Here is a 106,132-nt window from a genome sequence, read left to right on the forward strand (position 1 = left end):
AATAACTAATTAGTCAAATCAACATAAGCTTAAAAGGGATGTGGCTGTCCATGGTTCTGATTTCTGTGTGTATGCGTGCGTTCAGTTCGTGCGCAAGTAGAAAAAACATGTTGACTCACCCTACTTGTAGAGAAACGCCAATGACATCCTCCTCTTGTTCATGTTGACAAAACAGTCTATGACTCTCATACAGTACGCGCTTTTAGTTTTTGTTGTCCTAGGCTATGTGGCTAAAATGCTTGCTCGCTAGCCTAACTTCCTTTCATGGGCAATGATGAGCCAGCTAGTTAACATTAGCCTACTACATCTAGCTACATATTGAACTTCCATCCTGTCAGGCCAGGGGCACGATGTATATGGTTGGATCAGAATTGCTGTTATAATCATTTGCCAGTACGGAGAATTAATTAAAAGGTCAAAATCCCTATCTCCGTCCATGGCCAATTTTAGCTAGCTAGCTAGCTAGCCACCATAGGACAACGACACAACGAGATGCAACAATATATCATTTTTCTGTCAATGACGTTTTCCTTTTGATGTGAGTGGTGTGAAGCCAAATCCAAACTGTCTTCCCTTGACACTTTATTTTGGTGTGCCAGGACCAACGCTGATTGGCTATAATTGTATACTTTTTATTAATCAAGGGAGGCCAAATGCTCGCTGGCTTACCTTGCATTCAATGCTACGGGCGGCAACAATATCATACTATTTTTGACCATACAGCATCAGATAGATGGGCAAAGTATATAGAGACAGAGGGGCGCTGTTTCACTGGCTCGGATGCTTTCTCCGGTGAGATACATTCAGCCTCTTGTGAATTGAAGGAACATTATGAAACACAGAGCGATGAAAGATAATTCATTACATTTTATTGGTCATTTTTTGGAGGAAGCCTGGCTTCCCTTAGCCTCCATGAATACACGCCAGTGAGGGACCTTACAGATAATTGTATGTTGGGGTACAGAGATGAGGTAGTCATTAAAAAATCATGTTAAACAATATTATTGAACACCGATTGAGTCCATTGGTTGTGCCATGGCGGAGATCTTTGTGGGCTATACTCGGCCTTGTCTCAGGATGTTAAGTTGGTGGTGGAAGGTATGCCTCTAGTGGTGTGGGGGCTGTGCTTTGGCAAAGTGGGTGGGGTTATATCCTGCCTGTTTGGCCCTGTCCCGGGGTATCTTCAGATGGGGCCACAGTGTCTCCCGACCCCTCCTGTCTCAGCATCCAGTATTTATGCTGCAGTAGTTTATGTGTCGGGGGGCTAGGGTCACTTTGTTATATCTGGAGTACTTCTCCTGTCTTATCCAGTGTCCTGTGTGAATTTAAGTATGCTCTATCTAATTCTCTCTTTCTTTCTCTCTTTCGGAGGACCTGAGCCCTAGGACCATGCCTCAGGACTACCTGGCATGATGACTCCTTGCTGTCCCCAGCCCACCTGGCCGTGCTGCTGCTCCAGTTTCAACTGTTCTGACTGCGGCTATGGAACCCTGACCTGTTCACCGGACGTGCTACCTGTCCCAGACCTGCTGTTTTCAACTCTCTAGAAACAGCAGGAGCGGTAGAGATACTCTGAATGATTGGCTATGAAAAGACAACTGACATTTACTCCTGAGGCGCTGACCTGTTTCACCCTCGACAACTACTGTGATTATTATTATTTGACCCTGCTGGTCATCTATGAACATTTCAACATCTTGCCATGTACTGTTATAATCTCTACCCTGCACAGCCAGAAGAGGACTGGCCACCCCTCATAGTCTGGTTCCTCTCTAGGTTTCTTCCGAGTTTTTGGCCTTTCTAGGGAGTTTTTCCTAGCCACCGTGCTTCTACACCTGCATTGCTTGCTGTTTGGGGTTTTAGGCTGGGTTTCTGTACAGCACTTTGTGACATCAGCTGATGTAAGAAGGGCTTTATAAATACATTTGATTGATTGATGCAACTTATTATGTAACTTGTTAAGCACATTTTGACTCCTGAATGTTAGGCTTGCCACAAAGGGGTTGAATACTACATTTCAGCTTTTCATTTTTTATTCATTTGTAAAAATGTCTACAAACATAATTCGACTTTGACATTATGGGGATTTGTGTGTCGGCCAGTGACACAAAATCTCAATTTGATACATTTTTAATTCAGGCTGTAACACAACAAAATGTGGAAAAGTCAATGGATGTGAATACTTTCTGAAGGGACTGTACGACTGCCATGTAATGGTTTATAATTGTATTGTTCTATTAGTGTTAGTCACTAGCTAATTTCTCCATTACATTCTTGGGCGTTTCATATGAGAATTGCACCATAGGGATACCCCTCTCAGAGCTGCCTCTTGTTGGACTATTCAATGAGATTTGGGTTGAAGCATTAGGTTATATGAGAAGGACAAACTGAATTGCTATCCTGGAGGACTGTCTTGAATTGTGAGGATGACCACACCATTTATTTTCATCATGAGCAAAAGCTATTGGTTTTCTACCCAAAGTTGCAAAGACAATGTTGTGATACATTTGATTAACACAAAATACCATCAAAATGGATAAAATGGCATTAGCAGGAACAGAGGCATCTAGTGGGCAAAACTTGGTACTTTCACTTTTAAAAAAACACCAAATTCACTGAGAATACATTACAGAGTATGAATAAACAATTCTCCAAGTCACAGCTTCATACAACTTGTCAAACATAAAGAACTGATGCTGTATACTGCCCATTGTGGTGGGCTTGATGTGGATTTTGAGGGGGTCTGTGGGTGGCATTTGACCATTTACAGTGGGGCAAAAAAGTATTTAGTCAGCCACCAATTATGCAAGTTCTCCCACTTAAAAAGATGAGAGAGGCCTGTAATTTTCATCATAGGTACGTACACTTCAACTATGACAGACAAAATGAGAAAATAAATCCAGAAAATCACATTGTAGGATTTTTAATTTATTTATTTGCAAATGAAGGTGGAAAATAAGTACAGAAATGATTTCAGAACCATCTGAGATGGTGGGGGTCAGGGCTTGATGAATTGACTTGGAACGACACATATAGCAGAGGGTCAGCTGACACTTGAGATGCCATGCTAAGATCCTGGAGCCAAAATGTTTTGGTTGGAGAGGAAGTAGGGTTCCTTGATTTTCATATAGCCATTTAAATGTCCCTTTAAACACAAACAGTCTTATTTTACTCAGGTAGCAGGAAGATATTGCTTAGTTACTCAAAAGTGATTATGCAGTACAGTATCTATGTGATTCTTGAACTAATCCCGATCCCAATTAAACATTCGGAAATTATGATATTTTCCTTCAACTGTCCACTAATGTTTAAATCCTGCTGACTTGTGTACTCTGCTGTGTTGTCTAGGTGCTGAAGTGGTCAGACTACTGTCTCCCTCTGGCCTGTAGTCTAGTGCAGCCATTCAGGGCTGTGGCTCAGGCCAGCGTTGACAACTTTTATGGAAGATCGCCTTCAGCTGGACAATGGACTTGTGCCTTCAAAGATAGTCTGTGAGTTTCTAGTCCTTACCTTTGAAATCAAGGGTTTCTCATTTATGGAGTGTGCTAACTCAACTTTATTGTACACCTAGGATTTAAGGATTTTAACATATTTAACATATATATTTAAAATAAAAAAATTAGTATTTTTAAGGCTATTTGTAAGTGGTCGTTCCATTTCATTTCAGCAAGCCATGACACCCACTATCTCAGATTGTTCTGAAATAGTTTCTGTTGTTAGAAACCGATAAGATAAGCATTCCAGCAACATGATTTTGTTGAAAGACGTATTCAAGAAATATCATACCCAATATTAAATTTGGACCAAACCCCTTCTTAACAACGATTAATACATGAGAAATCCAAATAAATGGTCAAAAGCCACCAACAACCCTTCACACCACACACCAAGCCCACCCCAACATCCAGTATACAGTATCAGTTCTCTGTTTGACAAGTAGTATGAAGCTGTGGCTTGGAGCATTGTTTATTCATAATACTATGTCATGTATTCTCAGTACATTTGGGGATGGTGTTTTTCCCCTGTTCAGAGAAATTAGTCATTGAAGTAGATTGCATTTCCCCCCGTAAATTAGCATGAAAGTACCAGATTTTGACCACCAGATGCTGCTGTTCCTGCTACTGCCATACCGTTTAATCCAATTTGCTCTCTTGTGTTTATGAAATGTATCACATTTTCTTTGCAGTTTTGGGTAGAAAACCAATAGCTATTTGCTCATGATAAAAATGTATTGTATTCAAGCCAGTCCTCCATGAAAGCAATTCCATTTGTTTTCTCTTAGGCTTAATCTGTGTCCAGGAAACAGCCCCTACGTGTGTGGATTATTCCCATTAAAAAAAGTCTGGATTAGACCATTCCCGGTAAACAAGCAAGCCATTAGGTTACAGCTGTTGCAATGGTTTCAATGTTATGGTCTAAATGGGTCTTCAATGGTAAAAGTCCTGAACACACACTGTATTGTGTTTGGTAATGGTATTGTGTTTGGTAATGGTATTGTGTTTGGTAATGGTATTGTGTTTGGTAATGGTATTGTGTTTGATAATGGTATTGTGTTTGGTAATGGTATTGTGTTTGGTAATGGTATTGTGTTTGGTAATGGTATTGTGTTTGATAATGGTATTGTGTTTGGTAATGGTATTGTGTTTGGTAATGGTATTGTGTTTGTGTTTGGTAATGGTATTGTGTTTGGTAATGGTATTGTGTTTGGTAATGGTATTGTGTTTGGTAATGGTATTGTGTTTGGTAATGGTACTGTGTTTGGTAATGGTACTGTGTTTGGTAATGGTACTGTGTTTGGTAATGGTATTGTGTTTGGTAATGGTATTGTGTTTGGTAATGGTATTGTGTTTGGTAATGGTATTGTGTTTGATAATGGTATTGTGTTTGGTAATGGTACTGTGTTTGGTAATGGTACTGTGTTTGGTAATGGTACTGTGTTTGGTAATGGTACTGTGTTTGGTAATGGTACTGTGTTTGGTAATGGTACTGTGTTTGGTAATGGTATTGTGTTTGGTAATGGTATTGTGTTTGGTAATGGTATTGTGTTTGGTAATGGTATTGTGTTTGGTTTAATAGTAAATATCACTAATCACACAACATACAGTGCTTTCGGAAAGTATTCAGACTCCTTCACTTTTTCCACATTTTGTTACGTTACAGCCTTATTCTAAAGTTGACTAAATAAATCTCCACACAATACCCAATAATGACACAACAACAACAGGGTTTTAGACATTTTAGAAAATGTATTTAAAAATTTTTTAAATGATTTCACATTTACATAAGTATTCAGACCCTTTGCTATGAGAATTGAGTTCAGGTGCATCCTGTTTCAATTGATCATCCTTGAGATGTTTCTACAACTTGATTGGAGTCCACCTGTGTAAATTCAATTGATTGGACAGGATATGGAAAGGCACACACCTTGCTATATAAGGTCACACAGGTGACAGAGTGCATGTCAGAGCAAAAACCAAGCCATTAGGTTGAAGGAATTGTCCGTAGTGCTCCGAGACAGGATTGTTAAGTGGAAGAAGTTTGAAACCACCAATACTCTTCCTAGAGCTGGCCTGCTGACCAAACTGAGCAATCGGGGGAGAAGAGCCTTGGTCAGGGAGGTGACCAAGAACCCGATAGTCACTCTGACAGAGCTCCAGGACCTCAGATTAGGGTGAAGGTTCACCTTCCAACAGGACAACAACCCTAAGCACACAGCCAAGAAAATGCAGAAGTTGCTTCAGGATAAGTCTCTGAATGTCCTTAAGTGGCCCAGCAAGAGCCCGGACTTGACCCCAATCGAACATCTCTGGAGAAAACTGAAAAAAGCTGTGTGGCGATGCTCCCCTTCCAACCTGACAGAGCTTGAGAGGATCTGCAGAGAAGAATGGGAGACTCTCCCCATATACAGGTGTCCCAGGCTTTTAGTGTCATACCCAAGTAGACTCAAGGCTGTAATCCCTGCCGAAGGTGCTTCAACAAAGTACAGAGTAAAGGGTCTGAATACTTATGTAAATGTTATATTTCAGATATTCCTGTTTTTGCTTTGTCGTTATGGGGTATTGTGTGTAGATTGATGAGGAAAATAAACAATTTAATCAATTTTAGAATAAGGCTGTAAAGTAACAAAATGTGGAAAAAGTCAAGGGGTCTGAATACTTTTTGAATGCATAGTATACATATGTTTTCTAATAATGCAATGGTTTATAATTGTATTATTTTATTAGGGTTGTCACAACAGTCACTAGCCCATTTCTCCATAAAATGTTTGGGCTTATTGGGAAAGTCTTCATATGAGAATTGCACCATAGGGATAGCCCTCTCAGAGAACTGCCATTAGTCAAGGAGAGTTGGGTTGAAACATTAGGTTGCTAAGAGAGGGACAAATTCATGGAGGACTAGCTTGACTTGTAAGGATGACCACAATTTATTTTCATCACGAGCAAAAGCTGTTGGTTTTCTACCCAAAGTTGCAAAGAAAATACTGTGATCCATTTGATAAACACAGGAGGGTCAAGCAGTAGTAGAAAAAGCGGCATCTAGTAGGCGCGACCTGGCTTTCACACTAATTTATGGGGGGAAATGCAAGCTACTTCAACGGCTAATTTCTCTGAACAGGGGGAGAACCATCACCAAATTCACAGAGAATACATTACATGGTATGATTAAACAAAACTCCAAGGCTCAACTTCCTTAGGGGGCCTTTGACCATTTTAAGGTCTTAATCATTGTTGAGAAGGGGTTTGGTCCAAATCGGATGTTGGGTACTATATTTATAGAGTACTGTATGGATCCTATAACTTCAAACGGACAATTTAGGTGCAATCAATTAGCTTAATTTCTATATATCTTTTAACAAAATAATGTTTCAGGAATGCTAGTCTTATCTGTTTCTAACTATAGAAACCAGTTCAGAACAATCTGAGATGGTCGGTGTCTTTCTTGGGCTTTTTGAGGTGGAAGGTGACTCAAGACATTTTTTGAAGACAATTTGTTTTTAGGTCCTAAATGCAGTTACAGTTGTTGGCCAATGCTATCTCAGAACTTCACTTAATTATTGTCAAAGCTAGGCTATATCCCAAAACATTATCCAAATCATTTTTCCAAATCTATTATGAAATTGTTTCACATTGCTTAAAACGGAGAGCGGGCCACATTTTGCAATTAAAATATTGCCCTTTGTGCACATTTCCCCTGCAGTCCTGTTCAGAGAATCTGATTTTAAAGAACTTTTGGAGAAGGGAAAGTCAGAGAAGCACATCACTTTCCTCTCCCTCAAAAAACAGACTGAGATCATCCTCTCTGAGCATTCTGCCTGCGAGTGGGAGGTACTCTCAGAGAGAGGCGCCACCCAGCTAACACAATGCAGGAAGGGCAGCCTGCTCCTACCACTGGAGGTCCATAAGGAGTTAGTGGAGAGACGAGGCTCAGAGCCCATACGAGGAGCCAGCCCTGGGGTGGACAGCGGGGACTCCCTGGGTAACAACCACCAGCACATGGAGTGCCAAGGCCACCACCTCTACCTGTCCAGCTGCCACGAGTGCCTGGAGCTGGAGAACAGCACCATACTCTCCATCAAGTACGCCTTGGTTGACAATATCTCCGACCTTCCTCACGACTAGGCTATGTGCACGGACAGCGAGGACGAGACTCTGGACGAATTCGAGGAGGATGAGGCAGAGAGCTTCTTTGGTCAGAGCCGACGGGTCAACGTTTAGCGGGAAGCCCCCCAATGTGCTGAGAGACCCAATAAGCCCCCCAATGTGCTGAGAGAACAGACATGCCTCTCTGACATATAGAGTAAAGAGTCATGACTGCTCTATTCATGACATTTTTATTTGCATCAGTCAGTGTGTTGCATATGGTATATGAATCCAACTGACTGTGACCCAGGCTTCGCTACCATATATTTGATCAGCCACAAATTATGTCTTTCTTCATTGGCCTGTGATGTGAAAATGGCTAGCTAGCTGCTAGCTGCTTTACCAATGTTTACTCATCAGTCTCTCAGCTAGAACTGTCATGAGACTGACTGCTTTCTGCTGATCAAAGGTCTGTTCCAGCTCTACTGTTTGTGTTCTTGTGGAGCCCTGCTCTCACTTGTTTTGACTGGCCCTCTGGACACACAAACCTGTTCTAAACCTGTTGCATATATTAGACATAGATTTGCATGTATTAAGAATCAAAATGGTTTCTACATGTTCAGACCTGTCTGGAGTAGGGCTGCCACAATAAACACTTAACTAGACAATAATGGTTTGTGTGTGTGTGTGTGTGTGTGTGTGTGTGTGCGTGCGTGCGTGCGTGCGTGCGTGCGTGCGTGCGTGCGTGCGTGCGTGCGTGCGTGCGTCCGCCCGCCCGCCCGCCCGCCCGCCCGCCCGCATGTTTGCTTATATGAGGATGTGTGTGGGTGGCTGGATGGATGGATGGATGGATGGACGGATTGTGAGCTATGACTTCCGTCTGACATGGACGGAAGTCATAGCTCACACTCACAACACCTTATTGGTCAGTGCACAATGCAATTTCTCTATGTGAAATGAGTGAATTGACGGTTTAAAAAGTGATACCAGTCTGTTATGTACAACCAGTCACTGCCTGGCAGGCTGAGGCTTTATTCCTCTATTGCGTTTGATGATGATGAGGCCTCTGGCTCTTTCATTGATATTCTAATAGGCCCACTGGCACATTGCTTTGCTCTGCTGTGGTATGTGGGGAATTTGCACTGGGTATAATCAGTGTTTGAGATGGATTTAATCACCCATCTCAGAGGGACCTCCAAGCGCCCAGCCAGGCTAATGTGTCTGATTGGCCTGACGGGCCTATGAGAACAGGAAGTGAAATACCTCAGGACCACACACAGTGAGGCTGTTTCTGGAGGCTTCAGTCTCAGCAGTTATGGGTAATGTAGTATAAAACCCACATTTACATTTAAGTCATTTAGCAGACGCTCTTATCCAGAGCGACTTACAGATTGGTGCATTCACCTTATGACATCCAGTGGAACAGCCACTTTACAATAGTGCATCTAAATCTTTTAAGGGGGGTGAGAAGGATCGGCTCTAGAGGCTAGAGTAGTTCTGTCAGATAGGCAGATATGCTGAAATGCCGCACTTGAATTGGGAAAGGATTGTGAAAATGTAATTATTTAAGCGAGGGTCTCAAGACTGCAGCCCAGGTGTAATGGTACTCTACTCTGTTGTACCCATCACTGTGAAAGACAGGTTTCTTGGCAGGGGGATATAAATGACAGCAGAAGTTTCCATATGCACCCTGTAGCCTGTGGTGAAGTAACTATCCACTAGGTGGCAGCAAATCTCTATTTTGCTCCTTATGAATAGTACAGCCCCATAATTTTTGTTGTGGTGATGCATTTTAGCAAAGAGCAAATAATTCAGTCAGTTCGTTTAATGTTCTTGAGTATTCATTGTGTACACTTGCTGAAAAATGTATTAAAGAACTTGTACGTCCAAATCAAAATCCCTTTGCCCTTGATTTATGAGCCCCAAAACTAATACATTAGCCCTTGATGTCAAATAAAGACCTCAAAACATACCATGGACAGGAGAGGTGCGTCACACCGTTGCCCTCCACATGGCAGATCACCACTGATGGGCCCACTTGAACGACTTTGACAAGTTAAGTGACTTATTTATCCATCCACTTGGCCTTAGTTGGCCTCCTTGTGCCCGACAACGTAAAAAAAGGCCCAAACTGTAGTATTATTATGACTGTTGGGTGTGTTTGGACTGGGCTGTGACCTCTTCACCCCACTGCCCTGGCCACTTTGTTACAACAAACACCAGGATGATGAAAGCGAGGGCATGTGGGACTGCTTCCAGATTGTTCTTGAAAAATGGAAGGTGCTATGTGGGGGGAGGAGGAAGACTGTGAGGCTGGTGGATAGAGTTTTCTCTGTGCGCTGTGTCTTGACTAAAGAGAGGGGATGGACTGTGTGCATCTGGCAGTGCAAGCTCTGGAATTTGTAGTGCTGGTACTGGTGGTATCCTTATTACCCAGGCTCCCTTGTTCTACCCCGTCACATGACATGGGTCTGGTCAGTTCCCCACGCAGACAGGTTTCATCAGGAAAGCGTTTATCCCCCATTTCACTCTGCTGCTCGCTTCATCACCTCTCTCTCTCTCTCTCTCTCTCTCTCTCTCTCTCTCTCTCTCTCTCTCTCTCTTCTCTCTCTCTCTTTCTCTCTCTCGCTCGCTTATTCCTCCTTCAGATAGATATTTTCTAGTCCGTATAAGTATAACCTACTTGTTCTGAGGAAGCAGCAGACACTGTCAGTGCTTTCAATTGGGAAACCCACTGAGCCCCCTCGTCCTTATCCCTGTAAGCCCAAAGATATCAGACTCGTTAACAGTGGCCCAACAAGTCTCCAGGGATCACCCTCTCCTTTATGATTGGCATAAAGCAGATAATTGAGGCATGCAGATAAGCGACTCTAATTGATTAATCATCCCTGTCCTCTCTCGTTGCTAAGGGGGTGCTAATCATATACGTTTGGGCAGCAGATGGTGCCTTAAAATCACCTAATTTGGGGAGATAAAAGGGGCACAACGTATCCTTTTTACAGAAACGTCTTCTCTCCTCTTTATATAATGGCCCCTGTGGGGTGGCCACCCGCCAAAACTCATGAGTGGTGGTTCTTTTGAATGATCATCTTTGTATTTCTGCTACTCCCCTCCATACACACTACTGCTACCTCCATACCCCCCAACATTCCCACTTCAACTCAAGACAAGAGGCAAGTGAAGTTGCCCCCCCCCCCTTCTTCCCTGAACACTTGTTGAAAAGTGTTGAAGCTAAAAGAATCGTGACAGCTCATGCTCTCATCTTCTCTAGCTCAATACCTTTAAATGAAGTGGCCAATTTACTCTCCCCTCACACAACTCGATTCTCGTCGTTAAAATAAGTGTTACTTCTCTATTGGAAGAATGCTAGCTAGGTTTCTCTCTGTTTGGGCTGCAGAGACAGAGGCCATGATGGACTGGAAGTGTGTAATGGTGTTAGTCATTGTTGGGGATCCCTGCGGCGACGTCTCTCCAGTGTTAGATTAAATAAAGCACTTGCCAACTAGTGGCAGTGATGGGGTTTTCTTTTTGTAGACAGTGAGGCTCTATGGGGTATACCAAGTCAATAGATACAAGGCAATCTGTTTGCTCATGGCTAAAACTAACACTAGAATTGGGGCCTTGGTAGCAGCACAATCTCATGCATTATGACTCAGCATTTATTCATAATTCAACTGTTTCTTTTAATTCACGCAATTCACTTTGCTGTTTTTGGCTGGGAACGAATGATCTAGCCTGCAGTGAATGCAAGGGAAATATTCTGTGTAGTGTCCATATACAGTATCATAGTAAATGAGGATCATGTCAAATCTCTCTGTGGAGAAGGGGCTCCCGCTGACATCTTGAGCAACATGGTTAGTGTTACACATGGTTTTAAAACACAGGAGAGATGTTTTCTGGTGGGAGTCATAAAGTGTGTGACCCTTTTGATGGATGAGAAGTGACTGGAACAGAATGTTTCACCACTCTGGGGACCAGTGCCTAATTCAGCCATGTAATTGATTATCCACAGCCGTTGATGATCTAATTTAAGACTGGCTTCAGCTCGGCTTTTTAACTCTATTCATAATTCATGTTGATTGTCATTGATGAAGATGGCGTCATAGGTGTCAGTATGTTTGTGGAGACCGCTTCAAATTAGTGTATTCTGCTATTTCATCTACACCCGTTGCTGACAGGTGTATAAAATCGAGCACACAGCCATATCTATAGACAAACATTATCAATAGAATAGCCTTACGGAAGAGCGGAGTGACTTTCAACGTGGCACCGTCATAGGTTGCCACCTTTCTAACACGTTAGTTAGTCAAATTTCTACCCTTGTCACGTTTTATCAAGGTGGGTGGAATCAGGCGCAGAGAGCAGGTTTCAGATATTTGACCGTTTATTCTCCGGCGCACAAAAAACACGATCAACCCAACACACAGGGTGAATAATCCAACACAGGATCAAAAATAGACCGGAGAATAAAACACAAGCACTACACCAAATGACATGAATGCAAAAACAATCCCGCACAAAACAAGGGCGGGACAACCTACTACATATAAGGATGTTAATTAAACTAAAATACACACAGGTGAAACTAATAAGACAAAACCAATAGACAAACGAAAAAGGGATCGGTAGTGGCTAATAGGACGGTGACGACGACCGCCGAGCACCGCCGAACAGGCAGGAGAGCCAACTTCGGCGGAAGTCGTGACAACCCTGCTAGAACTGCCCCAGTCAACTGTAAGCAGTGTTGTTGTGAAGTGGAAACGTCTAGGAGCAACAACGGCTCATCCGCTAAGTGGTAGGCCACACAAGCTCACAGAACTGGACCACAGAGTGCTGAAGCGCGTAGCGTGTAAAAATCGCCTGTCCTCGATTGCAAAACTCACTGCCAAGTTTCAAACTGCCTCTGGAAACAACGTCAGCTTCATGAAATGGGTTTCCATGGCCGTGCAGCCGCACACAAGCCTAAGATTACCATGCGCAATGCTAAGAGTCGGCTGGAATGCCAAGCTCGCCGCCATTGCTCTGGAGCATTGGAAACGTGTTCTCTGGAGTGATGAATCACGCTTCACTATCTGGCAGTCCGATGGACAAATATGAGTTTGGTGGATGCCAGGAGATCACTATCTGCCCCAATGCATAGTGCTAACTGTAAAGTAGGAATAATGGTCTGGGTCTGTTTTTCATGGTTCGGGCTCAGCTCCTTAGTTCCAGTGAAAGGAAATCTTAATACTACAGCATACAATGACATTCTGGACGATTCTGTGCTTCCAACTTTGTGGCAACAGTTTGGAGAAGGCCCTTTCCTGTTTCAGCATGACAATCCTCCCATGCACAAAGTGAGGTCCATACAGAAATGGTTTGTCGAGGGGCCTCCCGTGTGGCGCAGCGGTCTAAGGCACTGGATTGCAGTGTTGAGGCGTTCGCTTCCGGGTTAAGTCAGTTGAATGGTGTTTCCTCTGACGTATTGGTGCATCTGGCTTCCGGGTTAAGTCAGTTGAATGGTGTTTCCTCTGACGTATTGGTGCATCTGGCTTCCGGGTTAAGTCAGTTGAATGGTGTTTCCTCTGACGTATTGGTGCATCTGGCTTCCGGGTTAAGTCAGTTGAATGGTGTTTCCTCTGACGTATTGGTGCATCTGGCTTCCGGGTTAAGTCAGTTGAATGGTGTTTCCTCTGACGTATTGGTGCATCTGGCTTCCGGGTTAAACGTATTGGTGCATCTGGCTTCCGGGTTAAGTCAGTTGAATGGTGTTTCCTCTGACGTATTGGCGCATCTGGCTTCCGGGTTAAGTGAGCGGGCATTAAGAAGCAGTGCAGCTTGGCAGGTCATGTTTTGAAGAACGCATGACTCGACCTTCGCTTCCCGTTGGGGAGTTGCAGCGATGAGACAAGATCGCAATTGGAGATCACGAAATTGGGGAGAAATAAAATAAAAAATGCTATTTCGAGATCGGTATGTAAGAAGTTCACTTGGGCTACACAGAGCCCTGACCTCAACCGCATCGTACACCTTTGAGATAATTTGAACGCCGACTGCGAGCCAGGCCTAATCGCCCAAAATCATTGCCTGACCTCACTAATGATCTTGTGGCTGAATGGAAGCAAGTCCCCGCAGCAATGTTCCAACATTAAGTGGAAAGTCTTCCCAGAGGAGTGGAGGCTGTTATAGCAGCAAAAGGGGGGGGGGGGCAACTCCATATTAATGCCCATGATTTTGGAATGAGATGTTCAACGAGCAGATGTCCACATACTTCTTGTTATTTCGTGTATGTTTTCATGGAAGGATGGGAGCCATATGATATGACGAAATATGACCATATCACTGTAACTCATGAATGAAATTTAAACCTAGGATTCCTTTAGTTACTCTTCACACAGGCCTTTTCTTCTCTTCCTCTGTGTCTCCAGGAGCGCAGGACCAGCTTCCTGAATTGGCTGCACACCCAGGTGGACAAGGAGAGGCTGCTCAAGTCCTCCAAGGCCTCCCTCAAAGTGATCCCCAGTGTGGAGCTCCAGGCTGCCCCCCCTGCAGCCCGAGGGGACCCTGGCCCTGGTCACGGACCCCCCAGAGTTCCAGAACTGCGAGCAATTCAGCCTGCATACCTATAGCCAGCCCCTGGAGACTCTCACGCTGGGGTGCACAACGCTCTACACACAGGTCACCCCCACCACCATGGACCTGCTAGAGGAGTAAGTTATTGTTACTTGCACCTTGCTCTGGGACAGGGGGGGGGGGAGGGGTAGCCGGTCAGTAAGGGCCAAATTCTAACCTAAGACTTACTCCAACTTGAAGTTTCACAGAATTCTCATTTGATGTCAGTGCATGATTTACGCAGAAGTACAAGTTGTCTGCACTCATATCTCCAGTTAGGCTTAGCGGGTGTGGGTGGTAAATTTTGAGTTTACAAGCGATGTTAAATTAACATTGACACATACAATGACAAACGCACTGTGATACACTTGTCAGCGTAGCGCCATGAGGTGATTCGGGGTTTAGTAGTGGTGTCTAAATGAAAGTGAAGTTGTCAGACACCAGTGTGGTGAGAGCAGCGCCTGCACCATTACAGGGAATCAGGAGAGATTGATAGAGTGATAAAAAGAGAGAGAGAAAGCAAATGAGAGAGAGAGAGAGAGAGAGAGAGTGGTTGGTCCACCAACCATACTGTGGGTTGGCGGGCAGTCTGCTGGGCTGGAACTAATTTAATGGCTGAGTGACCTCACTGTAGCAGAGGCAGACTGCACCTAATAGAGGTCTTTGTCTACATCTCACTGGGAACTTGCCAGTCAACAGGCGGGATCCTAGGAACAGGTGGAAGCTATTAGAGCTGTCATAAAGTTTGAAAAATGGATTCTGGACCTGCGCTGAAGTGATTGGAACTGACAGTGTTGTCATTAAGGTTGTAAGGTAATGAAAGAGGGGGTTTTGAGTTTTGATTTCTCTCCCTCTGATTTTTCAGCGTTTTAATTTCCAGATGGTCCCCAGTCTTGATTAAGTGGTATTATTCTAGAGGAAAGCCTCTTGATGGATTGCTTTTCTTTGTTTTAGCCTATCCCTCAAGTATATGGAGTTCTGTCAAGTGTATGGAGTTCTAAGTGTATGGAGTTCTGTCTATTATTTGAAATTATAGGATGACTGTGAGGGAACTTCCATTTTTTACCTGGACCGCACTTGCTGCTATCAAAAGGGAGCACCTGGGTTGTGTTCATTATTAAGCACCAAATGGATGAAAATACTCCAAAACAGAATGAAACAGGGAGGTATTATCTATACTTGTCCAATAATAAACTCTAGTTTTCGTTTTCCATTGCAAAACACTTTTTCAACGCCGTGTCCTAATGAACACAGCCCTTGTAATGTCAATTTAACCCTCACCGACACCAACCATATAGGCACCTGGCCGCCTTCCCAGTATTGAGTGTATTTTGGCATTATGATATGGACTGGTAATGATAGTGAAACTACAGTAGGTATCAAGTATGTATGACTCTCAGTCATACTCAGTCGGTCTTTATTTAGTCTGTGCAACATGCTTTTCTCAATGAATTTGCTGGCCTGTGCTCTTAGATGTGGGGCCTGTTTTTGTGCAGGTGGTAGTGGAATACTGTACGACTGATCCATGACAGTTTAGGAGCTACTCAAGTGTGGCTTGCAGTTTTCTTTGGAGGTCAACCAGGACACTGGATTTAATAAGCCTTTCCTTTATTAGAAAGTGTTTATTTCATTTGAAAGGGGGACTGTTTTCGATGCAGGGAGGGTAAGTGCAAAACGAATAAGTTATTCGTTCATAGAGCAGATTTCTTTTTTTCCCCTGTTATAAACCAAAGAAAGACGGGAAGTAAAAATAGGCTGAATAATTCATGGATATAATTGAACTGGCACAAAACAGCAATTAGCTGCACATTCCTATGTAAATGCTTTTTTATGGTGGTGTAGTCGTCAGTGTTGGCAAGGAAATGTCATTTCAAATTACTTACCGCAGGCAAGAAATGTTCTGACCAATGTATTACTCAAGCAACAACAAAACATGTTCATTTTTTTACCTTATTTTTCTACAGAATGATGCCATTGTTGTATGTCTATCTTTTAGAATACAATAAAATGCTCACAATTCTTTGCATCTCTTCCTCATCAACTGAAGTGTATTTAATCAAAGGCTATACTATGTATTATTTCCAGGTTAACTTTAAAGTCAATTTTCAAATTTTTAAACATTCTTGATTATGATTCAGTTCACAAATAAATTGCTTAAATATATATATTTTTTAAATTATAAACGTACTCCCCAAAACGCAGCTTTAATTATAGATTAATCAGTTCTTCAACTCAATGGTTGAGATTTTCTTTTATTGGGGGGATAAATAGTGGGCCATTGAAGAGGAGATTAATAAAAGGGGAATTTGTGGGGCGGGGGCGGGGGGGTATAGTGCCTGGATCATTGGCTGAGGGAGCTGATGAAGATAGGGGGTTGGTATAGGGTGGTTGGGGGGGCCTATATTGACAGACAGGCAGGCGGGCAGGGTGTGAGCTCGGGGAGGAGGCGGTATGTTTGTCCAGAGTATTAGTGCTTTGTATGGCCAGGAGCAGCTAATAATAGGCTGAACCGAAGACAGAGGATAGTGTTCTCACAAGGTCACAACCAAGCTGGAAGCCAGTGGGCAGGTTACACACCTACTAACCCCACCTCTACAAACTCACTAACCCCACCTCTACACACCTACTAACCCCACCGCTACACACTCACTAACCCCACCGCTACACACTCACTAACCCCACCTCTACACACCTACTAACCCCACCGCTACACACCTACTAACCCCACCTCTACACACTCACTAACACCACCGCTACACACTCACTAACCCAACCGCTACACACTCACTAACCCCACCGCTACACACTCACTAACCCCACCGCTACACACTCACTAACCCCACCGCTACACACTCACTAACCCCACCTCTACAAACTCACTAACCCCACCTCTACACACTCACTAACCCCACCGCTACACACTCACTAACCCAACCGCTACACACTCACTAACCCCACCGCTACACACTCACCCCATCTACACACTCACTAACCCCTCTACAAACTCCTAACCCCACCTCTACACACACTAACCCCACTAACCCCATCGCTACACACTCACTAACCCCACCGCTACACACTCACTAACCCCACCGCTACACACTCACTAACCCCACCGCACACACTCACTAACCCCATCGCACAGACTCACTAACCCAACCGCTAAACACTCACTAACCCCACCTTTACAAACTCACTAACCCCACCTCTACACACTCACTAACCCCACCACTACACACTCACAAACTCCACTAACACCCTAACCCTCCACTACACACTCACTAACCCCACTGCTACACACCATCTAAGTTATACACTCAACAATCTCTCCACCTCACACTCACTAACCCCTCCACTACACACTCACTAACCCCACGCTACACACTCACTAACCCCTCACAAACCCCTAACACCACTACACACTCACTAACCCCCCACACACTTACTAACCCTCACAACCACTAACCCCACCGCTACACACTCACTAACCCCTCCACTACACACTCACTAACCCCACTGCTACACACTCACTAACCCCACCGCTACACACTCACTAAACCTCCGCTCACACTCACTAACCCCTCCACTACACACTCACTAACCCCACCGCTACACACACTCACTAACCCCTCCTTATACACTCACAACCCCACTAACCCACTAACACACTCACACTCACTAACCTAACCCCACCGCTACACACTCACTAACCCCACCGCTACACACACTCGCTAACCCCTCCGCTACACACTCACTAACACTACACACCTACTAACCCCACGCTACACACTCACTAACCCCACCGCTACACACTCACTAACCCACCGCTACACACTCACTAACCCCACCGCTACACACACTAACCCCACTAACCCCACTAACCGCTACACACTCACTAACCCCACCGCTACACACTCACTAACCCAACCGCTACACACTCACTAACCCCATCGCTACACACTCACTAACCCAACCGCTACACACTCACTAACCCCACCGCTACACACTCACTAACCCCACCGCTACACACTCACTAACCCAACCGCTACACACTCACTAACCCCACCGCTACACACTCACTAACCCCACCGCTACACACTCACTCACTAACTACACACTCACTAAAACCCCACTAACCCCATCCACACGCTACACACTCACTAACCCCTAACCGCTACACACTCACTAACCCCACTACACACTCACTAACCCCACCGCTACACACTCACTAACCCCACCGCTACACACTCACTAACCCCATCGCTACACACTCACTAACCCAACCGCTACACACTCACTAACCCCATCGCTACACACTCACTAACCCAACCGCTACACACTCACTAACCCAACCGCTACACACTCACTAACCCCACTCACTAACCCAACCGCTACACACTCACTAACCCCAACCGCTACACACTCACTAACCCCATCGCTACACACTCACTAACCCAAACACACTCACTAACCCCACCGCTACACACTCACTAACCCCACCGCTACACACTAACCCCACTACACAACCCCATCGCTACACACTCACTAACACCCTAACCCCGCCAGCTACACACTCACTAACCCCACCGCTACACACTCACTAACCCCACCGCTACACACTCACTAACCCCACCGCTACACACTCACTAACCCCAACGCTACACACTCACTAACCCCACCGCTACACACTCACTAACCCAACCGCTACACACTCACTAACCCCACCGCTACACACTCACTAACCAACCCCACCGCTACACACTCACTAACCCCAACCGCTACACACTCACTAACCCCACCGCTACACACTCACTAACCCCACCGCTACACACTCACTAACCCCAACCCACTAACCCCACCGCTACACACTCACTAACCCCACTACACACCCTAACCGCACTAACACACTACACACTCACTAACCCCACCGCTAACCCCATCGCCACACACTCACTAACCCCACCGCTACACACTCACTAACCCCACCGACCACACACCACTAACACCACTCGCTACAAACTCACTAACCCCACCGCTACACACTCACTAACCCCATCGCTACACACTCACTAACCCCACCGCTACACACTCACTAACCCCACCGCTACACACTCACTAACCCCACCGCTACACACCACTAAACCCACACTCACTAACCCCACCGCTACACACTCACTAACCCCACCCTACACACTCACAAACCTCCACTACACACTCACTAACACACTCACTAACCCCACCGCTACACACCACTAACCCCTCCACACACTCACTAACCCCACTACACCCCTAACCCCACCGCTACACACACTAACCCCTACCACTAACACACTCACTAACCCCACCGCTACACACTAACCCAACCGCACTCACACACTCACTAAACCTACACACTCACTAACCCCATCGCTACACACTCACTAACCCCACCGCTACACACTCACTAACCCCACCGCTACACACTCACTAACCCCACCGCTACACACTCACTAACCCCACCTCTACACACTCACTAACCCCACTGCTACACACTCACTAACCCCATCGCTACACACTCACTAACCCAACCGCTACACACTCACTAACCCCACCTCTACAAACTCACTAACCCCACCGCTACAAACTCACTAACCCCACCTCTACACACTCACTAACCCCACGCTACACACTCACTAACCCCACCGCTACACACACACTCCACTAACCCCACCGCTACACACTCACTAACCCCACTGCTACACACCATCTAACCCCTCCGTTATACACTCAACAACCTCTCCACCTCACACTCACTAACCCCTCCACTACACACTCACTAACCCCACCGCTACACACTCGCTAACCCCTCCACAATACACTCACTAACCCCTCCACTATACACTCACTAACCCCTCCACTATAAACTCGCTAACCCCATCCACTACATACTCACTAACCCCACCGCTACACACTCGCTAACCCCTCCACTACACACTCGCTAACCCCTCCACTTCACACTCACTAACCCCACCTCTACAAACTCACTAACCCCACCTCTACACACTCACTAACCACACCACTACACACTCACTAACCCCTCCACTAAACACTCACTAACCCCTCACACAACACACCACTAACCCCTTAACTACACACTCACTAACCCCACCACTACACACTCACTAACCCCTCCACTACACACTCACTAACCCCACCGCTACACACTCACTAACCCCACCGCAAACACACTACATAATACAAACCCACACTCGCTAACCCCTCCACTACACACTCACTAACCCCTCCACTTCACACTCACTAACCCCACCACTACAAACTCACTAACCCCACCTCTACACACTCACTAACCACACCACTACACACTCACTAACCCCTCCACTAAACACTCACAAACCCCTCAACTACACACTCACTAACCCCCACTACACACTCACTAATCCCACCACTACACACTCACTAACCCCTCCACTACACACTCACTAACCCCACCGCTACACACTCGCTAACCCCTCCAAATCACATTTGCTAACCCTCCACTATACACTCACTAACTCAACCACTACACACCATCTAACCCCTCCGTTACACACTCACTAACCCCACCTCTACACACTCACAAACCTCCACCTCACACTCACTAACCCTCCACTACACACTCACTAACCCCACCGCTACACACTCACCAACCCCTCCACTACACACTCACTAACCCCACCGCTACACACTCACTAACCCCACCACTACACACCTACTAACCCCACCGCTACACACTCACTAACCCCATCGCTACACACTCACTAACCCAACCGCTACACACTCACTAACCCCATCGCTACACACTCACTAACCCCACCGCTACACACTCACTAACCCCACCGCTACACACTCACTAACCCCATCGCTACACACTCACTAACCCCATCGCTACACACTCACTAACCCCATCGCTACACACTCACTAACCCCATCGCTACACACTCACTAACCCCATCGCTACACACTCACTAACCCAACCGCTACACACTCACTAACCCCATCGCTACACACTCACTAACCCCATCGCAACAGACTCACTAACCCAACCGCTACACACTCACTAACCCCACCTTTACAAACTCACTAACCCCACCTCTACACACTCACTAACCCCACCACTACACACTCACAAACCCCTCCACTATACACTCACTAACCCCTCCACTACACACTCACTAACCCCACTGCTACACACCATCTAACCCCTCCGTTATACACTCAACAACCTCTCCACCTCACACTCACTAACCCCTCCACTACACACTCACTAACCCCACTGCTACACACCATCTAACCCCTCCGTTATACACTCAACAACCTCTCCACCTCACACTCACTAACCCCTCCACTACACACTCACTAACCCCACCGCTACACACTCACCGCTAACCCTCCACAATACACTCACTAACCCCATCGCTACACACTCACTAACCCAACCGCTACACACTCACTAACCCAACCGCTACACACTCACTAACCCCACCGCTACACACCTACTAACCCCACCGCTACACACTCACTAACCCCATCGCTACACACTCACTAACCCCACCTCTACAAACTCACTAACCCCACCTCTACACACTCACTAACCCCACTGCTACACACTCACTAACCCCATCGCTACACACTCACTAACCCAACCGCTACACACTCACTAACCCCACCTCTACAAACTCACTAACCCCACCTCTACAAACTCACTAACCCCACCTCTACACACTCACTAACCCCACTGCTACACACTCACTAACCCCACCGCTACACACTCACTAACCCCACTGCTACACACCATCTAACCCCTCCGTTATACACTCAACAACCTCTCCACCTCACACTCACTAACCCCTCCACTACACACTCACTAACCCCACTGCTACACACCATCTAACCCCTCCGTTATACACTCAACAACCCTCCACCTCACACCACTAACCCCACCGCTACACACACCGCTAACCCCTCCACAATACACTCACTAACCCCTCCACTATACACTCACTAACCCCTCCACTATACACTCGCTAACCCCATCCACTACACACTCACTAACCCCTCAACTACATACTCACTAACCCCATCGCTACACACTCACTAACCCAACCGCTACACACTCACTAACCCAACCGCTACACACTCACTAACCCCACCGCTACACACCTACTAACCCCACCGCTACACACTCACTAACCCCATCGCTACACACTCACTAACCCCACCTCTACACACTCACTAACCCCACTGCTACACACTCACTAACCCCATCGCTACACACTCACTAACCCCACCGCACACACACTAACCAACCCCACCTAACCCCTACAAACTCACTAACCCCACCTCTACAAACTCACTAACCCCACCTCTACACACCACTAACCCCACTGCTACACACACTCACAACAACCCCACCTACACACTCACTAACCCCACTGCTACACACCATCTAACCCCTCCGTTATACACTCAACAACCTCTCCACCTCACACTCACTAACCCCTCCACTACACACTCACTAACCCCACTGCTACACACCATCTAACCCCTCCGTTATACACTCAACAACCTCTCCACCTCACACTCACTAACCCCACCGCTACACACTCACTAACCCCTCCACAATACACTCACTAACCCCTCCACTATACACTCACTAACCCCTCCACTATACACTCACTAACTAACCCCATCCACTACACACTCACTAACCCTCAACTACATACTCACTAACCCCACACTACACACACTAACCCAACCGCCAAAACACACTCACTAACCCAACCGCTACACACTCACTAACCCCACCGCTACACACCTACTAACCCCACCGCTACACACTCACTAACCCCATCGCTACACACTCACTAAACCCCACTACCTCACCAACCCCACCTCTACACACTCACTAACCCCACTGCTACACACTCACTAACCCCATCGCTACACACTCACTAACCCAACCGCTACACACTCACTAACCCCACCTCTACAAACTCACTAACCCCACCTCTACAAACTCACTACCCCCACCTCTACAAACTCACTAACCCCACCTCTACACACTCACTAACCCCACTGCTACACACTCACTAACCCCACCGCTACACACTCACTAACCCCACTGCTACACACCATCTAACCCCTCCGTTATACACTCAACAACCTCTCCACCTCACACTCACTAACCCCTCCACTACACACTCACTAACCCCACTGCTACACACCATCTAACCCCTCCGTTATACACTCAACAACCTCTCCACCTCACACTCACTAACCCCACCGCTACACACTCGCTAACCCCTCCACAATACACACACTAACCCCTCCACTATACACTCACTAACCCCTCCACTATACACCGCTAACCCCATCCACTACACACTCACTAACCCCTCAACTACACACTCACTAACCCCACCGCTACACACTCGCTAACCCCTCCACTACACACTCACTAACCCCATCCACTACACACTAACCCACACAAACACCCACTAAACTACACACTCTAACTCGCTACACACTCAACCCCCCACTACACACACTAACCCCTCACTAACCACTAACCCCTCCCACTCACTAACACTACACACTCACTAACCCAACCCTCCACTACACACTCACTCACTAACCCCACCGCTACACACTCGCTAACCCTCCAAATCACATTTGCTAACCCCTCCACTACACTCACTAACCAACCACTACACACCATCTAACCCCTCCGCTACACACTCACTAACCCCTCACTACACACTCACTAACCCCCCTCTACACACTCACAACCCCTCCGCTACACACTCACTAACCCCACCGCTACACACTCACTAACCCCCCCCACTACACACTCACTAACCCCACCGCTACACACTCACTAACCCCACCACTACACACTCACTAACCCAACCGCTACACACTCACTAACCCCACTATACAACACTCACTAACCCCACCGCTACACACTCACTAACCCCACCGCTACACACTCACTAACCCCACCGCTACACACTCACTAACCCAACCGCTACACACTCACTAACCCCACCTCTACAAACTCACTAACCCCACCTCTACACACTCACTAACCCCACCACTACACACTCACAAACCCTCCACTATACACACCACTAACCCCTCCACTATACACTCACTCAACCTCCACCACTACACACTCACTAACCCCACTTTACACACTCACTAACCACTAACCGCTACACACTCACCAACCCTCCACTACACACTCACTAACCCCACCGCTACACACTCACTAACCCCAACTATACAAACTCACTAACCCCACCTCTACACACCACTAACCCCACCGCTACACACTCACTAACCCCACCGCTACACACTCACTAACCCCCCACCACTCACTAACAAACTCACTAACCCCACCTCTACACACTCACTAACCCCACTGCTACACACTCACTAACCCCACCCTACACACTCACCAACCCCACTACACACTCACTAACCCCACTGCTACACACCATCTAACCCTCCGTTATACACTCAACAACCTCTCCACCTCACACTCACTAACCCCTCCACTACACACTCACTAACCCCACCGCTACACACTCGCTAACCCCTCCACAATACACTCACTAACCCCTCCACTATACACTCACTAACCCCTCCACTATAAACTCGCTAACCCCATCCACTACATACTCACTAACCCCACCGCTACACACTCGCTAACCCCTCCACTACACACTCGCTAACCCATCCACTACACACTCACAAACCCCTCCACTTCACACTCACTAACCCCACCTCTACAAACTCACTAACCCCACCTCTACACACTCACTAACCACACCACTACACACTCACTAACCCCCCCACTACACACTCACTAATCCCACCACTACACACTCACTAACCCCTCCACTACACACTCACTAACCCCACCGCTACACACTCGCTAACCCCTCCAAATCACATTTGCTAACCCCTCCACTATACACTCACTAACTCAACCACTACACACCATCTAACCCCTCCGTTACACACTCACTAACCCCACCTCTACACACTCACAAACCCCTCCACCTCACACTCACTAACCCCTCCACTACACACTCACTAACCCCACCGCTACACACTCACCAACCCCTCCACTACACACTCACTAACCCCACCGCTACACACTCACTAACCCCACCACTACACACCTACTAACCCCACCGCTACACACTCACTAACCCCATCGCTACACACTCACTAACCCAACCGCTACACACTCACTAACCCCATCGCTACACACTCACTAACCCCACCGCTACACACTCACTAACCCCACCGCTACACACTCACTAACCCCATCGCTACACACTCACTAACCCCATCGCTACACACTCACTAACCCCATCGCTACACACTCACTAACCCCACCGCTACACACTCACTAACCCCATCGCTACACACTCACTAACCCAACCGCAACACACTCACTAACCCCACCGCTACACACTCACTAACCCCATCCAACAAACTCACTAACCCAACCGCTACACACTCACTAACCCCACCTTACAAACTCACTAACCCCTAACCCTCCACTACACACTCACTAACCCCACTGCTACACACTCACAAACCCTCCCCTCCACTACCTCACACTCACTAACCCCTCCACTACACACTCACTAACCCCACTGCTACACACCATCTAACCCTCCGTTATACACTCAACAACCTCTCCACCTCACACTCACTAACCCCTCCACTACACACTCACTAACCCCACCGCTACACACTCATCTAACCCCTCCACAATACACTCACTAACCCCAACACACTCACTAACCCAACCGCACACTCACTAACCCAACCCTCACACTCACTAACCCCACTAACCCTAACCCCACCGCTACACACTCACTAACCCCATCCACTACACACTCACTAACCCTCACAAACTCACTAACCCCACCTCTACACACTCACTAACCCCACTGCTACACACTCACTAACCCCTCCACTACACACTCACTAACCCCTCCACTACAAACTCACTAACCCCATCCACTACACACTCACTAACCCTCAACACATACACTCACTAACCCCATCGCTACACACTCACTAACCCAACCGCTACACACTCACTAACCCACCGCTACACACTCACTAACCCCACCGCTACACACTCACTAACCCCACCGCTACACACTCACTAACCCCACCGCTACACACTCACTAACCCCACCTCTACAAACTCACTAACCCCACCTCTACACACTCACTAACCCCACTGCTACACACTCACTAACCCCACCTACACACTCACTAACCCAACCGCTACACACTCACTAACCCCACCTCTACAAACTCACTAACCCCCACCTCTACAAACTCACTACCCCCACCTCTACAAACTCACTACCCCACCTCTACACACTCACTAACCCCACTGCTACACACTCACTAACCCCACCGCTACACACTCACTAACCCCACTGCTACACACCATCTAACCCCTCCGTTATACACTCAACAACCCCTCTACCTCACACTCACTAACCCCTCCACTACACACTCACTAACCCCACTGCTACACACCATCTAACCCTCCGTTATACACTCAACAACCCTCCACCTCACACTCACTAACCCCACCGCTACACACTCGCTAACCCCTCCACAATACACTCACTAACCCCTCCACTATACACTCACTAACCCCTCCACTACACACTCACTAACCCCATCCACTACACACTCACTAACCCCTCAACTACATACTCACTAACCCACCGCTACACACTCGCTAACCCCTCCACTACACACTCACTAACCCATCCACTACACACTCACAAACCCTCCACTTCACACTCACTAACCCCACCTCTACAAACTCACTAACCCCACCTCTACACACTCACTAACCACACCACTACACACTCACTAACCCCTCCACTAAACACTCACAAACCCCTCAACTACACACTCACTAACCCCCCACTACACACTCACTAATCCCACCACTACACACTCACTAACCCCTCCACTACACACTCACTAACCCCACCACTACACACTCACTAACCCCTCCAAATCACATTTGCTAACCCCTCCACTATACACTCACTAACTCAACCACTACACACCATCTAACCCCTCCGTTACACACTCACTAACCCCTCCGTTACACACTCACTAACCCCACCTCTACACACTCACAAACCCCTCCGTTACACACTCACAAACCCCTCCACTACACACTCACTAACCCCACCGCTACACACTCACGCTAACCCCTCCACAATACACTCACTAACCCCACCGCTACACACTCACTAACCCAACCGCTACACACTCACTAACCCAACCACTACACACTCACTAACCCCACCACTACACCTAACCCCACCGCCACACACTCACTAACCCCTCACTACACACTCACTAACCCAACCGCTACACACTCACTAACCCCTCCTATACACACTCACTAACCCCACCGCTACACACTCACTAACCCCACCGCTACACACTCACTAAACTACACACCACTAACCCACCGCTACACACTCACTAACCCCACCTCACAAACTCACTAAACCCTACACTCACTAACCCCACCACTACACACTCACAAACCCCTCCACTATAACACACAAACACTCACTAACCCCACCACTACACACCACTAACCCCTCCACTATACCTCACTAACCCCCTCCACTACACACTAACTAACCCCACCGCTACACACTCACTAACCCCTCCACTACACACTCACTAACCCCACCGCTACACACTCACTAACCCCAACCGCTACAAACTCACTAACCCCAACACACTCTCTAACCCCACCGCTACACACTCACTAACCCCACGCTACACACTCACTAACCCAAACTCACTAACCCCACCTTACACACTCACTAACCCCACTGCTACACACACTAACCCCACCGCTACACACTCACTAACCCCACTACACACTCACTAACCCCACTGCTACACACCATCTAACCCCTCCGTTATACACTCAACAACCTCCACCTCACACTCACTAACCCCTCCACTACACACTCACTAACCCCACCGCTACACACTCGCTAACCCCTCCACAATACACTCACTAACCCCTCCACTATACACTCACTAACCCCTCCACTATACACTCGCTAACCCCATCCACTACACACTCACTAACCCCACCGCTACACACTCACTAACCCCTCCACTACTAACACTCACTAACCCCATCCACTACACCTCACAAACCCCTCCACACACTCACTAACCCCACCGCTACAACACTCACTAACCCCTCCTCTACACACTCACTAACCCCACCACTACACACTCACTAACCCCCCACTACACACCCTAATCCCACCACTACACACTCACTAACCCCTCCACTACACACTCACTAACCCCACCGCTACACACTCGCTAACCCCTCCAAATCACCACTAACCCCTCCACTATACACTAACCCCACTATACAACTCAACCACTACACACCATCTAACCCCTCCGCTACACACTCACTAACCCCACCTCTACACACTCACAAACCCCTCCACCTCACACTCACTAACCCCTCCACTACACACTCACTAACCCCACCGCTACACACTCACTAACCCCTCCACTACACACTCACTAACCCCACCGCTACACACTCACTAACCCCACCGCTACACACCTACTAACCCCACCGCTACACACTCACTAACCCCATCGCTACACACTCACTAACCCAACCGCTACACACTCACTAACCCCATCGCTACACACTCACTAACCCCACTACACACTCACTAACCCCACCGCTACACACTCACCAACCCCATCGCTACACACTCACTAACCCCATCGCTACACACTCACTAACCCCACCGCTACACACTCACTAACCCCATCGCTACACACTCACTAACCCCATCGCTACACACTCACTAACCCCACCGCTACACACTCACTAACCCCACCGCTACACACTCACTAACCCCACCGCTACACACTCACTAACCCCATCGCTACAGACTCACTAACCCAACCGCTAAACACTCACTAACCCCACCTTTACAAACTCACTAACCCCACCTCTACACACTCACTAACCCCACCACTACACACTCACAAACCCCTCCACTATACACTCACTAACCCCTCCACTACACACTCACTAACCCCACTGCTACACACCATCTAACCCCTCCGTTATACACTCAACAACCTCTCCACCTCACACTCACTAACCCCTCCACTACACACTCACTAACCCCACTGCTACACACCATCTAACCCCTCCGTTATACACTCAACAACCTCTCCACCTCACACTCACTAACCCCTCCACTACACACTCACTAACCCCACCGCTACACACTCGCTAACCCCTCCACAATACACTCACTAACCCCATCGCTACACACTCACTAACCCAACCGCTACACACTCACTAACCCAACCGCTACACACTCACTAACCCCACCGCTACACACCTACTAACCCCACCGCTACACACTCACTAACCCCATCGCTACACACTCACTAACCCCACCTCTACAAACTCACTAACCCCACCTCTACACACTCACTAACCCCACTGCTACACACTCACTAACCCCATCGCTACACACTCACTAACCCAACCGCTACACACTCACTAACCCCACCTCTACAAACTCACTAACCCCACCTCTACAAACTCACTAACCCCACCTCTACACACTCACTAACCCCACTGCTACACACTCACTAACCCCACTACACACTCACTAACCCCACTGCTACACACCATCTAACCCCTCCGTTATACACTCACTAAACCTCTACCTCACACTCACTAACCCCTCCACTACACACTCACTAACCCCACTGCTACACACCATCTAACCCCTCCGTTATACACTCAACAACCTCTCCACCTCACACTCACTAACCCCCCACTACACACTCACTAACCCCTCCACAATACACTCACTAACCCCTCCACTATACACTCACTAACCCCTCCACTATACACTCGCTAACCCCATCCACTACACACTCACTAACCCCTCAACTACATACTCACTAACCCCACCGCTACACACTCGCTAACCCCTCCACTACACACTCACTAACCCATCCACTACACACTCACAAACCCCTCCACTTCACACTCACTAACCCCACCTCTACAAACTCACTAACCCCACCTCTACACACTCACTAACCACACCACTACACACTCACTAACCCCTCCACTAAACACTCACAAACCCCTCAACTACACACTCACTAACCCCCCACTACACACTCACTAATCCCACCACTACACACTCACTAACCCCTCCACTACACACTCACTAACCCCACCGCTACACACTCGCTAACCCCTCCAAATCACCCTAACCCCTCCACTATACACTCACTAACTCAACCACTACACACCATCTAACCCCTCCGTTACACACTCACTAACCCCTCCGCTACACACTCACTAACCCCACCTCTACACACTCACAAACCCCTCCACCTCACACTCACTAACCCCTCCACTACACACTCACTAACCCCCACCGCTACACACTCACCAACCCCTCCACTACACACACTCACTAACCCAACCGCTACACACTCACTAACCCCAACTATACAAACTCACTAACCCCACCTCTACACACTCACTAACCCCACCGCTACACACTCACTAACCCCACCGCTACACACTCACTAACCCCACCGCTACACACTCACTAACCCAACCGCTACACACTCACTAACCCCACCTCTACAAACTCACTAACCCCACCTCTACACACTCACTAACCCCACCACTACACACTCACAAACCCCTCCACTATACACACACTAACCTCCACTACACTCACTCACCACTAACCCCACCACTACACACCATCTAACCCCTCCTTACACACTCACTAACCCCACCTCTACAAACTCACTAACCCCACCTCACACTCACTAACCCCACCACACACACTCACTAACCCCTCCCTATACACTCAACACTCCACTACACACTCACTAACCCCACCGCTACACACACCACTAACCCCACACTCACTAACTAACCACTCCACTACCGCACACTCACTAACCTCCTACCACCACTAACCCCTCCACTACACACTCACTAACCCCACCGCTACACACCACTCTAACCCCTACACACTCACTAACCCCTCCACCACACTCGCTAACACCACCACTACACACCACTAACCCCACTGCACACACTCACTAACCCCTCTAACACACTCACTAACCCCTCCACTACACACACCACACAACCCTCCACCTCTACACACTCACTAACCCCACCTCTACACACTCACTAACCCCACCGCTACACACTCACTAACCCCACCACTACACACTCACTAACCCCTCCACTATACACTCACTAACCCCCCACTACAAACTCACTAACCCCACCACTACACACTCACTAACCCCACCACTACACACTCACTAACCCCCCTACACACCACTAACACCACTACACACTCACTAACCCCCACCTATACACTCACTAACCCTCCAATCACACTCACTAACCCCTCCACTACACACTCACTAACACTACACACTCATCTAACCCCTCTACTACACTCACAAACCCTCCACTTCACACTCACTAACCCCACCGCTACACACTCACTAACCCCTCCACCACACTCACTAACCCCTCCACTACACACTCACTAACCCCTCCACTACACACTCACTAACCCCTCCACTACACACTCACTAACCCCTCCACTACACACTCACTAACCCCACCGCTACACACACTAACCCAACCGCTACACACCCTAACCCAAACTACACACTTTGCTACACCTACTAACCCCACTACACACTCACTAAACTACACACCACTCACTAACCCCACACCATCACTAACCCCACCTCTACACACTCACTAACCCCACCCTACACACTCACTAACCCCATCGCTACACACTCACTAACCCAACCGCTACACACTCACTAACCCCCTCTACACTCACTACACCCCACCTCTACACACTCACTAACCCCACCACTACACACTCACTAACCCCCTCCACTACACACTCACTAACCCCACCCTACACACTCACTAACCACCACCACTATACACTAACCACTAACCCCTCCACACCACCCCTCCACACACACTCACTAACCCCACCGCTACACACCTCACACTCACTAACCCCACCACTACACACTCACAAACCCCTCCACAATACACTCACTAACCCCTCCACTATACACTCACTAACCCCACTCGCTAACACACCCCTCCACTAACACCCTAACCCTCCACTACACACTCACTAACCCCATCGCTACACACTCACTAACCCAACCCTACACACTACACACTAACCCCACTCTAACCCCACCGCTACACACCACTAACCCCACCGCTACACACCACTAACCCACTCACTACACACCACTAACCCCACCTCTACACTCACTAACCCCACCTCTACACACTCACTAACCCCCCACTCACTAACCCCATCGCACTACACACTAACTCACTAACCCCTAACCCCACACAAACTCACTAACCCCACCTCTACACACTCACTAACCCCACCCACTACACACTCACTAACCCCACCACTACACACTCACTAACCCCCCCACCACTCACACACTCACCACTGCTACCACCATCTAACCCCTCCTATACACACTCACTACCTCACCCCTAACCCCTCCACTACACACTCACTAACCCCACTGCTACACACCATCTAACCCCTCCGTTATACACTCAACAACCTCTCCACCTCACACTCACTAACCCCACTACACACTCCTAACCCCTCCACAATACACTCACTAACCCCTCCACTATACACTCACTAACCCCTCCACTATACACTCGCTAACCCCATCCACTACACACTCACTAACCCCACCACTCACACACTCACTAAACCCTAACTCCACTACACACTCACTAACCCATCCACACACACCACAAACCCCTCCACTTCACACTCACTAACCCCACCCTACAAACTCACTAACCCCACCTCTCACACACACTCACTAACCCCCACTACACACTCACTAACCCCTCCACTAAACACTCACAAACCAACCACCTAAACCCCCACTACACACTCACTAATCCCACCACTACACACTCACTAACCCCTCCACTACACACTCACTAACCCCACTGCTACACACCATCTAACCCCTCCAAATCACATTTGCTAACCCCTCCACTATACACTCACTAACTCAACCACTACAACCATCTAACCCCTCCGCTACACACTCACTAACCCCCCCACACTCACTCAACCCCACTACACAACAAACCCCCACCTCTACACACTCACAAACTCCACACTCACTAACCCCTCCACTACACACTCACTAACCCCACCGCTACACACTCACCAACCCCTCCACTACACACTCACTAACCCAACCACACTCACTAACCCCAACTATACAAACTCACTAACCCCACCTCTACACACTCACTAACCCCACGCTACACACTCACTAACCCCACCGCTACACACTCACTAACCCCACCGCTACACACTCACTAACCCCACCGCTACACACTCACTAACCCCACCGCTACACACTCACTAACCCCACCTCTACACACTCACTAACCCCACCACTACACACTCACAAACCTCCACTACACACTCACTAACCCCTCCACTATACACTCAAACCCCACACACCATCTAACACACACATCTACACACTCACTAACCCCTCCACTATACACTCACTAACCCAACCGCTACACACCACTAACACCCAACTAACACTCACTAACCCCACTACACACTCACTAACCCCAACTACACACCACTAACCCCCACACACTCACTAACCCCACCACTACACACTCACTAACCCCTCCACACACTAACACTCCACACACTCACTAACCCCTCCACTACACACACTAACCACCACTAACCCACTCACTAACCCCACTGCTACACACCACTAACCCCTCCACTATACACTCACTAACCCCTCCACTACACACTCACTAACCCCTCCACTAACCCCACCGCTACACACCCTAACCCCTCCACTATACACTCCACTACACACTCACTAACCCCTCCACTTCATCCACTACATACTCACTAACCCCACCTCTACACACCGCTAACCCCTCCACTACACACTCACTAACCCATCCACCACACTCACAAACCCCTCCACTTCACACTCACTAACCCTCCACACACTACTCACTAACCCCTAACCCCTCAACTACACACTCACTAACCCCACTACACACTCACTAATCCCACCACTACACACTCACTAACCCCTCCACTACACACTCCTAACCCCACCGCTACACACTCGCTAACCCCTCCAAATCACACTCACTAACCCCTCCACTATACACTCACTAACTCAACCACTACACACCATCTAACCCCTCCACTACACACTCACTAACTACACACTCACAAACCCCTCCACCTCACACTCACTAACCCCTCCACTACACACTCACTAACCCCACCACTACACACACCAACCCCTCCAAACACACTCACTAACCCCACTACACACTCACTAACCCCACCATACACACACTCACTAACCCCACTACACACTCACTAACCCCCTACACACTCACTAACCCAACCACTACACACTCACTAACCCACCCTACACACTCACTAACCCCACCGCTACACACTCACTAACCCCAACTACACACTCACTAACCCCACTACACACTCACTAACCCCACCACTACACACTCACTAACCCCACTATACACACACTCACTAACCCCACCACTAACACCCTAACCCCACCGCTACACACTCACTAACCCCACCGCTACACACTCACTAACCCCACCGTTACACACTAACCCCACTACAACCCTAACCTCTACACACTCACTAACCCCCCACTACACACTCACTAACCCCACCACTACACACTCACTAACCCCACCACTACACACTCACTAACCCCTCCACTATACACTCACTAACCCCTCCACTATACACTCACTAACCCCTCCACACACACTCACCTAACCCCACTACACCATCTAACCCCTCCGTTATACACACAACCCTCCACTCACACACTCACTCCCCTCCACTACACACTCACTAACCCCACCGCTACACACTCACTAACCCCTCCACTACACTCACTAACCCCACTACACACCTCACTAACCCCACCTCACTAACACTCACACACAACCTCTCCACCACACACCGCTACACACTCACTAACCCCACCGCTACACACTCACTAACCCAACTACACACTCACTAACCCCACCTACACACTCACTAACCCCACTACACACTCACTAACCCCACCCTACACACCACTACACACTCACTAACCCATCCACTACACACTCACTAACCCACCGCTACACACCACTAACCCCTCCACACTCACTAACCCATCCACTACACACTCACAAACCCACTAACACCTACACTCACTAACCCCACACACACTCACTAACCACACCACTATACACACACTAACCCCTCCACTATACACTCACTAACCCCACCACTACACACCATCTAACCCCTCCTTTACACACTCACTAACCCCACCTCTACACACTCACAAACCCCTCCACTACACACTCACTAACCCCACTGCTACACACCATCTAACCCCTCCGTTATACACTCAACAACCTCTCCACCACACACTCACTAACCCCACCGCTACACACACACACTCGCTAACCCCTCCACAATACACTCAGTAACCCTCCACTATACACTCACTAACCCCTCCACTATACACTCGCTAACCCCTCAACTACATACTCACTAACCCCACCGCTACACGCTCACTAACCCCTCCACTATACACTCACTAACCCCTCCACTATACACTCACTAACCCCTCCACTATACACTCGCTAACCCCTCCACCTCACTCACTAACCCCTCCGCTACACACTCACTAACCACACCACTACACACTCACTAACCCCTCCACTATACACTCACAAACCCCTCAACTACACACTCACTAACCCCCCCACTACACACTCACTAATCCCACCACTACACACTCACTAACCCCTCCACTACACACTCGCTAACCCCTCCAAATCACATTTGCTAACCCCTCCACTATACACTCACTAACCACACCGCTACACACTCACTAACCCCACCTCTACACACTCACTAACCCCACCGCTACACACTCACTAACCCCACCGCTACACACTCACTAACCCCACCGCTACACACTCACTAACCCCACCGCTACACACTCACTAACCCCACCGCTACACACTCACTAACCCCATCGCTACACACTCACTAACCCAACCGCTACACACTCACTAACCCCACCTCTACACACTCACTAACCCCACCACTACACACTCACAAACCCCTCCACTATACACTCACTAACCCTCCACTACACACTCACTAACCCCACTGCTACACACCATCTAACCCCTCCAAATCACATTTGCTAACCCCTCCACTATACACTCACTAACTCCACCGCTACACACCATCTAACCCCTCCACTACACACTCACTAACCCCTCCACGACACACTCACTAACCCCACCACTACACACTCACCAACCCCTCCACTACACACTCACTAACCCCACCACTACACACTCACTAACCCCACCACTACACACTCACTAACCCCACCACTACACACTCACTAACCCCACCACTACACACTCACTAACCCCACCGCCACACAACCCCTCCACTACACACGCTAACCCTCCAAATCACATTTGCTAACCCCTCCACTATACACTCACTAACCACACCGCTACACACTCACTAACCCCACCTCTACACACTCACTAACCCCACTGCTACACACTCACTAACCCCACCGCTACACACTCACTAACCCCACCGCTACACACTCACTAACCCCACCGCTACACACTCACTAACCCCATCGCTACACACTCACTAACCCCACCGCTACACACTCACTAACCCCACCTCTACACACTCACTAACCCCACCACTACACACTCACAAACCCCTCCACTATACACTCACTAACCCCTCCACCACACACACTCACTAACCCCACTGCTACACACCATCTAACCCCTCCAAATCACATTCACTAACCCCTCCACTACACACTCACTAACCCCACCGCTACACACCACTAACCCCTCCACTACACACTCACTAACCCCTCCACTACACACTCACTAACCCCCTCCACTACACACTCACTAACCCCACCACTACACACTCACCAACCCCTCCACTACACACTCACTAACCCCACCACTACACACTCACTAACCCCACCACTACACACTCACTAACCCCACCACTACACACTCACTAACCCCACCACTACACACTCACTAACCCCACCACTACACACTCACTAACCCCACCACTACACACTCACTAACCCCCACACCACTAACCCCTCCACTACACACTCACTAACCCCTCCACTACACACTCACTAACCCCACCACTACACACTCACTAACCCCTCCACTACACACTCGCTAACCCCTCCACTATACACTCACTAACCCCACTGCTACACACCATCTAACCCCTCCACTATACACTCACAAACCCCACCGCTACACACCATCTAACCCCTCTGTTACACACTCACTAACCCCACCTCTACACACTCACAAACCCCTCTACCTCACACTCAGTAACCCCTCCACTACACACTCACTAACCCCACCGCTATACACTCACTAACCCCTCCACTACACACTCACTAACCCCCCCACTACACACTCACTAATCCCACCACTACACACTCACTAACCCCTCCACTACACACTCACTAACCCCACCGCTACACACTCGCTAACCCCTCCAAATCACATTTGCTAACCCCTCCACTATACACTCACTAACTCAACCACTACACACCATCTAACCCCTCACTACACACCACTAACCCCACCTCTACAATCACACAACCCCTCCACCTACACTCACTAACCCCTCCACTACACACTCACTAAACCCACTCACCAACCCCTCCACTACACACTCACTAACCCCACCGCTACACACTCACTAACCCCACCACTACACACCTACTAACCCCACCGCTACACACTCACTAACCCCATCGCTACACACTCACTAACCCAACCGCTACACACTCACTAACCCCATCGCTACACACTCACTAACCCCACCGCTACACACTAACTCACTAACCCCATCGCTACACACTCACTAACCCCATCACTACACACTCACTAACCCCATCGCTACACACTCACTAACCCCATCGCTACACACTCACTAACCCCATCGCTACACACTCACTAACCCCATCGCTACACACTCACTAACCCAACCGCTACACACTCACTAACCCCATCGCTACACACTCACTAACCCCATCGCAACAGACTCACTAACCCAACCGCTACACACTCACTAACCCCACCTTTACAAACTCACTAACCCCACCTCTACACACTCACTAACCCCACCACTACACACTCACAAATCCCTCCACTATACACTCACTAACCCCTCCACTACACACTCACTAACCCCACCACTACACACTCACTAACCCCTCCACTACACACTCGCTAACCCCTCCACTATACACTCACTAACCCCACCTACACACCATCTAACCCCTCCACTATACACTCACAAACCCCACCGCTACACACCATCTAACCCCTCTGTTACACACTCACTAACCCCACCTCTACACACTCACAAACCCTCTACCTCACACTCAGTAACCCCTCCACTACACACTCACTAACCCCACCGCTACACACTCACTAACCCCTCCACTACACACTCACTAACCCCCCACTACACACTCACTAATCCCACCACTACACACTCACTAACCCTCCACTACACACTCACTAACCCCACCGCTACACACTACTAACCCCTCCAAATCACATTTGCTAACCCCTCCACACACTCACTAACCCCACTACACACCATCTAACCCCTCCGTTACACACTCACTAACCCCACCTCTACACACTCACAAACCCCTCCACCTCACACTCACTAACCCCTCCACTACACACTCACTAACCCCACCGCTACACACTCACCAACCCCTCCACTACACACTCACTAACCCCACCGCTACACACTCACTAACCCCACCACTACACACCTACTAACCCCACCGCTACACACTCACTAACCCCATCGCTACACACTCACTAACCCCACCGCTACACACTCACTAACCCCATCGCTACACACTCACTAACCCCACCGCTACACACTCACTAACCCCACCGCTACACACTCACTAACCCCATCGCTACACACTCACTAACCCCTCGCTACACACTCACTAACCCCATCGCTACACACTCACTAACCCCATCTCTACACACTCACTAACCCCACTCGCTACACACTCACTAACCCCACCGCTACACACTCACTAACCCCACCGCTACACACTCACTAACCCCTCCACTACACACTCACTAACCCCATCGCAACAGACTCACTAACCCAACCGCTACACACTCACTAACCCCACCTCTACAAACTCACTAACCCCACCTCTACACACTCACTAACCCCACCACTACACACTCACAAATCCCTCCACTATACACTCACTAACACCCTCCACTACACACTCACTAACCCCACCACTACACACTCACTAACCCCTCCACACTACACACTCACTAACCCCTCCACTATACACTCACTAACCCCACTGCTACACACCATCTAACCCCTCCACTATACACTCACAAACCCCACCACTACACACCATCTAACCCCTCTGTTACACACTCACTAACCCAACCCCACACACTCACACCCACACCCTCTACTCACACTCACTAACCCCACCGCTATACACACTCACTAACCCCTCCACTACACACTCACTAACCCCCCACTACACACTCACTAATCCCACCACTACACACTCACTAACCCTCCACTACACACTCACTAACCCCACCGCTACACACTAACCCCTCCAAATCACATCACTAACCCCTCCACTATACACTCACTAACTCAACCACTACACACCATCTAACCCCTCCGTTACACACTCACTAACCCCAACACACTCACAACCCCTCCACCTCACACTCACTAACCCCTCCACTACACACTCACTAACCCCACCGCTACACACTCACCCCCCTCCACTACACACTCACTAACCCCACCGCTACACACTCACTAACCCCACCACTACACACCTACTAACCCCACCGCTACACACTCACTAACCCCATCGCTACACACTCACTAACCCAACCGCTACACACTCACTAACCCCATCGCTACACACACTCACTAACCCCACCGCTACACACTCACTAACCCCACCGCTACACACTCACTAACCCCATCGCTACACACTCACTAACCCCATCGCTACACACTCACTAACCCCATCACTAACCACACTCACTAACCCACTAACTACACACTCACTAACCCCATCGCTACACACTCACAACCCCTCCCTACACACTCACTAACCCCATCGCTACACACTCACTAACCCAACTACACACTCACTAACCCCATCGCTACACACTCACTAACCCCATCCAACAGACTCACTAACCCAACACTACACACTCACTAACCCCACCTTTACAAACTCACTAACCCCACCTCTACACACTCACTAACCCCACCACTACACACTCACAAATCCCTCCACTATACACTCACTAACCCCTCCACTACACACTCACTAACCCCACTGCTACACACCATCTAACCCCTCCGTTATACACTCAACAACCTCTCCACCTCACACTCACTAACCCCTCCACTACACACTCACTAACCCCACTGCTACACCATCTAACCCCTCCGTTATACACTCAACAACCTCTCCACCTCACACTCACTAACCCCTCCACTACACACTCACTAACCCCACCACTACACACTCGCTAACCCCTCCACAATACACTCACTAACCCCATCGCTACACACTCACTAACCCAACCGCTACACACTCACTAACCCAACCGCTACACACTCACTAACCCCACTACACACCTACTAACCCCACTACACACTCACTAACCCCATCGCTACACACTCACTAACCCCACCACTACAAACTCACTAACCCCACCTCTACACACTCACAAACCCCACTGCTACACACTCACTAACCCCCCCGCTACACACTCACTAACCCAACCACTACACACTCACTAACCCCACCTCTACAAACTCACTAACCCCACCTCTACAAACTCACTAACCCCACCTCTACACACTCACTAACCCCACTGCTACACACTCACTAACCCCACCGCTACACACTCACTAACCCCACTGCTACACACCATCTAACCCCTCCGTTATACACTCAACAACCTCTCTACCTCACACTCACTAACCCCTCCACTACACACTCACTAACCCCACTGCTACACACCATCTAACCCCTCCGTTATACACTCAACAACCTCTCCACCTCACACTCACTAACCCCACCGCTACACACTCGCTAACCCCTCCACAATACACTCACTAACCCCTCCACTATACACTCACTAACCCTCCACTATACACTCGCTAACCCCATCCACTACACACTCACTAACCCCTCAACTACATACTCACTAACCCCAATACACACTCGCTAACCCCTCCACTACACACTCACTAACCCATCCACTACACACTCACAAACCCCTCCACTTCACACTCACTAACCCCACCTCTACAAACTCACTAACCCCACCTCTACACACTCACTAACCACACCACTACACACTCACTAACCCCTCCACTAAACACTCACAAACCCCTCAACTACACACTCACTAACCCCCCCACTACACACTCACTAATCCCACCACTACACACTCACTAACCCCTCCACTACACACTCACTAACCCCACCGCTACACACTCGCTAACCCCTCCAAATCACATTTGCTAACCCTCCACTATACACTCACTAACTCAACCACTACACACCATCTAACCCTCCGTTACACACTCACTAACCCCTCCGTTACACACTCACTAACCCCACCTCTACACACTCACAAACCCCTCCACCTCACACTCACTAACCCTCCACTACACACTCACTAACCCCACCGCTACACACTCACCAACCCCTCCACTACACACTCACTAACCCAACCGCTACACACTCACTAACCCCAACTATACAAACTCACTAACCCCACCTCTACACACTCACTAACCCCACCGCTACACACTCACTAACCCCACCGCTACACACTCACTAACCCCACCGCTACACACTCACTAACCCAACCGCTACACACTCACTAACCCCACCTCTACAAACTCACTAACCCCACCTCTACACACTCACTAACCCCACCACTACACACTCACAAACCCCTCCACTATACACACACTAACCCCTCCACTATACACTCACTCACTCACTCACTCCACCACTACACACCATCTAACCCCTCCTTTACACACTCACTAACCCCACCTCTACACACTCACAAACCCCTCCACTACACACTCACTAACCCCACTGCTACACACCATCTAACCCCTCCGTTATACACTCAACAACCTCTCCACCACACACTCACTAACCCCACCGCTACACACTCACTAACCCCTCAACTACATACTCACTAACCCCACCGCTACACACTCGCTAACCCCTCCACTACACACTCACTAACCCATCCACTACACACTCACAAACCCCTCCACTTCACACTCACTAACCCCACCTCTACAAACTCACTAACCCCACCTCTACACACTCACTAACCACACCACTATACACACACTAACCCCTCCACTATACACTCACTCACTCCACCACTACACACCATCTAACCCCTCCTTTACACACTCACTAACCCCACCTCTACACACTCACAAACCCCTCCACTACACACTCACTAACCCCACTGCTACACACCATCTAACCCCTCCGTTATACACTCAACAACCTCTCCACCACACACTCACTAACCCCACCGCTACACACTCGCTAACCCCTCCACAATACACTCAGTAACCCCTCCACTATACACTCACTAACCCCTCCACTATACACTCGCTAACCCCTCAACTACATACTCACTAACCCCACCGCTACACGCTCACTAACCCCTCCACTATACACTCACTAACCCCTCCACTATACACTCACTAACCCCTCCACTATACACTCGCTAACCCCTCCACCTCACTCACTAACCCCTCCGCTACACACTCACTAACCACACCACTACACACTCACTAACCCCTCCACTATACACTCACAAACCCTCAACTACACACTCACTAACCCCCACTACACACTCACTAATCCCACCACTACACACTCACTAACCCCTCCACTACACACTCGCTAACCCCTCCAAATCACATTTGCTAACCCCTCCACTATACACTCACTAACCACACCGCTACACACTCACTAACCCCACCTCTACACACTCACTAACCCCACCGCTACACACTCACTAACCCCACCGCTACACACTCACTAACCCCACCGCTACACACTCACTAACCCCACCGCTACACACTCACTAACCCCACCGCTACACACTCACTAACCCCATCGCTACACACTCACTAACCCAACCGCTACACACTCACTAACCCCACCTCTACACACTCACTAACCCCACCACTACACACTCACAAACCCCTCCACTATACACTCACTAACCCCTCCACTACACACTCACTAACCCCACTGCTACACACCATCTAACCCCTCCAAATCACATTTGCTAACCCCTCCACTATACACTCACTAACTCCACCGCTACACACCATCTAACCCTCCACTACACACTCACTAACCCCTCCACGACACACTCACTAACCCCACCACTACACACTCACCAACCCCTCCACTACACACACTAACCCCACCACTACACACTCACTAACCCCACCACTACACACTCACTAACCCCACCACTACACACTCACTAACCCCACCACTACACACTCACTAACCCCACCGCTACACACTCACTAACCCCTCCACTACACACTTTGCTAACCCCTCCAAATCACATTTGCTAACCCTCCACTATACACTCACTAACCACACCGCTACACACTCACTAACCCCACCTCTACACACTCACTAACCCCACTGCTACACACTCACTAACCCCCACCGCTACACACTCACTAACCCCACCGCTACACACTCACTAACCCCACCGCTACACACTCACTAACCCCACCGCTACACACTCACTAACCCCATCGCTACACACTCACTAACCCACTAACCGCTACACACTCACTAACCCCACCTCTACACACTCACTAACCCCACCACTACACACTCACAAACCCCTCCACTATACACTCACTAACCCCTCCACTACACACTCACTAACCCCACTGCTACACACCATCTAACCCCTCCAAATCACATTTGCTAACCCCTCCACTATACACTCACTAACTCCACCGCTACACACCATCTAACCCCTCCACTACACACTCACTAACCCCTCCACTACACACTCACTAACCCCTCCACGACACACTCACTAACCCCACCACTACACACTCACCAACCCCTCCACTACACACTCACTAACCCCACCACTACACACTCACTAACCCCACCACTACACACTCACTAACCCCACCACTACACACTCACTAACCCCACCACTACACACTCACTAACCCCACCGCTACACACTCACTAACCCCACCACTACACACTCACTAACCCCACCGCTACACACTCACTAACCCCTCCACTACACACTCACTAACCCCTCCACTACACACTCACTAACCCCACCACTACACACTCACTAACCCCTCCACTACACACTCGCTAACCCCTCCACTACACACCACACTCACTAACCCCACTGCTACACACCATCTAACCCCTCCACTATACACTCACAAACCCCACCGCTACACACCATCTAACCCCTCTGTTACACACTCACTAACCCCACCTCTACACACTCACAAACCCCTCTACCTCACACTCAGTAACCCCTCCACTACACACTCACTAACCCCACCGCTATACACTCACTAACCCCTCCACTACACACTCACTAACCCCACCGCTACACACTCACTAACCCTCCACGATACACTCACTAACCCTCCACTATACACTAACCCTCCACTACACCCCTCCACTCACACACACCCTCCACTACACTAACCCCTCCACTATACACTCACTAACCCCACTCACTAACTACACACCATCTAACCCTCCACTATACACTCACAAACCCCACTACACACCATCTAACCCCTCTGTTACACACTCACTAACCCCACCTCTACACACTCACTAACCCCTCCACTACACACTCGCTAACCCCTCCACTATACACTCACTAACCCCACTGCTACACACCATCTAACCCTCCACTATACACTCACAAACCCCACCGCTACACACCATCTAACCCTCTGTTACACACTCACTAACCCCACCTCTACACACTCACAACCTCTACCTCACACTCAGTAACCCCTCCACTACACACTCACTAACCCCACCGCTATACACTCACTAACCCCTCCACTACACACTCACTAACCCCACCGCTACACACTCACTAACCCCTCCACGATACACTCACTAACCCCTCAAATCACTAACACTCCACTAACACCCTAACCACGCACACACTCATAACACTCACTAACCCCACCACTATACACTCCCTAACCCCTCTGTTACACACTCACTAACCCCACCACTACACACTCGCTAACCTACACACCTAACCCCTCCACTACACACTCGCTAACCCCTCCACTATACACTCACTAACCCCACTGCTACACACCATCTAACCCCTCCACTATACACTCACAAACCCCACCGCTACACACCATCTAACCCCTCTGTTACACACTCACTAACCCCACCTCTACACACTCACAAACCCTCTACCTCACACTCAGTAACCCCTCCACTACACACTCACTAACCCCACCGCTATACACTCACTAACCCCTCCACTACACACTCACTAACCCCTCCACTACACACTCACTAACCCCACCGCTACACACTCACTAACCCCTCCACGATACACTCACTAACCCCTCCACGATACACTCACTAACCCCTCCACTATACACTCCCTAACCCCTCCACTACACACTCGCTAACCCCTCCACTACACACTCGCTAACCCCTCCACTACACACTCGCTAACCCCTCCACTATACACTCACTAACCCCACTGCTACACACCATCTAACCCCTCCACTATACACTCACAAACCCCACCGCTACACACCATCTAACCCCTCTGTTACACACTCACTAACCCCACCTCTACACACTCACAAACCCCTCTACCTCACACTCAGTAACCCCTCCACTACACACTCACTAACCCCACCGCTATACACTCACTAACCCCTCCACTACACACTCACTAACCCCACCGCTACACACTCACTAACCCCTCCACGATACACTCACTAACCCCTCCACGATACACTCACTAACCCCTCCACTATACACTCCCTAACCCCTCCACTACACACTCGCTAACCCCTCCACTACACACTCGCTAACCCCTCCACTACACACTCGCTAACCCCACCACTACACACTCACAAACCCCTCCACCTCACACTCACTAACCCCACCACTACACACTCACTAACCCTGCCTGCTGCCCACTCACACTTATTTTATCTCATGACTTTAGACATCAGACCAAAAGCCTTTGAAACATTTTATAAGGATGCTGCTATCTTGGGATGTATAAGGATTATAAGGATGCTGACTGTGACAACTAGTTAGTATTGTTTGATAGTCAGAATAATTTCTCGATGGTGGTGTGTGGCATCAAAACAGATTGGTAGCAACCCCTCACCCAGACAGACATCTCCCTCGAGTTCACTGGGGAGGCGCATTCTGCATCCGATAGCCGTTTAAAGAGCCTGTTTTGTTAAGGCCAATTGGCTGCCAGGCTGGTTGTTAACGGCGTGGAAGTGTTTATTTGTGAACAAGGTGGGAATAAGACCCCATGGTGTTCCTGAACACTACTCCACTGGGCCCAGAGAGACATAATGATGCTTTTCCTGCTCTGGTGAACCTGATCCTAGCCCCTGGAGCGCCACACTTACTTTTGTCCGGCGGTCTCTCCTTCCATTTCTCTCTCTATCCCAGGCCAGGCAGCAGGCCCGTACAGAAAACCCAAGGGCCCACTTTTACTCTCCTCTAACTTCTTCTCCTTTTCTAACTAAACAAAGTTTGGCCCTGGTGAGAGGAACAAGTAATGGATGTAAAATACAAATGTTCTCAGTCTTCTATAATGTGGTTAATCATTTATCATACTTCTCAGTTAGTTTTGTTTGAGTGAGAAAAATGATTTTATCCTTCATTACCACCAACAGCATATGCTTGACTTTCTGAATTTGAGTTACTTTCTAAAAAGAATGACTTGAAAGATGACCACCAGCAGTGTAATTTAGCAGTGAAAACCCACCGTGTATTTGGTTTGAGTTGCAGGGACATAAACAGGACCCTGTTTAGCTAATGGGAGCAAAACACCTTCCTCCTCTGGAAGTGGGAATAAGACAAACAGGGCGAACAAGGGGCTCTTCTGGTTAAAGCGGCCCAGTTGTTGGGCCAAAGCCCCGGCAATCACTGTTTGTTTTGACAGGGAATCCAAAATCCAAACAGACACTGTATGGAATTAAGGTCCTGTTTCCTGTGAAAAATATGAACCTTGTGCAGCGAAAAATGAGAGAGGGAGAGCGAGAGAGAAAGAGAGGGAAAATGGACGCCCCATAACTGCAGCAGCAGGTTTGTACATAAAAATAAAATTGGTCCAATTGACCTTGCATGCTCTACCTGCAATTATTGAAAATTGTAAGCAGATGCCTAAAGTCCTCATTTCATATTCTGGTGAACATCTGGCACGGCAGGCTGGCGTTAAAGTTAAAGTCTCTAGTGAGTCGGCATTCTAAGGAGATGGAATCTGCAGGTTAGGCTGGAGGAGAGGGCATTGCAGAGCATAGGCTTCAGATAAGAGTTCAAGTGGAGAAGGAGAGAGAGAGAGACACACACACTTGCACAAGTGGGAAAAACACCCTCTGGAACACATGAACAAGACACGGAGGAGTTAACTTTATGAACATATTTTGTAGTCAGAAATGCAATAGGTATCATCATCAGGGAGCAGAAAAATATGGGCTCAACACTTTGTGATAAAGGTTCTACCTATGTCATGAAAACACAAGTTCCAAGGAAAGACCAACATCCTCTCCAAGACATACAGTGCCTTGAATAAGTTTTCATAACGCCTTGACATGTTCCACATTTTGTTGTTACAGCCTAAATTTCAAATGGATTCCAATTTTTTTTACTGGCCTACACACAATACCCCATAACATCAAAATGGAATTCTGTTTTTAGAAATGTTTACAAATTAATAAAAAATGAAAATCTAAAATGTATTGAGTCAATAAGTATTCAACCTCTTTGTTATTGCAAGCATACATAAGTTCAGGAGTAAAAATGTGCTTAACAAGTCACATAATACGTTGCAGGGACTCACTCTGTGTGCAATAATAGTGTTGAACATGATTTTTGAATGACAACCTCATCTCTGCACCCCACACATACAATTATCTGTATGGTCCCTTAGTCAACCACAAATACCAGACCTTTTGGTAGACGGGTAAAAAATAAAAAAGCAGACATTGAATATCTCTTTGAGCAAGGAGAAGTTATTCATTACACTGTGGATGGTGTACCAGTCTCTACAAAGGTACAGGTGTCCTTCCTAACTCAGTTGCTGAAGAGGAAGGAAACTGCTCAGGGATGTCACTATGAGGCCAATGGTGACTTTAATGGCTTTGATAGGGATGGGTCAACAACATTGTATTCACTCCACAATACTAACCTAATGCAACAAGGCACTAAAGTAATACTGCAAAAAATGTAGCAAAGCAGTTAACTTTATGTACTGAATACAAACCGTTATGTTTGGGGTAAGTCCAATATAACACATTACTGAGTACCACCCTCCATATTTTCAAGCATAGTGGTGGCTGCATCATGTTATGGGTATGCTTGTAATCATTAAGGACGGGGAAGTTTTTCAGGATAAAAAATACATGTAATGGAGCTTAGTACAGGAAAAATCCTAGAGGAAAACTTGGTTCAGTCTGCTTTCCACCAGACATTTGGAGATGAATTCACCTTTCCGTAGGAAAATAACATAAAACACAAGGCCAAATATACACTGGAGTTGCTTACAAAGAAGAAAGTCAATGTTCTTGAGTGACTGAGTTACAGTTTTAACTTAAATAATGGGCAAATGTTGCACAATCCAGGTGTGGAAAGCTCTTAGAGACTTACCCAGAAAGTCTCACAGCTGTAATCGCTGCCAAAGGTGCTTCTACAAAGTACTCAGGGGTGTGAATACCTATATAAATTAGATTTGTCTGTATTTAAGTTTCAATACATTTGAAAAAATATATATATAAACATGTTTTCACTTTGTCATTATGGGGTATGGTGTGTAGATGGGTGAGGAAAAAAACCTATTTAATCTATTTTGAATTCAGACTGTAACACAACAAAATGCGGAATATGTCAAGGGGTATGAATACTTTCTGAAGGCACAGTAGGTCCTAAAACAAAGACATCACAGAAAAGCACTAACTCCAAAGAGAGACATCAAGTGGCATCCCTCCATATGTTCTAAAGAGTGAGCTTTCTGACTGAAGCTCTATTAGGGCCATTAAAGGGTCAGTCTTGCCTGGTCCAGCAAAGTCAGGGAAAAGAGGGCATCCCGCCCTCGTCTGCCCTTAGTAATGGACGACGCCTCCCATTGAACCCCTCCAAGGGTGCTATTTGAAAATGATAATTTGCGCCGCTCTTTGACGAAACAGGATTAGCTCAATTAATCACATTTCCAGATTAGTTTTTCCTCTCCTATCGACCATCACTTTTTGCCGGCGGATGATCAATGCAAACTTGCTTATACTAACCATCGCAAATCCAGTTGTGGAAATGAGCATCGACAGCAGAAATAATCTCTTAATTTGAGATATTTTGATCTGGGAGATTGGATGGGAGAGTTATTTGGTGGGGAAATGGCTTTCAGTAAAATATCCTCCAATAAATTACTTATATCACTCTGCCTGATGAGTTATATTTGAATTAAAGTTGTATTATCGGAAAAGAAAATCCAGTCAAATTAAACAATTTTGACATTGTCTGAAAGTTACTGTAATTATTTATGTAACATGGAGGCAGTCATCCATGTCAGTGTGGTCAAAAACGGGTTGCTCTTTATTTGCCAACACCACAACAGCCATTCCTTGTGAGTCTTCATCTGGTGTTTGAGAAGAACCAACAGAGCAAAGCTTCAACCCTAGGTCTACTGAGGGCTAAAATCCACTTTCTGTCTGCTGTGTGTGATGTGTTAAGTATAACCCCCCACCCCCCACTGGTGTACCACACAACCCCGCAGCTAAATGTGTAGAGTTGCAGGAAAACAGCAACATTTTCTCTCAGCCTCATGGCAAAATGTGTAGAATAGCATGAGATTAGCTATTAAACTGCTAATTTTGCTTTGCCCCATGACAAAATGTGTAGAATTGCATGAGATTAGCTATTAAACTGCAAATGTTGCTTTGCCCCATGACAAAATGTGTAGAATTGCAGGAAGTTAGCTGTTTAAAATACATTGTTTTGCTGCTCAGACCTTGCAGGTAGCCCTCGCCAAAATGGGGTACACCCCCCCCACACACACCGTTCTCCTCCATACTGAGCCTTTACGCTAATCCGGGACACACACATACACCCTGTCTATGTGTCAGTCTAGTGGGGTGTGAGTTACCACTCCTCCCCACTTGTCCCACAGATGACTTGGCTGGTGGCTATTTATCCTCTGACCCCTTGGCCCTGGGTAAGTGACCCCTTTGGCTCAGCCCCCCCCCAGCCCCAGCCACACAAAAGCCTGGCCGGACTTAAAAGGACCCTGCTCTTCTGCTGGGAGCTTTGGTCCCCTCTTTCATTCCCAGACGTGCTACTTTGTAATGTCTTTGTTCTGGGCTTGTAATGTCTTTGTTCTGGCCGGGCCCGGTCAGCGGCGATGAAATGGATGCTCCTGCTGGATGTAGTTGGTGATTGACTAGTAGGGGTTACTACTGCTGCAGTGTTTGCACTCAGACACTCTACCTGTCTTTCGCTCCCTCTTTCTCTCTCTCACCCTCTCTCTTGCTCTTTACCTCTATTTCTCCCTCTCTCTTTATCTTAATCCCTTTTTGCATTTCCTCTCCCTACTTGAAGACACTGCTCTTTCAGGTTTAACAGTAGTGGACCTGTAACTGTTCACCTGAGGTCTTCAGACATCAGTTCCCTCTGGTTAAAGGTCACAGCATTGTTTTGCATCCAACAGGTTAAAGTGTATAGAGAGGGTTGGAGGGGGAGGGGGCGAGAGAGAGAGGTAGAGAGAGGGCGGGGAAAGAGTGTGTGTGGGTGCAAGGTGCAGGTTGAGGAGGGAGTCCCTGCACATGTGGCTGCTGCTGTTCCCAATCAGGGTCATGCTGCTGATTTGAGGAGACCAACCTAGAGCAACACAGCTGTTTTGTGCTACAGGCCCAGGCTCAGGGAGAAGCTGGCCATATCGTTGGGCCACCACCAGCAACCCAGATATATTGGAGGGAAGCGTGCAAACCATCTTGCTTAAGACATGCAATAATTTATTTCATATTATGAATACTGTTTTTTGTCCGAGTCACATGTTTGTTGGATCACAGGGACGTTGCATTCTTATTGCAGCAGTACAATGGCTTTGTGGTTAAAGCAGCGTTTCCCAAACCAGTGGTCGTGACTCCATGTGGGGTCACCTAATTTGAAAATGGGGAATGGGGTCGCGAGAGAAACTCCAAATATATATTTTTCTGTTGGTTCAAAGAACCGGGGTGCGGTTGTAATAAACAGAGCGGTTTCTGTTTTCTTCCTACAAATGTGGCTTTATCTTTTAAATGGTTTAAGCTACAAGATATTCTGACCCCATCACTGAAAGATAAGACTCTCACGAACATGTATGTGTCTTCTGTATCCCCCTACAATGCCAACAAGCTTCAAAAGACTCATTAGAACAGAGTGGACAAGACCAGGCATTAAATCAGACTGGGGGAAGATTACACAGAAGATTTGACAAAATTCTTGCCTGATGATCTTCTGAACTTCCCAATTCCTTTCTGATGCATTTCAGTCACTTCAAACCATTATTCATTAGGACTAAAGTACTGTCAGACTGATTTGTAGTAGACTGTCATAGTCCAAATTAAAAAAGTTGACATATATTTTCTGAAGGCACTGTACTTACTTACACTGGCATGGGGAGTTTTCTTTTTCTTATTGGAGCAGTACACTGGCATGAGGAGTTTTCTTTTTCTCATTGGAGCAGTACACTGGCATGAGGAGTTTTCTTTTTCTTATTGGAGCAGTACACTGGCATGAGGAGTTTTCTTTTTCTTATTGGAGCAGTACACTGGCATGAGGAGTTTTCTTTTTCTTATTGGAGCAGTACACTGGCATGAGGAGTTTTCTTTTTCTTATTGGAGCAGTACACTGGCATGGGGAGTTTTCTTTTTCTTATTGGAGCAGTACACTGGCATGAGGAGTTTTTATATTTCTTATTGGAGCAGTACACTGGCATGAGGAGTTTTTATATTTCTTATTGGAGCAGTACACTGGCATGAGGAGTTTTTATATTTCTTATTGGAGCAGTACACTGGCATGAGGAGTTTTTATATTTCTTATTGGAGCAGTACACTGGCATGAGGAGTTTTTATATTTCTTATTGGAGCAGTACACTGGGAGTTTTATATTTCTTATTGGAGCAGTACACTGGCATGGGGAGTTTTTATATTTCTTATTGGAGCAGTACACTGGCATGGGGAGTTTTTATAATTTCTTATTGGAGCAGTACACTGGCATGGGGAGTTTTTATATTTCTTATTGGAGCAGTACACTGGCATGGGGAGGTTTTATCATTTCTTATTGGAGCAGTACACTGGCATGGGGAGGTTTTATCATTTCGTATTGGAGCAGGACACTGGCATGAGGAGTTTTTATGTTTCTTATTGGAGCAGTACACTGGCATGAGGAGTTTTTGTATTTCTTATTGGAGCAGTACACTGGCATGAGGAGTTTTTAGATTTCTTATTGGAGCAGTACACTGGCATGGGGAGTTTTGTATTTCTTATTGGAGCAGTACACTGGCATGAGGAGTTTTTATATTTCTTATTGGAGCTGTACACTGGCATGGGGAGGTTTTATATTTCTTATTGGAGCAGTACAGACACCACCATCCAAATGATCTGAAGTACGTGTTGCTTCCCTTTAGTATAGACCATGAGGTTTCTCATCTAAAACAGTGTGAATTAACTCCTCATCTTTTGTCTCTCACTACATTTTCTCTCCTCTGCTCTTATTCTATTCAGGGAGAGGAGAGTTTCCTTGTCCATTTGTTTCACTTGCAGGTGAAAGCCCCGCCATTGTAGCCATCTAATTGCTAATTGTGGGCCTTTTCTCTCCCTCTTTGTGGACGTTGCTGAGAATTTTTCTAATGCGTTTGGGCTTTTCTCTGAGCCAGCGGCAACGACGCTCCGTGGATGTGCTTTCAAAATGAGATTAACTTTCTAGAGGAATGCATTAGCCCCCCAAGCTTTACAGCCCTGGACTGGCTGAGCTGGCCCTTATTAGAGATGGCTCTTCACTCAAGCACACACACACACATACACTCACATGCACTTGCTTCTACGCACTCATATACATGTACACGCACAAACACCCATACCCCCCACCCCCTCGTACACGCACAAACACCCATACCCCCCACCCCCTCCTTTATTGACAACCTCCCATTGAGCATATAAGAGCATTACCATGTTTAGGAGTGAGATGTTTTGTGTGATCTGTTGCTGATCTCATATTTGCGTTGCAGAAATTAATTTGATGCTGGTTTGCAATGCTAAGCTGGCCCAGGGAGAGAAGGGGGAACTGATTTCAGAGGGGACAAAGCCCCTGAAAAAGAGACATTTGGGGGGGGTAAAATACCCTCCACCCAGAAACGGCTCATTTTGGTTCCCAGCTTTGGGACAATGCAGCTTTTCTTTCTCCTCTCTCTGTGGCTGGGCTGTGGACTGACTCTATAGTGGAAACTGGACCAGTCTGGGACTCACTGCTGGGCTGGAAGAGACAGACTGGAAGTGGCTCTCCTTTTCTTTCTTTCTGTCTCTCTCTCTGCCACTCTCTCACTCCAGTTCCAAATTCTACCACTCACCACAGTAACCTTACTACTGTTTTTAAAAAGCTGCTTTTGAGACATTGGACTAATAAGGACGCTGGAGCAAGCAATTGACTTGCACTTATTTGACCCATTACCAAACCATATGAATCAGTGGTCCACGATTTGGGCGAATATTGCCAATACACTTCAGCTAGAGTAAAACTTAGTGTACATGTTATGTCACACTTACTAACTTAAAAAGTGCATTGAGTATTCATCCCAGTGTTTTTTTCATGAGATGCTTCAAACTTACTACACTTGGAGGCATCTTCTCACATTGCCAGTAGTACATCTCCTCTTTTTTTCACCCACTTCCCACTGCATCTCAGTCCACTGCATCTCAGTCCACTGCATCTCAGTCCACTGCATCTCAGTCCACTGCATCTCAGTCCATTACCTTCCTCCTTGGCTGTAAACAACGTAAAATCACACACGCACACACACCTCTAACACACACAAATTGAAGTGCACGTGCACACCCACATGCTGCCTACACCCCTAGCTGTATCAGACACTTATTGGTGGACAACGCTATCCTGGCAGCTTGGTGAGAAGGTCAGCGCCTGTCTTCCTAGCCTTGTTAAGGCGCTGATGTTCTTATTAAAAGATAATTCCTGGGGCTGAAGGACTCCAAAGAGCTAGCCTGGCCCCCATTCGCCTCCCCTCACGCCTTGATTGTGAAGGGGCGGCCGTCGTCACGGAGCGGCACGCAGGGTTCTCCGGTGGTCCTGCCAAACTGCGCCAGCGCTCAATTAGGGCCCCTGCGCAGTGCTGCGAGCCTGGCCACCTCCTAACTGGCCTCAGCCACGGGGAGGTCATGCTCCTGCTAACAGGGCTCACACACTGCTCTCACACACACACAGCTCAAACTGCAGCTACACACTGTCACGGGGAGCAGCCGGCTGCCACCCCTCGCCTGGTTGGGAGGTGTGTGTGTGTGTGTCTGTGAGGGAAAATTTATAAAAGCAGTGTCACATTTACTATGCCAGTATACAGGATATCATGCCTTTTTTTAACTAAATCATCCATGAAACTATTTTCTTATCACAGGTTCATGGCCAAGCATTACTCAGCATCATCATAATTGATTAGCCTAAATTACATGCTACTTTTTTATTTGTATTCCTTCCCCATTTTATTCATCTTATTTTGTCAAATAAAGTACAGCAGAATAAAACATGTTTTCCTTGTGTCTAGAGATTTCCAAGGCTTGAGTTTTTTGACACAGCAAACGCCCAGGTTCTTTGTTTTTGTTGGTTTTTACTCGTAGAACACGTGATGGCACGTTTTTGGGCCGTTGGGCCATTATACCACGTCCAATCTAATTACTATCAGTTTGAGAGGACAAATTCTTACATCTGCAAAATCAGAATCTGGTTATTTTTTGACATTTTATTTTCTCTTATTTCTCTTTTTGGCTTCCACCAGTCTCATTTACAAAGATCAAGGGATTTGCAGCTAACAATAACATTATGAAATGACTCCAAGAAATATATCTCTTGTCTGCAGCTCAGTAGCTCCCCAACCCACTCAGGCTGTCATTTTTCACCTGAGAGATTGGATTTATTTGGTTTTGATTAACATTTGAGAATGTGTTTTTAAAAATGTATTGTGATAATTCTACATTGCTGTACATCCAAGCACAATGAACAAGTCCCTACAATAAAGTGAGCCCTAGTAACATCCAGCTAGACATACCATATGTTAAGTCCTAGATTGAGTCATCAGTGGTGGCAGTAGCCCCAACCATCCCTTTGATAAACACTGTCCCTAACAAGGCTCTTTAGATGAAGGCTGTTTGGCCACAGAGTTTGGGAGGATTAACACGGGACTGTTCTAATCTGATTTGCTGACACGGCCTCTTTGCATCAGAAAAGCTCACATTCCCCTTCTCTCTCATCTGCCCTGCCAGCTCCACAGTCTTTGAAAATGGGCCAGTAGATGAAGGGCTTCTTGGCTAAGACCTCTGGGTCAATTCATTTTCTCTGGAGATGACAGCTTGTTGAAATATTTCGCTTCGCGGTTATTGACAGTGTGTCGCATCCAACGGTCAAACGCTGTCTATTTTGGCAGTGTGGATTTGTTTTTGGTTTTCAAGGTGTACATTGGCCATGGGGTCTTGTCAGTCTTTGTGTACTTACTGTATAACAATGTTTAGCACAGAAAGACTCCAGAGTCATTCAAGCTAGGTGTGCTTACATTAATGTGCGTTTTCTACCCTCTGCTCAGTGTATACACACACACCATCCTTACATGGCAAAGACATCTTGCTGACCAAATGTTTAAGATAAGATTGTGTCCAGGACCTATGTGTGTGTCTAGCATTTGTGATGTGGGTTTGGGGTGAAAGGAGAGGTGCAGAGTTAACACCTCAACTGGCTGAGTAGTTTATCTTTAACAGAGTGTGATTAATGCAGGGTGGCCATGCGGCGCGACACTAGTAGCCCAGAGCCTTCTAGAAAGGAAACATTAACTACCAGGCGCCTGCAGCCAAGCTACTTGAGAGAACGGAGGAAACATTCTAAAATGATTGATAAACAAAGTCCTCTTTTTACTCTCAATGGAAAGGTAGTTGCTTGTGTATTTGTGTTTGACTATTAATCACGTATGAAGTAGGCCTATGTTTTTGGTGAGTTGTTGAAGTATACATACGTCACACATAGGGAAGCATACTACCTTGACTATGTGATTAATTAGCATTAGATCCCTTGATTGACACCTCGTTATTGTGAGTGTCATGTGTGTGTATGTGTGTGTGTCACAGGGGTCAAGTGGACACTTGTTTTCTTTGGTGAGGGGGATTGTTTGACTGGAGCGCCTGGTGATAGGAAGGTCAGTGGTTCAACTCCAGTCCAGAGGGGCTAAGGGCTGGGCACTGATGGGATGGGGGGGTGTACGTGTGCGTGTGAGAGAGAGAGATAGAAGGACCACTCGACTCAGCCCTTCCCCCTCAACTACCTAATACTTTGGGAAATGATTCTCATAGCGACACCAATGAGTGAATGCAGATCTAATGTAGCTACTCAACTACCATTTCTCTTGGAGCTTTTCATTTACAGAGTGTTGCAATTGTATGAGTAATACTTGATCACTATAATCAGTTATGTGAAGGCAACACTTTCCTCTTTTGACACTTTTTCTTCCTTCCCTCCTGTCCTCCCCAGGTTGATGCTCCAGCTGCCTGAGGAAATGGGCTTAATGTCTGTAGCTGCTCGACAGACCAGGGTAGAGGTTAGTTTCCGCCACAGCTCTATCTCTCTCTGTCTCAATGCACCTACATTGGTTCATTGTTGTACCTCATCACAATGAATAACCTAAATTGTTTACATCATGTCTCCTCTCTCTGCCTCTTTGTGTTTTTGTTGTTGTATTTTCCATGTGTGTCAGGCTTCGGGGGGAAAGCGGGGCTGAGTCCTCTGGGATGTGCTGTGTTCAGTGTGCAGGTGTCTGTGAGCTCCAGACTGGGCCAGAGGATCCCCTTCCTGCAGCACCTGGTGGAGGCCACGGTGGAGGTTGTACGCACCCTGCCCGGTTACCAGGTACAAACACTGCATACTGCTGCGTGGTACCACCATGCTATCTCCAAGCTATAGCCATAGACCCACCCTATCCCTATCCATGTCACTGAGCTTCAGCCTGTCATCACTAGAATACTTGACTTACTACACTAATACATTTCCATTGGGAGCACTCCTTATCCTGAATAAGGGACTCCAGGTTTCACACAGCTGTTCATAGCCAGTCAGGTGTCCCTCTTCTTATTGTTCTATTCAGCGCAATGCACTTCCCTCTCCAAATGGATGGTGTGTCCAACTGACTGATCAAAGGGTTTTGTGCTAGAACCCTCCTTTCTCCCCTTCTCATTAAACATTTATTTTACATGGTGTAAAAGGGCCCTATTTTGCTTCCAGGTGCTTGTGTTGTGTGTGTGAGAAAATATATGCACTGCAGTGTGGGAGTCTGATGAGAAACAGTCTGGTGTCACACTGCCCAGTTGTTTATGGGCTCTGGCCAGTCAGCCAACATGTAGAACAGGCCAACGCATGGCACAGGATGTATTACCGGACGTGATGAAATAACAGCCAATGCAAACTTTGCCTAAATATTTATCTTAATCAAGACTAGAGGTCTTGGCTGGATATGCCATTTTTGGAGGTACTATAGGCCTGTCAAAGCCATTGTAGAAATGTAGACGTGGGGCATGAGTTACGGGTAAATATAAACAGACATGGTGGCCGTTTTAGGTGATGTACTGCAGATGGGGCAGAACCTAATCTTCAAAGCCGGCCAGACTCAGAAGAGCTGCTCAGGTTGACAGATATACAGCATGGCATTTTGAACCCATGGAGACACTTCTACAGATTGGTTTTACAGACAGGCCATGTAAAACTATGATTTTTTTTCTATCTCTGTTTTAGCTTGTAGTATTAGATCTGCTGTTTGTATGTGTAGCATCATGTCTTACAAGTGAGTTTTGTTTTTAAGTGGATACTGTATCATAATACTTGTACTTATGTACCTGTACAGTATATACTAGTAATGTATTGTACCTCTGTGTGCCACTTATTTGTCATACATGTTTGTGTATCTCATATTCAGTTTTGGTCTCTTTCTAGGACATTGATCGCAGAGTGAAGTGGCCTAATGACATTTACTACAGTAACCTGATGAAGCTTGGAAGAGTGCTGGTGACATCAACAGTCATGGGACCAACCTTCCATCTCCTCGTTGGTCAGAATCCTCTTATATTTATGTTAATGCCAGTGCAGTGTAATGGATGATCTAGTCTAGCCTTAAATCATAACGTGGATTTAAGGCTAGATTGTGTTGATGTTTATGCCAGTGCTTGGATAAAAAGTCATTTATATTACTCTTGGTGAAGAGTTTGTTCTTAATGAACATCTTTAAACAATCTCCTTCTCCAGGCTGTGGCTTCAATGGGAGCAACAGCAACCCCACCATCTGTATCAACAACCTGGTGATGCAGCACAACCGAGAGTGTGGCACCAGCATGGAGGCCCTGAGCTCAGCACAGCTCATAGGTCGCACCCTCACCTCCCTGAAGCAGCTCATCTCTGCCTTCCAGGAGAGGGGTCAGAGGCCGTCCTGCCCCTCTACTACAAGAGATGGGTGCACAGGTAAACAAGCTGCAACACCCCTACTGTAATCTGTGGTACGCTCCACTCCTCCTCAGTGGGTTTGGTTTCATGAATTTTTCACATAAAGTAAACATTTTCATTGGTCCTGATATTTATTTGAGGGCATTGTGCAACAGAGCAATTCCGCTAAAAGAGAACGAGAATGCACCGGTACTCTGCATGCTGTCTGTAAAATCTGCAGCTGCTGATCATGATATTAATTGTCATTCTAGAGGAAATTAATCCCACATCTCGCCACAGTCACAACAATAAACATCTCCCAATCTCCAGAATAGGATTGCTTTTACACTACATTGACCTTGATGTGCCCTCTGCCCTGTCTCAGCGGGACCCAGGTGTGTCTACTATCATATTATAATTGGTAGCTACAGGATTTCTAAAATACAGTCATTTATGAAGAATACAAAATTAGTCATTCACCAAATTCACTTATATTATGCTATACAATAGCACGATTTAAGTATTATTTAACAGTTATCTTGTTCAAAGGTTGTAAAATCAAATTGTCAACACGGATTATTTCCTTTTGTAATGTAGTATTCCATGTAATATCTTTAGTTACAACAGTCAAAGACTATTGAGAAGGTGCTAGCTGTCGACAACAGTATTTCTTTCCAGAGGTATTGACATGAGGGCTATTAACATGTTAAAACACGTCTTTAACGTGTCGCTTGGAAATGTACCAAATCTGATTTGCGTAAAGACGTTATGATGCTATTGACATGGGAGGCCACACTTAGATGCAAATGCATTCACTAAGTGCAAACACATTGTGATCGACTGCCCGAAGGCTGACTCCTATCCCAACTGCTGGACTGTTAAGCATTGGTTTCTACTGAGCTACAGGCTAAACGAAGTCTGTTGCACTGAGTCATGTATTAACTTGTGTTATCATAGAACTTCATCAATTTGAGAACTATAAGTTCATATTTACTTTAAGCCTTTTTTTTTACTCTTTAGGACAGGCTTCCTTTAAGTTTCAGAGACTATAATTGATACTCAATGACTGACAAGATACATATTTGTAAGATAAAGAGATGATCTGTATATTTGATAACACACACAATTGATGTAAAACATTATCATTCTATAACTATGTAATTATGTGATAAAGGAATACTGGTTGCACTTAAAGGTTATTTGGTAACCTTTGAAGTGTCAATTATATAACTTGTCCTTCCAATAAGAGCAACACTATTATTCAATCACTATACTGAAATAAATAGATATACTGGACTTAGACTGGGATTTATCATTTTTCTGATACCTTTGCAAGGGTATGAGGGTGTAGACACATTAATGAATACCCCTAGAGCAAAATTGGCTTTCAAGTCCGCTTCAAAATAATGCTGTTTGCAACAACGCAGTCTCCCATCTTAAGGCTTGTCGTTGGACAACAAAAAGGGGCCTCTTAAACGAAAGGAAGGAGAGTTCCTATTGCTCTCTTTGCTCTCCCTTTCCCTTCTCCATGCTCCTTGAGCTGTACTAAAGAGAAAAACACTGTTGATTGAGTCCAGCTTTGCCCAGCAGTGGCTGTGGAGTGGGAGAGGGAGGGGGAAGCCGATTCCCTCCGCCTCCCGGTGGGGGAGTGATGAGGTGTGGGAGAGCCCTTTGGTGCAGGTGGCCAGTAGGGAGAGGGAATGGCTCGGGGGGGGGGCTCTTCAACTGTGTTGGGCTTATTCCAATGGTCCTAAATGACACTTCATTTGTCTTCAGCACCTCAGGCCTTGGGCTCATCTCTGCTAGATTAGGTGAAAATATGCATGCAAACTCCACAAACTGGACACAGCCCTCACCTCATTACAAGCTCATTCCCCCTTCTCAGGTTTTAGGAAATATACCCAATATGGTTTCATCAAAGATTATGTAGGCTAACAGAGTGGGTATTCAATGGCAACATTGAGGTATTGACAGTGCCTGGTTGTATGAATACTGTGTTACTTATTGAGGCATCACCGTAGTCCTCTGAATGCTGATTAAAACAACTGGATTCCAATGTAGCGATTTTGATCAATGGAGATTTAGGTCTTAGCTGCACCGTGCTGATATAGCTGATGATGTGTGCATGCATGTACCCTGTAGTATCCACTATAAAGACAATCCTGAGTTTCTCAAGTCTAAAGTTCATTAAGTAAATAGCTTACCTCTGGATCCATAAATAGCGCCTCCTCGATATCCTATTAAACCATTTCAGTGGCAGGTCTCAAGGGTCAAAATGGATATATCCTGTTTAATATTGGCTGCATAATATCAAATCTCAATCCAGCCTCCCCAGGGACACAGCAGAGCCCTTTAGCTCACCTTCAAATATCAGAGCTTGTCTTCAAGAAAAACAACACTCTGTTTTAAAGGGTAATAAGATAGGAATCCTTGGTGTCTTTTTACGCTAATTCTGTATTCTGTAAGTTATACAAAAACAGAACGAAAGATGGAATAAAGGATTTTCTGCTGAAGATTTTAATATAAGCGTTCTGCCATGTGTACTGGTTAGATACGGAATGGTTGACTGACTATTCATATCCCATCGTGATGAAACCTGAACAAAGACTAGCAGTGAAAAAAGCATATAGAGTGGACATACTGAATGTCACTGAAGGGGCTTTGAAAACTACTGGAAGGTGTATTCTTGTATTTCAATATTTGAATCTCTCTTTGAAACATGAAAATACCCAGTGGTTACTTGTAATGTTGTTTTTTGTGTGTTACTTTTTCTCATATTTTTCCATGAAGCACAAATAACACAATGGTTCTTTTGGGTTGCTTTAGAAATAGCTGGGAGCATAATTGATAGACACTGATGGCGCAAAACATTAGGAACACCTGCTCTTTGCATGACATAGACTGACCAGGTGAAAGCTATGATCCCTTATCGATGACACTTGTTAAATCCACTTCAAATCAGTGTAGATGAAGGGGAGGAGACATGTTAAAGAAGGATTTTTAAGCCTTGAGACAATTGAGACATGGATTGTGTATGTGTGCCATTCAGAAGGTGAGTGGGCAAGACAAAAGATTGAGGTGCCTTTGAACAGGGTATGGTAGTAGGTACCAGGCACACCGGTTTGAGTGTGTCATGAACTGCAATGCTGCTGGGTTTTTCACGTACAACAGTTTCCCTCCCGTGTGTATCAGGACTGGTCCACCATTCAAAGGACATCCAGCAAACTTGAGTCAACATGAGCATCCCTGTGGAACACTTGACACCTTGTAGAGTCCATGCCCCAACTGTTACAGGCTTATTTTTTTCCATTTATGTTTTGAGGTTGGACTTTAGTATGTATAGCTCGTTAGCACGTAGGTCGCACTGACTGATGTCACCTCGTTAGTTAGTATGTATTGCACCTGTGCTGGTTGCCATCTCGTTAATGGGAAGGTGCTTCACCTGTGCTGGCCCAGGTGCTATTTAAGAGTGGCTGGCCCAGTGCTCCAGGTATGTTGAGAGATGCGAAGGGTTAACACCTTTAGTTGGCTTTCCCTATTTGGATTTCTAGAAAAACAATCCTTTATCTGCTTTCCCTGATTTAGTTTTGCTCCACCTTTTTGGTTTGCTTCCCGTCTTTAAGTTTGGTGTGGATTTTTCTTTTGTTTGCCTCTTCTTGGGCGAACTGAGTGGGCGCTCATGGTGGGTGTCTTTTAGGTTCCAGGTGTTTTTGTAAGTAAACTTTTAGTGGACACCCCCATGAGTGTCTTTCAGGACCACTCCTAAAACCCTGCCTGTTTCATCTTGGTTGTTGGTCAGTGACTCTGTTAGTTCCCTGTTCTGTTTGAGCGACAATATTTGGGTTTTCTTGCTGGGGAACGTAACACAATGAATTGAGGCTGTTCTGAGGGCAAAAGGTGGTGCAACTCAATAGGTGGTCCTACTGTTTTGTACGCTCAGTTTACACTACAAGTAGATGTGGATCTCTGGCTGTGTGACTGTGGCTTGTCCAACTAGCTCCCTGACTGTGTCCTAAGCAAAGTTCCCTCTGAGCTGCACGCAGTAGCCCTGAGAGCACCGCGCAGCTCCCCTGGGACTGCCATGCAAAATAAATATCATCTCACAGAGAAGAACAAGATGGAACTTCACTCAACTTTATGGCGCAGTGGTCACCAACCGGTCCATTGCAATCAACTGGTCTATCTCCAAGGCATTCCTAGGTGATCGCCAAACATTTCTGTAAAAACCAAACACTAAAACCTTGTGTTACAATTTTTCTTATTCCTCTCGGCTGTTGGCGGTAGGTGCACCTGATTCAGCTGCCCTGCGCGCTGGGTAGGTGAACTGTTGCCATTTTGAATCATTTCATGTGTCTGAAGGTACAAACTCTGCCCTAATCGGGTGGCTCAGTTTATCGTGTCTGCAGGAATGTAGCAGGCATCATTTAAATACAGCAAAGTGGATACTGTGAGATTTCAAAATGTTTAAAATGACTACGGAGAGACTGTCAAAAAAATACAGCAAAGAGCTGCTGTTTTTATGATTGAGTTCATGTTTAAATTCTTACTCAGCTCTGTCTGCACAACGCATCACCGGGGGCAAACTACCTGCCCTCCAGGACACCTACACCACCCGATGTTACAGGAAGGCCATAAAGATCATCAAGGACATCAACCACCCAAACCACTGCCTGTTCACCCCGCTATCATCCAGAAGGCGAGGTCAGTACAGGTGCATCAAAGCTGGGACCGAGAGACTGAAAAACAGCTTCTATCTCAAGGCCATCAGACTGTTAAACAGCCACCACTAACATTGAGTGGCTGCTGCCAACACACTGTCATTGACACTGACCCAACTCCAGCCACTTTAATAATGGGAATTGATGGGAAATGATGTAAATATATCACTAGCCACTTTAAACAATGCTACCTTATATAATGTTACTTACCCTACATTATTCATCTCATATGCATATGTATATACTGTACTCTAGATCATCGACTGCATTCTTATGTCACTAGCCACTTTAACTATGCCACTTTGTTTACTTTGTCTACATACTCATCTCATATGTATATACTGTACTCGATACCATCTACTGTATGCTGCTCTGTACCATCACTCATTCATATATCCTTATGTACATATTCCTTATCCCCTTACACTGTGTATAAGACAGTAGTTTTGGAATTGTTAGTTAGATTACTTGTTGGTTATCACTGCATTGTCGGAACTAGAAGCACAAGCATTTCGCTACACTCGCATTAACATCTGCTAACCATGTGTATGTGACAAATACATTTTGATTTGATTTGATTTGGATTTGGTCAACACTTTGTGTTCAACACTTTTATAAGCCATAAAATGTGTGTTTTTCCTATTTCCACTCAGTGCTACAACAAACACTGCAGTAGTAATTGAATGATTAGGAAAGTGTATCTATAGGCTTGCGTTGTTGTTTTTATTATTTATTTGGTCAGTGTCAGTGGAGGAAAGGGAGAGCGGAGGGATGTTGAGAGGCGGACCCTCAGTCTGCTGCTCTCTCCCTCTGCTGAGACTGACCATCAGATGCAGACACCATCATACCAGTAAAAGTAATACAGTCAACGGATCTATTACCGGTGTGATCATATAGCCTACCTCAAGTTGGGAAATATAACTTTAAAAAATGTCCCTAACAACAATGCATCGGCAGGGCAATTCAAGCAAAGTCAATATCCGGTGATGATGTATTGGACCTATGACTTACCGCACAAACCTCATTGCTACAGTACTGTTTTAAATTGGTTAACGTTGCATCAGCTTAAGTTTAAATAATGTTTTTTTTTTAAGTGGTTTTTTTCTGAGTGGTAGATCTCGGCTTGCATTTTGACTCAGAAAGTGATCTTGACTTAAAGGTTGGTGACCACTGTTCTTTCCCTGATAACACTATCAACGTTTCCCTTTACTGTGGCAATTGTGATCGAATCAACGCAAATGTTAGCCACTTTCAATGCACCATACTGAAACAAAACGAACTATGCAAGATATTTTGTTGTAGGTATAAAGCATCGGCATAGGATGCTATTGCATTGACACGCACAACTCAGCCCGTACTCCACACAGACCGGTGCGGCATAAACAATCAGAGCTGCAGTAGGCCTACATGCAAATAGACCATTGCCGTATATGGATCTGTGCCATTTACTTTGAACTGGACTGTGTTTACAGCATGAGCGGCCGTGAATAGTAATGGGCTTGTTTTGAGATCAAAGCGAGTGTTGTATGTAGCCACGTGTGCACATTTTGTTCATATCCTTTGCTAGTTAGTGAGTTATTAGCCCCGTTATAGATCATTTTAGTCAGCAATAGGGGAGTGATTGCTTCCTACAAGAGCACGAAACATGTACATTTCTGAAAAGGGAGTCAGGTAAATAGTTGTTTTTTGTCTTAATGGGGCAGAGTTGTATTTTTAGACAGGCTTGAATAAGCTAAGTACTGTAGCCAATAGACAGAGGGTAGCATAATTTGGTCTGACTCTATGTAATAATGGTATGGGAATAATAATGCATTTTATTTTGTGAAGTGGTTTCTTGCATCAAACAACACAATCACCTCCTTGTAATGAAGGACAAATGGATAAACAGGTTAATGTCAAGCCCTGCTTGTTTTTTAAATCAAAAGTCTCATGGAATGTAGGCATAAACTGATCACCCTGAAGAAGGCACAGTGATACTGAAATATTGGTGGTGTACCCAATAAATGACGGGGAGTTTATAAATAGAGTGTGCGACTCTTTTGTTTTCAGTGTGCGACTCTAGCATTCAGTGAACACCACACATTGGCTGCTACTGTAGGCTCAATGATGTTAAAGTGTTATGAGATGGCTTTTCTCCATTGTTTTTGATGGTAGGCAACTCTGGTAGCCTTACATTATGATCAAATAGCCACAGTAGCCTACTTGGCCACTGTTAAAACTGGAAATCAAAGTGGGTACAGCCTCAGTGTTCACAGTAAATGTGCGCTGGAAGTTGCACAGAATTTTCGGGAACGTTCAAGTTTTGTGCTCAGTAGACCTGAAATCTGCTCAGCGCTGTAAAACATTTGAGGGTGCAGTGGGTCCTAAGGGAAATCTGGAGGGGTGTATGGATACAGAAGACCGCAGTGGATAGACAGTTTCTCCAGTAGTCATTGGGAGAACACACTCCCACATACACAGACATTTGGAAGGCCCATTTGACCAGGTTGATGGGATACAGGCAGGAGGACATAAAGGTGTATTTCATGATTACATCACAGAAGAAAGTGAGGTTATATGTACCTATTATATAAAAGTGTTTGTATTTCTGACATTTACATGTGCTTGATATCACAGCAATGTCCAGACCTCTTCAATAACCAGATGATATCCACTACGCATTCTGAAGAATAAAGAAGAGCTGAAAATAGCCATGGACAACGACTGTCTGGCAGGACATTTCATTTCAATTGTTCATTCAGAATTAAAGCAAACTACCGTGTTTTATTTCATTTCATTTCCCCCAATGCAGTTGACATTTTTCTCATTATACATGTTAGATCCTGGTTTTCTTCATAAATAAGCAAGCTGCTATGTGTTGCACAATAATAAATATACACATTGTGTTTCCAATCTCTGCCATTGATATAATTGACCAAATTATTTAATGTTAACTTCAAAAGAGGGTGAACAATATTTACCCTCATTCATGTTTGCAAGAAAGTGTCCACGTTGAATACTTTTGCGTCTGTCATTTTCCCATTCAATATACAAGGTAGGGAGTGACAGCATGTATTATTTTGTGCTGGCATATCTTATGCCCTTTTTAATGTCGCTGTCACAAAAAAAGAAGTGCATTGGAAACCGTTTGCACTTAAACTAGCTTGCAAATTGGGTTGAAATCATGCTACATTCAATCTAAATGCTGCTTTTTTAGACCATTTTATAGTATCTTCTTGTTCAGGTCAGTTATGATTGGTGCTTCTGAGTTACAACATTAGAGGGGTGTATTCTTCACAGGCAATTTGTACCTCAAATTACGTACTGTGTCATGGCTCAAAGGTCCTTGAGATTTTGTCAAAATAAATGGCTTTGAACTAGAATGTGACAATGCATTTATGCTATTGGATAAACAGTATGCAAAAATATAATATAATCAAGAAACCTGAAATTACTGGCTCCTTAGAGGAGTCTGACGTTGGCTTATTTGCGTAGAAAACATCTGAAAAACAGAAATGGAGAGCTATGTGGAGGTCTTAACCAGACAGGGTCCCCAGAAAGTGACTCGACTTCTGGCTGACACAGTTACATAGTCACTGATACAGCTTCTGTTCATTGTCTGTGTTTCTGACCAAAAAGGCTGAAGTCTCAATGTGTCTGTCCTTCCTTGTCCTTCGACCCCCGAGCTGTGTCACCTCTCGTTGGTGATGATGACGGACGTGCCGATGTAATGAGGAATCTCCCTGTGGATCTCAGGGGAGGAGCTGGAGGCGGGGCTTTGGCTCTTGTAGTCGTAAGAACCCATTTCGTCGCCACGGTAACCGTAGCTGTCTGTCAAGTGGCCGAGGGCAGCATAGGGCGGGGCCTGGAAGGAGCTGTGTTTGGCCAAGACGTGGTGGAGGTTCAAAGACACGTACGGAGCCTGGGTCGGAAGGCCTACCCCGACTCCCATCCCAACTCCAACCCCCATCCACATCCTCCTTTCCTCCTCCCCCGCCTCAGGATCCAGCATCTTGGGGCTCCCCCGCTCCCCATTGCTGTCCGTGTGCTCCAGGGGGCCGGTGGCACTGTGGCTGTAGGGGGATTCCATCATACACAGCCTCCTGCGCTGCTCCAGGACCACCTGCATGGGGAAGGGTTGGCCCAGGCCATGGAAGGACCGGGACTGCTCGCAGCTCACCTTCCCCAGCACAGAGTTACTCAGCAGGGGACAGGACAACAGCTTCTCCCCTCCTACACAACCACTCCCCTCGGAGGCCTTGTGGAGGTAGTCTCGACTGAACGGCAGCTTGCTGTCCTCTTTAGTAGCCTGTGACTGGGAGTGCAGGCGGTCCTCTGTGGTCTTGTTCTGGCCAAGCGTGTGATGCTCATAGGGCTCTTCCTTGAACCTGCTGTTAGGGCGCGGGGTTGAGCAGCTGGAGAAGCCATCATGAAGGGGCTCGCAGGGGGGGTATCTCCTGCTCGCCGCGGGGCCTGTCGTGGAGAAATTAAACTCTACGGTGAGATTCAGACTAAAATGCTTCAGTGAAACTGAGCTAAAACGCTATCTTGAGAAGGATTAGGGTTTAACAGGCACATCAGAGGAGCAGTGCAGCACACACTCCAATGCTACAGTCAGAAATTATTTTTCATGTTTTTCATTAACATTTCTGACCTGAGAACAAAAAGGGAAAAGGCGTAAAAGATAGAGCACTTTAAAGTGACAGTTCACCTTTTCTAAGTTTTAACTTATTTTCAACTTCCTTAAGGTGTTGTTTCCTTCAAGCTGCTTCTAAATTTGTTAGATGGTTATTTAGTAACATCCAGAATTTCTGGGCTAGCATTTTTTTTTTTTAATATAGCATTGCTATTGGAAACCTGATCGTATCAGTTAGCAGTGCATTCAAAAGCATGCAGAAAGAGCTCTGCGTTCCTCAGTTCTGATTTAGAAGCCCCGTGCTTTTGAGCCAGAGCCATACCTGAATATGCTGCTGTGGTGGCTGTGGTAATGGAACACGATGCAGCGAATGGTCTCAGGATGTGAGCAGGGTTAGTACCATGGTGGATTTTGGCGTTGGCACAGCTCCACCGCCCCTCGCCCCCTCGACCCTGCAGGGAGCTGAGCAGCTGCTGGGCTGCCAGGCCAGGGGAAGACAGGGAGGTTGAGGCGGAGGAAGAACCCTGGGTGTGTCGCAACCTCCTCTGGGAGTCCGTGTGGGGTAGGTGTCCATAGGGGTAGGGGAAGGAGAGGCCATAGGAGGCGTTGCTACTACACAGGACCTCTCCAGCCTCTGGGCCTCCAGAGGGGCCTGAGATCTGCCCGTGACAGGGGTTCAGGGGGTAGGGGGTGCTCTCCTTCCAACTTCCTCCCAGGGGGGAGCAGTCCGGCTTGTCTGGGTGGTAGGTGCTGTTGGGCTGGAGGTGGAGGCAGTAGACAACAGATTATGTTGGTGTTGTTATTTTCTAACATAGACAGGCAATGAAGACAGTGTTGTGTACAGTTCATTTGTCAAGCTAAGACAAAAAATCAAGTCCTACTTGTTATATTTTTGGGATAACTATGGAGAGGATATTTCATGAATTTTCAAAAGGAAAGTTACTGATTGTGAATACAATGCAAAAGGTCATTGCGTTGAGGAGTTTGCAGTGTCTCCTTTTTTCCCAAGCTGGATAAAGCTATTCATTCTGATATCTTAGTACGTATGAAAGTACAGGTACAGTATGTAGGTTACTGTGTGTGTACTACACTGCATATGAACTGTATCAGTAACCCAGTGTGAGGAGCAATAGTCTGTCGTACCTGAGGGTAGGGGGCTGTTTTGAGTTTGCTCTTGATCTTGACTGCTTTGGTTTTGAGTTGTTTGCAGAGGTCCTGAGAGGAGGCCAGGCCAGTCTTAAAGGCTAAGCTGGGTTTGGCCGCTCGACTCTGCTCCTGAGACAGCTGCATGTCTTTATACTCTACGTCCCTGTGGAGGGACATATACATACAGCTTGGATTAGCATCACACACACACATGTTATATCCTCCACACGTCAGCCCTGCACTACGCTTGGCCAACACATACTTTATCCTCAGGAAAGAAGAGCGCTACATTTCGTACTATGTAACATACACAGACAAACCGGGGGCATCACCTTACAAATTAGCCTGTGTTTCAAACCCAGACTTTTTGCCACAAAATGTCCAAGTCTATTAAACGGAAGTGTTTTAGGGAGTGATTCACCTGTCACAGACCCACTCAGGTCAAAGGGGAAAGTGTTGACTCACGTGAGAACGTAGTTGACGCTGACGATGCAGTGGGGTCTGGATGAGCGGCTGTTGTGGACGATGGTGGCGTAGCTCTGCACCCACACCCAGCCCCCGTGCTTGGACAACATACGGTAGTACTTAGTGGTGACCTGCCCTTTCACCAACACTGCAGGAGAGAGGGGGAGAGAGAGAAATATTGGGGTGAGAGATAGATCAAATCACAGACTGGACAGTGCCTGAATAAAAGATTGAAAGACAGAAAGAGAAGTGTATATAGAGATGGAATACAAACAGAATGCTTGGGAGAGAGGGCCAGCAAAAGGCTGAGCTCCTTTGACAGGCGTGACTCATTAATAATGTATCATTTTTATTCTCCTCTTGAACCTACATGCATATTCTGTGATAAACTCCATAGCTGCCACTTATAGAAATCCTAACCCTCTCAAAGAGAGTGTGGGTTGTTTCGTAATAAGAGTCTCAATGTGGCCACAGAGGGGGACTGACTCACAGAGGTGGTGAGCGAAGCGTAGATGGAATGCGTCACAGCCGTGCACATGGTGGTACAGCGTCTTCTCAATCAGGTCCTGGGGTTCGTATCCTGTCAACTCAGCCACCCTTGAACCCAAAGGTCACGGGTTAAAAGTAAAACATTCGCAATCATGATGTTCAAATTCTTTGTTGTGTTTGTCTTTTATTTTGTATTATCTTTTTTTGTCTCATTGTACATTTGTTTGTTTCATCCCTCCCTCCTTTCCTTCCATACCTGGAGTCCAGGAAGATGAGCTTGAGGTCCAGGCTGGCCCTGAACATGAACATGTTACTATGGAGCTTAATCTCTGTGATACCACTGGGAGGCAGGGAGTGGCCCACCGCTACCAGGCCCACGATCTGATAACACGTGTCATACAATGCCATGTCCATCACGTACTGACGGATCTTCAAATAGCCACTGCAATGGATCACCTGGGAAGCAGAGAGATGAGAGGGGCTTTACACGGTGATATAGAGATAGATACAGATACATGCATGTACATAGATATAGCTAGACAGAGTCTTTACACCTTGCCTTAACATGTGTCCTGAATGTGGTTTTGTGTCCAAATTTAGGTCGATCTGAGAGATAGATCAATTGAGATACAACATTGTTGGTAATGCAGAATTCTTATCTCACTCACTCTGCAAAAGCAAGAGAAGGTTCAACCTTCAGGCTACAACCAACATCCACCCCTCCCCTCCCTGAAACAGCTACATGTCTAGAAGCTAAAGGGACTATTTATCTTCATCACTTCCTGTTTACCTATGCCCATGCCGGCCTCGCCCCGGCCATTCAATAGCACTCGCCCAGTTCACACGGATGATTTATTCTACTACTTAACATAATGGCTTGTTTATTGCCAATGTAAATTTACAGCAGGTCTCCATTGCAATCTGCTAGGTGATTTATATTATATGGGGAGAGGGAAGAAGGAGGGAGTCAAGAATACAGCTGTTGCGTCTAAAGATGAGGATGGTGGAGGAACGACTGTGGAGTGTTTTAGGAGTGAGGTGGTTGTCGTCTGAGATTTGAGTGGAAATGCTGCAGCTGCTGAGACTCAGACAAATAATATGCAGTTTCAAATAACCTGTTAACACTGTGATAACACTATAATAACATTATAGACTCAATAGAACAAAACAAACAAATCTATAAATAGAATAAATATTTGTTTTGATATAATAATCTCTTCAAAATGCATGCATTTCACTTGTATGCAAGTGTAGGTGTTTAATTTGAATTAGCTACTTTCTATCTTATATTGTTATTCATGAAAGGTTTACTACTTCCAGAGACACAGATTCTCATGGCATACAGTAACAAAGAAATGTGATTTCAAATATTGCATTACATTATAGTACGCAAGGTGCAACTTTCACTGGGGACAACAAAATAAGAAACCTGCACACTGCTCTTGATAGTATCACTTCCCTTGATAATATTTCCCTTGATAATATTACTGCTCTTGATAGTATTACTGCTCTTTAGTAAGCTTTACGTGTCGGCCTCAAGGCCTTCGTCAGAGCTTTTGATGAGGGGATATGTCCCCCACACATTTTGAAATTGCATTTTTGTCCACCCCAGTTTTATAATTGGAATGTGATACAAAACCAGGCAACGGTGTGCTTTAGGACCATGTGGATGCCTCCGAGCGGTCGGGTAGGCTGTTTGGAGTGTAGATCCGACTGGATAAAAATAAATAATAATAATAATAATAATTATGTCTCTCCCACTTCTAAAACCAAAGTTGCGTCCCTTGTAGTAAGGCAGGTAGTCTAGCGGTTAAGAGCGTTAGGCCAGTAACTAAAAGGTTTCTGGTTTGAATCACAGAGCCGGCAAGGTAAAACATCTATCGATGTGCCCTTGAGCAGGGCACTTAACCCTAATTGCTCCTGTAAGTTGCTCTGGATAAGGGTGTCTGCTAAATGACCAAAATGTAAAAATGTACCTTATATCCTCCACAGGTCAGTCCTGCATTACGCTTGGCCAACACACACTTCATCCTCAGGAAAAAAGAGCGCTCCATTTCGTACTCTGTTACACACACAAAGACAGCGAGGAGAATGACCATTAGCACATAGACACAATAAAAACACTTCACAGTCACACACTCACCCTGGTTAAATAAAGCAGCAGATGTGGTTAACACACATGTGCATTTTCGCATCTGAATGCCAATAAGGGTTGTCAAATTATTTTTAAAATGTGATAGAGTTTATGACTGTGATTAATCACGATTAATCTCAAATTCCTAATTTGCTCACATTGAGCTGTAATTTAAGTTTTCCTTATACAAAAAGCATTACATGAATATTTACATTTAGATTTTGTCTAAAGTAACAGTTAGCTAATTCTGGTAAATTGACCTCAGTCAACTTGTTTTGACATCCCAATGTTTATTTTTAGCTTTATAGATTATGTATTTTAGACAGTGCGATAAAACAAAATTGTGCAGTAAAATGAATAACTCTGACAGCGCAAATTTCAACATGTTAAAAAGATAAATAAGGAGACACGGCGCGCTACTTTTCAAATGAAGAAGAGAGGCTTGTGCCTCTAGCAGTAACACTGAATGGATGGCTCAGAAATAAGAAATATATTTTTTAACACACTTGAATTATTATTCTCAGGTCGGCTAAGTTATCTTTTTACAGGATGGCATTACAGATTGTTTTATTTCACCACCTCCATGTGGTGTTTTCTTACATGTGAAACTGAAAATGTGATTTTCACATGATTGATTTTAACATGTGAACTTGCAATTCCACATGTTTTTAACATGTGAAACCGCAAATTTCACATCTGCAACTGCAATTCACGTGAGGTGAAAACATGTTTTCTTCTCACATGTGAAAAAGTGGTGTTAACGTGAACTCTAAATGTAATAACCTCAACATGTGAAAAAAGATATTTGACTTGTGAAAATGCGATTTTCACTGTAAATTTGACATGTATTTTTTTGTAAGGGTTTGTATGTGTGTGTGTCTGTGTCTGTGTATGCATGTGTGTGTATGTGTAGGGGTGTTATGAAACTCCCCCAGAAAACAGTACTCCACTGCATGTTGAGTGCTGTTATCACATAAGGCTTAAGATGCTGCTCCTACAGGATGTTAATGAAAACCTGCCCATCAGAGAGGCTGCCTGGGTGTTGCCTTGTATTATGTATCATGGTGCTATACGTTGAAGTATTATGTGTTCTTATAGCAGCTGCATAGATGAAGTATTTGAGCTATTTGTATGATGATGTCACACTGACTGACTTCCTTCTTACAGAAGAGGTAGACCTCGATGAAGTAGCATTACTGTTGCTTACAAACATACAGAGAGTTGAGCATGCGGGAAAATTGGGATCAACTGACTGTCAGTTGGGAGAGAAAGAGAAATAAGTGAAAGAGTGAGAAAAGGCGAGGGAGGAAGCGTGAGAGAGAACAAATAAAGACACAAATTTGACAGAGAAAAAAGGGAGGGAGAGAAAGAACATAAAGACAGAGATTGAATAAATCAATATGTTAGGCACCTTGCAGGAAGTGATGGTGGAGGGGCTGATGGGCGCTGAGTACAGCCGTCATCTCATCATGATCTGACGGGTGGATATACTCAAAAATACTGTTCCCCGTCAGCTCCACCTGACAGAAACAAATCAATCAGTCACTTCACATCAAGTTTCATCAGGCTGAGACTAGAGAAAATGGCAAGTGACAATATAGATTAGAGACCAACATATAATTTCTTCAATGACATGTAATCTCTAGCCTTATGTGAAGAAGACAGTCTTTCTGAATAGTGTTTTGAGGTCTTTTGATCTTTTAGCAGGATGATACTCTGTCATTACAAGGGATTACATCATCACAGAGAAATGCCTATTGTAGGGGGACACTGACTGACTGTGCGTGTGTGTGTGTGTGTGCATGTGTGCGTGTGTGAGTGTATGTGAGTGTGTGGTTGCCTGCGTGAGTGTGTGCGTGAGCGTGTGCGTGTGTGTGTGTGTTAGAAGTGAGGAGGGGGGCAAATCTCTTGCCGCCACTGAAATCGATCTCTGCATCCCTTTCAGCTCTGCCTCAAAGGGGGATGATGTCAGGAAACACAAGGGTTAATTTATGAAAGAGGCAATCATTTGCATGAGAACACAGAACACTGTCCAGGCTCCACTTTGATCTATTTTACCTCCCAAATTTAGGGGTGGAGTCACTCAGTGAGCGGGTCACTGCTCACCACTTCAACAACAAATTGGTTTCTTCACAGTGTGGAGTTAGGTTGGACTAATCCATGCTTTGTAGTGAGAGAGCATTTGGACTGAGCATGCTTTTTGGTGTCGTAGAAACGGTGACAAGTAATAGCATGCGAGAGCAACAAGTGAAATATGTGTGTTCAAGCACCAATGTAAGTTAATATATGTGGGTTACTGATAATAAACAGACCTCTAGATTTCACACTGGAGGATGGGTTAACCTCAAAGTAAAAGCAGACCTTCTCAACACTCAAGTAATGAGTGACTTTCACTGAATTCGCTGTTGTCTCTTTCGCAATTCATTTTAAAACAACACGGACCTTAGCCCACTATACCTCCACCTGACACACACACACACACACACACACACACACACACACACACACACACACACACACACACACACACACACACAAGATATCAATAAAAGCGGATGGTCCATTTGAATAAGCTTCACAGTGTACACAGGTGTGCACAAGCAGCATTTGCATCAGGGCTGCGTGCAAGAGTGGAACATTTAGAGTGGGTGGTGGTGTTGTTTTTATCGGATTGAGTTATTGCTGTTGCTCAGCCCCCCTGTTCTCTCAAATTCTTCCTGAGCACAGCCTTCAGTGTGTCTGTCTATGCTTGCTCAGGTGAGGTATATTTAAGACATCAGCATTTATGTTTGCTATCCACAGCTCAGTACACAATCACTTCACATGAGTGCAGTGTTAGAATGACAGCGGTTCTGGCCACTTTCAGAATCAGAACACCTCTATTAGTAGCTAAGCAAAAATCAGTGTGGACACACCCATTATAAAAAACTGCTACATAGAATAGTACCTTTGGTCTGGCTCACCATGTCTAGGGCACCCCCAAAAATACTTTCTATCACTCACTTTGTATGTTTTGGAAAGTGAACCATATAGAACGACCATATGCTCGAAGTAGAGACCCAGAACAACCATATGCTCGAAGTAGAGACCCAGAACAACCATATGCTCGAAGTAGAGACCCAGAACAACCATATGCTCGAAGTAGAGACCCAGAACAACCATATGCTCGAAGTAGAGACCCAGAACAACCATATGTTCGAAGTAGAGACCCAGAGTATACGCATCAGAGACAGGACTTCAACTATAAACCTTTGTTTTGAGGGAGGCTGCCGCAGACTCCATTTCACTTCATATTTTCAGTCACCACGTGTTCGATAGACAGCATCTCTCTCTGGGGGAACAGCAACTCTGAAGAAGTTGGCTTGTCAAGCAGCAAAGCCCACTCCTGAGTGATGATCACACTTCATTCTGATCATTGATGGCACCACAGAGCAGAGCCATAGGCTGTCCTACTGAAATATATAAGCCAAACCAGCAACGATACACTGCTCCTCAGTCAAACTGCATGGGCCTCAGTTAAGGCAGGGTAAACAGCAAAAATATTTGACACACACACACATACATGTATACAGACACACACAAACACACAAACACACAATGTACCACACATTAACACACGCAAAACACAAAATCATATTGGATGTCCAGCAAAGTCGATGAGGACGTTGCTCCATTTAGAAAGGCTGCAGGGAGGACCATTCTAAAATAACGTCTTCAACCTGGCTAGCCTAAGTTCCAACTGCAAATACCCCTCAGAGAGGCAGAAGTCAGAAGCAATAGATAGCTAAGCTAACCTTAAATATTAGCATGAGCTGAACAAATGTTTTTTTGGTTTCATATACCAATGCTACACTCACAGCATGAATAGCTGGACGTTTTCGCACGTCCCATATTGTTAAATGCGCCCACACACAAAGGAAGTAAACAGCACCTAGAATAGACGCACAGATCATATTCTGTGGCCAGTCCATGCCCTCTGACTTATCTGTGTTAGGTGAACTTAGGCAACCTTTGTTTGGCATTCTGCAGCCTGTTTTACTGACTGTCAAATCAATGTTTAAACAGGCATATCAGGAGGCAGATGTCCCTTAGGTGACCTTGGTTGTGTTGAGGGAGGCAGACACAGTTTGTGGCATACGCAATGGTTGCCCAGGTCCAAGATGGAGGCAAAGCTATGTCTTACCTGGGATAGGCCAAGGTGGACTGACGCTGTCTCAGAGATGTACATGATTTTGCCATCCGAAGCGACAACGAATACAAAGCCGTCCAGAGTCTGGGGAATGAAACGTGTTAGACCCGAAAATAGACGGTTCCATTTTGCATTTAAAAAAATGCATAGGTCACTTAGAATTGTAGATTTTATACATTGCATTGTGATAGTGATAAATCAGCATATGGGAGTCTGATTAATAATGGCTTTTATGTCTACTCTTTTGCAATGTCTTTAAAAAAAACACACTCATCCTAATTTCTATCACATCTGGCTCTAATCATGACATGAAATCTATTACAAATTCTTGGCAAAGCCTACACATGAATTCCATAGCAAAAACATTTAAACAGTGCATTTTATCAAAATAATCAACTACATTTCCTCTTAAGAACTTGACAATTTTCCTAAATGCATATAATAGTGTTATTCACATCTAAGCACCACTCTGCTCCAGGGTTCTATATTTACGATGTATATTTTTGCACTATACATTTACCTTGAATTTGTGTAGTGTTTACTCTTATAGATGTGTTTCCTATTTCAGTTTACTTATGTGTGTTGTATATTGTCTAGTGCAGTTATTGTCTTGCATATAATCTTATTGATAATATTGTGTTGTATTTACAGTATGTTGCATATATACTGAGTATACCAAACATTAGGAACACCTCCCTAATATTAAGTCCCCCCCCCTCACGCTATGAATGGCGCATACACAATCCATGTCTCAATTGTCTCAAGGCTTAAAAATCCTTCTTTAACCTGTCTCCTCCCCTTCATCTACACTGATTGAAGTGGATTTAACAAGTGACATCAATAAGGGATCATAGCTTTCCCCTGGATTCATCTGGTCAGTCTATGTCATAGAAAGAGCAGGTGTTGTAAATGTTTTGTATATTCAGTGTATATTCTGCTGCATTTATTGTGTACATACATGTAATTGGGTTGTGTATATTGTATTATGTATCTATGTTAAATATAGCCCACCTGCAGTAGATGGGAGCCCAGTTCCTTAGCCATGTTGTCCAGAGGGCTGATTCTGGTCGGCTGGCCCCAGGCCTCCCCCAGCCCTGTGGAGGAAACACACAACAGGCTTAGAATACATTACCTAGAGCTGCTTCCAGGAGAAGAGGACACTATGAAGGGGACACAAGATATAGCCTTACATTGTTTTTCTTCCTGGTCTGATCGGATACTGCAATTTCAAGGGTAAGGGTTTATGTCTATGACTCACATAGCTCTGCCTATAGGCTGTGTCTGACTTGGACTATAACTTTGATCACAGCCTGCAAAAGGCCATTCAGGCATCTTTGGCACTGCCACATATAATGCAGAGACACACATACTAAGCTATTGACCCAATGCCTTCTACGCCAAAAGAAAAGATGGACCCCAGCCAGCCTTAAAGGGTACATCAACCATGACTCAACCATCAACTCATAATAGTTTGAGAAGTATTGAGCCTTGTAATGTATACAGTGTCTTCAGAAAATATTCATACCCGCTTGACTTATTCCACATTTTGTTGTGTTACCAGTCACTAAGAACAAGATACATTTTCCCTACAGTCACTCTCACACGCTGTGATTTAATTTGGCTATTATATGCTTTGATCAGATACTGGGACATGCAAATAGCATCTGTGTGTTTATACTCAACATGTCTGTTTGCAGATGAGGCCAGCAAATTGTGACTTGACAAAATCACCCCTGAAATGTTTTTACAGATCCATGTTTTAGAATAAAGTGTTAGTAACATTTCAGAACTGTCATCTGAAATTATACGCAAATTGTGACTTGACAAAATCACCCCTGAAATGTTTTTACAGATCCATGTTTTAGAATAAAGTGTTAGTAACATTTCAGAACTGTCATCTGAAATTATACAACTTTAATTTAAATTGAACTATGATGTGTGATAAAGTTTAATATTTGCATGCCAGGTTAGTCCATCATATACATTTGTAGCAGGGTGGAATTTGTCAAATGCTGTGAAATTAATAGCCAATTACACTTGTTTCCTAGTCTGGGTTTTCTCAGAAAAACCTATGATCACCCTACATTTTCTCAATGTAAACGTATACTTTGATTTGATTTGATTTGAGTGCTTTGATTTGAGTGAGAAAACTGAGAAAATATTTTTTAAATATTGCAATAGACAAGTAGTTTAACTGACACCAACATATTTTTCAATAATGTTTTGGTCAAACATTCAGAGTTAACAGTTCACGTTTTTTACTGTTATATTTTCATACTTTCACCATCAATACCCATTTCCTATAATTCCCTGTGTCTTGGTTAGACGTCAGCTAAATCATTAGGTGATGTGCAGGACAGGCCTTTTCCTGGATCTATAAGTCCCAAATAACGATACGTGGAAGCGACAGAGACGTTTCACCGGCGCGGAAATGTCAGAAATGTGTTTTCTTGTTATTTATGAACATTTTTTAAAGAACTACCTCAAACTAAAATACATTATTTTGCAATTTGCACATTTTGTGCATGGAATACACGAGACAAACATGCATACTTGGAATGAGGTGATAGGCCTATTATATTTAACGAACTTTTGCGCATCATAAATATTGAAATCTGCCTAAGTATCTGATTTCCCAGAATAGTTATTTGCAAAATAAGATTACACATTCATTTGACAAATGTGAGGGAGAGTGGCCATTGAAATAGACTCGTTGGGCGGCGGTCACATCTCTCTCAGTCCAAGGATGTCGGGAATTCAATTGAGACTCAGACAATATTCAATAGGCTACATCTGATGTCAAAAGAGAACATAAAAACAAAAACTGTATGGCAGACTGTATTTTAGCCTAGGTCTACTTAGGCAAGGATACGGTCTACAACTAATTAAAAAGTTATATTTCGTTGGAAAGAATGTAATTAAGGAGAAACAACCCTATCTAATGATATATGCTATAACCAAAGTGCTAAACTAATATTTCGCTTGTAAGTTCATACAATTTAAAACACAGGCCTATGGTCTGTACTTTTGAAATAGCCAGCAGATATTTGCCTACTTCATCTATATAATTTATTAGTCCCAATTTATAATTCATATTCTGTTTTGTTGTGTAGCCTATAGTGTTTTGTAATATTGTTATACAGTGTATTTCTTTATTTGATTCCACAAGATATCACACTTTTTATTCGTGAAATGGTCATAAACGGAACTATTCAAATCCAGAACTAACGGGTGGCCCTTAGTCCGTGTCTTTAATGTTTCTGTGACTTTATGAGTGATGCCAGACCAATTCTATGAGAGGAAGAGGGCTGTTTTCAAGGGGTTTAGCCTGTCGAAGTGTTAGTTGTTTTATTGACCATAATTGGATGATTTATCATAAATCATAATCTAGAGCCCCGTGTTTAGGAGTGAAAACATAAATCATCATCTAGAGCCCCGTGTTTAGGAGTGAAAACATAAATCATAATCTAGAGCCCCGTGTTTAGGAGTGAAAACATAAATCATGCAAACAAACATGAAAAATAAGTATCTTTTGAATTGCATGACCAGGTGGGAAAGGCGAAAGTTGGGGACAATTCTAATCACACTTTTACGCACACATGGTCACCGTCACTACGCACCTGTATGTTGATATTTATTATTTGTATAGCACGTATTCTACTGGAGAATAATTTTCGAAATAAAACTCAAATTTTCAATGGGAACATTAACTTTGGGAAGTGAAAATGGAAATTTACCATGACTTCGAAAATGTGATTATATTTTGGACATATGATTGTCCTGCTGCGCTCAAAATTAACATTTATTTAGTTATATTTCCTGACCTGTTTTATGGGTATTTGTTAAAACCATAATACAAAGACCAATATTATGTTTCGAGAACTGACATGTTCCTCTTCTCTTGAAGACATAATTATGATTAATCATTCAACTGTTAGTGGTAGCATAACTCACCATCTGGAAACACGGCTCTCATCTTCAGGTAACTGGTTGTCAGCCGAATGATTGAAGCTTTATCCAGTTGTGATGTGATGGCCGAAGGTAAAGGCAGTAATTTCGCCAGTTCATAAAATTCTCCATTTTCTTTTTCTCGTCTCGTCTTCGCTGCATTCTTGGACTTTTCCTTCATCTCTGACTGATGTAAAGTAATGCCTGTTGCATAACAGAACACCTTCCTCTTCGCCCTCAACACGTAGATTTAGCCTTTTTATCTTTGAATCAGAAAATGCACTTAACAATTAGATAGAAGCATAACGATATTGCAGCATTTTCATTCTCATTTCTTGGCCGATCTACATGTGAAAAATAGTTCCTCTCCTTGTAGATTCCAGATACGTGCATGTTCACTGAAAATGGTTACATGTAATTTGTGAAATTCAATCTAAAAACCATTAGGCCTACTACATGAGGATACAATAGTTGTAAAAAAAAATGTGGACTTGGTCTCAAACGTTGTTTTGCGACGCGTGTGCGTAACACAATTAATGTGGTAAACAACGCTAAAGTTACCAGTGCCCTGTAATCATCTGAACGGCTTTTTCTTAGATTACTTTTCATTCAAAAGAGTCAGTGAGTACACATCTTTGGTAGGCTCCCTTCAGTCTCCAAGTGGTGGCATGAGAAACATGATGCTCTATTGAGCGATTAAACAACGGAATACGTCGACTCTGACAAACATCCCACGGATGAACGCCCCGTTTCGACAGGAATGACTCCCTTGAAGTATCAGAACATGTCCGATGTTTAGTCACACCATCAACAGAAGATTCGGTTAGATTCGCTGTACCTTATTGTTGTGAATGTGTAGGCCTCTAGACATATTATTAATGTGCGTGAATCAAAAGTTTATTTCAATCGTTGACTAACGAAAGCATGTGGATTAAGCCCATGTAGGTATACTGTTAACGTTTGAAAAGAATTGGACGCGAAATTCTTCGTGCGTTATGGAAATGTAGGCCTATCCAACTTTTCCATTTGCCAAGTAATTAAAACCTCGATGCACACATGCCCCAGACACATTTCAAGACGTCCATGATGTAGATACGTTTTTACAAAATATCAATTTGAAGTTACCTGCGTCTGGACTGTTATTTTTCACACTTAATTCCTGCGTGTGCTCGCTGCCATAACCACCAGAAATGTGTCTTCGATGACGCACTGGCACTGCAAGTTAGGATGATTAGTGAATACGGCCTATGTGTCCTTCCCATCAAATGCCCACCTTTTTTCATCGACTCAGGAAGACATCAACTGAGTTCTCAATTTCGTAATTTCAACGCCAGGATAAGGATGCATAGGAACTATGTTACCAATGGAGAGCATGAGAAGTTGCCTCAGACAGTGGAAGGAACCATAACGCAATATTTTCCTCTTCAAGAAGTCTCGTTGTTCAAGTTCAATAATCCCAAAAGGCAGACCGATATTCCAAGCAGCATACGTTAATTCCTTTCGCAGAACCAAAGGCGGACGAGGGCGGTACGAGGGAGAGAGGGCACGGTTCCAAACAGTTACGTCACGGAGTCTCCGCTGCCTCTGTCAAAGGAACAGTGCAAGAAATTGTCTAAAAACAATACCAAATGCAGCACAGGGCTGACATGACAATAGACTTCATGCGTGTCTCTTCCAAATTCATCTGGTCACATTTTGTAGGCTATTGTCCAATTCAATGTGATGTAGCCTATGAAGTCAGTCCTGCAAGCCTTGTAGGAAAGTTTTTAGAACGATTAAACATTTTAGGCTTTATAACCTCTTCGGCCTACAGAAATTGAATTACTTACTGTTCATATGCTACAAAATGTATATTTTCAATAACAATCTCAAAAGATTAGCATAAAGATTTCGTAGGTCTGGGCCATAGAGCACTGGCTGAACGATTCAATGTGGTAATTTGAATATGCGTTTATAGAATCCCCTCGTTATGTTTGCTTTCCATAATTTGTATTCCCATAATTTTGCATATTCAGTAGGCTATTCAAAACACACTTTGTCATATGATATACTCGTTATACCTCCTATATTGCATGGCGAGACAGCATGCAAAGTCAAGCCAGGCCAGAAGCAAGAAACACACATTATCTATAGAGTAGGGTTCCCCGGCCAGAGGCCCGCGGATGGTTTTATTTGGCCCCCCAAGTTTTCTGAGCAAAAAAAAAAAGTTTTTTATTTTATTTTTGTAATTATTTTCGTTCCAAACATAAAAGACTGTAAAATCACCAGGAAATGAGCTCAAAGGGATTTTGCTATAGGAGATCTGTTCCCAAGTATTTCCACGCATAAATAGGTCTATATGATCGCATCCCAATGTAATCAAAGTTTGAAATTATTATATTTTTGTCAAATATTATAGCCTATATGTTTGGGAATCTTTGCAGTGTACAAATAATGTATAACTATGTTCTGGCCCCAAGTGGTGTAAAGTACTTAAATATTTTTAGGGTATCTGTACTTTACTTTACTATATCTTTTGGCCAACTTTTACTTCAATACATTCCTAGAGAAAATGATGTACTTTTTACTCCATATATTTTCCCTGACATCCAAAAGTACTTGTTACATGTTGAATGCTTAACAGGACAGGACAATTGTCAAATTCCCACTATCAAAATAACATCCCTGGTCCTCCCTACTGCCTCTGATCTGGCGGACTCACTAAACACAAATGCTTCGTTTGTAAATTATGTCTAAGTGTTATCCATAAATGGCTATCTAAAAATGTAAAACCCAAGAAAATTGTGCTGTCTGGTTTGCTTAACATAAGGAATTTGAAATGATATATAGTTTTACTTTTGATACTTAAGTAGACCTATTTTAGCAATTACATTTACTTATGATACTTAAGTATATTTAAAACCAAATAGCCTACTTTTAGACTTTTACTTAAGTAGTATTTTACTGGGCGACTTTCACTTTTACTTGAGTCATTTTCTATTAAGGTGTCTTTCATTTTACTCAAGTATGACAGTTGGGTACTTTTTCCACCATTGCTGGCCCCCGACCATCCGCTCAAGTAAAAATCGGCCCACGGATGAATGTAGTTGGGGACCCCTGCTATGGAGGCTATATATATAGCTCCATCATTCATTTTCTATTTTGTTGTTAGCTTGTCGTTTCTGTTTTTCAGGCATACTGTTTATATTCCTATTGTGTAGGCCTACTTATAACAGTGTAGCCTAATTATTTTTATTATTTTTATTTTACCAGTTAAGTCAGTTAAGAACACATTCTTATCTTCAATGACGGCCTGGGGACAGTGGGTTACCTGCCTGTTCAGGGGCAGAACGACAGATTTGTACCTTGTCAGCTCGGGGGTTTGAACTCGCAACCTTCCGGTTACTAGTCCAACGCTCTAACCACTAGGCTACGCTGCCGCCCCGGCCCGGCTACGCTGCAATTAAATCTGTAATGTATATTATTCAGATAAATATCATACTAGCATTTCCACACTCGCTTTTTTGTGTATTTGGATAAATATTCCTTTAAAATAAACTGGAAAATACTAATACAACTAATTTGCCACGAGATCTTTTCTCATTAATATATATATAGGCTTATAGTTTTGCGAAATAAGAAAGTGCTTCTATGCTCAATATTGAATTAATACGTTAATTAGATATCTTTACAAATGGCATTGGCCTAATATTTGTAGTTTTTATATATTTTAATTATAAGTTCATATTTACTGTTGCCAAAATAATTCACATAGGCCTACCACTATTCGTGCAATTAATTGTCCAATAACAATCTACTGTTGCCTGAATTTATATCTCAAAATAAGTTTATTTAGCCTAAAGAAATGTTTTGAATCTGTCAGAGAAATCTAAATGTGAGTGTTTTGAATGGTTGTCCCATTTAAACAGAAATTCCAACTTTAACGGCCATCCTACTGGGAAAAAAACTAGAATCAACGATGTTTCCACTTCATGTCAACCCCCACAATCAATGTGATTACTTTGAATCAACATGGAAAACTGGTTGGATTTGACAAAAGTAATAGACATAAGTGCATTTCTTCTTTTTTTCACCCAACCTTTAACCTAATCCAATGACATGGATAATTTATTTGTTGACTTCACGTTGAATTAACGTTAGTTGACAACTCAACCAAATGTACATCCAAACTAGACATTGAACTGATTGATGTCTGTGACCAGTGGGATGTTGCCAGTATAATTTGTGAATGTCTGAATGTAAACAAACCAAGATTATGTTTAAGGATCATCACATAATTCTAAAGCATGCAAGTTCTATTGATGTCTGTATGGTAAAATGTTCTAGCTTGATGTCAAATAGAACATGCATTTGGCTAACTTGCATCTATGCTCATAAAATCAGCACAAAAGTTTGACAAAAAGTTCCTTGGCAGAAGTTACTGCAACCAGGTAAGGTTATGAAAATTAAGGAAGAAGTGAAAGCAACTGTGGTAAGCTAATATAAAATACCTAAAAATTCATTTATTTAAAATATCTGTGCATCCATTCAGCAAACAAATAATCTTTCATACTGAATTTGGATTTAAGAGCAATTTCATCTGAGCAATGTTGTTATTTGCCCAATTATGTCTACTCTAGCAATTAAGTCAATTTTACACAACTACTGTTTACCTGTGTATTTCAATGTAATTAACAATTAGAGACCTTTCCGTGACTTGACACAAAATGGACCCAGGCAGCATACACTCATGGTCTGTTTCAAGAGCAGAAACAAATCTTTGATACCAATGTGCCAGCTTCAATAAAAATGCTGAATATGGTTTTCATACCTGGCACACTACTGTAGCGCTCACAGGAAATAGCTGAGTGGGAACTGGACGCAGTTCTGTTGCAGGGACTGTGTGTGTGTGTCCGTGCGTGCATGCGTGCGTGTGTGCATGTGTTTAGTTTAGTTTATAAGGATCCCCCTTAGATTCTACTCATGCAGCAGCTACTCTTCCTGGGGTCTACGTGTGGACGTTCATGTGTGTGTGTGTGTGTGTGGATGGATATCCCTTTGACATCTTGGTTACAGATAGACCATGGGTACCCAATCGATCTCTGTTCTCTCAAACTGACAGCAGCAGGGTTTGAACAGGACATCACCTGTCCCATGTGCAATGAACTAACCTTCAGGGAAACTCAAAACACAAAATGAAATATAAAATAATACGTTGCTGTAAAATTTGTTATAGGCTAGTCCTAGTCATCCTTGACTATTTTCCCATGTAAACAACCAAACACAAGGCTAACCACCCTTACAGGTCCAATGCACATAGAAGAGTCCTCAACACCTCTCATCTTTTCACTAACCTAACATTTAGCTCGGTTAACACATTATTATCACACAAATGGCACTATATCATATGAGACGGATAATTGCTCCTTGAAAAAAAAACATGGGAGTCATTCATCCATTCAGTCCTTCACAGTGTGAATGGCAGCCTTTTAAAAAGGGCCTAATCAGCTCATTTATTTATGTTGTAGTGTTGGCTGTGATACTCAGGCTATCACTTTCTGCCTGGCTGTCACCGCTGATGGATTAACAGAGCGCTGGGACGATATGGAAAATCCTGCTGGAGGAGGAACTTGAAGGAGACACTAAAGGCCAATGCTTGTGGTTTCCCCCATCTGCCCGCCCACTTGTCTCACCCTCCCCATCTTAGACATCCTTCTATGTTCCTGGACTGGCCTATATGGATCTCTTGGATTCTAGAATAGCAGTGAATGAATGGAAGACAGGGAGTGCTTTCTTACCTGGAGGGTACAGGTTGGATAGTTTGAGGGTTGCCATGCAGAGGATGGTAAGTGACTGATGAAATGGCCCACTTATGAGAGTTGTGTCAGAGATAAAATATGAACTCACCCTACATGTTGTTCTAGGAAGCTGAACTTGTATAAAAGCCTAAGTAGGTGTGTTCTCTTGTGCGTGTGCTTGCGAGTGTGTAAGAGAGAGAGAGAGAGAGAGTGACAGAGGAAGGTTGAAGAGTGCTGGAGGGTGAAAAGGAGCAGAGGCGGTGAGTAGGTTAACCCCTTATTAACCTCTGTTTGGGGAATTTACACACTAATTTAACTTTCACACTTCCAGGTGTTCTGCTCCCGCCCAGGTCATTGTGTTCCCAGCAGCCTCTGGGCTTAGCCTCACCTCACACAGAGAGAGCAACCTGATATCAAACGACATTCACCAATATAGCCAATATGCACCGCGGTAATGCTTAGAGAGTATTGTTCTAGATGAAGGAGAGAGAAATTCCATGTTACATAGATGTGGGTTGTCCATACAGCTCACTCCTATTCCATACTACGTTATTTTAATTACAGGCAATAATGGCAAGAGGAAGAATATGTTTGGGACAACAGCAATACTATTACTTTCTAATGATGTGACTTACTGTGGTAGCAGAATATTACAAAGATGTAGATTGCAATATTTGGAGCAGTTCAATAAACTGAAACATGTGGAGAAATGCCCATGGAAATGTATAGGCCTATGTAATTTGCCATTATTTAATACCATATCACTTTTATAAAAGGGTGAATTGTTTTGGATTCTACCACTCACGAGAGGATTTCTCTCGAGGGTGTGTGTCCGTACTGTCAATGTTTATCTCATTGACATTCAGATGAATCGAGGTGGAACATATTTGCTTGTTATTTAATTTAGGCTGGTGTGGAATAACATGAAAATAGATTATGAAAATATGTAGTGCATGAAAATAAACAGTAGAGGTAGGATGAGTGATGAGGATCCAAACTGCGGCTAAATGCTAAATGGTATTGGTATGTATTTTGCTTTCCTACATTCAGTCCTCTCACAGATTGCTTTTAGTCTGCATACACTCACCAATGCAGAAAGGTTGTTATTCAGCTATAAGTGAAGTCAAATCTAATTCTGGCGAGAGAGGAACATGCTCTCTCAAGGTTTGTTTCATACACCATTGAGTTCTGGGCATAGTCTCTCCTGCAGGAAGCTGTTGCTGCCGTTGGTTGTAGGAACAAAGGTACTTTTGGAGTTGAACTACAAACGACAAACATTTTAACAGTTCTGCATGAGCATTTAGTTTCACTGAAGAGGGTGTTGGAGGGCAAAATTGAATAGGAAAATGTGTTATTCCCAGCATTTAAATTAGATAGCTGTACAAGTTTGACTCTGAGTGCAGAAATTGTTGTATTGAAACTTTATAGTGTGGATATACAGAGTGGTGTAAAGTACTAAAGTACTACATGTTTTTTTTTTGTATCTTTACTTTACTATTTACATTTTTGATTACTTTTACTTCACTACTGTACATTCCTAATGAAAATAATGTCGTTTTTACTCCATGTATTTTCCCTGACACCCAAAAGCAGGACAGGAAAATGGTCCAATTCACTCACTTATCCCTACTGCCTCTGATTTGGCGGACTCACTAAACACACGTTTGTACATGATGTCTGAGTGTGCCCCTGGCTATCCGTAAATTAAAAGACAATGGTGCCGTCTGATTTGCTTAAAAGAAGGAATTTGAAATGATTTACTTTTGATACTTGAATATATTTGAGCAATTACATTTACTTTTGATACTTAAGTATATTTACAACCAAATACTTTTTGACTTTTAGTATTTTCAGGCAACTTTCACTTTTACTTGAGTCATTCTCTATTAAGGTATCTTAACACACCTACTCATTCAAGGATTTTTCTTTATTTGGACTATTTTCTAAATGATGATAGTGAAGACATCAAAACTATGAAATAACACATATCATGTCGTAAGCACAAAAGTGTTAACAAACCAAAACATATTTTATATTTAAGATTCTTCAAAGTACCCACCCTTTGCCTTGATGACAGCTTTGCACACTCTTGGCATTCTCTCAACCAGCTTCATGAGGAATGCTTTTCCAACAGTCTTGAAGGAGTTCCCACATATGCTGAGCACTTGTTGGGTGCTTTTCCTTCACTCTGCAGTCCAACTCATCCCAAAACATCTAAATTGGGTTGACGTCGGGTGATTGTGAAGGCCAGGTCATCTGATGTGTTCAAACTTTTGACTGGTACTGTATATAAATAAATACATTTAAAAAAAAAAAAAAAATATATATATATATATATATATATATATATATATATATATATATAACTAGGTTTGATGCCAAAATTAACATCTCCCACCAACACTTGATTTTCTGTTATTCTTTCGTGCAATAACAGAGCATGTGCATCCGATTGATCCATAGGGGCAATGGGAGCCAAGAACAGTTATAATGTCACTCTACAGTGCACTGTTGTGGTTTCTGAAGGGGCTTGTTTTAGAATGATGGAGAATTAGACTAGAAATGCCAAGATATTCTGGGTATGGCCTACTTTAGTTCGTGGTGCAGCAGAGAATAGCTTTGTCAATTGGTTATAAGCAAATTCCATGTTCATTTTAGAAATTCAAGTCAAACTAACTAACTTTGCTATGGAATTCTGCGTGACTTAATGGGCATATGGCCGGAAGGTTAGTGGGGTTCACAATAATGTTGATGGTGATGATGATGGTTCATTGGTTGTAGCACAGAAAGCTGGAGAGGGGGAGAGATCAGAGAAGGAGAGTAGTACAATGTTTGATAGATGTTGAGGGTTGTCAGGCCAGACACACACACACACACACACACACACATACATAAGCGCCTCTAGTGTTTTGGGGGCCCACCTCATAGCCGGAAAGAAAAATTGGCAGCTTTAAAGTTAATGTCCTGCAATTGTACACATTTTGCGAAGGGGCAGAGATGACATTTTGCAGTTTTAAAACAAATGACATGCGATTCAACTAATTTTGTCATGGGATGGAAAGAAGATGTTGCTATTTTAAAGCTAAATCCCTGCATTTCTACCCATTTTGCCATGATTTATGTAATGTTCATATGATATCTGAGTGAGAGTGACTAACAAAATCAATGGGATCCTTCTGGAGGTCAGGGCCCCTGGGCATGTGCCTTGCGTGCCCGGTTAGTAATTCGGCCATGATTACTACAAGGTTTAGATTGCTGGGGCCCTATGCGCAGCACATAGTCTGTGGCAGAGGCTCTTCTGTAAACACACACACACACACTCAGTCTCTCAATCTTTATTTTTCTCATACATTAAGAAAGTCTAGATGTAGACCGACACTGCTGTCGAGCTGTAGATCTAGCTGTAAAGTTATGGGAGTGGTTTGGAGTGGTAATAGGAATGTTTTTGGGTGGTTGTGGGAGTTGACTTGACGTATCGTCCCCTCACTGTCCAGCTGGTGATGGGACACAGAAAAGTAGAACGATATCAGGTACTCTGGCCAATATAAATAATAAAGCACAGCCTGTAAACATAGGCGTGCCACTAATTATGAAAACAGACATACAGTAGGCCTATTGCTGGATAACTGATGTGATATTCCTACACAATATCTTGTGAGCCACTTTTACATAGCAGTTCAGCCATAACTCATTCTTTGCTCTCAAGTACTTGAATGATTTGCCATCACAAACATCTCATAAATGCTTGTCTGAGGATAGGTCAACCAAATAAATCAAGAACTTGTCATTGCAAAAAATGTCTGAAGAACTGCTAGTTTGTAGCATGGAATTGTACTCTATTGTAATTTGTAAGAGTTAGTATTCTGAAGATGTTGAGTGTGTTTGTTTATTTAGCCCTGTTGCTTCCTATGGGGCGACACAATTCAGTCCAATTGTTTAAAAAGTGTCTAATTGTTCTAACATTAAGAGTTGGACTGGTTTAGAGGCAGAACATTAGCAGGCAGATAAACTCTTTCTCCTACAGTAGCAACCTCTTATCTATGTTTCCCTCTTAAAAAAACAGAGATCTATCAAAAATACAAGGCCTGAAAGGCCCTTGAAAAAACAATTCAACAAATTTGCTGTATTACTGGTCTTCAGTCTCTTCCATTGAAGATATTTAGTACTCAAATAATTCTGATGGCAAGAGCAGGAAGTGAAAATAATGCTGACTACCTGGGGAGTGTATGTGTTCTCCACCATGATGCAAAGACCCCAAAGTAGCAGGCTGCACTAATTGACCCATCGACAGACACATTGACTCGTTTGTACCCACATGACTGGGAGGGGGCCTTTTTACCCAACCTCTGACAAACTGTTGAAAACTCACTTTCTGACAAAAAAATATATTTTTTAGGGCCCTTTAGGTAATGTTTTGTCCCTCTAGTCGCACTTGTGGCATTTCTCAGTCACACATTATCAGCAGGACTGGAAATGGTTGCCTACATGTCAGATTTCCCTGAGGAAACGGCTTCACGGTCCTGTGAGAAAGAGAAGGCCTTGGTTCAATCACTCACTCATGCTGTGGCGGACCCACCCCATTTATACTGTAAGGACCTACCGGCCTAATGGAAAAACAGAACACACCTTGAGCAGAGGATGAAATACAGACAGTCTAATGACACACTGTTAGAAGGAAACACAATACTCTAACTTTCCTAAGCGGGATAACCTTTCTTAAGGGCTATTTCCCCACTTTGGGGTACCAGCTGAAGACATAGCGACTCCTGGGTCCGAGAGTTGAGTTCATTTACTGAGTCCATTCATGCTGTAATGCAGCCCACAGGGTATGAGTGTCATTTAGCTTGTGTGAAGTCTTCAAAGAATCATGCGTACAGCTCTGGCAAGTCATGGATGTCAAAACACTTCCTGGTAATAGTGGGGAATGTTCCTCTATACTTGAACTTGACTGATTACACACTGGGCCATTCCTGTGGTTAAACACCAAGGAAATAGCTAGTGACAATACCAGAAAGTTAAGTCAATATTTGATTTGAAAGGTTGTAATAGTTTTCATAAAGTCTGCATCCTGCACCTGAAGAGAAACATTTTAAAGTAAGGAATGATGTTGGGTACGTTGTTCGTATTCTGGGGATATTCACACGATTTGTATCTGCCCAATATGTCCTGTAAAGTTATGGTCATTGCATTTGATATGGGTAACTGTTTATTGTGTGGCAAATTTATGATTAGAATTCAAGCATCCTCCTCCGCATCAATGGATGAGGATCCATGTGGATAAGGATCCCTGTAAATGAGGATCCATGTAAATGAGGATCCATGTGGATAAGGATCCCTGTAAATGAGGATCCATGTAAATGAGGATCCATGTGGATAAGGATCCCTGTAAATGAGGATCCATGTAAATGAGGATCCATGTGGAATTAATTCATTAAAAGGGTAAGACATAACAAGACTGAATGGAGATATTTTTCAGTTCTAAAGGGAGCCAATGTCTCTCTCTCAACACACACACACACACACACACACGCACGCACGCACGCACACGCACACGCACACGCACACGCACACACACACACACACACACACACACACACACACACACACACACACACACACACACACACACACACCCAGGGTAGTTTTATTAAAACCTTTAGAAAATGAGCCAAGCTTATGTAGACAGCACAGCTGCAGTCCTAGTTTGTAAGGGAGCTTCTTCTATAATAGAGCTCACAGCATATTATGGTGAACAGAGACACTAAGCTCTCCTGTAAACACCCGATATTGGACAAACAATAATCACTTCTCACTGAAAGGTTCAATTTACCACAGTAATGCAAAAGGCATTTAAGGCAAAGAGGGTATTCGGCTTTAATGAACTTCCCTCATTTTAAATTTAATTTCTAGGTAATATGAAATCGTGCACCATATGATTTACACTTTTGCACATCAGTTGATTTTAATTTTAATGTGTCCATATATAATAACTCCTTAACTTAAACTGTCCTGAAAAGTTGGGAATGCCTATTTTCGAGAAAATATATTTGCTGTAACATGCAGGGGTGTGATGATTGTTGGATTTAGTCTTTGTTATTTTATCTAATCAAGTGACAATGTCCTTGAACACCTGTATATGCACGAGTAGCCTAGTTCAGAGAGAGGTCAAGTTATCCAAGTTAACTGTAACCTTTTCCCCAGCGCGCAGTGTCGCTTTCCACCTTCTAGGCGAGACCTACATTGTGCAGTGATTCATCCATGCATTTTACAACAGTCATTGGGCTTGTTCGACATTGCAGCCGACAGTGCAGCCGACTGACTGGTCTACAAAGAACCTTGCATCCTAACTACTCATTATTATTTGCAGATCAGTCAGTCATTTTCCGATATGATGGGCCTGTAGCCTATAAAAATACTTCAAGAAATGACTAGAGAAAAAAAGATATAGTTTTATATTTCCCATCTAAACTATAAAAAAAAGTCACAAATCCGATGCAAAATTAAACATTTTGCCTAAATTATGCCACTTTTTGGAGCGACTGGTGTTACACGAAGGAAAAATGTAACCTCACATGAACCAGGACTAAATGTGAACTTAAAGGTTACAAATAATGCATTTATGCCTAGAATTTTTTTTGACATGACATAAATGCATGGTTTTTCTTGCGGGAAGAAACAGGCACGACTGGTAATGTGATACGAGAGGCAAGCATGCTGTAGAATACATTTTGTACATTCAAGTGTTTACATTGCGCGCGCGGGAGAACCTGAGAGAATATGTAGACCTAGTAAATTAATTAGCCTGCATGCTTCCTCGCTTAAATTATTTATAAAATATGTGGGATAGTGTAATTATGAGGTCCAGTATTATTTGGCTTTGGTGGTAGTCCTAATAGTCCTCATATACAAATATTTTTATGTAGGATAATTACATTGACTTAATTGTTAAACAACTTTAACAATGACAATAATAAACAATGATAGTCAAATAATAATATACAATGTTGATGATGATTTAGACAAACCGTATTATAATTATGTTTTATAATTATTTTATAATAGTAATGTAGCCCAATGCTTATGTATTAGTGCTGTTTTAGGCTACCGTAGGCTCATTAATATTCCACATTGTGTCTTTAACTTTTGATATACATTTTTTATTGAGCCTAAAGTGAGACAACTTTCCGTTCCATCTCAACCTCTTGCCAACCCTGATAGTGCAGCCCAGTACTAATTCACATGACGCCTTTTCACATGCTCATGAATAAGGAAAGAAACATGATTTTATGGTGGGTAGGCTACCGATGGTTACTACTTTGGATATTTCTAAATCAATTATTGAACATGATCAGTGACTTACAACTTGAGCATTAGGCCACTGATATGTGACATTGTGGAAATATTTCTGGTGCTTTTAATAAAAGGTGCCCATTATAGTTTATTTTCATCAAATGTGCTATCAATTGTTAAACATTATGAATATGTATAATACGCACACACAAACACACTTCTTGACTTTAACTGAGTTTACACAGGGAGCCCAATTCTGATCTGATTGGCCAAAATAAAAAATATATCAGAATTGGGCTGCCTGTGTAAATATAGCCTTTGTGTTCCCTTACATGAGAACATTTGAAAAAGTACTTTAAACAAGGGTTCCCCCTAGTGGATACAACATTCAAAATAGTCTCTTATGAATGACATTTTACTGTATTTGGGCACATGTCTGCATTGTCAATAAATCCAAAACATTTTTTACAGGGCCATTTTACTGTAGATCGACTGATCAAATGTCCAAATTGTGGTCTAGACATCTGATAATGATCCTCATTTAAAGCCAGAATCCTTAATTGAAACAATAACAAAGCAGTCAACCTACCTCTGTTTAGGTCAAATGCTGAGGGATGGGAGAAATGTAACCACTCTCAAAATCATAGACAAGGCTATTGATGCAAGGAAAGACCATCCGTGATATAAAAAAAAGCAGTTTACATTTTTTTTGAGACTGTACAGCATTTGATTACATTTACATTGTTCTCTAACATGGGAGTAAAACAAGCTTCAATTTCAGGTTCTGATAGGGTAAGACAGTTAAACTAAGCTCATGAGAAATGTATAAATGATATTCTTCAACAATCAATGAACATGTTGGGTAACGTGGGGTAACTCCCATCTCATATTGCTCAAATGTGCCGCAAACCTGGTTTCAAAAACAGATGAAGCAACACCTCACTGCACACCACCTCTCCCCTATTTGACCTAGATAGTTTGTGTCTATGTATGGATATATAGGCTATGTGTGACATTTTTAAATTGATGTAGTTTTGTCCTTGAGCTGTTCTTGTCTATTAATGTTCTGTATTATGTCATGCTTCATGTTTCATGTGGACCCCAGGAAGAGTAACTGCTGCTTTCACAACAGCTAATGGGGATACTAATAAAATAAGAAAATACGAAAACTAGTTTCCCTAAGAACAATGGCCATTTTCTGACACAAAAATGCAAAGTTAGGTCAAAATTTGGTATGTGGATGATGGTCAGGCTTAGGCAAACAAACTATGAAGATTAATATGTTAAAATCCATTTTTCAATGTTTTTTGTAATTAACTCTTAAAAGTTAAAGTCTAGGTATCTTATTTTAATTAAATCAATCAAATATTGAAACAAAATAGCATTGCCCATCTCACTATTAATATCCTCACTACGATGAGGTTTTGATGTAAGGTCCCATTTTTAAATTTTCATGCCAAATCATGTCCAAATCATCCTAAAGTATCTAAAAAATGACTGTGTAACTCAATGAAGTTACTTGTGGATGATTTGGACATGACTTGGACATTATTTGCAAAATTCTCATTTAGGTACCATTGGCTTTCACTGGATTGCCGGGGGGGAGTTACCCCCAACACACTCACCTTCAATTTTACTGCTTTCCCTAAACAAGTGGATTATTTATCTTTAGGCTCCCTTAATTGTATTTATGGTAAACCTCAGACCCTTTACTATTAGACTCGAAATTCGGCTCAGGTGCATCCTGTTTCCATTGATCATCCTTGAGATGCTTCTACAACTTGATTTGAGTCTGCCTGTGGTAAATTAAATTGATTGGACATGATTTGGAAAGGTACACACCTGTCTATAAGGTCCCATAGTTGACAGTCCATATCAGTGCAAAAACAAAGCCATGAGGTTGAATGAATTGTCCGTAGAGCTCCGAGACAGGATTGTGTCGAGGTACAGATCTGGGGAAGGGTACCAAACAATTTCTGCAGCATTGAAGTTTGGAACCACCAAGACTCTTCCTAGAGCTGGCCACCAGGCCAAACTGAGCTATCGGGGGACAAGGGCCTTGGTCAGTTAGGTGACCAAGAACCCGATGGTCACTCTGAAAGAGCTCCAGATATCCTCTGTGGAGATAGGAGAACCTTCCAGAAGGACAACCATCTCAGAAGCACTCCACCAATCAGACCTTTATGGTAGAGTGGCCACTCCTCAGTAAAAGGCACTTGGGGTTTTCCAAAAGGCACCTAAACACTCTCAGACCATGAGAAACAAGATTCTCTGGTCTGATCAAACCAAGATTGAACTGTTTGGCCTAAATGCCAAGTATCACGTCTGGAGGAAACCTGGCACCATCCCTACAGTGAAGCATAGTGGTGGCAGCAACATGCTGTGGGGATGTTTTTCAGTGGCAGATACTGGGAGACTAGTCAGGATCGAGGCAAAGTACAGAGAGATCCTTGATGAAAACCTGCACCAAAGCTCTCAGGACCTCAGACTAGGGTGAAGGTTCGCCTTCCAACAGGACAATGACCCTAAGCACAAAGCCAAGACAAAGCAGGAGTGGCTTCGGAACAATTTTCTGAATTTCCTTGAGTGGCCTAGCCAGAGCCCGGATTTGAACCCGATCGAACATCTCTGGAGAGACCTGAAAATAGCTGTGCAGCAACGCTCCCCATCCAACCTGACAGAACTTGAGAGGATTTACAGAGAGGAATGGGAGAAACTCCCTAAATACAGGTGTGCCAAGCTTGTAGCGTCATACCAAAGAAGACTCGAGGCTGTAATTGCTGCCAAAGGTGCTTCAACAAAGTACTAAGTAAAGGGTATGAATACTTATGTAAATGTGATATTTCAGTATTTTATATTTAATAAATTGGCAAAAATTTCTAAAAACCTGTTTTTGCTTTGTCATTATGGGGTATTGTGTGTAGATTGATGAGAGGAAAAAATTATTTGATACATTTTATAATAAGACTGTAACGTAACAAAATTTGGAAAAAGTCAAGGGCTCTGAATACTTTCCGAATGCACTGTTTAAATACATCTGTATATACTGTATACAGTACCAGTCAAAAGTTTGGACACACCTACAGTAGCTGTTCAAGGGTTTATCTTTATTTTTTACTATTTTCTAAATTGTATGATGATAGTGAATACATCTAAACTATGAAATAACACCTATGGAGTCATGTCGTAACCACAAAAGTGTTAACAAATCAAAATATATTTGAGATTCTTCAAGGTACCCACCCTTTGCCTTGATGACAGCTTTGCACACTCTTGACATTCTCTCAACCAGCTTCATGAGGAATGCTTTTCCAACAGTCTTGAAGGAGTTCCCACTTATGCTGAACACTTGTTGGGTGCTTTTCCTTCACTCTGCGGTCCAACTCATCCCAAACCATCTCAATTGGGTTCAGGTCGGGTGATTGTGGAGGCCAGGACATCTGATGCTGCACTCCATCACTTTCCTTCTCGGTCAAATAGCCCTTACGTAGTCTCGAGGTGTGTTTTGGGTCATTGTCCTGTTGAAAAATAAATGATAGTCCCAGTAAGTGCAAAACAGATGGGATGGTGTATCGCTTCAGAATGCTGTGGTAACCATGCTGGTTAAGTGTGCCTTAAATTAGAAATAAATCACTGATAGTATCACCACCAAAGCACCCCCCACCATCACACATCCTCTTCCATGCTTCACGGTGGGAACCACACATGGAGAGATCATCCATTCACCTATTCTGCATCTCACAAAGAAATGGTGGTTGGAACCAAAAATCTCAAATTTGTGCTCAACAGACCGAAGGACAGTGTCCATTGCTAATGTCCATTGCTCGTGTTTCTTGGCCCAAGCAATTCTCTTCTTATTATTGGTGTCCTTCAGTAGTGGTTTCTTTGCAGCAATTCAACCATGAAGGCCTGATTCACGCAGTCTCCTCTGAATAGTTGATGTTGAGATGTGTCTGTTACCTGAACTATGTGAAGTATTTATTTGGGCTGCAATTTCAAGTTCTTGACATTTTCCAAATTGACTGACCTTCATGTCTTAAAGTAATGATGGACTGTCGTTTCTCTTTGCTTATTTGAGCTGTTCTTGCCATAATATGGACTTGGTCTTTTTCCAAATAGGGCTATTTTCTGCATACCTTGTCACAACTGATTGCCTCAAACGCATTAAGAAGGGAAAAAAAATCCACAAATGAACTTTTAACAATGTTTATTGAAATGCATTCCAGGCGACTACCTCATTTTTTTCACCTTTATTTAACCAGGTAGGCAAGTTGAGAACAAGTTCTCATTTACAATTGCGACCTGGCCAAGATAAAGCAAAGCAGTTCGACACATACAACGACACAGAGTTACTCATGGTGTAAAACAAACATACAGTCAATAATACAGTAGAAACAAGTCTAAAAACGATGTGAGCAAATGAGGTGAGATAAGGGAGGTAAAGGCAAAAAAAGGCCATGGTGGCAAAGTAAATACAATATAGCAAGTAAAACACTGGAATGGTAGATTTGCAGTGGAAGAATGTGCAAAGTAGAAATAAAAATAATGGGCTGCAAAGGAGCAAAATAAATAAAATAAATACAGTAGAGAAAGAGGTACATGTAGTTGTTTGGGCTAAATTATAGGTGGGCTATGTACAGGTGCAGTGATCTGTGAGCTGCTCTGACAGCTGGTGAGGGAGATGTGTGTTACCAGTTTCAGAGATTTTTGTAGTTCGTTCCAGTCATTGGCAGCAGAGAACTGGAAGGAAGGCAGCCAAAGAAAGAATTGGTTTTGGGGGTGACCAGAGAGATAAACCTGCTGGAGCGCGTGCTACAGGTGGGTGATGCTATGGTGACCAGCGAGCTGAGATAAGGGGGGACTTTACCTAGCAGGGTCTTGTAGATGACATGGAGCCAGTGGGTTTGGCGACGAGTATGACGCGAGGGCCAGCCAACGAGAGCGTACAGGTCGCAATAGTGGGTAGTATATGGGGCTTTGGTGACAAAACGGATGGCACTTTGGTGACAAAACGGATGGCACTGCATCCAATTTGTTGAGTAGGGTATTGAAAGCTATTTTGTAAATGACATCGCCGAAGTCGAGGATTGGTAGGATGGTCAGTTTTACGAGGGTATGTTTGGCAGCATGATTGAAGGATTCTTTGTTGCGAAATAGGAAGCCAATTCTAGATTTAACTTTGGATTGGATATGTTTGATGTGGGTCTGGAAGGAGAGTTTACAGTCTAACCAGACACCTAGGTATTTGTAGTTGTCCACGTATTCTAAGTCAGAGCCGTCCAGAGTAGTGCAGGCAGAGATCGGTTGAAGAGCATGCATTTAGTTTTACTTGTATTTAAGAGCAATTGGAGGCCACGGAAGGAGAGTTGTATGGCATTGAAGCTTGCCTGGAGGGTTGTTAACACAGTGTCCAAAGAAAGGCCAGAAGTATACAGAATGGTGTCGTCTGCGTAGAGGTGGATCAGAGACTCACCAGCAGCAAGAGCGACATCATTGATGTATACAGAGAAGAGAGTCGGTCCAAGAATTGAACCCTGTGGCACCCCCATAGAGACTGCCAGAGGTCCAGACAAGTGAAGCTGGTTGAGAGAATGCCAAGAGTGTGCAAAGCTATCATCGAGGCAAAGGGTGGCTACTTTTAAGAATCTCAAATGTAAAATATATTTTGATTTGTTTAACACTTTTTTAGTTACTACATGATTTCATATGTGTAATTTCATAGTTTTGATGTCTTCACTATTATCATACAATTTAGAAAACAGTAAAAATAAAGAAAAACCCTTGAATGAGTAGGTGTGTCCATACTTTTGACTGGTACTGTATATAGAAGGTTTATAGATCTAACTTAATTAGATTATGTGAAACTTAAATGCGGTAGACACATTTCAGTTGAATTACATTCAGTTGGACATCTGACTAGGTATCCCCCTTTCCCAACCCCTGGATAAGCATCTGACATATTTGATGTAACTGTGCAGGGGGGAACAATCTGAAAATAAGGTCTGTGGGTGACAAACATGTCTGATTGTCAATATAATCTTTTTGATTCAGTTTCAACCTCTATATCTCCTAGAGGGGGTTGTAAAGGTCACCATGTCTCACCTTTGTGTCTCATCAGATTAAAAACTCTCTCGCTCTCTTTGCATGAGATGTTCGTCTTAATGGTTTTGTCGTTCTGGCATCCGAGATGTTGCTTTTGCTGCCCTCCAGCTCTGCGAGCACATGGCTGCTGTGAGTGAGTAAAATAAGCTAAACATGGCTCTGTAAAGTGGTTAATCACAAGCCCCGTAAGCTTTGCATTTACCCATCTATTAATCCTAATGACTCGCTAATGGACTATGTCATTCCTTCCTAGGCCTCTGTGCTAAAGAACTCTGTGGCTGTTTATGCAGCCATGCAAGTGGTCATGGTTTGTTTTTGAACCATTTAGACTTGTCATGTAGGGTCGTTTGATGAACCTTAAGTGGTTTGTGCCAAATGTTGCAATGCACGTGTTCATGACCGATAACTAGGTGCTTGTTACATTTTTCAAATGATATTAATACATGATATTCCATACAAAATTATTTCCACATAAAGAGTGGCATTAACTGAAGTCATTCATTATTTCAAGGGATGGGATGAAATGAGAAATGTATGGAAGTTCAGGTTTGTACCTGTCTCATATTGTAGCCTCTTACATGTGTGTTGAAGAGTCATGACTGCAGGTTGCATTGAGGGTTGGGTTGGTTGGGGCAGGCAAGCTGGCTTCTGTTAGGTGTCGCTAGGTGCAAATCTCTCTCTCTCTATTGTGTATTTCTCTCTCACACACAAGCTCTCTCTTTCTTTCTCTCTTTCAGGGATGTCGATGTCCCCTATCTCACCATGTAAGAGGTGATATCCTCTCTGTGGACAACGTCACCCTCCTTACAAGTCGTGGAAATCGTGTGTGAATCCAGCGCTAGCCATTTACCTCTGACCCATCACCTGTGCAATGCCTTGTCCAATTAGCCTTGCTTAACCCTGCAGATGGGGAGTGTGTTTTCACAGACCACAGTCTATTAACATACACACAGAGACATACACAGACAAACCATTGCACAGGTAAACCCAGACTCCACAGTCTAGTGTCCAAATAACTCAGGCTCTGACAGAAGAGAAGACGACGGCAACCAGAGCTGAATAAATTGGTCCTCTCCCCGAATTAGAAGAGAACATGGAAAAGGCCAGATCCTGAAATTAAAGAATGTTTTCATTAGCTCCTTCCACACACATAGACAGTCATACATGGACATGCATGTGCGCACACACACACAAAAACACACTGATTGCTGAAGAAAAACAATAGCTAATTGTCACTGGTATAACATTTAACAGTGTTCCTTTCTTTGCGGAGAGCTGGGGTATTAGTTCTGATGAAAGCCAGACCCTCCTATCAATACTCTCTATGGGATGGAAGACTTGCTCTGGAAAATGTAGTTCTGCATCTATAATATTGCGGCCTCCCTTTTATCCTGGGGCCCCTGGACCCTGGGGACTAATAGTTCTTAGCCAGTTAGGTGGCCCCTAGACCCTGCTCTCCTACCGATGGCAGACATATGGCTTCCGGCATTGTGTGCGCCATACAACAGATGTCATCGTCAGGCAAAGCAACCCAAAAACTAACTCACAGATATGTGCATAAACAACACATGTACACACACATACAGGCACACATGCGTGGGCACGCACGCAAACACACACACACGCATGCTTAGACTTAAATTACAGAAAATAGTTGTTTCAAGTGATCAATCAAATAGTGGTTTTCATTGTGCAGCTACAGTATATGAACAGTATTTCTTGACAGCCCCTCTCACCTACTTTCCCTCATAAACACTCCGTTTTTGTAAGTATATCTGTATGGTGTTGAAGAGTGTTCAGACTTTTAATAGGTTCATTGAGAGTGTATAGTAAGTGGAAATATACTCACTGTACGTCTGGACTGTGTTGAATGATGAATAGACAGCCTAAATATAACCAAACCCAGCGACTAAGGACCAGAGTTTGAATGGTGGTATAATTGCAGTGACTGTCATGGTTGCTCAAGCAATTCTCGTTCTTATACATTTTTATAACTTTGATCAAAATCCCACTTCATTTTTGATCACATGCTTCCATGATCACACTAGCTAACATTGGTGCTAGTAACAATGTAACACAATTACAATGTAAGAAACCACAGTTTTTTGTCAATGTTTAATACTGGTGGTGATTAAAGAGGAAGTTCAGTATTTTACAACTTAATGTTATGTCACCCTGAAAGTAGTCTATGGGCTAGGAGAAACTGTAATCCATGGATTGGTTTTCTTTAAACAGCCACTACATACTTCAGCTTAATTTAGCCACAACTAGCAAAAAATAAATGGAAGTGATTTGGGTAACCATGAAATGTAAAAAATAAAATAAAATAAAAAGATGGCCAAATCAGTTTTAAGTAATATCAAATCCAAATAATTGAATTGAGTCTGGAACCAATAGGACCCTGAACAGCTTCTACCCCCAAGCAATAAATAAGACTGCTAAAATAGTTAGTTAAATAGTTAACCAATAGTCTACACCTGTTGTTTACAAATCATGTGACAAATACCATTTCATTTGATTTCAGTTGATTTGGCCCTGAAATGTAGAAAATTGTATTTTGCAGAAAATTCTTAGTAAAGTCTGTGTTAGCAATAGAATTGCTCCATTCTTTCTTTACCTCTTTTTTTTGCATCTCATTTCTACCACCTGCAAATAGTACCTTGGGTTGGCACGGATAAAGACCAGCAGACAGTGTACTGAAATAGAGAAAGAGAATGTAGTGAAAGAGTGTTCAGCCATCTGTTAGGCTATCTGTCAGAAGACTCCTAGCACAAAGCAGAGATCCAACAGGAGGGATTTACCATTGCTCAGACTACACCCCCAACATGTAAAGATAACAATAACAGGTCTATATCCATACCCAAGCCCTCTCCACCTTCCTCTCAGCTGGACTAGCTCTTGGTCTAATTTGGGTCCTCTCGTCCACTTACAATAAACACATGGTGCCTGCTGCCCAGACTCCTAGCTCGGAGAACAAGCCCCGCCATTAAGATTTATTAAGGTTAAAATAAACAGATAATTAAATTACACCAGATCTGTTTCCTATAACCGTAAGTGAGGGGGATATAGCTGTCAGGCTCATTTTCTGGTTCCTATTAATAAATGTGGGTCCAATTACACGCTGTTACAAACCATTCCAAACCGACATTCTGTTCTTAAAAAAAAAATAGACACCCATGTTTTATTTCAAAAAATGTCTGCAAGAAATTACAATGATTATCTGCGTAAAATCTGTGTAGTATTTGTGTGTAGTATGACTTAACCGGTTCTCAACACCCTAGTCTAGGGTGTTTTTTTATGCCACATGCTCTCATGCAATTGTTACCTGTTCAACTCCACAAAATTAACTATGTTAAACTATGATTCATTGTAGAATACATTTGTTTTGGTTTTTATAAATTAAGATTATTTAATTGTTTTACCAAAGCTGGAATTCAATAAGGAAAAGGTGCACTGCACCTTCACAAGTCTTTGATTTTCAGAGCAGTGTCCCATGTGGAGGGAGTTGACGTGGGTAAAAATGGGCAGTTCTGTGGTGTTTGGTGAATGACCGGCTCAGCTTAACCGCAGGAAGTAGTTTGTGGTTGGGGGTGCTGTGATTTTATTAGATTTTTTAGATTTTTCAGGGGGTGCTGTGATTTTATTAGATTTTTCAGAGGGTGCTGTGATTTTATTATATTTTTTCGATTTTTCAGGAGGTGCTGTGATTTTATTAGATTTTTCAGAGGGTGCTGTGATTTTATTAGATTTATTAGATTTTTCAGGGGTGCTGTGATTTTATTAGATTTTTCAGTATGTAAACATTATATAAAGTGGCATTGTTTAAAGTGACTAGTGATACATTTATTACATCCAATTTTTAATTATTAAAGTGGCTATAGCTGAGTCAGTATGTTAGCAGCAGCCACTGAATGTTAGTGATGGCTGTTTAACAGTCTGATGGCCTTGAGATAGAAGCTGTTTTTCAGTTTCTCGGTCCCAGCTTTGATGATCATCTGCCTCTGATCTTGGCGAGAGAGCAAACGTTCTCACATGAAATCTCACATCATTAGGTCATTGTTTGGGATGTGTCCCAAAATAATTCACTAGAAACAGCTTAAACATACTCAAATGCAGCTACTTTGCTGTTATTCTGGCTGCACTGTTTGACGTGAGTAACTGTGTTAGCCAAAGTTGGCTAGCTAGCAAGGGAAAGAACGTTGCCAGTCATCATATCAACGGAACATTTAGAAAGAACGACTACCAATTGGATATCACGTCCATAGACTTAGAACAAAAAGACATATCAAGGGCCTCCCGAGTGGCGCTGCGGTATAAGGGACTGCATTGCACTGGGTCTCCTGGACCTGACCGGGTTAAGGGAGGGTCTGGCCCGGCCGGGATGTCCTTGTACCTTTGCACTCTTGTGACTCCTGGGGCGGGCTGGGCGCATGCACCGTTCTGTATACTTCTGGCCCTTCTTTGGACACTGCATTAACAACCCTCCAGACGAGCTTCAATGCCACACAACTCTCCTTCCGTGGCCTCCAACTGCTCTTAAATACAAGTAAAACTAAATGCATGCTTTTCAACCGATCGCTGCCTGCACCTGCCCGCCCGTCCAACATCACTACTCTGGACGGCTCTGACTTAGAATATGTGGACAACTACAAATATCTAGGTGTATGGTTAGACTGTAAACTCTCCTTCCAGACTCACATAAAACATTTCCAATCCAAAGTTAAATCTAGAATTGGCTTCCTATTTTGCAACAAAGCATCCGTCACTCATGCTGTCAAACATACCCTTGTAAAACTGACCATCCTACTGATCCTCGACTTTGGCAATGTCATTTACAAAATAGCCTCCAATACCCTACTCAATCAATTGGATGCAGTCTATCACAGTGCCACCCATTTTGTCACCAAAGCCCCATATACTACCCACCACTGTGACCTGTACGCTCTCGATGGCTGGCCCTCCCTTCATACTCATCGCCAAACCCACTGGCTCCAGGTCATCTACAAGACCCTGCTAGGTAAAGTTCCCCCTTATCTCAGCTTGCTGGTCACCATAGCAGCACCCAGCTGTAGCACGCGCTCCAGCAGGTATATCTCTCTGGTTACCCCCAAAACCAATTTCTCCTTTGGCCGCCTCTCCTTCCAGTTCTCTGCTGCCAATGACTGGAACGAACTACAAAAATCTCTGAAACTGGCAACACTTATCTCCCTCACTAGCTTTAAGCACCAGCTGTCAGAGCAGCTCACAGATTACTGCACCTGTACAGAGCCCATCTATAATTTAGCCCAAACAACTACCTCTTCCCCTACTGTACTTATTTATTTATTTTGCTCCTTTGCACCCCATTATTTCTATTTCTACTTTGCACATTCTTCCACTGCAAATCTACCATTCCAGTGTTTTACTTGCTATATTGTATTTACTTTGCCACCGTGGCCTTGCTTTTGCCTTTACCTCCCTTATCTCACCTCATTTGCTCACATTGTAAAAATACTTATTTTTCTATTGTATTATTGACTGTATGTTTGTTTTACTCCATGTGTAACTCTGTGTTGTTGTATGTGTCGAACTGCTTTGCTTTATCTTTGCCAGGTCGCAATTGTAAATGAGAACT

The 106,132-nt window shown here is 44.5% G+C and overlaps 1 protein-coding gene and 1 pseudogene across 2 annotated transcripts; one reads left to right on the forward strand and one right to left on the reverse strand.

The window, feature by feature from the left end:
* The first annotated feature begins 3,424 nt into the window (after nucleotides 1-3,424).
* Nucleotides 3,425-59,834, forward strand: LOC115136489 (biotin--protein ligase-like; annotated as a pseudogene).
* Nucleotides 59,835-67,106: 7,272 nt separating this feature from the next.
* On the reverse strand, nucleotides 67,107-82,847 carry sim2 (SIM bHLH transcription factor 2). 2 transcript variants are annotated; one of them, XM_029671258.2, is made up of 12 exons: nucleotides 82,475-82,847; nucleotides 81,356-81,612; nucleotides 78,413-78,495; nucleotides 77,396-77,485; nucleotides 74,624-74,732; nucleotides 73,055-73,140; nucleotides 71,335-71,534; nucleotides 71,080-71,186; nucleotides 70,590-70,737; nucleotides 70,122-70,287; nucleotides 69,301-69,736; nucleotides 67,107-68,815 (listed from the first exon to the last, which is right to left on the reverse strand). In XM_029671258.2, the coding sequence occupies exons 2-12, from the start codon at nucleotides 81,528-81,530 to the stop codon at nucleotides 68,034-68,036; spliced, it is 2,382 nt and encodes a 793-aa protein (XP_029527118.1). In that variant the 5' UTR covers nucleotides 81,531-81,612; nucleotides 82,475-82,847; the 3' UTR covers nucleotides 67,107-68,033. The 2 variants fall into 2 exon arrangements, with proteins under 2 accessions (XP_029527118.1, XP_064879803.1); XM_065023731.1 differs by having other exon boundaries at nucleotides 81,356-82,847.
* Between the last annotated feature and the right edge of the window lie 23,285 nt (nucleotides 82,848-106,132).

Source organism: Oncorhynchus nerka, linkage group LG10 (assembly GCF_034236695.1).
Source record: "Oncorhynchus nerka isolate Pitt River linkage group LG10, Oner_Uvic_2.0, whole genome shotgun sequence".
NCBI lineage: Eukaryota > Metazoa > Chordata > Actinopteri > Salmoniformes > Salmonidae > Oncorhynchus > Oncorhynchus nerka.

Bases quoted from the DNA above. Each gene is read 5' to 3' on its own strand.
- sim2 (XM_029671258.2), bottom strand. From the start codon at position 81,530: ATGAAGGAAAAGTCCAAGAATGCAGCGAAGACGAGACGAGAAAAAGAA. The intron at 70,738-71,079 runs GTGAGTCAGTCC...TCTCTCCTGCAG, and splicing joins ACGCTTCGCTCACCACCTCT to TGTTGGTGAAAGGGCAGGTC. The intron at 68,816-69,300 runs GTATGGCTCTGG...TCTCCACGACAG, and splicing joins CACCACAGCAGCATATTCAG to GCCCCGCGGCGAGCAGGAGA.